Source organism: Fundulus heteroclitus, chromosome 7 (assembly GCF_011125445.2).
Source record: "Fundulus heteroclitus isolate FHET01 chromosome 7, MU-UCD_Fhet_4.1, whole genome shotgun sequence".
Classification (NCBI taxonomy): domain Eukaryota; kingdom Metazoa; phylum Chordata; class Actinopteri; order Cyprinodontiformes; family Fundulidae; genus Fundulus; species Fundulus heteroclitus.
In genome coordinates, this window is record NC_046367.1 from 19498500 (window position 1) to 19642270 (window position 143771).

General features: G+C 40.6%; 2 protein-coding genes and 1 long non-coding RNA gene across 14 annotated transcripts; all 3 read right to left on the minus strand.

The window, feature by feature from the left end:
- Positions 1–1278: 1278 nt before the first annotated feature.
- Positions 1279–52990, minus strand: mcf2lb (mcf.2 cell line derived transforming sequence-like b). Of its 8 annotated transcripts, none has more exons than XM_036139116.1 (33): positions 52366–52990; positions 31350–31433; positions 29644–29758; positions 24240–24330; positions 19474–19593; positions 18021–18137; positions 17594–17743; positions 17393–17517; positions 15282–15396; positions 15062–15181; positions 13690–13881; positions 13410–13601; positions 12980–13139; positions 11325–11377; positions 11150–11235; positions 10947–11013; positions 10731–10846; positions 10561–10630; positions 10387–10479; positions 10210–10302; positions 10004–10129; positions 8841–9062; positions 8660–8752; positions 8487–8565; positions 8326–8398; positions 7716–7819; positions 7353–7445; positions 4942–5001; positions 4489–4554; positions 3836–3936; positions 3599–3711; positions 2359–2462; positions 1279–2259 (listed from the first exon to the last, which is right to left on the minus strand). In XM_036139116.1, exons 1-33 carry the CDS (start codon positions 52442–52444, stop codon positions 2180–2182), a joined length of 3552 nt encoding a protein of 1183 aa, XP_035995009.1. In that variant the 5' UTR covers positions 52445–52990; the 3' UTR covers positions 1279–2179. The 8 variants fall into 8 exon arrangements, with proteins under 8 accessions (XP_035995009.1, XP_021173118.2, XP_035995010.1 ...); XM_021317443.2 differs by lacking the exon at positions 52366–52990 and adding an exon at positions 44764–45362; XM_036139117.1 differs by lacking the exon at positions 52366–52990 and adding an exon at positions 44142–44437.
- Positions 52991–58906: 5916 nt separating this feature from the next.
- LOC105927597 (probable phospholipid-transporting ATPase IH) lies at positions 58907–115128 on the minus strand. 4 transcript variants are annotated; one of them, XM_036139120.1, is made up of 31 exons: positions 115045–115128; positions 97879–98001; positions 97556–97645; positions 95583–95663; positions 94976–95083; positions 90418–90546; positions 88371–88474; positions 88213–88263; positions 86937–87001; positions 86776–86857; positions 86511–86661; positions 86212–86409; positions 85944–86117; positions 84442–84608; positions 81621–81692; positions 80792–80865; positions 80543–80646; positions 78473–78654; positions 77803–78036; positions 77534–77711; positions 77325–77427; positions 75163–75308; positions 74755–74814; positions 73060–73187; positions 72832–72967; positions 72273–72296; positions 71411–71476; positions 67628–67731; positions 67369–67534; positions 66603–66721; positions 62467–62556 (listed from the first exon to the last, which is right to left on the minus strand). In XM_036139120.1, the coding sequence occupies exons 1-30, from the start codon at positions 115081–115083 to the stop codon at positions 66644–66646; spliced, it is 3417 nt and encodes a 1138-aa protein (XP_035995013.1). In that variant the 5' UTR covers positions 115084–115128; the 3' UTR covers positions 62467–62556; positions 66603–66643. The 4 variants fall into 4 exon arrangements, with proteins under 4 accessions (XP_035995011.1, XP_035995012.1, XP_035995013.1 ...); XM_036139118.1 differs by lacking the exon at positions 66603–66721 and having other exon boundaries at positions 58907–62556; XM_036139121.1 differs by lacking the exon at positions 72273–72296.
- A 20095-nt stretch (positions 115129–135223) lies between these two features.
- On the minus strand, positions 135224–139699 carry LOC118563609. Of its 2 annotated transcripts, none has more exons than XR_004931300.1 (3): positions 139237–139699; positions 138069–138139; positions 135224–135375 (listed from the first exon to the last, which is right to left on the minus strand). It is a non-coding gene; the product is annotated as an uncharacterized LOC118563609 (long non-coding RNA). The 2 variants fall into 2 exon arrangements; XR_004931299.1 differs by having other exon boundaries at positions 139225–139699.
- Positions 139700–143771: the final 4072 nt, after the last annotated feature.

Consider the following 143771-nt stretch of genomic DNA (forward strand, 5'->3'; position numbering starts at 1 on the left):
CATAGTTTGCAGAACTATTTCAGTCCTGGAGTAAAAGGGCCAGGTTAGATTCTTTTAATAATTTTTATTCTTTTCGAGTATAAAGTCAGGAGAATGAAGCCAAAGGGATACGAAAATAAACTCATAATATTAAAAAAATTAAAATATTATGAATATAAAGTATGTTCTGAGATTAAACTCCCTCTAATACTGTTTAAGTGACTCAGACTAACTGCAGATTTGCCACATTCAACATGGCGGACGCTCTGACGCATCCGCAGCATAGGCAGAACCCGCCCGATGAGGCGCCTACGTATATAATGTCTATGTTCAACATCCTTTAATGTTTAATAATTCCTTTATTACCAGTTTCCGGGGGCACAGCTTTGTTTAATTTGTCACCATTTTTAGACCTGCTGGCAGAAAGCAGTAACATGCCAACGCTTGTGTTGGCCATAATAATTTAAATACATGAGATAACTTGTCATTGTATAAACCTAATGTGTGGCAGTACGGAATTGTTCTAGTTGCCCTGCGTAAGGTGTAGAGATAAACTGTAACAAAAACTATGTACAACAGCAGTGCATAAACTGTGGCCATGAATCAGAAACAAATGAAATACAAAAATGCACTTGTTTGTTGCACGTTTCTCTTAAAAAAAAAAAAAAAACATAGGCCACTGTTAGAAAAATATAAATGTGATAATTTTATTTTCATTAAGTTACAAACATCAGTCTTTTTCAGACTTGTCTTTCAAGTACTGTTTGTACTTCTTCCTGCTGCAAGTGGAGAAACACTGTATGGGCTGTTTTTCCTAGATAAAGAACATTTATCTCACCCAGCTGTGTGGGTGCTGTAAAACTGGGAATGACAATGGTGTGAAATCTTGTACCTCTTCCTTTGTGAGATGTAGTAAAAGGCTAAAGGTGGGAATGTATCGGTGGAGTTGAGCTCAGACACTCTCAGTGTTTAGTTCACTTTGTTTGACTCTCTCCCCTTTTCTGCAGAAAAGTCTAACTGGTTTTTGTGTTGGTTCTTTTAAGTAATTAAAGGGTGCCTAACCCTAACAGCCACACTTCACTAAAAATTTAAATTTAAATTCAATAAAAGTTTCATTATTGAAGTCAGATACATTTTACAAATAGGCCACTCTGATGTCAAAGGAATCATTGTTTTCAAAGTAATTTTCTACTTTGGGTCTTATTGTCAGGAGTAGGCTGATTAAAAACAAGGATCTGGCAACCCAGCTTCAGTTTCGTTTTTCAGGAATCCTACCATGAACAAAAACAAACACAAATATACTGGTTTATTACAATTCGTTTATGTAAAAAAAAAAAATTAGACAAGTCACCAGGTAGTGACATCACCATACTCAGTGTACAATATAGCATTTTCATTAACAAATATCTCATGACGGACAGTCAATATTACATAATATCTACATTCAGAACAGGAACCCCGCCGCACGGGGAATAGGTTAGCACTATACAGTGGTCTCTGGGTCTTCACACCGAGATATATTTGTTGCATTAATGGAAATTCACAAAAGGGTGAAAATTCACAGACGAAGTTTGGGCAGCTGGACCGGTTTCTACAGACAGGCTGACAGCCGAGCAGCAGACGTGTGGAAATACAGCAAGAACAGGGAGGATGACGAGCAAACAAACCCGGGTGAATCCAAATGGGTCAATCAATACTGAGCTGACAAACGGAAAACATACAAACTAAAAAAAGCAGCATGTATGAACTTTTTTCCCTCTTTTGGAAAAAAAAGAAAAAGAAAAACACAAGACAGAAAGTGATCCATTAGAGCTGATGAACATAAAAGACATCTTTTTGTTGTCCCCCCCAGAAGATATAACTAACTTTCCTCTGCTGGTGATGTGAACTTAAATAGATGCATTAACAGATCTCAGTCCTGCTGGTCCACTCATACATCTAAAGCTGATCATAAAAACACCTGTTACCAGATCACTTTACTACGCTGTGGAGTTATTTTGGTAACGTCTACACCTTTACACGACAGTGGTACGGCATTATGAAACCACAGGGGGTGTGTGGGTGTGCATTTGAAAGAAACAATGACAGACATACAACGTTTTGTGCAAAATGCGGGAGTACTGATGTTGGCGTTATACAGCACAGATGCAGCCGGGCGACGCTTGCATTCAGGAGGGCAGTTCCTCGACAGGAGAAGACTTTAGTGTTTGGCGTCTGATATGTTCGTGTAGGTCTCGCTGCAGCTGGACGATGTGCTGAGGTTCCCAGAGCCGCTGCATTCTGCCGGAAACACGAGCAAACACTGAGGAGCGCTCCAGGTGGGAACTCGGCGCAGGCACGCCCATCCCCTTTCGGGTGCTTTAATGCTTGTGCAAATACCTGAGCTGCTGAGAGACTGGCAAGACTTGGACTTCCCGATGAGGGCGAGGAGGTCAGCAGCGGCCATCCAGCCTTCCTTGGACGTGTTCAGGTTGCGGACGAACCTGGACGCAAAAGTAGTGTCACTGTTCTGGAAAATCAACACCGGCTGCAGTAATCATAACCAACTGTGAGCATCTATTCAATTCAATTCAATTCAATTTTATTTATATAGCGCCGAATCATGAAACATGTCATCTTAAGGCACTTTACAAAGTCAAGTTCAATCATATTATACAGATTGGGTCAGATTATACAGATTGGTCAAAAATGTCCTATATAAGGAAACCAGTTGATTGCATCAAAGTCCCGACAAGCAGCATTCACTCCTGGGGAACCGTAGAGCCACAGGGAGAGTTGTCTGCATTGTCCATGGCTTTGCAGCAATCCCTCATACTGAGCAAGCATGAAGCGACAGTGGGAAGAAAAACTCCCCATTAACGGGAAGAAAAACCTCCAGCAGAACCGGGCTCAGTATGAACGGTCATCTGCCTCGACCGACTGGGGTTACAGAAGACAGAGCAGAGACACAACGAGAGAGACAAAAAAGCACAGAAGCAAACATTGATCCAGTAATCTGTTCTACATTAGATGGTAATAGCGGTTGTTTGCTATGTGAAGTTTGTGAATCATTTGTAATCATTTTATTGCTATTTATGTCAGTGCACGGTGGACTACACTCAAGTTCTCTGTGCCATACATAAGCTGACTTACAGTTAGAAATGCACCTCAATAAATTAAAAAATATTCTAGAAGTACATATGAAATGACCATAACATATGTTTCCTGCAGGAGCTTTAAAGAAGAACTCATTAACCAGCCAGCCATTAGGAATGATGTGGAGAGGGCAGTTTCAAAATGGCTGATCAGATCAAGGGACAGGGGAGGCAATAGAGAGGCCTGACAGGTCCGACAGGTCCCTCCTTCTCCCTCCTTCTCCTACTAGTTCCACTTCTTGCTCAGCGGACGAAAATTTGTTGATGGACCATTTCTTTCTTTTTTTTTTTTCTGTTCCATTTTTTTTCTTGATGTATAACTAGTTTCATAACTGGTTATAATGGTTCTTATAATCTGTATCATACCGCATGTGTGTGTGCGTGTGTATCTCAAGTTTCTTTAAACTCAACAAAGTGCTTAAAGTAGAGGACTTTTCTCAGTGTACGCATCACAACAGGGACGAATATGCTGCTATCGCTCTCACCACTGTCCGTCGTCCCCCTCCTTCAGCAGCTGCACCATGTCTCCGCTTTTCACTAAAAGCTCTCCTGCAGCTCCAGTCTCATTGTCAGCCATTATGGTGTATTTCCCAGCACACTGTTCACAAGCAAACACAGAAAGCAGACAACAATGCAGAACCAGGCAAACATGGAAACTCATATCAGGAAGAAGGTAAGCAAAAAAATAGTAAATGTCTTCAACGACGCACACAGCGACTCACCAGCTTCCTGACGTTCTCATCTTCTGGGTCAGAGTTAAGAGGATCCTCGGCGCTGGAGTAGCCGTCATGTTCGTCCAGCGACAGGGAGGTCTTATTCCATCCTGGTCAGAAAGAGCCAAACGTTTGCTTTAGTTCAAAAAGCTACGGCTGCTCGTCGACATCTTGCTATCTACCGTCGGAAAAGGAAAACTTTGCTAATCGCAGTGACCCAACTATGACTTCATCGTGTCCACGGCCACAACCAAAGAGTCTCCAGATGCCGGCATGCATGTTTTACAACTCAAACGACGGGGGAAAAAGGTGTCAGGCAACCATTCCCTTCACGTAAGACGGCTTTTTCTACGATAGTCACAAAGTGTGAAAGGAAGAGTTTCTCCACGTGAAAAGGACTACAGCGGTGAAAGAGTGGGCCAAGAGAGACACAACCAGCGTGAGCAAGCCAGTGCCAGAATACCTCTCCACTTTGTCTGTAAGAGACTGGAGGTGCTGAACCACCTGGCCCTGGTCAGGTGGAGCGAAGGAGGACCTGAGGGACACGAGGTACAGCCGGTCACTCAGCCTGAGCTGGCAGTACGTACTCAAACTCATCAATGCTTAACGCCGCCACTTTCCCCCCCCACGCGTCAGCCGGTAAGGGCAGGACAACGGGTTACCTTTGAAGCCAAATGGCGTGGGGTCGCTCTGGCGTTTGGTGGTGTGATCTGGGCTGGTGGGAGATCCTAACGTCGAGGAGGTAACGGAGAAAGAACAACAACACAGATGTTGAGGCATGAAAGACATCATCAGCAAAATGTTACTCTTGAGAAAGTGACGGAGCAAACGGAGCAGCTTTAATCTGGTCTAAAGAGCACACAGAAACAGGCAGGTAAGCGGGAAGGTTGCAGAGGAGGAACGCTACGTCCGATGAGGAGGGGACACGCAAGCAGAGGCTCGGCTTTGCTCAAAGACGTGTCTACCCCTACGCGGACCTTTTTCACAGAGGATACCGGACAGTGCATTTACGATAAATGTTTCAAAATGGCTTTACTCGTCGGGTGAAAACATCCGCTGTGAAAAAGGCGTTGCAGCCGAAGGCGTAGAAGTGGGGGTCTAGAGCTGCTTGATACCTGAAGACGGGCAGATTATCATGGGGAACGTGTAACATTTGTCACCAGCGGTCGAGGGCTCTGCGGACAGAGACGCACCGTTAACAGATATCTGTGATGATGCGTGGCTTTTATGTCGCTGACAAAGTGTCCTTAAGGCCCCCTTCACACTGGATTACACACTGGCATACAATCCCCTGCTTCAAGTTTGAAATTCAGTCGATAGCGGCAAATTTGGAAAACCTTCTTTTAGTGTGAAGCTCGCTCCCATATAGTGCCCAGCCAGTATTTACGTTTTTTATTGCAGCTTTTTTTTTTTGCCCATTCTGTTACAATACTTCCACCACGCGATTCACACTTTTTTATTATTGTTTCCTAAAGCAGGTGAAGTTTCTGCACCTCCACCACCGGTTTCAGCCTTACTGGGGGGAGGAAAAACTCATCAGGGATTTAATTGAGAATTCAGTTCACATAGCACAGATAATTAGTTTCCTATGTTTGGTGAGATCCTTTTTGTTGCAGCCAGAGCAGTGGCAGAAACATTACAATAATATGCTTGACTGGCGACTTATCCAGGTTCTTCCCTAATTCTGACCCACAGTCTCCTGAAGGTATCCACCAGCCGCCAGAGGCTCCGCAAGGATATGTGTGTGTAAAGAAAATCGATGAATGGATAAACTGCTTGGAGCTGCCAGTCAGGCGAGGGCATGGTGAGGTTGTTTTACGCAGTTTAAGATCAGTGAGGCCGGTTGATTATTCTCACATGAATAATCAACGCAGGATTGCGCTGGCTGGACGTTATGCCTAAGCACCCGATACCTGCTACCAGAAGGCGCCGCATGGCACACAAAGGACGGATGTCCCAACGAGATCTAGAGAAACTAATGCGTGCGTTCGTCTTTAGCCGCATTGATTACTGCAACGGTGTCTTCCAAAAAAATCAGTCAGACAACTGCAGCTGATCCAGAACGCTGCTGCTCTTGTTTTCATTAAAACCAGTAAGATAGAGCGCATCACCCCAGTTCTAAAGTCCTTACACTGGCTCCCTGTAGCTCAGAGAATAGACTTTAAAATACTTCAAGTCCATCAAAACACCAAAATGCATGAAAGACCTGTTGCTGCTGTATCAACCCTCCAGATCACTCAGATCATCCGGTTCTGGTCAACTCTGCACAACCAGAACCAGAACCAGACATGGAGAAGCAGCATTAGGTTCCTATGCTCCACAAACCTGGAACAAACTTCCACACTGCAAAAAGAGAACTGAGAATAAGTAAAATTTTCTTGAAATGAATGTATTTGCCCTTGATTTGAGCAAGTAAATAAGATTATCTGCCAATGGAATGAGTATTTTTACCCCTAAAATAAGATAATTAGATATACTGCACTTGAAATAAGATGATGGAGATGAATTGTTCCTATTTTAAGTGCAAAAATCTTATTCCATTGGCATATTGTCTTATTTGCCTGCTCAAATCAAGGAAAAATACGTTAATTTCAAGGAGAATTGTCTTATTTTTAGTTCTATTTTTGCAGTGCAGAAAAACTACAAATCAGCCAAAACACGGAGTTCCTTTAAATCAAGACTGAAAACCCTCCTGTTTAGAGTTGATTTGACCCATAATAACAGGAACATTGACCAACATATTTAGTGTCTATTGATGTTTTCACTTGATACAATTTAATGTTTGGTGCTGGTCTCACAACCTGTGGCTGTTTCAATGTGTTTGTGATGCTTTTATGTCCTCGTGATGTAAAGCACTTTGAACCGCCTTGCTGCTACAAATAAACATGACGTGACAGAAACCAAATATGCTGTGAATATAAAAGGTTTGTCCCTCCACCATCAGTTTCAGTCTTAGTGTGGAGGAGGAGACGCCCCCCAGTATTTCCTTCAGCTAATCAGCAGCACGAGAGAAATGTGCTGCTACTGTTGCATGTGTTTGTTACAAAGGCTTTTCTTCACGCTTTGACCGATCCCTTTGTGCAAGGTGCGTGTTATAGATAAGCTTCAACCCCTGTTCAGGCCCCTCCAAGCAGCACCCAACACTCAGATATGCTGACACCATGACAATGAACCACCATCTTCTAACATGGTGTGCATTTTCAAAACAGTCCAGGAGTTCTCACCCTCCATCACACATAGTAGGGAGGGGTTCATGTTACTTAATACAGGACAGAGGACCTTCCTGGAGCTCTGCAGAGATCATCCATTTCTATTTTAATGTCGTGGTTCACTATTATGTCCAGTGTAACGGGGGCCTTTGGGGTATATGTTCAGGCTCATAGGAGGCCCACACATCCTCTGGATATTTCACATTATCACAAACATGTTCTAATCAACATGTTGTTGTTTTTTTTTCTCTCCCTTTAACTAAATCAACATATTTTGTTTTTGCATGCGGTTGTCGAGAAAATGGGCTGAAAGTTACCTTTCTGAGTTTTGAGGTTACTGAATCCCTGCAAAGTAAAACGCTTTTTAGCCACGGCAGCTCTGTCTGAGGTCGGGCTTGTCACGGCCTCGTCTGACCCCAAGAGGAAAAAAAAAAATCAAAAAGACGGGACATTAGAAGGAGGGCAGGGTGGAAGAGGGTAAGTTGAGCAAAGGAGAAAATCATCATAGAGGGAAGAAAGTGTTGGGAAACAAATTGTGGCTCAATCAGAAAAAGGGAAGTTAAAAAAAAGGCAGACAAACATGTAGTTTCTACGATGCATGCAATAGAAATGCCAGAGGTAGATTTGTTGAGACAGAATACTCTAAACAGGACTGGTATCTCTTTGGCTTCCTAACTCACCTTTCACTGCGAGCTTTGGAGAACAAGAAGAGAGGGCATCAGGGCTGCCAGGCTCTGTCTTCTTCTCCTCTCCCTTTTTAACCTTCTGACTGGTTTTAAATGGACTGTAGGTAGACAGAAGAAAAGCCTCCGAGTTAATCTCTGAAGCTCATAAGACGTATTTGTTTGGCAACATTAAGCTAGACAAAAAAAATCTATTATTATACTTGTTGTGTGATTGTTTCTAAATGTTAATGCCCTGTGCAAGCAGAGGACTATAAATAAAGATAAACTGAGTAGTTTAAGCTGTTCTTTAAACGCTAATAATGCGTGGGCAGTTTTAGATACCGAAAACTCCAATTTAGCTGATAAAAGTTGGTCATTTTGAAACCGATTAGGTTTCTTGTACAACATGATATTTTAAAGAAATGTCTAAAAGGAGCTTTAAAATATCAGAAAAATGTTTGAGAGATCGAATGAGCTTGTTTGTAGTTTGTCCTTCTTTAAAGCATGTCATGCAGAGTGGGTCATGCGCAAAAACTGCTGGAGAAACTGAAAATGTCAGTCCATTTATCAGCGTGTATATTAAATTAACGGAGGTGATAAATGAGATGGGAAAATAAAAACTCACCTGAGACTCACTATCCCGGTTGGCGCTGGGGGAAACTGGAACACTTGGTCTGGCGCCCTCTGCTGGCTGGCTTCTGACAGACAACACAGACCAGCTGTATTACTGTCATCATGTGTTTGAGGGCTTGTGTTAACCCTAACAAACATAAAGTCTGTCCGTACCTCTGCAGGCCTCCAGCTGGGTTGTCAGAACCTTCCTGATCTCATTCACCCATGTGGTTTTTACTTCAGCGGTTGGTGCCTGAAACACACCATTGAAACCAAAAGTAAGCAGTTGAGTCAAACCTGAAACGGGTTCACGTAGATAAATCAACAATCAGTATTCATTTATTTACCTGAACAATATAAACCTCCTCTCTGGAGTTGGACCAGATTTCAAACTTCTTGTTGTCTCCCTTGGCGTTCTCAGTAAACCCCACCGCATTCATCTGATTAGAAGGTTTGAAGAAGCAGCTTATAATTATCAACCATTGAAACAGATTAGAGACAAATGTGGGATCGAGAGGAGCGACTCACACTAAGAGACTGCTTGAAGCTGTATGAAGGAGCTTTCTCGTAGCCCTCCCCGTTCTCCTCCCTCCTCTTGCAGAACAGGAGAGCCTTCTCGTGGAGAAACAGGTGTCTCTGCATGGGCTTGAAACGAGCCAGGTCTATAACTTTGGCGTGACCTTTCTTGTGCTCCGTCCAAACGCTGAACGAGCCCTGCATGAGGAGCTTACCCAGTTCCGTCATATTACCCTGAGAAAGAAACGGATAGATGGTTTACAGTGAAGCACGCCCTGAAATTCTGCATCCAGATCATCGTTTAATGCTAAGGACTTTTAAAAACCTGCGTTATTCATCAGTGCAACAGAGACGGCCTAAATTCTGAAAAACATTATTCAAAATATTGAATAATGTGTTTTTTAAGGTATTTTGTTGGTGGGTGGGAACAGATCATCTGACAAATGTTTCTGTTTTAAATTGGAAAATAACTTCATCAATAGCATGATGCAAGGGAAATATTGCATTTACACAACCTCTATGATCCTTCCTTCCTTCCTTCCTTGTAGACCAGTCTTATGAGTTCACCTTTAGCTTTAAACTAAGGTGTTTAACAAAAATCTTTTAACATCCATTCAGAAAAAGAAGACATCTTGATGTTTATCTTCACCTAGTAACAATGTTACATCCGTCCATTATTTATACCAGCTTTCTTTCCCAGGAGGAGTTGTATAATTCATAGTAAACATTTTCGAGAATAATTTTCCAGGATATCCATCTATTTTCTATACCCACTTTCCATGCCCGGCGGGGTACAACAGACACACACACTCACACCTAAGGGGAATTTAGAGACACCAATTAAACCAAAAGTCATGTTTTTTACTGTGGGAGGAAGCCGGAGTACCTGGAGAAAACCCACACATGCACAGGGAGAACATGCAAATCACATACAGAAAGACCCCAGACCCCAACCTTCTCTCACCAGGATAGTTCAGATAAAAAATAAATTTATTTTAATATTTCATCAGTTATCTCTTTCTCAAACCTTCTCTATAAAAATATAGAAAAGATTAAAAACAATCCTAACTGTTTTTCATGTTCAACTCAAAGCGGTCCAAGTTAATCCCGCATTTCTTCGGGAAATCCTGCATCGTCACAACTAACCCCTTTTTGTGCCTGTTTCAGCGTTTCACCTCATATCCTGTGATTGCGATGAGATGCATGGAGTCGTTGACAGCCTTGAGGATGCCCAAGATAGAGGTCAAGGCCTCCTGCAGGTCGTCCGCCCCGTCGCAGCGCTTACTGTACTTCAGCATTTCCTGCAGTCACAAACACACCGACGGCGAGCTCAGCGATGTGACACGGCTGTTTCCGAACAGACCGAAAAATGAACTCTTACTTTGAGCAGCAGCTGGTATTTGGTTATTCTCTGGACTGGCTTCAGCAAATAGGAATCTAAACCCAATTTGTGCTCCAGCTTTTTCTGACATTCCTGAAAACAAGAGAAATGCAAAATGGTTGCCAAATACACGATGGCCGGCGATCGTGTGTCCGGTGTGGAGCAGGTTAAATTTACCTGGAAGAAGGCGCAGTCGGAGCACTGCCTCCAGAGGCTCTCAGACCGAGGCTTATTGTGACAGTACTTCTCGTAGATCTGCAGGTCGGTCATCTGTGGAAAATAAAGAATTAAACGTGCACGGCAAGAAAAGATGCTCCCTAATCCTATCAGGTAATCTCCAAATCAATTTACCCTCTCCAGAAAGCATCTTCCGACTAACTCTGGGCAGTCCGTGTAGAGCTCCAGCTCCCTCAGGAAGGTTCTGCAGAACAACGAGTGTTTTTTATTAAAGGTGAAGACGACAAAGAAAAGTATCAAAACATCACGTAGAGCCTCGGGTAACTTCTGCGACGCTCATTTACCTTTTATGAAAGTGGTAAATTTCTGGCATGTTACCAAAAAGAACATCCTTTTTGTTCTGCAGCGGCGCGGGGATGAGGTGAGACACGGCTGGATTGTCCATCTCTGAGGCATATCCCTGCAGTCACGGCAGAAATAAAAGCGGGCAGCTACCGGCACAGCCAAATACATTTTAGGAAATAGAAAACTAGGAAGTTTTCTGTGGTTTCAGTAAACACCTGCAGCACACAGAGCAGCTCCTCCACGTAGGCCCTCTCCGTCTCCAGCAGCTCATTCATTACATGTCTGCAGACCGGACAAACGAGCAGAAACAGAGATCGGATAAGAGCGGCTGGACCCGTCAGGCCCTAATAAGATAACGGTTTTCACACAGCCCGTCTGCCGCGTAATTAAATTCAAGATGAAAGAGCCAGACTCTCACCGCCTGAGCACTGCCAGGTTCTCCTCCTCCTCCGACTGAGACGCATGTCTGCTGCTGCCGTCTTCGTTCTGCAGTTGGCCGTTCGTCTAAGGGAAACAGACACAACGGAGCGCTTTCAGGACATCTGGGAGCGTTTTTAGACACCAGCGAAGCTAAACGGCAGCAGGACACTTACTTTTTCACAGCTGATGAGAGACTCTGAATTTTTTTCCTGCTGTGCTTTGTGCGCTGGGCGAGAAAAAACATTAAAATAATTAATACTAATCGCATTAGGTGATTCTAAAACTGATCATTTCAATGGAGACCTTTTACAGTTTACTTTTAAACAAAACAGAACAAAACAAAAAGTTAAACATCACCTGATTCGTTTTTTTAAATAATAATTAAACACATAAGGCTGCAACAGTCTTATTGTTATTTAGTTTTACAGCATTTTGATAAGCAATGTGTAAAACATATTTAGCAACATATGTACTGCAGATGTTTGAGGAAGGTGCTAACATTGAGTTAATGTCACCTGAAATTATTCGCAGGACTTGGCCATTTCTATGTTTTGCTACGTTACCCTCAAAAAAAAGTATGAATTTCTTTTTAAACATCTACACAGAATAGCCATAATGACCAATAAGACATGTTTTCAGATTTATTAAAGTATAATATAAAAAGATGAGTCCAACCCATTGCCATGACACGGAAAATTGAGCTCAGGCGGATCCTGTTTCCACTGATCGTCCATCAGATGTTTTCTATAATTTTAATTAATTGATTACTTAACTGGTCAGAGACCTAACAAACTGAGCAATCGGAGAAAAAGGAAGAACGAGAGATGGACACTGCAGCCTGACGTAGTTTTGCAGAAATTTAGCTAGGAGACCGTAAGATCATGAGAAACAAGATGATCTGGTCAGAAGAAACCAAAACAGAATGTTCTGCTCTGAACTTCAAGCATTGTGTCTGGAGGAAAAAAATAAACTGTATAGTTAAACATGGTGGTGGCAGCATCATGGTGTGGGGATGTTTTTCTGCGGCAGGAAGTGGGTGAGTACTCCGCATAGAGAGTAAGATTACAGCAGGGATATTTAGGGAGGTCATTTAAGAAAACCTTCTCTAGAGTGCCCTGGACCTCAGACTAGAACAAGGATTGACCGTCCGACACAACAATGGCCCAAAAGAACAGAACCAGGAGAACAGATGGATTGCTTCAGGAACTCTTTATATCTTTGAGTCGCCAAGCCAGATCCACGACTCAAATCCAATTGAAAATCTAAAGATGGCCGTCTAGCAACACTGCCCATCCAAAAACGAGAGTACCAAGCTTGTAGATATAAAAGTATCTAAAAAAAAAAAACGCTTTTTCTTGAACTTCCGTAACTTTTTTTTCTTAGAATATATTTTATTTATTATATTTCTACTAAGTTTATCTATTTAGCAGGTTTTAATTATGTTTCTTTTAATTTGATCTTCATGGCTTTTATCTTTTGTTTATTTTGCATTTCATTGATTAATTGAACGTGTATCCATGTGTGTTTATTTTTTTTATAATGTAGTTTGCACAGGGCACGTCTGTAAAAGAGATTATTGATTTCAATTGCTTTTCATTCCTGGTTAGATAAATGTATAAAAGTAAAAAAACAAACAAAAAAAAAAAACAAACAGATATTTACAGTCCCTGCGGTGCATGGAGTGCTTCAATTATAGAAAACCACATTTTCACACTTGATCCTTTAGAGCGCAGAAATTAGGCAGTTTATTCAACACTGAAGTGATGAGCAGACAGAAGAGCAAAGTTGGACCCTGAAGGTCAACATCAACGTTAGCCTGCAGACTCACCGGGCGAGCTGAGCGGGGATTTGATGAAGGCTTCTGGTCTCGGGGCCACTGGCTGCACGGGCCTGGTCTGTTTGGCTGCCAGCTTCTTGAGGCTGATCCTCCGCTTGTCAAACATCTCCTGCATGGACGCTTGCTTTTGGTAAACTCTCTCCACTTGCTCCTGTCAAACAGAAAGCCGCCGATGCCGTTTGTGCATCGTTTCAGTCGCCCTCAGGTTTTCATTTGCTAGTTAGCATCTAATGTATGAGCAGCAATGCAGCGGTGAGCCTCTGGAGTGAGACCTCGCCGCTCCCTGACGTTAGAAGCATGACGGTAATCGGGTCATATGGCAGCTGCTCATTTTCTGTTTACCATAACTGCATCAAGTCATTATAATTCCTTTGACAGTGGCAGGGCGACGTTTAAACTGCAGAACGGGCTGGTTTCCTACCCTGAGCTGCTGGTTCAGCACGGCCTCGTACTCGCTCCAGATGGCGCTGAGGTCGGTCAGCTGATTCTGGCCCGCGTTGTCCAGGTAGCGCTCCAACTCCTGCAGGGCCAGCTCAGCCCCCTCGTGGGACTGACACTTGTCTACCGGCTGAGACGCCAGCAGATAAATGCCATCATCCACCCATTTAGACGCCTGCACATGACAGACAAGGAGGAATCGAAATTGTAACGCCGTGACACATCAAAGACACAACGATGCGGGCGTCTGGGCGTCTTCTCACTCTCTCCAGCCGGTGGTGCAGCTCCATGGCTTTCAGCAGGTAGTCCTTCTTGGCCCGGAGATTGCAGCTCAGGCTCTCGCAGACGGCTCGGAGCTCACTGCACTTGGGCTGGATGGAGTCCTCGGCGTAGTGGGATTTCTGGATGAGCTCGTCACCCTCACGGGACAGCGCCGAGGCCCTGTCCAGAGCCTCCTGCAGAACAGCAAAGACAGCAGGTTGGTCTACAGGTGAGTCCAGATGATTCATTTTAAGTAATAAATTCATGAGCGGCGAAAAAAAGGTTCCAGTAATCAAGTATTGGCACATTTTTTTTAAATGTTTGCTTTAAATTTACAGCAGGTTTATTTAAGGGAAAATTTAGTTATGCAAGACTTTACAAAAGCTTAAACACCTCTAACCCTCGTTTTCCAGTTTGTCAAACCTTCTAATCTTAAAGTGATCCTGATCAACAGCTCTTCAAGCGTTTATGAAGAGTTTTCACACTATTTTTTCCCCCCACATACATCCGGTTAATTCTAATATGTAAAATAACAGGAAAAACACAGTTTGACAAATATGATATTAATCATAAGAGAGTTGTTACATGGAAACGTTGCAAACCGAACATGATAACCTGAACTTTGGCTGCTTTTTCATTCATTTCAGTCCAGTTCTTGTTCCTGACCACGGCAGCGTGTTGCGCTCTTTGCAAAGCACAAAAGAAATGCCAGGCCACAGTAGATAAGCGACATCATCTACAGTGGATGGACAGTGTCTGAAAATTCATTTTGTTTAAGAAACAGGACGTACAGCCTGAGAGATGCATCACCCTTCAGTCGACCAAATTTGGTTTGCCATGCTTTCAGCCACTAACCCCTCAGCAGTCACATTGTTTATGCTAAAATACTGCTGTCTGTGTCAAACTGTGCTATTTCTGTTCTTTCTTTAGACTGAATTAGATAAATGTGGTAAACATTATTTATACGGGATAGTCTCACACTAACGAGAAGATTGAGGAGAACCTGTGTTTATTAGAACTGATATCATCACTGCAATATTCAACAAATTGCATGTTAAAGTAACATCATACAGTCCTAATTAACAATATGACTGGTGCACTGTGAGATATGCCTAGTAAAGACATTGCTCATATAAATTAGTGCTGTTAATATATTTAATTTGGGAGGCTGGTGGTCATTTGCTAACTTTTTTTGTCCATAGGGGATCTATAGATGTCTTGTCGGCATCAGCAGGCGATGCTCCTTTAAAATACATCAGTGTGCAATAAGAGCCAGTTAGAGTCAATAAAACATTTAACACAACAAAAAGCCATATTACTTAGATACCTTTTCGACATGCGTTGGTTAAACAAAGTGTTAAGTGACTTTCTTACACAGACTCTCTCTTCAAAGGAGGTGAGCTCACAGAAGATGTGGTCGGCATGGGCGGGGCTGATGCCGACCTCGGAGAAGGTTGCAAGCTTCTCAGACATGTTGTCGAGCAGAGCTCTGACCTTCAACAGAAAAGCGTAAGTTTCAGTCGTCACGTTTTGAGGGGGAAAAAAATGGGTTAGGTTGGTTGAAAGAGCTTAGTGCCAACCAGGGTCAGCTCACCTCTCTGAAGTCGTGCTCAAAGTGTCGCAGTTGCAAACACTGCTCCAGTTTGGTCTGATGCCTTATCCAGAACTCGTCGAAAGCCCGCTCTGTCTCGTCCAGCTGAGACAGCAGTCTGAAAACGAGAAACTGAGAATTAACATTCATAGGAACGGAAAAATAATTAAAGAAAATAAAAACCCAAAGGGGCTGCAGGGCTTATCTATGTTTGTATATTTAGCTTAGAGCTTATGAGAACCAATGCTTTCAGTGTTGCTGACAGGGCCTCAAACTGCACTGTACGGACTGCAGTGTTCCCTGATAAGAGGACTGAGAAAGAAACCATACGATATAACAGGAATAAATGTCAAATATACTGGCTTTAATTGTTTTTATGAATATATATATCTTCATATCTTCAACTAACATAATATAATATATGTTTGTTATTGTTTCTTAACAATAAAATAAGAGAAATATTAAATATAAGTTGTGCCTTTAAACAGCATTCTTTAGATTGATCACCAGGGGGCACCTCTGAGATGGTAGTCCAAGTCATAAATTCAGGTTAATAAAGAAAAGTGGTGGAGTAGAATCAAATCCTTGCGATGGACTGGCAACCTGTCAAGTATGTACCCCGCCTCTCGCCTTATGATGACCCCCCCCCCCCCCCCCCCCCCCAGATGATGATGGATGGATCAAATCCTATTTGGTCTTATGTGATGCTTTAATTTTGTGAGTAACTAAATTTTGAGTTTCCATCAGATGTAAGCATAGTCATCTGAATTAACATAAATGCTTAAAATATATTATTTGTGTGACAAATCTGTAACATGTATGACATCTTAATTAAATAATTGAAATAAATAGACTTTTTGATGTTAGTTTAAAGAATGTGTCTGCTTTCTGTGGCCTTCAGTAGGATCGATGGCTTTAAACAACCAGTTTCAATAAACCAAAATGTTGTCATTTTCCATAAACTTTAAATTTCTTACCTAATAATGTTTACATTTAATATACAGGACTGTCTCAGAAAATTAGAATATTGTGATAAAGTTCTTTATTTTCTGTAATGCAATTAAAAAACATGAAATGTCATACATTCTGGATTCATTACAAATCAACTGAAATATCGCAAGCCTTTTATTTTAATATTGCTGATTATGGTGTACAGCTGAAGAAAACTCAAAAATCCTATCTCAAAATATTAGAATATTTCCTCAGACCAAGTAAAAAAAAAGAAATTATAACAGCAAAACAAAATCAAACATTTGAAAATGTCCATTAATGCACTCAGTACTTGGTTTGGAATCCTTTTGCACAGATTACTGCATCAATGCGGCGTGGCATGGAGGCAATCAGCCTGTGGCATTGCTGAGGTGTTATGGATGCCCAGGATGCTTCAATAGCGGCCTTTAGCTCATTTGCATTGTTGGCTCTGGTGTCTTTCAGCTTCTTCTTCACAATACCCCACAAATTCTCTATGGGGTTCAGGTCAGGGGAATTGGCAGGCCAATCAAGGACAGTAATGCCATGGTCAGTACACCAGTTACTGTGAGAATCTTATGTCGTCTCTTAACCACTACCATACTTGTGATTTAGTTTACTGAACCAAGCTGAGTGTTTTTCAAGGCTCAGGAAACCCTGCAGTGTTTCCAGTTAATTAGACGATTCAAGTGATTAGCTGAATAGCCTACTAGTATACTTTTTCACGATATTCTAATATTTTGACATAGGATATTTGGGTTTCTTAAGCTGTAAGCCATAATCAGCAATATTAAAACAATAAAAGGCTTGCAATATTTCAGTTGATTTGTAATGAATCCAGAATGTATGACATTTCATGGTTTTTAATTGCATTACTGAAAATAAAGAACTTTATCACAATACTCTAATTTTCTGAGACAGTCCTGTACACAATTATTGACCTTTCAGTATGCAGTACTGTATTACAATGCAATGTTTACGTTGCCACCCTTCTCAGTTTATTATTATGGACATGAGTCCTTGTTGTCTTGTTGAGTGATGCCTACAGGTGTTCACATTTCAACTATTACCCCCTTTCACCATTTGTAGGAAACCTGTCAAGACCATGTTTGGATTTTGGTGCCTAAGCTTGAAGTGTGACTGACCTTTGTACTGTGGCCAGATTTTCCAGTTCATCCTGGTTCATGTTGTGGTCAGGGTCTCGTATTACAGGTTCATTGATGCTCTCCAGCAGCCTGCTGCCTTGATCCAGAGCAACAATTATGTCCTCCTGGATATACACAGAGACACGTCAGCCAGGACAATCGAAGACGTAGGTGACAAAATGTGCGTAGAAACGGGGATACCTTCATTTTGTCCCTCTTGCCGGTGTGTGCGCTAAGCAGGATGGTTGTCGTCTTGATTTCATTTGGGAGTTCAGTTTCCGCCAGCTCCGTCCCAAACGACTGCAGGGTCTGCGCTGTTGTCTTAACCATCAAAGCAAATCCCTCAATGGCCTGACACACACAGAGATAACAGAGTTTTAGCATGGATTCATGGATTCATTTTGCATGGATTCATTCATTATAAAGCTAAAAGGCATGTTTGGGTTTTTTATGCTATTACTCAAAAGAACACTTTTACTGCCTTCAACGTATGAGTAAATCAAATCTGAAGCATCTTATCACCATTTTTTTCCTGTGTATGTTTACTCTTAATTATCACCCTATTCTTTTGTTTTCAATGGACATTAAACAGGGTGCTTTACGATTATGACCGTGTGTGTTTTCCTACAGTTCGATGTGAGATCCACTTGTCGTGGCAGTACTCCTGCGTCCCTCCGAGTTCCCGGGTCAGCTGGGTGCGGTCAATATAGGAGTGCAGCTCACTCACTGAGCTCAGCATGATCACCTGAGAAGAAAACATCTTGTCACATACACACGCTGTCCAGAATAGGAAGTGATTTATTTAGAGGTAAAACCAGATTCAGATTCATTCTAACATAAGAAAAAGTTTGGGCAGCCTCTGACATCCATATGAGAAAAGTTTGTCACACTCCTTCATTTCAGTCGTAAGACGTTTATGGGGTTTCTTGCATTTACAGCCTGCGTCAAGTCCCTCCACTGCACCTAAACCAGATCAAGATCTGGGGTCTCATTTAAAAAGCTTGTGTACGCACAAAATGGGGCCTGAAATGCGTGTATGTCACTTTCCACACAAAAGTTGGAATCTATATAAAAAAATGTACGGTCCTCATAGCAACTCTGATGCAGGCATACGCTCATTTTGGAGATGGGGGAAACTAGCGACCCAAGTTAACACATAGCCTACGTACTGTGTATATAGCTCTAGATTCTGTATGTATATATATATATATATATATATATATATATATATATATATATATATATATATATATATATTGTCTGCACCATCAACGCCAAGTCAAATTCCTTGTGCAAACCTACTTGCCAATAAACTTGATTCAGATTCTGAGATGGTAAAGTGGTGAATTGCAGCCATACTCCATGATTCCTCTCAGACATTCAATTTCACTAAATATCAGAGTTTAATCATATGTCACCTTCATTATAATCTTTTAAAACCGCAGTGTTTACCATGCATAATGACCTTCAAATAAATAAAGCACGCACATAAACCAATAAAATTCTGCACAACATTTCAACAGGGATTTCTACCATCAAATTTCTCTCCCCGATGATCACCAGAGTGAGATTAGCAGATAAATTGTAACAAGCTGTGAGGCAATTACTTTAATTGCTGTAGTCAAACTTGTGTGTAATGCTGCACGGTGGACTCTTTAGAACTGCTGGAGGACCTTGTAAATGGGAGAATTAGGAGGAAACGTGGTTTTAGCGATCAAATATTTTCTCAAAACTTTGCATTCGGCTATAACCCCAGTTTCTGGGTCCAAACCCGAGAGCGCCCACCAAGCAGCGCTCAGCCGAACGTCCCGTCAGCCTCTAACCTGCTTTTTATCATCTGGGGGAACATCTCATTCCTCCTGGTCTCCCTCCTTCCTCAGATTGTCCATCTGAACGCAAAACCTCAGAGAAGTTTCCAAATGGAGCTCAGTCTGAGGCTGTCGTTTAAATCTCCAATCAAGTTTTGACATGTAATAAATTCCTCTGTGGGATTTATTTTCACTATTTGATATAGACAGTGCAACAAACTTTACACAGAACATAGAGAGCATTCATAGAATGGAAAAAACTGGTTGACGCACCGGCACCTTCATCTTGAACTCATCCTTGTTGAACTTAAACAGGATGTCTGAGAGAGTTCTCTGCAGCAGGGTGGTGGGCCTTAGAACCAGGACCAGCTGGAGGTTCCCGGGGAAGGAGCCCTGAAATTAGACAGTTAAATCCTTACAGGTTAAACAATTATTGTTTACTGAAAATGGCACATTTTTCCAGGACTTTATGATTTATTTCAGCAGTTTTTACAACAACCTGAACATTTTAGTATAAAACTTTTGTTGGAACGCATTTCCTTAAATGTACGTTTCACAAACCGTGAGACATAAAAAGGTTGAACTTTGTTCCGATAACGCCTTTAGTGGTTTCTAGATTACCTTAAATCAAGTTCTATATGAAAGTCAATAGTCAGAGTACTGTAATGTGGACAGAAATATCTTACCCTAAATACAAATTCTTTAAATCTGTGTTAGATTTATTTTCTCTACAAAACAAACAAACAAAAACCCCTCAGGATTGTCAATGTAGTGGTTGCATCTAAATCAGATCCAGTTTAAGAAGCTAGGCTCTAATTTAAACCCCTCATCTTAATGTGGCAAATGAATGATAAATAAGATAAATCAAAACCAAAAAGACTTTATTATTTATAAATACATTTTCCTGTTTTTTGACAGTGGTGTTTGGATTGAGGTAAAGAAAAAATGATTTACTCCCCATACTTCATTTTTTTTCTTTCATATTCATCTTGGAAAGAGATTTTATCAAATAAAACGACAGTTTTTAAGGAGACTCTGTACTTATTTAACAATACAGGGGTATTTTGCAGGGCAGCACCTGGGTATATATCCCTGAATGTCTTCAAACAGAAAGCCTAAGACAGCAGGACTACATGTAAATGTGCACAAGTTAGTAGATCCAGTTGTGTTAAATTACCATGAAATGCAGCTTAAGTTTTTTTTTAAATCTTGTTTGCTTTTTAACAAGAACTGTTTCACATTACAGTCATTTAGGTTACTCATCTCTGATCTCCGTTTCCTTCTCTCTGTACCTCTGTAATAGTTTTATATGGCATGATTTGTAAAATTGAGAACTGCTTCTTAACATTGTCATGAAAAACCTAACTTCTCATCGGTAAAAACTGTCTAAACATTTTTAGAGCAAATTAATTAATCCACACAATATTTATCATACCATGTTTCCACTCGGCCAAGCTAGCGGATCAAATATTACAGCGATGAAAATGTCACGACCGACACCTGCTGACAGACTGCAGAGGAAGCAGCTGGATGACAGTAAAGGGTAGACACTTGTCTCCCCCCCCCCCAACCCCTGAAGCTGTGCTATTGTGAATGTGACCTTAATTAGCCAATGACCTAAATGGATGGCTCGGCTGATTGGCCCCCCCACCCCGTACTCATAGGAGCTGGAAACGCTGGTCTAAGCAGAAGTAATGGTAAATACATTGTTAATATAAACCTCTTGGGAAAACCTCTACTAGTTGAATTAATAAATCAACTCAGTGTTTATTCGTCCTTGCTTGGGGCTGGAAGAAGGGAGATAAGTGCACAGAAAGTGTCGGCTCACCATCTGGGTGGATAAAGCGCACAATCTGTGGACTGTGCAGATGTTTCTAAATTACTTTCCAGTAGAACAAAGAATGACCTATTTTTCAGGGTATAAATGATTAATAGCTGTGTCAAAATTATATATATATATAAAAAAGCTGGCTATGTCAAATAAGTCTGTCATGGATTAAAAAAAACAACTTGTTAGGAATATAATAATATCTTTAGTAAATATAATGTACATGTCACATTAGGTATTTCTTTTAACGTTTCCAGTTTAACTAATAAAATATGCATTTCTCTGCTTTCAATGCACATAAAGAATGAACTATTAGACATTCCTGATGAATCATTTCAACTTTTTAACAGAACAAAATAAAGGAATTTATAAAAAAAGACGCCAGATAGTAACCAGATTACGATTATTTTTTAGCTTGAGTGACTCTGGCCGGTAACCTCCTGGTTGGAAACTCAGAAACCCTGTTTCTTTTCCAGTCAGTGAACTCATCATAAGCAATACTCAAAAGTTGACTTTTTTCAGTATCAGTAAGACGTGAAGTCGAAAATGAAGACAAAGGAAGCAAAGAGATGAAAGAAGCTAATTAAAAGAAAACTGTGTTCAAGGAGATGTCTGTGATTAATTGAAGAGAGAGGGAGACTTCCTGTAGATAACAGGAAGGCTGAACATATTGCAGCAAAGTTTCTCTCTTTTATTTTTTACATGAAACATCTGTTATACATTATAGGACACGTTGAATGTGGAAATGCTTGTAGTCTTTTACAAATCTCAGGATCGAGGCATGGATCTACAATATATTCACTGAAAGATAAATGCAGAGATTGCTTCTTTTGTTGTGCTAGCTGCACCAACCACTCCTCAAAAGATGCTGACATCAGTAAAAACCTTTGTTTTTTTTACCGCTGTAATCCTTTAGTCTTCGTTTTAATATTATAACCCTGTTTACTATTGCTTCTAAAAAAAGCAATTAAAGACTGCTTATTAATGGAATGCTAGAAAAAATGCACAATATATTTTATAGTTCTGGAAAAGACACCAAAATCAACTAAATTTCAGAGATTTACAAAAATCATGGATTGGAAATTGTAAGCACATTTCTGATCAGTGCATCTCTAAATTTTCATGAATTGAAAAAAAAAAATTCTTGGAAAGTGCTGAAAGTCTGCAATCTAAGAACTGAATTATTTTTTCATTATGGATCTGCAATAAAGCACCAAATATACTTGGTCTTCTTCCTTAGACATATATTGCTGCTTGTAGCCACGTAGGCTTGCTGTTTGGATCGGATCACAGCAGATAGTCGTGGTCTAGCTGCTCTTGGTTCTTTGTTCAGCGGCAGACAAACCCAGACACAAATAAGTCTCATAGAAGAGCCAGCTCAATGACAGACATTGGGGACCTGCGATACATCTGGAGACCTAATTAAAACCAGTCTTTAAATACCATTTGCAGCTCTTTATGAAATCACACTGTTCTGCGATCATACTCACAGCCTAAGGTATACAGAAACATATTTATATGCACAGATAAAAAGACTAAAGCCTTCAAAATATAATTCTATCAAAAAAATAAATGTTGCCTCACACAGATCCCCAAATGCTTACAAACCTACAGATGTGGAGGAACCTCTCCCCAACAACAGAGAAGCTTTCATCATCATGTATTTAGCAGCTTGGCTGAATCATCTCAAGCAGAACATTATTGCAGGGCTGACTGAATGCCCTCTATTAAACGCTCCCATTCTGTATAAATCTGCCCTGTAGGATTAATATAATATAATTTAATTTTAAATGACTGAGTGGGTCTCCTGTGTGTCTATAAACAGTAGGGGGGCGGCATTCACCTCTGATTCCCCCTCTATGATATTTAATCCTTTTTTTTTAATCCTATGTGTGATTCAGGTTGGATGACTGACATGAAGATCTGAAGTTATTTAGCACTCCCGAAGAAAAATTGTTTCAATCCTTTTTCTGTGTGGTATTTTAGCAGGGCATGTGTTATATTGATTACCAAACACTTCTCTATATTCATGAAAATAAAGCTGTTCCTTGTCATTGTCATGCGGAAAGACTGTTAAGATACAATAAATTAGCATCATTGCTACAACGGGGCCAGACAGCGAACTGTGTGAGAAATTTTCAGCAAAGACATCAATAGCTGCTCCATAAAGGCAATTTATCCGACCCCCAAGAGCCAAAAAAGGCATGTCATGTCATAAAGTAGAGGGATATATCCATTTAAAGTGGCTAAAACTGTGCCTCCTGTAGCGAATGTTGATTTTTCTTTTAAACTAAGCTCAGAGGGGACAAAGCTTTTTCCTTTAAGTGTTTTATATTATGTTTTACTCAAGTTATTTATAATATTCTTAGGTGTTTTATAATGTATTCTACTCCAGTTGATTGTAACTTATTTTATGTGTTTGATCAGGTATGCTGTTAATTTTCTTTCCAGCTCTTTGGTCAGCTGTGTTGATTTTAAAGAGCTTATAAATAAACACAGCATTCTGCCACTAGATATAAGTTTTTCCACAACACATTTAAACAACCCAAAATGTCCAAAAAGAGAACAAGTGATCCAGAATGATGAGTTTAAAGTGTAACTTACCCCAATATCAACTTTTATTTTTTGCAGATAAACTGTTCAAATGGGCATAAGGTTGCTAATTTTATGTGGCTGTGATTTTTTATTTTTTTTACATTTTTATGTGAATTGGAATGAAATTATGAAAGTATCATGAATACAGGTGCAACTGTCCCTTTAAATGACTTCATGATACCAATGTGGCCAAATGAATGTAGAAATGAGTTTGACACCTCTGGCCTAAAAGAAACACGAAAAGTTGATAAATTTGTAGCGTAAATGTCAAGGCATGGAAACAAAAGAAGTCTATGGTTTCTTACTTTTCCTACAGCCATGGAAACTCATGTTATGTGATGGGAGAACATTACAGGATGTGATTACACTCCCCCTGACCCCTGAGGGTGGAGGTTATATAAGAGGTAAAACTATGACGGAAATATGATCATTCTCCTACTACTCTCCATGGCATAGCAGATATCCTCCACCCCTGGGAATGACCAGCCTCATTGTTGGGATCTCTTTCTCCAACAGGGGGTTAAACAACTGTTTTTCCCCCCTCTTTGTTTTAGACATTCAAAACACAATTCAGCCAGAAGGTAAGTAAGACCCGAAGACACAAAGAAAAACGTACTGCAATGCGAAGTAGTGTCCCCTTGACGGCAGCCCATCGGTCCTGCCTGCGATCGATGACCAAGATAAAACCAACGTCTGTTGATGACAAGCTGCAAAAAAAACAACAAAAAACACACAAAACAGAGAAACAGTTCAACACAAAGCAGCGATCTGATCTGTACCGATAGAGGTTTCATGGTCGATCAACTCAGCTTGTGAAGATCAGCTGAATTAAAAGTCCTTTTAAACAACAGCTCAAAGAATTAAAACCGAATAAAACATACATATTGTGTCCCGTGTGGCAGTAAAGGGAATCCAAAAGCCTGTTCCCAGCCTGCTGCTTTGTTATGCTGCTCCTTATCTTCTCAGACAGCTGGTGCAGTCCATAAAGAGAGATGCTCTAAAGCTTTTCCAGATTTTTTTGGCCACCAGCCTTAAGCATCAACACACACACACACACACTCACAGACACACACACGCCGCTTCTACGGCTGTCCCACAGTCTCAGAAGAGACGAAGGCGTCCACGCACACAACTGCGTGTTAAATCCCGCAGCAGAACTCGCAGCATTTTTGAAAGCAAGACACACAGTCAGCAAAACTCCACAAAAGCCTCCCAGCACCGTCACTAGCTATCATTCACAATCAGTAGCTATAAACTAAAAAAATAAATAAAAAATAAAAAATCAGGTTGAAAAAGCTTAAACAAAAGTATTCCAATCTGCAGTAGGCAAGGAAGATCACAACCCGTTGTGTTTTTTTGTTTATGGAGCATGATGCTTCGGACTATAAAAGATTTGAGCTCATGCACCGCCCGTATTGCATAATTGCACTGCCCAATGAGAGACCAGGAGACGCAAGACATAAGCCAATCACAGTGTTGCAAGTTAATAATAGACGTCTGTAGTAGAAAATTAGGAGAGAGTAATTGATGTAGGAAAACAAATGTCACAATAAACATGGAGTGACTCTTTACTTTATGTTAACAATGATTGTTGACAACATAAAAACATTAAGAGATGCACCAAAAAACGAAAACAAAAAAAACAGCTATAACAACAACAGTATACTAGGACGGAGCATTAGGGCGATTGTAGACGTGAGAAAAAAATTATGGTGCCACAGAGGAGGGTATTTCTGCCAAAAACCCCCAGAGATTTCTTGATTGATTTCACATATTTACAAGAAAAAAAACCTTGCACATTCTCTTATGACGAAAGATGGAAAAAAAGTTAAATATCCATTGGCTATCCATGACTGACAGAAATTTACACTATAAACCTAAGACATTCTCTCACATTGTAATGTCAGAAGTTTGCTGGGTAGTGCCTGGTGGTGGAGCCTCAGGTCCTGGGGCTCGGTCATGCTCAGCCCGCAGGAGCAATATGAAGCGCCCTCTATGCAGGCCCATCACCTGCAGGGAGGGATGTCAGGATACGATGCCACACAACATGAGTGGCAGCTGAGGATGGAGACCCGTGTGTGTTAATCCCTAGCGACCTAACCTGCCTTTAGGACTAACCGGAAGAACACAACGCCGCTTCATCTGTAGGGTGGCCAGACTGCCTTAGAGACAGGGTGAGCAGGTAATTCACCTGGAGGGTGCTCAAAGTAGCACTTCTGCTCCGCCGCATTAAAAGGAGTCAGTTGAGGTGGTTCCACCATTTAAACAGGTTGCCTCCTGGACCCCTCCCTTCTGGGCACATTAAACTGGGGGGAGACCTCGGAGATGACCCAGAACTGAAGGGTCTGTATATCCTGTCTAGCCCGGGAATGCCTTGAGAACCCCCAGAATGGGAGACCTCTTACTTCTTTATCTGTTTGAAAGAACTGTATTCAATTTAATTCAAAAATACTGTGTTAATCCAAGAGGAAAATTAAATCTGATTTATTTTAACATCCACAACATAAATATTCTTTTGCCATTAGCGGTCCCTTTATTCTGCTTGATTTCTGTAGAGGATCTTAAGACCCCAGAGTTGATGTTGCACGTCCCGCAGCGGTGGTAGGAAACCCAATATTTGGAACAACTGCTTTAGAGAGTGATGTTTCTTAATGGTAAAAATCGCTAAATAAGATGGTAAAGACAGCTCTGCAGCAGTTTTTGTGTTTGCCAAGCAGTGTAGGATGGTCTCATATGTTTGGCTCACTGTGTTTAAAAATACGAAATAATATAGATGTGGTTTACAAGTGTAAAAAAAATGTACAGGAACAAATAGCTACAAATCAAGCAGTGTAGTTCTTTAGTTACAGATTTGTGTTTTATAGTAATCAGACAACATTTCAAAAATAAAGTGCTATAATTTCAAGTATTTCAAAATTACCCGGTGATGCTGCTGCTGTAAAAGGCTCCTGTTGCAACAATAATCCAGTTTCCCAGGACAAAGAGCGCAGAACTACCTTGAGCTGTGTGTTGATCTGTAAAAAGCTTTGCCCTAATAGCCAAGCAGCGTTGAGGGAAATTTGCTGCATGAATGCATTTGCAGACACAGCAAGAGAAATTCTGTTGTACCCTTCCCTCCTGCTTCATTGCAAAGTGGGCAAGAAAAAGGTTGCAAATCACTAAATGCTCCATAGCATAAAACCAGTCAGCACAATGCTTGTGCGCAATCTATATTAAATCATGAAATGAAAATGAATTAATTATTATTTGTTGAAGGATAGGAAGACTATGTGCAAAATGTTTTATAAGTTTTGTGTTTCGCAGTCCCAAAATAAACGTCATTAATAGTTTTTTAATTATCCAACTACATTATGTATGTGTATTTCTTTTGGGTATTGACCCAAAAGGTAGTAGATTCAAACAAGAAGCACCAGGGAAACATAAAAAATCTACACACAGGGCATCTGCTGAACTTCTTCTGTCCTGTAGGGGGCGACCTTCACCCATACCTCAGCAATGCTGTGTAGAACAATTTAAAATAGCTTTTTAAGTTTTTAAAATAATTTTTTGTCAAACAACGTGCAGGTAGCTGCTAAACCTCTGAAGCTCGACAAGCAGTGAGTTAATTTTATGTTAAAGGCAGCCTCTGAGAATTTCTGACATAAATAAATCTGTTCTAAAGTGAAATGGAAGGTTTATATTTTACTTCTTGACAAAGTGACTAAACCATACATTTAAAGAATCTACTTAAGACTAGATTCTCTATTAAGAACATATAAACCCAAACTTAATCGTTGCAAGCAAATCCTCATATGAGTTCACCAAACATCCATCATCTGTTGAAAACAGGTCTGCTGAGTTGTCTGTATGCATTATTCAGACACATCCAGCAAGACTCACCGCAGTTTCTATTTTTGCTCACTATGCTGATAATGGACTACAGTGAAATATATACATATATATATATATATATATATATATATATATATATATATATATATATATATATATTGTCAAAATACCTCTAAAATCGGTGGTGTGGTGAGCTCAACCATATTCTCTACCATTCACAAATTAAGAGATAATTTGGAAATTAAAGGTATTCCATAAAAAAGATAACATAAAGAGCCCTTTAATTGTGTATTTAAATTGATTGTTTTCTTTTTATTAAACTGCATGTTTGACTGATTGTTTTTCTTTCTTAAAAAGATCAAGCATTCATGTATTAAATGAGTGAAATGATGATTATTTTAAGTGCAGTCCAAGTGTCAGACAGGCTAAGGAGAAAATAGTTTGTGGAAAAAGGAAGTAGCACTTGGAAGGAGACTGCAGCTGCTGGCTACAGGAAATCTGCCGAGAAGAAAAGAGGAAGTGGAATCAGATGCTTTGGTTCAATGACCTGCTGCCTGGGGTCGGAGAAAGAGGAGCGAAAACTTTTGACTCGGTCAGAGATCTGCATAGGGTGAAAAGTTTATGAGGTGATAAGGTACTGGGTGCAAGTGTTCGGTGGAGAGAGGGGGGGGGATTGAGGTTTGCAACCTCCCAACGGCTCTCTCAGCACATAAAAGAAGGGTGATTTGGGTACTCGTGGCTCAGATTCTCATCTCAGAAGACATGCAGCGTGGAGCAGAAGAGAAGAAGACCCAAGACGGAAGGATGATCGTGGAGCCAAAGGAAGAACACGGCGCCCGTGTCTCTGAGAACCACCGAGACTGAGTCAGATTATCTATTTTTCGTGTTTTTCCACAATTCGGGGCCGATCTGCAAATCCTGTCAAGAAGAACTGCTGTGGTTTTGACCTGGTTGATGAGAAGATCCTAGATGTCCAGAAGATGCGAGTTGCACCCATGAGATGTCAGCTCTGCAGTTAGACCAACCTCTCAAGCCAAGGAGACGCACCTCAGGCACGGACATCAAGGCAGAGACTCAAGGCGTGAGTCTTTGTGAATGGGGCATCAACGGGACATCGGGTTTGCCATCAAGAGAAGGCACGTTGTTCGGCTGAACAACTCCTTATCCAGCAATCAAAGCCATTATAAGTTTCCACCTGAGGTTCGGGTCAGTTTGCTCCTCCAAATTTAAACTCCTCTCCTGAACGTATTAGTAAGCAGCCTTAGATAAGAGATAGGAAGTTGATTAAATATTAAATTGTAATCTGTTAAATTGCTTAATGCTGTTTCTAATCCCCTGCAAAAGCATACTAATTAAAGAAGCATATAAAATTTTATTAGAAGTTGTGGACATTCAATTTGTGAGTCAACATTTTTCTGAGTTCTTCTATGATTGTAAAATAGTCATGGTGCATGGTTCTAGAAGTATTTTGGAGGTCTTAAAAGGTTGCCTTTAGCCCAAACTATAAAACAACACCCTTAGGGACTTTTGAGTCTTTAAAAAATACTGATCGTGTAACAAGTGCTGATTTATAGGAGTAGGAGCCACCGTTAACTAGGGCGGTGGTCGGGGTACAGGTGGCCTCGGGCTACTAGGTTGCCTGACCTGTCCACTGCAGAAGGGTGTGGCCCTAGGACGAAGGTGGTTAGCTGGTCAGTCGTATCCTACTCATCTAGCTGAAAAGGTCTCACAGGAATTCTAAACAGGGTAATACTCGTTAGATTCAGAGGTCCTTAGAACCCCAGCTAGTTTGAGCTTTAACCCAAAATAGGAAGGATGTGGGGGAAGTGGGGTTTTAGTTCAAAGCCGAAAATCTGACAATATATATATATATATATATATATATATATAACATACATACATACACACACACACACACACACACACAAGACATTTGTCTGTTAGGGTTCGATAATGAGACCCATCACCATTTTGCTTTTCACGTGAGGTATCTTTTTCATGACCATAATAATCTATCCAATAACCCCAAATTGCATCAGTATGAAGAGTAAGGCAATTTAAACTTAGAGATGGAAACCGATAAGAAGTAAGAAACAAAAACATGAGCAGTGACACAGGAAGTGAAAACAAAAGCTGGGAATATCACCCACTGTCTCAGAGAGTGATAGTCAGTTAGTAATGGACCTTACCTGGGCACACTTGTTAGATAGGTCAGGACATTGTGAAACTCTCTGTCTGTGATCTCCCCAAATGCAGGAAACTCTGGAAACACAATGATTGGGCTGCCATTATCTCCTCTACCCCCTGAAAGAAGAGAAGGAATAAAACATTGAACAAAACATTGTACAAAAACGCTGTGGGCCACTGATAAAACTGAATTAGAGGTGGGCGATATGGACTTTATTGTGATAACAACAAAAAAACAATTATAAAAGACTATTTACAGCTTCTTGCATTCTGTTTTTAGGTAACTAGGTATAGCCTAATAAACACAAACAATGACCTTAAAAGCATATGTAATAATAAAACACATAACATATTGAAACAAAATTTTAAATTGGCTTTATCAAGGCAGGGCAAGGCAAGTTTATTCATATAGCACTTTTCATTAGCAAGACGATTCAAAGTGTTATTAGGACACTAGCTACATAAAGAAGCATGATTTTTATCACTGAACTACACACAGTAACTGCATTTCATTATTTTCTTATTTATTGATATCTATTGCTCTCAAGGAACCAAAAGTGGAGAATAGTAAAAAGAAAAATCCGACAACACCTGGAATTTTATTTGAAATGTGTGTTAACCATTAATTGGTATTTACCGTTTTCAAACAAATCCAAATTGATATCATGATAAGACATTTTTCATTATAACAAAAAAGGATGCAGAAAAAGAGGAAAATCCTTTTAGATTTGGAAAGACAGAGAAAAATCTGCAACCACATCAATGATGAGAAGAGAAACGTCTGTGGAATTAGAGGACAAGAATGAAAAGAGCAAACATTTTTGGTCATGTCTTTTCAATAGCTTAAATCCTTGAGATTTCATAGGAAGTGGATGATTGACTAGTGTTTTCTATCTGTATTAAAATTAAGACTAATGTAGTGCTGGCTAACTAACTAACTAACTAACTAACTAACTAACTAACTAACTAACTAACTAACTAACTAACTAACTAACTAACTAACTAACTAACTAACTAACTAACTAACTAACTAACTAACTAACACCTTATTCCAAAAACCCAATAAGTAGCCCAAAAAAGTGGGGAACTGATAAAGGTCACTTTACATCAAAGTCCTTGCATATATATATATATATATATATATATATATATATATATATATATATATATATATATATATATATATATATATATATATATGTACACACACACACACACACACACAGCTGCTCTGTCAGCACATGTGACTGGAATATCAGTCTGCCTTTTATTCTCTCATAACCATGGCAACAGCAAGTGCTTCGTCATGGTTTCCATGTCTGCTTGGATTTTTCAAAAATGTTTTCAGTGTCGGCTGTGGCCACAAAGTCATAGTGTAAAGGACAATTTTTATTTTATTTCAGGAGTTGATGCAGTGGCTGATGAAGCACATTGTGAACAACGTTTAGTGAAATACAAATCTGGTAAAGAAGTAACAAAGCATCGGGTATTTGGAGCTACTTCCAGAGAGAAAGTAAAGAGGAAAGGAAAAGAAATTACATTTGAATGGCAAATGTTAACTGTCCATGCGAACTATGCAAATATAAATTGGTCCAGTTAAAAGACAAATGATCACTGAAGACATGTAAGTAGACGTGACGACCGTAATTCCAGATAAAACAAGTGCAAATGTAACCACAGAGGGGAGGTAAAAACATAAAACCATCACCTGAAAGGAAGGCAAACTGCTTCCTGAGATCAGACGTGATATCAGCAGCGCGGGGCGGATTGGTCTCCAGTTGCATGATCTCATCTGGAGAAAAGGAGCAAATTCAAATATTTAGCACTCAACCATTCATCCAATGCAAGACTAAAAATAAATCAGCTAAAAATACTACAACTGTTTATGATAATTAAATTCACATTTGCTGGGCTCCTGTAATTCTTTACTATCAAAAAGTCTGCAAAATGCAGGTCAAAGCCTTCAACTGATCCAAAAAGATGCAGAAAGAGTTCTGATGAAAATTAAAAAGAGAGATCATATTTTTTCCTATTTTAGCTTCCCCTAATTGGCTTCCTGTTAAATCAATAATATAATCTAAAATTGTCCTTTTCACATATAAAAGCCCTTAATATTCAAGCTCCATCATACATCAGAGCTCTGATTACCCCGTATGTTCCTAACAGAGCACTTCGCTCTCAGACTGCAGGTCTGCTGGTGGTTCCTAGAGTCTCTAAAAGTAGAATGGGAGGCAGATCCTTTAGCTATCAGGCTCCTCTCCTGTGGAACCAACTCCCAGTTTTGGTCCGTGAGGCAGACACCCTGTCTACTTTTAAGACTAATCCTAAAACTTTCCTTTTTTGAAAAGAAAAAAGCTGTCTCTGTAGTTATGCTGCTATAGGCTTCAGGCTGCTGGATGACATCAATATCCATTTCTCTCCCTCTGCTGAGTTCTCCTGCTGTTCATCTGCCATTATCCTTTCCAACATAGAAAAGATTACAGGCTCAATGTGTCCTTTTTTGTGTCTCTGCTCTGTCTTCTCCAAACCCCCAGTCAGTCGTGGCAGATGGCTGGTCTCACTAAGCCTGGTTCTGCTGGAGGTTTCTTCTTGTTAAAGAGGATTTTTCCTCTCCACCATCGCTCTGTGCATGCTCGATGAGGCATTGCTGCAAAGTCATCAACAATGTAGACGACTGTTCACTGTGGCTACACGCTCTTTCAGGAGGAGTGACTTCTGCTTGTCAAGACTTGATGCAATTTGCTGGGTTTCCTTAGATAGGAAGCATTTTGACCAATCTGTCTGTGTGATTTGATTGAATTTGACTTAAATCAAATAAATAAATAAATAAATAAATAATAAAAATAATAAATGATAAATGTAAATCTAGACCTATGAAATCAAATAGATTACATATAATGAAAATGATATTGATTACATATCTTGATTCACTGAGGTAAAATTCCCCTGATGTCTGGTAAGGTTTTTGTAATCTTCCTTCCATAGAAAACTACCTCTACCTGTTCTCTTTAATAGAAGCTACTCACACAGCTATTGATGCTATTAACATTGTGTAGTTTCCTACTATCTTTAGATTCTAAAGTAGCACTGCTTCAGCTTTTCAGTGTTGTTGTTGTCTCTAATTGATGTCCTTACAAACCCAAAGTCTGTCAGAATAGATGGCCACTCTTATTGAGCCCTCCTGTGCTAGAGGTTCTTCCCTGTCAAAAGGTGGTAGTTCCTTTCCACCGTCGCCATATTCTTGCTTATGATTAGGAGTTGCTTCAAAGTCACCAATTCAATGAAATTGCTTGTTTCCTTTAGATGGATGACATTTTACCAGTTGGCTTATTATGATTAACTCAATTTGAGTATGGGCCTGAAATACATTCTGTACAACTGGAAATTGGAACAATGCTTTCCCGTTGCTGTTGTAAATTGGTGCTTCTGAAATGTAATTGAACTGAAATTCATCTAGAAGTGATTTCTTATTTACAGTGAAGACCGAGGCCGCATTCACATGACGCCTAACGCCTAGTAGAATCAAGATATCCGCACAGATACGTTCGAGTTTGTAATGATGAAACCGCATTCTAATGCATATGTCATGCCAGTGGGTGGTACGGTCCTACGAGGAAACGCTGAAGAAGGAAAAGGCAAACACGCCAGCGGGTAGCCGGTTATGCATATGGAGTGTCACGACCGAGGTGCTGCGGCGTGCGGCTTCAAACCCATTCACTCTGGGAGCTGGTTTCACACGTAGTCGGTTTCGCGGCCGCTTCGTTGTGAAGGGACCCCCTAACCGGCAAAGAAGCTTATCATATACACCCAAACCCAGCTTTGCCTAAGTCAGTCCACATCACATTGCATGTATTAAAGAATCAGTCAGATTAGTGTTAAGATAGCAGATCTCTGCTTTGGTCTTTGCCCCATTAGAAGGCAGACAAATACTGACGGCTCCAAACCACTCCACACACATTAGTGTCCAGTTAGATAAAAAAAAAAAAAACATTTTTACATAGGATACAATACCATTTTTCTGTTTTTCTGTTTGTGATACCTTGAGAGGTTGCATAGGAAGAAAAACTAAATGTCAAGCGTAACAGGAAGTTACTCACAACAAAACAGTTACAGGAATGTTGCGTGGTACAGTGAAGCAAATATGATCAATATAAACACTTCCTGAACAAATCCAAACAGAGAGCTATGTATTGATAACAGCAACATGCTCAACATTACTCTGGCAATCTGATCTTTGCATCTGAGGCACTGAACAAAACCACAAAGCCAGAAGACAGAAAATGCTGCAAATTACACGACGTGGATGTGTATAGATTTTTTCCTCAGATTACTGTTTTGAGCTTGCACCTAATCAATAAGCACAGAATTTGGACCATTAGTATTAAGGCATTTCTCACCTAGAATGACAGATAGTGCCCTTTCCTATCTGAGCTTAAGTAAATAATAAAAATACATATAAATAGGACCAGTTTTAGCTCTATATCAGTGATACATAGATATCAGTCCTCCAGGGCCAGTCTTCTGCAGCTTTTCAATGTGTCGCTGATCCAACACGCCTGAATCAAATGGCTGAATTAGCTCCTCAAGCTGGCTTCACACTTATTACGTTCCTTGTGAGCTCCGTCCTTTCAAGGCCATGCAGGGATCCAAACTGGATCCTTCCATGCATCCAGAAAGTCCCGCTTCCCTCCCTCCTTTATTTTGAAATATTACCGGATCCGCTTTACACTTCACGCGTCTGACTTCCTGTCTGACTCATCTGGTTTTTAGAAATTGAAGCATTTCGCTCCGTCATCAGTCACAAAGAGACTCAATCCGTATTTCTGACGGACATAGAGGACGACGTACTAGAGGGAACTGACTAGAATGGCTTTTATTTGTGACGTAACAGAGAATGCGCGGATGAAGGAGTATGTGTGTCTGAGGGGTTTAGTCTGCAGTCAAGATCTCCAGAGTCCTGCTAATGACCTGATTATTTGACTCACATGTGTTCAAGCAGAGTAACAAATAAAAGTTGCAGGACATTGGACCTCGAGGACCAGAATTGAGGACCACTGCTCTATATAACCAACACTAAGTGTAAACATACTTTAAACTGGCATAATGGCGTAGGGTCCTATGAAATTGACAAGAGTGAGATACCAACCATTGAGAGAAGTAAACAGCATCATGTTTTAGCAGATCACCAATGATCCTACGTGCTAAGGCCAGATACCAAAAAAACGTCAGAGAATAAGTTTCCGTGCATGCTCCTAAGAATCAAATGAAAGAAAAAAAAACAAATCACTCCAACATTCATGTCTATTGATCATTTCACTCCGTAGTACTTATGAAAACAAGTTGTTTTCTAATTAGCTCTAATCAGTTCATACTCACTTTGGAGAACTTTGGTACAATTAATGATTTACAGCACATTTACAGTAAGATACTGTGTTCATGAGACTCCACCAAATATTGACTATCAGTAAGATGCCGCTCATTGTTAACTTAGTTTGATCAGGGGGCATCATTTATCGTGTTTGATAACAGTAACCTGGCCAAAATTGGAACAGAAACCAATAACAGTTGATTGAAACAGAATGTAACTTCTTCATAGAATAATATACAAGAAAACAGAAGTAATTATTCATAATTCATCTAAAAGATCAAACTACCAACAGAGTGAAACTGATATGCTATCGTCCAGTAGATTGGTAAACTGTTTGTCAATGGGATACAAGATGGAGTAAGTTGGGACAGTATGGCCGCGTGTGCTACATAATGGAAATGAGAATTAGCCAAGGAACGAACTGACCCACTGTGTCACCTCAGAGGCTTTATCCAAAACAACCTCCCAAACAGATGGTTTTAAATCTTAAATGGCAGCTGGAGATCGCTACTGTTGACACCTAGGTTCCACTAATCTTACACAGCAGAGAGAACACACACACACACACACACACACACACACACACACACACGTAGTTATGTGAACTTGAATATAATACACCTGAATACACCTTGGCAGCTGTAAAACTAGGATAACTAGGGTAAGTGATCGGGTGCTATTCAGTCACGAGATTCTGCAACGAAAGCACTTCTGTTTCTACGTCAAACCAAAATCTATTTCTTCATAAAGCTCTTTGTGGTTAAACAAGCATTCGCAAAACACACTGATTGTGCCAGTTGTGTGTTTTTAGACAAAGCTTCCTCTGATTATAATACTTGCACCTTTAATTCTAAAAACCGGAGAGAGATTGTTTATTGTTTTTGTACATAACCAAACTGGAATTTTTCCAGAAGTTTCTGATCAGGAACTGCTCACTTATTGTTCTCTGTGTACCAATTAAAGCTCAGTTCCTTTCTCCTCCACCAAAGCAGACAAGCATGAAATAAAACAGATACACGTCTGTCTTTGTGACTCATTACAGTGATGCTACCATGATAAATCAAGGTCAACATGGCCTTGGGTTCAGAAACAAATTTCCAGCCCTCGCAGTCTCTCTCATGCCCCACATGAACTGAAGTTCACAAACAGACCTCCATCATTTTCTTCTCTCTGACCCCATATCACTTACTCAGCCAGCCACACCCTACCCCCAGAAACTCCCACGCATATCACACCAAAACCAGCCCCTCAATCAGGCTGGAAAGAGGCTATTCTGTTTCTGGAGAAAAAAAAAATCCCCTCACTAATGTCCAGTTTCAGCTTCAGCCCATTTTTGTAGCCCATTTTTTTTCATCAACGTGGGTAAATATCCTTTCACCACAGTGCTTGCTCAATTGGAAAAGCCCCAAGGGCCGTTTCTGTGAAACAAGAGCCAGTATCGAAGGGTGATGTCACAATAAATGAACGTTAAATTTAAAACAAAAAAACAAGAACAAAACATCTCATATGTCTTTACAGCAAATAACAGTAAAACTCTTTAAAAAATTTCATTTCAACCACATCTACTGGAACTGTATTAAATGATGGCTATGTTGGAAATGTTTGGAAATGATTTGTATTATTTTTTTAGAATATCTATCATTAATTCTGATATAGGATGAGGATAAATAAACTTTTTAAATGAAGAATTAATTTATTAAGGGAAAAAGCTATCCCAAACCAACTTGGCCCAATGTGAAACGGTGATTGCTTCTTAAACCTACCAACTCTTTGTCTTGGCAACAACTCTCCATGTGTTTGTGATCACTGGCAATGAATCTTTGACATTGCTGGGGAGGGACCCTGGCTCTCTTTTCTTTGCTGAATTGTTTTCCTTTTGGTGCTGTTCATACTGAGCTTGAGGTCACACAGACCATCACACTACCTCCACCATGTTTGACTGTCAGTTTGATGCTACATGTACGTTTCATCTTGCCGATTTCCCAAAATTTCTTCTGGATTGTCAGGATGTTTTTTTGTTTTTTTTTTAGCAAATGCAATACAGACCTTTGTGTTGTTTTTGGTCAGAGATGATTTTCACCCTGGGACACTCCCATGGAAGCCATCTCTTTCTTTCTCTGGAATCCCAAAAACTGAACTTAACCGAGACGAGTGGGGCCTGCAGTAGTTTAGATCAGAGGTCTGCAACTCCACTCCTTGAGTCCTACTGTCTTGCATCTTTTGGATGCATCCCTGCTCAGACACACATGAATCAAATGAATAGTTAATGATCAGTCAAAACGTACAATTTGCCCTTTTAATCTAGATGTGTTGGAGCAGAGTTGTATCAAGAAGCTGCAGGAACGTGGCACTCAAGGACTGGAGTTGCAGATGCCTGGTTTGGTCATTCTTTTTTTAACCTTTTATGACCTCCTGGTTGTCGATGTGCTCTTGGATTAATTTTAGTGGGCTGGGCCCTCCAGGGAATGTTCCACTGTTCCATATTTTCCCAATTTGTGGATAGTAGACATCATCATGTGGACAGCGGTGGATAACACAAATGAGGGCAAAGAGAAGCCTCCTGGATATTATGGAGATTCTGTGACTCATGGAGATTATGGAGATATAACAGCATTTTTCATACAAGCCCACCTTAGGATCAGGATTTTAGCTGGATAGTTGGCAGCCAAGAGACGATAAGACCATATTATTGCTGGAGGATTTTACAAACAAACTTTAGAGGGCATGTGTTGATTCTATAATCTTAATGTAGTACCATGAACTCGTTGGAGAACCTATCTATTTATGCCGCAGGAAAAAACACCAGTCGTTTGCATGTTTGCATGTTTGATCTAAAGACAGATAATTATATGGTAAACGTTGGTATTTTGTAAAGAGGGCTTCCCAGTATTGGGACACGAATACGGCCCAACACAATATTAATAAAGTTGACTTTCTATAACTGAAGAAAACAATTGCTCCTTTCTAGTGACATAGAAATTATTGGTAAAACACACACCCCAAACATCCAAACCACACACACACACACACACACACACACACACACACACACACACACACACACACACACACACACACACACACACACACACACACACACACACACAGAGCTGAACTGCCGGTTCAGGCGTTAATGTTCTTAATAAGGCTCAGGGTTTGGGATTAGTGTCCGCTCGGGCTCACGTTTATGGCTGACGAGTCAAACGTTAGTGGGTCACAGTGACAACACCTGGACCGCCTGTCACTACTGACACAGATTAAACAGGACCAGAAGGCAGCACTGAAAGGTTTGTTCTCTCTATTAGAGGTGGAACAAAAAAATAAATAAAAAAAATAAACCAACCTTTCTAAGCATCAGACATAAAGGAATGATCTTAACGTAACAAAAAATACACCTAACGATTAGAATAACACGTTCTCTTGCTTTCCGCTATAGAAGTAACATCATTTTATTCACTAATAAAATCTAATGACAGCTCAAAAAGGCAGTCTCCAAGGGGATGATAACCTGTGCTTATCTGATTAACGATACAGTTTACACGCAGTTGGAGAGACATAGCAAAATAAAACCAGTTCTAAGATGTTTGCCAATGACTCTGACTGATTATCAATTAGAAGAAAAGATCACCAGAATAAATCCACCTCAGCTTCTTTACTCACCAAAACAGTGGTGGACAAAGAGCAGCCGATCTATTTACAGTTTTCCTTATCAAGCTGTTGAATTTATGGTGGTAAAAAGAAAGCCCATTAAACTTAATTTTATCCAGTTCCCTAAGAACTGGTTAAAATGTTCAAAAGTTTGTACAAAAAATGTTGATTGGAAAACCGGTCATTCTGATCGATGGTTGGATCTAAATTATGATGAAGCTGTTTTTGAGTCACATTCACATAAACTATATAACACCTACCACAGAGCCAGTGGCAACGGCAGGAAAATTTGTAGAAACTCTCCACCTCCTCAAGAGACACACGAACATGATGATATCCACACTCCGTTTCATCCGGCTCTTCCTCAGTCTGATTATCTGCCTCTTCTTCCATCATTCGTTCAGTCTCTCCGTTCTCCACTAAAGCTCTATCGGCCCCCATCTCTACTCCCTCCCGTTGTTTCTTTACATCGCCCGCTGGACTCTCCCCTGTCTGCTCCCGATTCGTAGACAGGAACGTCGTCCGTCCAGCAGTCACAAACAAACCCAGGACTCGCTTGTCTAGGCCTTCATCTGAATCTTCAATCACATGCTCCGCCAGAGTCAGCTCTGAGTTTGCCTTCATGCAAAACCCAAAATCTGACCCAAGGTCCACATCCTCCTCCATGAGGAAACTTGACTTTTCCTTCTGCTCTCCTCCCATCTCTGCCCCGTCCCAGCCTGCTCCAGGCTCGCGGCTCATCCGCGATATTTGCTCCATGAAGCTGTGCAGGAGTATCACACGAACGACTTCTCTCCCATGCTGACTCCACCTTTCAGCCAAGCCCTGCATGCAGCCGGTGCAGGTGCTGCACAGCCTGCAGACATCAGTCACTGAAAGGACTTCCTTATTCAACCTCAGGTTACCTTCCTTGTATACAAAAGCTACAGTGTAGTGCTCTACCAAGCCCTCCCTACTAACCCAGCGACTTTCATCTATCCCCCTAAAAGAACAATGCGTCCAGCCTGCCCTTAAAAGAGTGAGTCTGAGCTCTAAACTGCATCCACCATGACTGTCAGCGGCTACTGAGAGCCAGGAAGAAGATTCAGCTTTCCAAGGTTAGATATGCTAAAACATGTTGTAAATACTGTGGCTCTCAGCGCTCATTTACCTAGGCCAGCCAAACCTGGGATAACCGAATGGCTTATCTCGGGAAATGTGAACCAAAAGTACAAAGCTCCCATTCTGCCCAGCCCTTTCAAAACCTGCCTGCAGCCCCATTTAACCATTCGCTGCCTGTCAATTGAATGCTTCTATTCTCGTTTACTGAACTCAAAAGACCCCATTCTTACGAATTCACTGAACGAGCCAATTCTGAGGAGACCCCCTAAAAGAAAGACACTGTGTCTTGACAGAATGTGGCAATTAAGATTTCATTTCTCTGAAGCCAAGAAAAGATAGATGTCAACAAAGCAAGGTAACGGACACTGGTTTGTCTTTCAGTCCCATCGTTAGCTACCTTAGGAAACCCAGCGGTACTAAAATGTTTGAGGAAATGATGTTTTTAGTGTGGGAGTTTGTTATGTAAGCTTGAATTTGCATGGCTTTTTTTGGTGAGGCTGTGTTGGCAGGGCAGACTGAATAACATGGCTGTTCACGTTGTGACCAACGGCATGCGAGAGGTTATCAGTGTCACATAAACATGGTTATAAAAGCTTTTAGACAGCAGTGCCTAAAAAGTTTAAACCAAACAAGAGGCGCAGATACCCCAAAACAGGAATGGTTTTACATTTTAAGGAAAAAAGAAATCCTTTGAATGGTTGTAGAAATGCTCCTTTTAATTTTAATTTTGTACAACTTTCTAAATGCTTTAGTTCTCCGCTATACAGTCACCTAAATCCCAACCTTATAATTGTATTATTTTCATTAAACTGGAATACAAATAATTTATGCACCAAATAATCAACCCATGATACAACTGTAGCTACATAAACCAAGCCAGATTTCTCTTGATTGGCTCTGACTGTTGATCTGCAGGTCGCATGCTAGAAAAGCTGCACAATAAGTCATCAAAATGGAAAAATCTCCCTTTATTTGGTCTGTAAATGGGTCGATAAACAGTGCTTTCTTTCACAATTGTTTGGGGGGGAGGGGGGGAGTTAGAAAAAATCCATTCAATACATAATGCATGGAGTGCCAAATCTGAGAAGAGCAATTTATCTGTTTTTATTTACATTTCAAAACTAGTTTGATGAATAGTATTGATAAAAAAAGAAATTGCCAATACATCAACCAAACCCTTCTTATAACTGCAGTGATGAAAAATGTTTTCCAACAAATTCATGTTTCAAAGATTTCGAAGTAAATGTTTAAGACTGCGTTGAAACATTGTGCAAAATTTGCTAACTCAAACTGCTGCTCCCAACAAACTCAATAAGTGTTTGCAACATGCTAACGGTTCCACAGGTTCTCGATTTGATCAAGAATCATTTCGACGGTCTCTCAGATGCTAAAGTCCCTTTGTACACGTTCTAGCTTCTCTGGGGGTGTTTGCTTGAAATAATCATGCATATTGCACAGTTTTCTTACATTCTGTGAATCGCCTGCTGCCTTTCCTCAATTTAACCTCAATGTTGCATTTTTACTTGAATATTCTGTATTATCAATTAATAATTGTGCAGCATTGTTTCCCTTCTTATAAGTTCTTTTTTTTCTGCTTTGCAACTAAACTTTAAATGTAGCTTTTTAAATATTATTTAATCTAGTGTGTAAGTCTACGTGTTTCTGCCTCTGTCACGCCTGAATTTTTTTCATTGTGGGACAATAAAGGTAATTCTATTGTATTCTATTGTATTCTATTTTATTCTATTCTATTCTATTCTAATCTATACTATTGAGATGATGGAATGTCAGATTTGTTCTTTGGCTTCTGTTTCTATTCCCTCTAAATCTTTTTATAAATAAAATAAAAAGACAAATTAAAGTGCATGTGACAGGCTAAAATTATAAAATTGTTACAATATTTACAAGTGTTTCATACACAGGGTAAAATAAATGGTTTAGAGGTATTGACAATTAATATAGTGAAAGAGGTGAAATTATTCATATTTCATAGTTAATACTTTTTTGTTCTATTTAAAAAGTTGTAAAGGCAGCACAAGAAGTATTAAAATTCATTACACCATTTACAGCCCATTAGAGTTTGATGATTCTCAGATCGACTGCTTTTGTCTGAACTGTTTTGCGCATGTACAGAAGAGGTTTTGCTGTTCTTTTGAATAAAGTAAAATGGGGTGAAGACGTTGGCTTGTTTCGCCATGATTTACTGAGCTCAAAAGTTACCACGTACCATAAATAATCAGACGTTCATAAATGATCAGATCAGAGGGCTTAACATACAAAGAATATTCAGTTGTGAACATCAGCATCATAAATAACACCAACTCATTTTGTGGTTCAAAAGCACTCAAGCTCCATCTTTAACCATGAGACTGCTGAATGAGGTGGCAGCCTGCTACCGCGACACAATATGATCTATACATTTATCCGCCCGCACTGTGTGTTTATGGGCACTTCTTTGTAAATCACACATTATCAAAGGAAAACTACAGCCGGGGAGAATGAGTGAGCAAATATTTCCAGACTGCTTTGAAGGACAATAATGCGTGTGTCATGTATCTGAACATGTGAGTGTTCTGTGTTTGCAGATGATACAGAACAAACAGAGGAGCAGCCATTGTGATCAGAAATATGCACATCTAACCTCCACACTGCAAAAACAGAACTAAAAATAAGTAAACATTTCTTGAAATTAGTACGTTTGTCCTTGATTTGAGCAGGTAAATAAGATTATCTGCCAATAGAATGAGTATTTTGACCCCTAAAACAAGATAATTAGACATCCTGGACTTAAAATAAGATGATGGAGATGAGTTGTTCCTATTTTAAGTGCAACATTCTTATTCCATTGGCAGATAATCTTATTTACCTGCTCAAATTAAGGATAAATGCACTCGTTTCAAGAAAATTTTAGTTATTTTTAGTCCTGTTTTTGCAGTGCACAGACCTGGTGAGTTTTAAAGCCAATTAGAAAAATGCAAAATATGTATAGTATATGACTTTAGTCAGACAATGACTTACAGTAATGTGCATAAATATAATTTAATGTCTGGTCTTTTAGTTGTTAATATGAAATTATCTTTTTTTTTATATCACATAAAACTTCAAGGACATTTAAAAGCCAGAAGCGGGTCAACAATTTCTTGTATTAATTCTGGCTGAGAGAGAGTTGGTAGAGTTCATTTGTACTGGTTGGTTTTATTTTACAGACATGCCTTTTATGCACAGTCCATAGGTTTTCAAAAGGGTTCGGGTCAGATGTTTGACTAGGTTATTCAGGAAGCTTAACATTAGTCATACAAAACTCCTTTTGATGTGTGTTTGTGACCACTGTCCTGTTGGAAGACCCAATAGCCACCCTCAAACAAATGCAAATTGGTTTGGATGCTTACAGGAACTGCAGAGGCACAAGCCACTCATAAAATGGCAGATAGTCGGACATTGTTGTGGCTTTCTACGGTGAAGTAAGGTTATTATTCACCAACAAAAAACATCTGCTTCTACGACTACACCTTCCCGGATGACTGAAATTTGCACCTGCCCAAATGAGAAGGCCAAATGCACTCTAAAGAAAGATTTTATGGTCAGAAGAAACAAAGATTGAGCTATTTGGCCACAGTGACAAGAAAAATGGTCTCAGGAGTCAAGACGAAGCTTTCAAACCTACAAACGCCGTCTGTCAAACACTATGGTGGTAGCATCAACCCGTCAGTCAGTGGCACTGTTGTGTTGTGCAAAGTGGGTGGAAAAATAAAAAAGAACAAGTACGTGTGAATCCTTCAACGTGACCTCAGATAAACAGCTAGAGTTCAAACATGGACAGAGCTGGACAATGACCCAAATGATTCCAGCTATATGCATATATGTGAGCCTCTGCCTATTAAAGAAAATCAACACTAAATTGGAACTTTTTACAATTATTTCTTGCTTTTGAAAAATCCTTATTTACATTCTGTTTTTCAGCATATCAGGTAAAAAAAAAAACAGTTTAGAAAATTTCACTACACAAGAATCAGTGAGATGTCTTTCAAATCCTTCTGTTCTCTTCTTTAAGAACAACGACTTTTCCAGAGCTGGAAGAAAATAAGAACCTCCCTAGGAAACCATTAACAACACAGTACTGAAGAAGGACATGCTGTCATGCTCCAAAACAAATAGTGACGCTTGTAAAGTCTATAATTGTAAGCTATAGTCATAGCTTAAAACATATACCTTCGTCCAGAAACACCACAAGCACCAATGTCTGAGTAACTGTTGTGGAAAAAAAAAGAAGTGAATTTTTTAAGGAATATTCTAAGCTTTAGGTTAGAAATGCAGCAACCTATAATTAAAAAAAAGCATTCAAATGCTAAAACATCTCTAAATGAAAAGATACAATCCACTCACTTGACTTGACTGGTACCATTGGTATCCCTCGCTCCCATTCAGATGAACTTTTCCTCGTTTTTCTTACCATTCTTTTTTTTTTGCCGTTAGCTAGAACTCCTTTTCAAAATCGGTCACAAAAAAACAACGTCTCAATGTGGAAACAATCTAACAGGATGCCAAACTGAAACCCCAGCATTTTCAACCCGGCAGTTCCTTTTCCACTGCACCAGTCCTTCTGCCCGGCAAGGTGCTGCATGCTGCAAGCACCGCATTTGCTGAGAAATCCTCTTTCTCCTACGGAAAATGTCAGCGCAGCTGCAGAGATCTGGGAGCTGGAAAATGAGGAGGCTACTTAAGCTGCACAGTCATGCACTCTTACATGCACAAAATGTGACACACACAAAGACACAAAACAGCCCAGTGGGAAACAAGGGAAGCCCACAGGAAACACTTTGTGGGGCTCTGGGCTCGATGCCTTGCAGAACTCTCTGGCCAGATGAATATATTATGCACAACACACACGCACACACAAAATCTGCAGCAATGCAGACTCTGCAGAGTTAAAGTCGTGGACCGATGGGATCTTACGACAAACACACACATACTATCAAGAGAGGCTTCGCTCCTCTGTCCGTCTTACCGTCCCAGTCGGTCCAGGAGTTCTTGCGACTGGCAGGACTGAATGGGAAAGGAGAACCCAGTCCTGAGATGTCCAAGTTCTGGATGAGATGACTGAGGCGGTTCATGATCCGGTAGGACGCCTCTCCACCCTCCCGCAGAAACTCAGGCAGGGACATGACAGCGGGCCACTGGTCTTCACACTCAAAGAAAAACTGGCATCCAAGGAGATCCCTCGCGGCACACTCTAACAGACTCCAAAACGCGCTCCCCAAATCCGGACATGGACGGAAACTTTCTTCTTTTGCCAAGTTTGTCAGGATCCCAGTGACAGGATCTCGCATGCATTGAGCGAGGACATCCCTGCCCCGGGTACCACGCCAGTCCAGCGTCCTCTGCAGTGCCACATTGGGGACTCGAGGAAACAGCGCTGTGCAAAGCCGGCAGAATTTAGAAAGAGCTGAGTCACTGTCTGCACAACCTCTGAAACCAAAACGGTTTACTCTGGAGGTGAGAATGGGAACACAGACGCACACACACCCTGACACTCATGCCTCCACGCTTGTGCAACTACTGGCCGTGCAGAGCTGCAGCAGCAAGTAAGACAAGCGGGAAGGAAGGTCGAGTGCAACAGAAGCAGAGGGCAGCCGGTGGAAGGCAAATCCCCTTCTGCTTCTCAAGCTAATTATACTCCTCCACTCCTCTACTAATCTGCTTTGAATCTGTAAATTCTTTCACACATCCGAAGCCCGGCGAACGACGGCATCACGTAAAGGACTGAAAACCGCTGAAACCCGTTGTGTGCTAAAATAATTAACTACTGCCAAACAAATTTAACAGTCTACATACACCGTACACAGCATCTGACAATGTGCTGTTGGTAAGTGAAGTTAAGGAGCGAAGAGAGGGAGTGCTGCTTGAGTTGAGAAGAGGGTGCTTCTCTGGGAGCCTTTCAAGTTTGTGTGTGTGTGTGTGTTCGGTGTGAGCGTTTGGTTCGGCCTGAAAGTTAAAGCTGGCAAGTAAACGACAACTCACTGTTTGTAGGCTTACAGAAGAGATGGGAGAGCAGCTGCAGTCTCACATACTGATGAGGCGACAGCACTCAACATCAGCCACGTTTTAACAGATATCCAGGAGGATTTTATAGCCAGGATCAGACAATGCACAGATTCCAAATTTTTCTTCAATATAAATCTCTGCATCTCCACATTTTAGCGATAACGTCAGGTAAATGGTAAGGACACATTTTCATTATAGCTTTAAGGTAACTTCGTTGTCAAAAACATTACATTGGGTAATATTTTGGTGGTGGTCATTAATGTGAGCCAATTTACAAGACAAAAACAAAAAATTTTTCCAATCTAATCACAAGAAATGCTCAGAGTCCTGATCTAGGTATGTTTAAATTAATAGTATCAGAGTCTTGCACTAAACTCCACATGCAATCCTCATTGTTGATAAGCACTATTTGTGATTTTATGTCAGTCACGTCCCAAGTGAGCTCCTTATTCATGTCTGGCAAGCCAACTTTTCAAAGCCCGTGCATATTATTTTGCTGATATAATGAATATTGCTTATCTATCTACCCTTTATTCCACATGAAAGACTGTACTGGCTGCTGCAGCAGATCCCTGTGTGCCTGTGTCATGTGACCTGCTCTGTGCTGTGCACAGTTATTCTTAACCGTGAAACACTAACCATAAATATAAAAGAAACTCAACAGTTTCTTTAAATTTCAACCGCTGGAAGAAACCACCTCGACTTATGTCAGGAGACGAATTATCAACAGGTCAGATCAAAACAAAGCGTAAACGGGCCAGTATTAGCTTAGCGTTTCACCAAACTGTTCCAGATGATTAAGACAATTTTATAGTCAGGAGCAATGTTTACGTTCACAGAAGACTGTATCTGCACGTGTTGATTCAAATCTATGTTTTGAAACAAACGAGAAAACAAGAGGCAGTTTGAGGCTTCTCAGGACAGATATTTTTCCCCAACCAGACTTTCAGAAAGTCTGGTTGGGGGAAAATATCTGTCAGCATAAAGAATAACAATTATAAGTAACTGAAAGCATCCTGAAAGTCAGTGGTAAGGGTTCAAAAACAACAACAACAATGAAACAGTTGTGAAATTAAATTTTTGTTTTTTTTACTGCACTAAATGCCACTGGTTATGCAACAATGGTTAACAAAGCTTTACTTAGGTACTGGATTGGGACTCTGTATTGATGAAGGCGCAATCATAAATGACTGATCAGGATTGGTTACGGTGGGTTTAGGCGGTGATTTGTGAGCTAAATTAAAACATCTTTAGCTAGACTAGACTAACCAAATTCCAGACCTGTGCATACAAGAACAGATAAATCTCATTCTTGAAGCTGCAAGAACAAAATTACATCATTATATTCTTGCAGCTCTGGTTGGGAAGCTCTTCGGGTTGTTCTTGACACATAATCTGGGCAGAACTTTCTTCTTGGGTGTCAGAACCAGGAAGTGGATGAACTGTGGTGGTGGTGGTGGTGGGGGGGGGGGGGGGGTGGGACCACTGATGATTTCCTAGGAATTGAATTAATTTGATGTTTGCAATGTTTTGGCCAGAAAAAAAGACCTTTGTTCTTGTCACCTGGAGAGAAACAACAAATCTCTGTCCATGTGGAGTATGTGTGCTTTTAGTTTACTCTGCATTGTTACCAGTTCAACCTATTGCATCTGAGACTGAAAAGACTCACACAAAGCCCTAACTGGGCTGTTTTATCTCCAAGGTTAAAATTAGAGCTTTATGGTTCTCCTTATGGTCAAATACTGCTGGCCTGTCATGTTTTTATTGAGTGGCAAACATTTTTTTAATTGCCATTACCCGTATGCTCTAAACTTCGTCATGTATTTCAAATTATCCTTAGTAACATGTTTACTAAGGATGGTGTAGTATTTATACCTTTGTCTTTTTATAAATGCGGCCCTGACTTTTACCAGGCCAGTATAAAAAAAACATTGTTCTTAATCTGTCCTGCTTGATTAAATAATGATTAAATAAAATCGTACAACCTCCCTAAATACCCTTAAATATGACGCCCTTTCACACTCTGAGAGGGGTTGTTTTGGGCAAAAAAAGATTTTTAAGCCAAGATATTTCAATGTTTGACCTAAACAATGCAAATGTTATATGAAATTGTAGTTTTTGAAATGCATAATCAAAACTGACAAAGAAGAGTGAGGGTTGTTTTGAGAGTCTTAAAAATATTGTTTTTAAGTTATCTAAACTTCACTTTTACAGCACGCAGATACGAGATGCCATCAGTTTTGCTAAGGAAATGTATCTATTAAGCATGAATTTGGCAGAGAACAACATGCACAGAGACAACATGCAAACTACATGCAGCAGACAGACCCCATGCTGGGGTTTGAACCCACAACCTTCGGGCCACCAACTGTGCCGCTGTGCAGCCCGGGTTATTTAACTGTTAACAAATTCAACAGAAATCTGGATATATTTGATTGCAGGCACTGTTTTTTGTGCAGCAAATTAAAATTTGTTTGAGGAGCATCCAAACATATAATTCCAATTAATTACAGAATTTTATGTATGTATATATATATATATATATATATATATATATATATATATATATATATATATATATATATATACTGTAAATATATAAAGGAAATGATAAGTTACTGCGACACTCTTGTCTTTAAGGCCTTGACTGACATGCTGGGGACTAATAGCATCCTGCTGGATCCATCTGGCTGTACACCTGCTCTGCCCTTAGGGATGATCGCACAGCTCAGCTGACCTCTAGCTAAAAAAGGAAACAGAACCTCACATTATGTTACCAAAAACATTGCGACATCCATATCTGATTTATAAACTTCCCCACTGAACTTTCTGCCCAAACAATGACAGGAAGGAGAATCTGAAAAAAGAACTAATGGCATATATTAAACATCTTCCTTTTACTCCAAAGACAGCTACATGAAGCTGAGTTGAAACACTTTCTATCCACCCCATACCCCTTTTTTATAATCTACTAGCACAAATTAAACATTTCTAAGGACACAAAAAAGAGGTATGGGTTTTTACCGGTTATAGATTATAAACCGAATAAAAAAAAAAAAGCCCACATAACCTTTTCTATGAACAAATGAAAGCATAAAATTATTCTAAGCAGGGACATAAAAACCCACGGCTGAAAATGCTTACTGTGACAAAGGCATCTGAATGTGCCCCTTTAAATACACTGGATGTGGGTCAACAGTCCACATGAAAAAGCTGTCTGTGGCTAGCACTGCAAAATAATTACAATGATGTTCATCAAGCCCACATGGACACTTTTATATGATGTAGGAAGAAGGGTTGGGGATGATATAAGTTTACACTTCTATCCACTCTTTTGACCAGGTAAACAAATGTTTATTTCAGTTAGTGTGTGTTATGGTCTGCCTGTTCAAGAAATAAACCAAATCAAACTGAAAAAATTCAGTTTGAATATCACAGAGATGCACAGAGATATTGGCTGCTCACTGGAATCAGCTAATTTTCAGCTTGCTGAGCTCTGATAAGTGACCAACAAGCTGGAAACTCAAAAATCTGATATTTTTCTGATCTGTGAACACACCCCACTAAGCACTGCTACGTTGTGCAATTACCCTATTCAGTGTAGATGCTGCTACTGAGGGAAGAAGACTCAAAGTTAGATATTTAGTATTAGCGATAAGAAAATAAAGTCAGGGGAAGCACAAAAATGTAGGAAGCAATTTAAAAGGAAAGAAAATATGCTAGAAACACTTTTTACGATGAGTTCATACACGTACAGTTTACTCAGTCAGTGGAAGAGTGAGAATTTCGGCAGATAACAGGAAAGATAAATTATAGAAAGCAAAGCTTTCATCCTCTGTTTGATAGAACTCGCTGGATTTTAAAATGTTGGCAGCCTTTTGGAAATCTTAAATGACCTACATTCTCTAGAATATGCATATAAATGTTTTTTGTTTAGTTTTTTTTTATTGCTAGCTGTGCTAATTGGTAAAATAAGCTGTTAAAGGCAGTTTCAAATATTGCCTCTATAATCATTTTATCTGTTTTAAAAGAGTAAAACCCAGTTGCTTTGTGACTGTTCTCTTATTCAGTGACATGACGCCGCCACTGCTCCTACTATAAAATATTAATAAATATCCATGACAGGAAGAAGGCTAAAAAGCATAATGTTTGATGCTGTTCATATCTCTTATATCTTAGTTCTTACAGAGGAATCTGATGAAAAATATGTCAGCATCAAAGCTTTACAAATCTGGAGATAGTAAATCATCCCCAAAAATCTGATTGATGTATCTCTAAGTAAAACTAGCAGTGGCCACAAGGCAGAAGAATGAGTTTGAGACTAAAATAGCTCAAAGTTAGCTGCTGGTTGAACATGAGACTTTGTCAGGACAAAGGTCACTGACATTTTGAATGTTCACCCATCCAGAGAGCATCTAAGCTTCATGGTAGACGCTGGTGGAAAAAAAATGTCTTACCACTACAGTGTTCATGGTGCATAATTATTTGGATCTCCAAATTTTTGCAACTGTGTGACTTTATGGAAGCATTCCTGCCTCAAGAATTCTGCATCCGTCTATCGCCTTTAAACAAGTTTTCAAATTTTAGTAATTTATTTATTTTGCAAATCCCTTAGCTTGAGACTAAAAGATGACCATGATAAAAAAAATTTGCCCAATATGGTCCATTGTTTCTTGTACTTCCTTATTATTGTAACATTAGCTTCTGATTTGTAGAACCTATCTGATTACAATGACCTACAGCCATATTTATGACCTAGATTTTAAAACGAAATAAAAACTTCCCTTGTCCCCGGTGTTTCAGATGACATGGCTTAAATATAAACTGGGTGTGTCTGACTCGATTTCTACCTGACTACCATGAAGAATAAAATAAAAAAGAGATTAAATCTCAGTCAGTTGCAGGTTGGGAAGAAATATGATCGCTTTATTTGTTTGAGTTTACAGATATTGACTAAATGCGCATCTAACCAAACAGAAACAAAAGAGGCAGGAACAGACAGCTGTGTGCTGGATACAGTTTCTCTGGGAAATTAAATAGGTTAAATATGCCAGTCATTGCTTTCCTCCACAGAATGCTTCTCCACGTTACGTCTTAGAGACAGCAAAGTCTTTCCAGCGACACAGTTTTCTGTGAACGTCTCCTCATCACTCTCCCTTCCTGTCTGTCTTCTGCAGGCTCTCCTCTCTAGGCTGATTACTGCTCCCATCCTCCTGCCATACAGCATTCGCGTCACATTTTCTTTAGGAACTGTTACCGAGCTGTTATGTTAGATTTGATTCCCCTCGTTCAACGTCTATCAACGTAAACAAAATGAAAAATGACAATATGACCTATTTTTTATACTTGATTTTTAATGTGGAAGAGAAATGCTACAAAAATAACACTGGAAGGGCAGAGATTTGTGCATTTTCCTTTGCTGTCGCCTGGACATAGATTGTAATATTTCTCCTCCTTTCTCAAGTCCACCCACTCACTACTGCCATGCTTTCACCATCTTAGCTGCTGGGAAGAAATGGACGGAAATAAAGCCAACAGCTTACAAAAAAAAAAAGTAAATACCTCAACATATTTCAATAAACACATGTTTTAAACTACATAATACGCAATGTGTCTCTCTGGATGATAATATTTAGTCAACAAAATAGATTAAGTGTAAATTTGTCTATGTATAAGTGTAGTTGTGAAAGTGAGAGGGGATGGTTTGCCCACAGTGAGTGGATTAAGGCGGATTTCTATAAATGGATCAGAGGAAATGGGAGACAGGCTTCAAAACTCATGTTAGTGGCTTTGGTGTTGGAGAGAGGAAACATAATAAATCTGTGCAGTGACACTGGATATGGGGAACGGATTCCAGTTTACAAACACGCCTCAGTAGGCATGAAAACACTATAAAATAAATTGACTTTCTAGACTCATGGTTTTTCTTTTTTAATTATAAACAAGAGCATGTCCAGATGGGTGGATGGATGGATGGATGGATGGATGGATGGATGGATGGATGGATGGATGGATGCATGGATTCATGGATGGGCAGACAGGTGGATGGGTGGCTCTATCACCGATGGGTGGAAAATAAAAGATAGTGCTTTGGTTGGAATCTGAAACTGCAGAGTAATTAACATCAAAATCTCTCAAATGGTGATTTTCTAAAATGATACAACGAAATTATCATTAAAGGGTCACATAGGTCAGTGAGTCACACACAGCTCAGTCAGCCAAGTTCACGATCTGCTGCCAGGCTTTCTGTGTATCAAACATCATTGAACAGATTCTATGTAAGATTTTAAAGTGTTTGACAGAAAGTCAGTAATAATTTCAGTAAAATAACATGAGGCAAGAGTGTTCAACACCAATAGTTGCCAATCTTTAATAACACCATGTCAAAGGATCAGATAGGTGGATGATGATCTTATTCTTCAATTATACTAGCAAAAGGTAAAATACCTGAGCGACATCAGAAACAGATGAAACCGCCTGCATGCAGATGATTAAATACATTTCCAGAATTTAATACTAAGCAATAATAATGGCAACATGGCTGGCTTTGATTGTCGTTACCCACCTATGGTCTGGGTGACACTCCTTAGTCTCTCCAGCAGCTCCCCTAGGGCCATTTCCTCCGTCTTCATCCACAGGAGCATCTTCCAGAGGGACAGTGGTAAACCAGCTGTCCAGCCAAAACACACCTTCCTAGGAAGAAGAGACAGCTTGGCAGCTTTCGAGAGAAGATGATGGTGAAGATAATGGGAAGTCGAGACCCTGCGATGACGAGCCCAGGCAAGCAGAAGGGAAGAGAGAGGATGCAGCGGGGAAGAGTCACTGAGGACGTGGCAGCTTGGTCGCTTTTTCTTTCTGTTTTGGTTCGCAAATGTCTGAGACAGCTCAAATGAATGCTGCGTGCGCAAGCTTGGCAGAGCCCGGGTGCTTGTGAAAAATGAACGCTATGGAGGATGGAGAAGATGCTGCCGAAAGGGAGGGCGGATGGATGCTGAAGCTGCCGCGACAGCCCCAGGAGCGACGAGGGGTCGTCCGCAGAGGGATGCGAAGCGGAGGAGGCCAGCGGTGAAGACGGGGGAGGACTTGTAGCAGGAGGCGGCCTCATTCACACATGCATGCTTCAGCCTCAGCACGCATGATGGTGCACACGGCTGCAGACCCGGGCAGACAGATACGGGGGAGGGGGGCAGTGATGATCAGCACTGCAGGTTCACACAAACAGCTAATGCAACAGTGACATCCAGTGAGGGGGAAAAGTATAACAGCTGCGTCATGATCGGAAAATACCCACACTGATATTACAACCCAGCTCCAGATGTGCTTCATTGTCACCCAGTGATGACAAATAATATTCCCACTGAATGAATCTGGGATTTTAGATAATGAAGACAAGCATCTTGCAAGAAACTCAGCTCTACACGGATCTACACAATGCCTGTACTGTACCTTATATGTACATGGGAGCCTGTCTCCCAGTTAGTCCAGCTCCATAAACAGAGAACCAGCAGGCACCACTGACTTGTAGTTGTGCCTAATATCCTAATATAGCGTTTGCATGGAGGACGACAAGCAGCTTGAATCAGCAACCAGTTTCACACATTGCCATGAAAACTGTTGGCCTGAGAGAGAGAGAGAGAGAGAGAGAGAGAGAGAGAGAGAGAGAGAGAGAGAGAGAGAGAGAGAGAGAGAGAGAGAGAGAGAGAGAGAGAGAGAGAGAGAGAGAGAGAGATTTTGCATGATCACTCACTTCCTTTCTAGCAATCAGTTTTTTTTGGACTGCCATGACCAGTGTGCGAAATACCTGTCAATATTTGGGGGGGTCCCCATCTCCCGATTGTTGCGCAATACCGATGTAAATGTTCTCAATATGCAGTAGGCCTATAACATTACAATGTCAAAGTCAAATTTAGCTTTAATGTCAATTCTTCACATTGACCAGACATACAAGGACTCGAGAGGACTTTCCTCATTCACCAACAGTGAAACAGATAAAGTGCACAGGCACAACAGATAAGATCAGTTCCTAATACTAAAATTTAAACATTTTTAGTATTAATCCCCCTGGGATCATTAAAGTATATCTGATTCTGATATTTGTGAATAAATGTTTTGAATTTTAAATACTGGACATGTTGAGCTTCAACATTTTTTAGTGACAAAAAAATATTTCATTTTTAATTTTTTTGACACAATTTAAGACCCCTTTTTAACTTTGCTTTTAAGGCTTTCAGGGGGTCTCATGGGTTAATCGGGGGGGGGGGGGGGGGGGGGGGTCGAGCTCCCCCGGACCCCCACGTATTTCGCACTCTGGCCATGACCATTTCTGAGGTCATAGTAAATGACTACAGCAGCAGTGCATCCAACGTGGTAAACAACGACGCACTAATGTTGCATTTGCCTAGGAAATCGAAACTAGGAGCTGGGAAAACTGGTGCGTTCCTCTTGCCTCGGAGGTCTCAAAGGTAGCACCTGTACGACTGTACGGCTGAATAAACGCTGTATAAATAATAGAGAGCTGCTGCAAACAGACAAAGCATGATGTTTTACTCAGTGTTGCTGCAAGTAGCAGCCATCATGAAAACAGAAGTTGGGTGACATCCTGTTGTACCGAGTTTGCGACTCGTAATTCCGACGTTAGGGGCCGTTCCGGTTAGAATTTCCCACCACCGAGGATAAATGGAATGCACTATAAGGTGAACCCGAGTAAAAATCATTTTGGTTAACACAGTCAGAAAAGCCGGGATTCCAAAATAAAACAAAAAAAAACCAAAGGTTAGGATTCCAATATGGCGATGGCCGGGAAAGCTGTTGTTTTGTTTGTACATCCTGTGAATGTCCTTTAAAGTTCTACTTTCCACATGCAAACACCACTTTTAATTTGTTATATTGATTTTAGACGCACACTTACAACTGCCTTGTAAAATAAACACATTTTATAAGAGGCTCACTGTTGTTGATGAGAGGAGCTGTCATGTTGGATTCGACAATCAGCAGAAAAATTTCTCTGACTTTCCGTGGGGAAAGTCCGACTACTGTTGATCTTCCCAATCGGCCTAAGCCAGATCAATTTAAATTTTCAGGAATTTGTGGACATTGCCACAAGATTCTGTTTGTAAATAACACAGCATTATTTTTCAGTGCGCTATTGGCTCTCTTACCTATTTTAACAATACACCACACAGGCTCTTTCTGTTTAGTGAAAACCCCTATTTTACTGTAAAAATAAAAATTGCCGGATCAGTTTAAGTCTGGACAAAGCTGATATTTGACATGCAGTCAAGTAAAAATAAAAAAAATACAAAAATCTGTGTAACACTGTGTTTTTAAGATAGTAAAACATATTTTGATATTTCATATCGCTTTAAACCCCCAAAATGTCAAGTACTATAAATAAAACAAAAACTGAAGAAGGACCTTTTAAAGCTTTGTAGAATACCATAAAAAAATGCAATTTCTTGAGAGGAATAAATCAGGGCATTTACATTTATTCCCACTGAAAATTATTACAATTCTGCTTAGGTGGATTGCATCATGTGTACATCATTGGAACATTGTTAATCAGCAATTTGAAGGAACCTTGACCGTTCAAACTCCAGACACTTAGCTTGGTGCGTTTCTGACTGTGAGAGTGAACAGCATAATGAGATGGAAAGAGTTACCTTCTCACAGCTGATGAGTGTGGTAGGGAATTTTGAGAGATGTTAGAGGAATCTAATTTCCACTGCACATAAGATAGTTTGCCAACTGGCTCATTTGCAAGATAGGACTGCAAGATGATAAAAAACCCCTCTAAAAATCCTAAAATGTAATCAAAGGATCTAGAGATCTCTCTTACTAGTGATGAAAGAGCCTTTACAGTCAGAAACAGACAAGTTTAATTTTCATGGTGCTTTAATCTTGATTGGTTCTGGTTCTGTAGAGTAGGCTGGAGTCAGAAGACCTTATTAGTCTGGAGGGTTGATACACTGATAACAAGTCTGTGATGTATTTAGGTGGTATGTCATTCAATTATATATAGACAAAAATAAGCATTTTAAAGTCTATTCTCTGAGATACAGGGAGCCAGTGTAAGGACTTTAGAACTGGGGTGATGTTCTCTACTTTCTTAGTCTTAGTGAGGACGCGGGCAGCAGCGTTCTGGATCAGCTGCAGCGATCTGATCCACTTTTTAGGCAGACCTGTGAAGACACCGTTGCAGTAATCAATTCTACTAAATATAAACGCATGGATTAGTTTTTCCAGATCCTGCTGAGACATTAGTCCTTCAATCCTGGAAATGTTTAACCTCTCGCCGAATGGATTTCGTTACGCAGAGCTCCACACGTTGGATGTGTTGATGCTAGGTGGAACTACATCTATCTAGCGAGAGGCTAGGAAATGTTCTTCAGGTGATAGAAGGCCAACTTTGTAATTGTGTTTAGATGCTTTTTGGAGGTTCACGTCTGATTTCGGGTTTGATCGGTGGTTTCTAGCTGAAGCAACTAGAGCTGTGAGTTAACTTTTGATCTCTCCTCCATTGGTCCAAAAAAATATTACTTCAGTTTTGTTTTTATTCAATTGAAGAAAATGTCAGCACATCCATGCATTGATTTCTTCTAACCATTTACTCAGCAATAGAATGGCTTCATAGTCACCTGGTGACATGGTGATGTAGAGCTGTGTGTCATCCACTGAGCTATATTATACACTGGAGTGCTGATTTTGCCGAAAAACTGAAGTCACTGGCTGCCATCTTGCTACTCCCTACTCTCACAGAATCCCATAGGATTTGATTGCAACAACAAGCAGTTTTTTGGCTGAGTGAAAACGTTTCATAGGTAATTCTACAGTCAATGGATGTACTAACACTATCAACTACTAGGAAATTAGGTGCTAAAAATATTTTACATGTTATTCATAATATATATATATATATATATATATATATATATATATATATATATATATATATATATATATATGTTTATATATAAGTATTTGTATATGTATAAGTATATATAAGTATATGTAAATATATATTTTTGTATATCATTATTTATGTATTTATAAATATTATATATATATCAAATAAATAAAATGCTAAATATTTCAGCACATGACTTTCTCAGTACTTGATAGTTTTAGAACATAACATAAAAGTATATGGCATTTGACATTTTTAAAGTTTTAAGCCACCCCTGAACATGAGAAAATCCTCGTTATTCGATGCCGTAGCTCACATATTCCCTAGTTACTGGAGGAAAATAAGGAGTACCAATATGCCAGCTTGTGGCTTCAAAGCGACTCGTTCTAACAGCGGGCGATTAGCACTCCAGTGTATACAGGTAAAAGCCAGTAAATTAGAATATTTTGAAAAACTTGATTTATTTCAGTAATTGCATTCAAAAGGTGTAACTTGTACATTATATTTATTCATTGCACACAGACTGATGCATTCAAATGTTTATTTCATTTAATTTTGATGATTTGAAGTGGCAACAAATGAAAATCCAAAATTCTGTGTGTCACAAAATCAGAATATTACTTAAGGCTAATACAAAAAAGGGATTTTTTAGAAATGTTGGCCAACTGAAAAGTATGAAAATGAAAAATATGAGCATGTACAATACTCAATACTTGGTTGGAGCTCCTTTTGCCTCAATTACTGCATTAATGCGTCGTGGCATGGAGTCGATGAGTTTCTGGCACTGCTCAGGTGTTATGAGAGCTCAGGTTGCTCTGATAGTGGCCTTCAACTCTTCTGCGTTTTTGGGTCTGGCATTCTGCATCTTCCTTTTCACAATACCCCACAGATTTTCTATGGGGCTAAGGTCAGGGGAGTTGGCTGGCCAATTTAGAACAGAAATACCATGGTCCGTAAACCAGGCACGGGTAGATTTTGCACTGTGTGCAGGCGCCAAGTCCTGTTGGAACCTGAAATCTCCATAGAGCAGGTCAGCAGCAGGAAGCATGATGTGCTCTAAAACTTGCTGGTAGACGGCTGTGTTGACCCTGGATCTCAGGAAACAGGGTGGACCGACACCAGCAGATGACATGGCACCCCAAACCATCACTGATGGTGGAAACTTTACACTAGACTTCAGGCAACGTGGATCCTGTGCCTCTCCTGTCTTCCTCCAGAATCTGGGACCTCGATTTCCAAAGGAAATGCAAAATTTGCTTTCGTCAGAAAACATGACTTTGGACCACTCAGCACCAGTCCAGCTCTTTTTTTCCTTAGCCCAGGTGAGACGCTTTTCGCGCTGTTTCTTGGTCAACAGTGGCTTGACACGAGGTATGCGGCAGTTGAAACCCATGTCTTTCAAGCGTCTCTTGGTGGTGGATCTTGAAGCACTGACTCCAGCAGCTGTCCACTCCTTGTGAATCTCCCCCACATTTTTGAATGTTTTTTTTTTCCCAATCTTGACTAGGGCGCGGTGATCCCTATCGCTTGTACACTTTTTCTGACCACAGTTTTTCCTTCCCTTTGCCTCTCTATTAATGTGTTTGGACACAGAGTTCTGAGAACAGCCAGCCTCTTCAGCAATAACCTTTTGTGTCTTTCCCTCCTTGTGCAATGTGTCGATGGTCACCTTTTGGACAGCTGTCAAATCTGAAGTCTTCCCCATGTTTGTGCAGGCTTCAGAACTGGACTGAGAGACCATTTAAATCCCTTTGCAGGAGTTTTGAGTTAATCAGCTGATTAGTTTGTGGCACCAGGTGTCTTCAAAATTTAACCCTTACACAATATTCTAATTTTGTGACACACGGAATTTTGGATTTTCATTTGTTGCCACTTCAAATCATCAAAATTAAATGAAATAAACATTTGAATGCATCAGTCTGTGTGCAATGAATAAATATAATGTACAAGTTACACCTTTTGAATGCAATTACTGAAATAAATCAAGTTTTTCAAAATATTCTAATTTACTGGCTTTTATCTGTAATATAGCTCAGTGGTATCGTCTGCGTAGTTGTTGTAAGTGTTTTTTTTGTTTTTTTTTTATGATCTGAGCTGGAGGGAACATGTAGATATTGAATAGGAAGGGCACTGACCCCTGCTGGACAGGAAATGAATTACATGTCAGCGCCTGAAGAACAGGAAAACATCTCAAACAAGGCAATTTGATTTTCTTTCATTCTTTATTACAAGCAGAATGACAGTGCTTTGTCCTCATTTGCTACAGACAGGCTGGCAAAAAGTCAACATGTGATCTTTTGAAATATTTATCCAAAAACAAAAAAAACAAAAAAACAAAAAACAAACAAGTGATTTGTCAAAAACTGTTAATACAAACAGTGCCATACTAAAGGTACTATGATATGAAGTATGCTCCTGGGAGCAGAGCAGTCAATGTTTCAGACCTTTGCCAAGCTCAGGAGTGACCGAATGAGCACCTGCTGTTGTGCTGATGGACTTAGAAAAAGCTGTTTGACATTCTGATCTGCAAGAGAAGGCTGGTGTGATAAACCCACTGAGACAGAGGCTGGCACCTACAGACAGTTCATTCCTAGTCAGGTCATTTGGTCACTTCTTTTTTTTTAAATTATTATTCTCACCCACTACAATCTTCTTAGAAAAATAAGCTGTGAGGAAATGTGAACTACAAACTCCAGTTGACAAACGATATACCTTGTTTTTCTTCAGGGTAAAACGGATCTGTTGAGAAACAAAGTGCAGTGTGTAGGACTATAGGTAACTCTAACAAACCAAATAATTTAAATTTTACTCTCACTTTGGTTACGAACGTCAACACGCACCCTAACAGTTAAAATATAGTCTTCTCTCTGAGATACAAAACTAGTGAAGAAAATATGCACACCGGACAACGCAAGAGTGACAAGTAAGGTGAAAATTAGAAGATTCAAATACTAAAAATAAATAAATAAACCTTACAGCATTACTGTAGTAGGGCTGGTGCACAATATGTAGAAGTATGGCAACAGCACAGTGACCACCACAAAGACATGAAGGCTTGACCCAAGGTGGCTCTTATGGAGGTTTTGGGTTGAAAACCGAAAGTGTGAACTTAAACTTTCCGTTTAATGTAATAAATCATCTGTGCCCCAGTAGAAAAATACTGAACGCCTGTTATCAAATCTATACAAGTTGGCAGATGGTGATGTGTATGAAAATAAACTGTACAAACGTATAAAAAATGCTTCAGAATGTCACATTCAAGACTTCCAGAGTCAGTGAACTTCTACGTTAGCAGACGAGCTGGGCTTTGGACAAAGAGGACTTCGGAAATGCTGTCAGAGATGTGGAAAAGTGGTTCCTCCATTATGAGCTACAATCGTCAGATACAGGGCATGATGGAAAAATCAGTTCAACATTCTCGGTGATTTTGATTGTGACGTCGCCGATTCAAGTCTCCCACCAATTCCCCCGTAAACCGTATCTACCTTCTTTACACTGTATATAGCAAAAAAACCTTTTGTTCATTTACATCCATTCTTTTAAACACTGACATCAATAGTTTTCTATAGCATAACAGGAAAGTAAAAACAGTTAATGCCACACGGAGACAACCCATAATATCATAGCTAGCTAGCATTAGCATTCTGACGTTGACATTTTGCATCACACATATCATGGCAGCAGATACACAAGCACAATGCGACAGTGAGGGATAGCAACATCCATTAACCGCGTTACTTCCAGACTATTACCTCTTTTGGCCACACGGTGGCAGCAGAGGGCATGCTCACTGATCAGTGAAAAAGTGACTTGCTATGTTTCCTGATGAGTTATGTCTGCAACAACCAGTGATACAGAAGAATAGTACAGCATGCAGTGACAATTCAACATGCTACGCTGACAAGATATATGAAACAAATGGCGGGCGACACGATTGGGACCGCAGAAAGAAGCCGGGGGAGGATAACAGACACTGCAACAGATGTGTATTCCCTGTGAATATCCTTGTACTTTCATAAATGTGTTTGAACCGACCGACTGAAGATGGTGTCTATGGATTAAGGCAGGGTGGCTAAAATACTGCACTTCCCTCTTGAGTGTCTCTTCATCTCTCCTTACGGTGCCTTGCAAAATCATTCATTACCCTTGAACTTGTTTCACTTTTTTGGCACGATGCAACAACAAATTTAAATGTTTTTTATTGGGATTTTATATGTGGCAAACCAACACAAAGAAGTGAATACCTGAAGTAGAAAGAAAAGTTAACTTTTTTTTATCAAAACCATATCAGAGAAGTCAGGAGTGTGTATATATATATCAATCATCCTGGAGTTAATAATGTGCAGGACCACCTTCTGGTACAACTGCACGTCTTTGGGGTATGGCTCTACCAGCTTTCCGACATCTAAAGGCTGACATTTTTACTCATTCTTCTTTGCAAAATAGCTTGCGTTCGGACAGATTGGATGGAAAGTGTCTTTGAACCTCACATTTTCAAGTCTTGCCCCATGTTTTTGGTGTGTAGGTCTGGACTTTGTCTGTCTCAGTCTCACACATGAACATGTTTTGTTTGGTCTTCACAATGCTGTCAGTTCACTAACACCTGAGGATTTGTACTGAGATTAAATTACAAGCAAGTGGAATATATTTACCAATTATTTGACCCAGTTGGCTGCAATCAGCCTTATATAGCGGTCTTAGTATAAAGGGGCAAAATAAATGTACATGACTGAATTTTTTATGATAAAACAGAAAAATTAAAATAAATTTGCCATGTTGTGTTGGTCTATCACATAAAGCCCCCAACAGACACATCGAAGCTTGTGTTTGTAACGTCACAAAATGTGAAAAAGTCCAGTGGCTACGGACAGCTTTGTAAGGCACTGTAAAACTGATGAACGTGTGTGTGTGTGTCTGTGTCTGCGTAAGGCCGTGTAAAACACCGACTCCTTTTTCACACCGTCCCCTTTAGCTCCCACGTCTGCTGCGCACCTGTAAGGCAAAGGTGTAAAAGGGGTGTCACATACAAACATAGAAAAAGAAAAAAAACAAACAGGCAATCGCATGCGTACAGAGCACATGCACACGCACGCATACCTAAAGGGCTGAGTAGGACGACGACCCCCCCCCCCCCCATTACTTGGCCAGAGTGTTAAAGAATGATTTTTTTCAAACAAGTGTTTACAAAAAAAACATAAACGGCATGAAAAGTGGAGGAGGGGGAGGCAATGACGTGAATAAAAACGAGGGTGAGTTAAAAAAACAAAAGCAACAACAATAAAACAAAAAGGACAGTTCGTCAAGGTTCCCCTTTAGTTCTGAAACTGTTCGGATTCTGAGCGTTAACGTGACTCAGGCCAAGACAAAAAAAAATTAGAAAAAAAAAATCAGGGCACTGTTATGTAAAAAGGTTCCCCACTCCGGTGGAGCCCGAATGCACACGATGAAATGAACATGGAGAGCCCATGCTTTTATTGGGTGTTCACTAAATTCTTGATCCTTGCGACGGAGAGCTTAATGACACATCTTCAGATGTTTTTTTTGTTTTTTTGTTTGTTGGTTTGTTTGTTTGTTTTTTTTTCACACAGGGGTCTCCGGTCCAGGAGCGCAGTAGGCGAAGCCCGCCCCTGAGAGACGAAGCATGTAGGGGCTGAGAGAGGACAGGTCGGACCCTCCTCCCTCTGCCAGGTGAGTCAGGAGTTTCTGGGCCAGAGGGCCGGAGCTGCTGAGGGAGATGGTTTCCCCAGCGCCGAGGTGGAGGAGGGTGGAGTCCGCGCTCCTGCCTTTGTAGGATCGGCGAAAGGACAGCGGGGTCGGCTCACCCACGCCACCAGGCAGCAGCTTCTCCTGGACCTTCAGAGACAAGGAAAGTTTGGTCAGGAGGCAAATCCAGAACGAAACCGAGAAGATCAGCAACATACCGATAAAAAAACACAAACCACAGCCCTTTAAATGTTAACAGGCAAACAGAAAACGAGCCTCACAAGAAGTATTTTCTGAGGTTTTAATCACTTTTCTTTCTATGATTATAGCGGGGAAATAGCATGAACAGACTGGACGACAAAAATCCCAAAAAGAACCGTTTACCCAGAAAAGCCCTCAGAAAATTCCCATTATGATTAACATTAACCTTTCTGTTAGATTTTACATGCATGTTTGAGAAAAAAACAACAACTCGCAGTCCTGGTTTGTAACACTAGATGTCAGGAAATCACCGAAAATATTTCACAAACATATTTAGAGAGATCTGAAAATTTAGTTTTTGTGTTGGATCTGGTGAGGGAGTGATAAAATAGCCCCCCCAATGTCGCACGAATACCTATGACATTTGTATGGAGCTATACTTCCATTGCACAGTTAAACCTGAGATTCAAATAACAACAGCACAAGCCTTGAATCTTACTTATTTGCACATGAAAAAACAAAAAAAAAAAAAACAATAAATAGAGATGCTCCTAGTAATCAAATGCACCATACCCAATCACATTCTTCAGTGTGGAAGTTGGTCTTACTGCAGGAAGTCCACTCAAAGGTAGACAGTTTTCTGTACCAGTGAGGAGTTTAAAACAACGCTGGTGGAAGCACAAAGCTTTTAGAAACTATTTAAAAAGGAAACTGTTTTTACAGAGGCATTTCAGCTGCTCACTCAATCTGATGCTCATTTTGCTCCTTCGACATTTTGCAACTTGGCAGCGTTGGTTGCGTTGCAGCCAACTTTTACAGAAATGAAAATTAGCTGCAGGGTGAAGGATGTATGGAAGAAATGTAGCCTCATTACACATTTAGTTTAGAACACTGAATTTTTATCTATTGCAATTATATATGTCATGTACAGCATGTGGGTTTGGGGCACCAGCCACTAACTAGGAAACCGTTAAACACCTCTGCCCAACGCACTGGTGTGTCACTTGATCAAATGAGCATAAATATGGTTAGATAAAAGCTGCTCCACTCGATCTACTGCTGACTGTGTGGGTTGAGTCACAAGTAGGTCAACACACTGGCAGGCAAGTTTTTGCAGATGAATTTTTTGCTGCCGAATTTAAAGTAAAAAAAAAGAAAAAGAAAAAAAGAATCTCATCCATATTTTCACAGCACAAAAAAATCTGTGTTATAAATTCTGATTCTAAAGAGGTTATATTTCTTCCATAAGGATGCCAATTCATAGCTGCTTGGGATTGTTTCCTCGAATTGACGAAGGAGCGAACTTTTCTAAGGAGTACACCTGGAGAACTTTACAGATATTAATGCTAACAGTGCCAGTTATGATTATTCCTAATAGAAGACATTAAATATAGTTAGTAGTTAAACGCTCCTGGGTTCCTTGATATGTTTTTGTGTTTTTTTTGAAAAGCTTAATGATTAAAAACATTTTTTTTTCATATTATATGCCTTTTAAACTAAATAGAACAGTTTGTGCTCCTTTTTAGTGCTACTGTATAACATTCAAACTGTACATTTTTTTTAAAACCGTACAATTGCAATAGGATTTCTATTTTTAGCTTTTCTTCCTCCAGTGTTGAAAGCTCAACAGACCTTTAAAAGTTTCATTGTTTTCCACTAGGTGGAGATATTTGTCCATGTATCATTTATCCATCCATTTCCTAACATGCTTATCCCTATTGGGGTCTTGATGGGTGCTGGTGCCTATCTCCACCTGTCAATGGGTGAGAGGCGGGGTACAACCTGGACAGGTCGCCAGTCTATCGCAGTATCCATGTACAATAAATCTGTAATTTGATCATTTGTGTGCTCAAAGGGCTCAGATGGAGCAATTTATATGCATTATGGAACGACTCAACATATTTCTATGACAATCTTTAGTACAAGGGACAAAGACACAGCAGAAAATGGGGTTTATGTGGCTTGAATTCCTCGTTTGCCTAGTTAATTTTCAGCATGCTAGCAGTAGGGATCTGATTTGCTTTGAAACTGGCACGGCAGACTTAATTAGGCAATATCATTACTGGAAGGTGAGCTTGAGAAAAGGAAATTTCTTAAGGCACCCATACATGCTGACCTACCCCGCCACCTCTACATGCCCGAGCCTGACCCCTGACTCCAGACCCCTAGAAATCCAGAGCAGCAGAGATCACAACAGAAGCAACGGCCAACTATCAAAACATGCTTTGTACTTTTCATGGTGGTCTTAGTGTAGGTGGCTCGAGGGTCAGCTGAGAGAGCTGCTGTTGTCATTGAGTCATGAGTCGCGGCATCGTTATCTCCACTGTCTCCCTCATAGGTCCTGTCCAGGTGAAGTGGCTTCTTCTCGCTGCCTACGTCTCAACCAGAAGGGCCCGGAGTTTCAGAGATTCCCTGGGCCCCCTGCTACCCTTCCTCTCTGTGGGTAACGTTACACGAGTGGTGATAATGCAATCTGCTCCAAGCTTGCGTGTTAAAGTCTGCTTGGGTCCCCAGATATCAAAAATATGTTCTGACCCAATTCCGCTGTTCTCAAGCGAGCATATTTTCACAAACGTACGTGCGAGCACTGAATTGTGTCTCATTATCTGCTCTTAGCTCGCAGAAGCTTTCCATTACATTCATTTTTGCATCATTTAACCATCATCAGACTTGACAGCAAGACGCAAGAATGTTCACACCAGGGAGTTTCAGAACAAACGTAGATCTTTAGCTCGAAAGTGTAGTTAAAATATTTAATTATTTTAAATATATAAAAAAACACTGAAATGCAGAGAATCTCGCTTGTGTTTTCACACAGTCTTGATATTTTCAACTGTGTGGTTTCCAGTGGAATAACCGTTAATTTAAATAACGTGAATGTTTAGGGTTGTTAATTGTTAATTAATTGGCTTTGGATCCCCAAGTGTGAGAATAAAATAGTTCTAACATTCTGGACTTTTGATCACAAAACGTGTACTGAGCTCATTTGTATTATCTGTACGCTTCACAAATAATGAAAGAGCACAATGCTGAAGCTGACTTTCAATGAGAGGCCGAGACGAATATTGGTGTTTCACTGCTTCTTTGGCATCTGGACCAATTTAGATCAGGTTTATAGTAAGATGTATACGACTTAAAACAGGTCATAATGAATGGATCACATCCTACATTAAATAAATATTCTTCAAAGAATCAATTAAAAGCTGTGATTATTTTATTAATCACAGCTTAATTAACTTATATTAATTAATTTATGTATTTATTTTGTAATAATCATTGAAAAAAGTTTCAATACTTTGTTTATACAGAGGTCGAGTTTAAAATCCTGATCTAAATTAGATTAAACAAACAAATAAGCTGTGAATCCTTCCTTTTTATTTTTTTAAAAGAGTTTGCATTACTGGCAGGTGTCAGTATGACAGTATGACAAAAACAACTTATGATCTGACAAAATCAAAGCTAAAAGGTGTCATTTGAACAGAAAGTAATGTAAAAAGCACTTTTTTCTAATTTAAATAATGGAGAAATAAATCAATTTGGAAGCTGAGGTTAAGGTGAAACAAACTCTGTGCTTTCCCAGAAATATCAAGGCTGCATCAGAACCTTGTTGAAGGCATTAAAGTATTCACAGAAAAAACAAACAAACTCCAATACAAGAAACACAACTGACTCTGCAAATCTAAAAGTGTAGTGTTGGAAACGTTTGAATTGATTATATCTTACCAATTGTGGCAATTTAAGAACTACCGGTAGATAAAGTGTCCATATTAAAAGGAGCTATTAAGTCATATCCATCATAGATTTGTGAAACAGGAAATGATTGGAAACAAAAGACGTGAAGAGGAGAAACGGCAGTAACTGGTGCTAAACTCAGAAGTTCAGTCGTCATCAATGGCTGGTTAGTTTGCACATTAGCCAAGGTGTAGGGGACAAGCACTCTGACATTGGGACATGCCGACATGCACACTCAAACGAGGGCTTAAAAGACAAGTCACCTCCCCTTCCTGCTCCTCTCTCTCGTCCCTCTCTGGGCCAATCAGAAACTCATTCTGCTGGAGGACTGAGAAAGCATGAAGATGGTGGACGGCTCCACAGTAAGGCACGGGCGGGTGGACTGTGGATGCCATGACGGGGCGGGGGAGTGCAGCGTGCCCCAGCCACACAGAGAAGAGGAAAAGAAGGGAAGATGATAATGAAAAGGTGAGACGAGGAGATGGCAGGAGGGAGGAAAAGGCAGAACAGGAGAAGTGAAGTGAAAGGAGCAACAGGGAGCGTGTCAATATGGATGGTGGGGATCCATAAAGTGAAGTGAGAAAGGAGGGGGGAGAAGAAAAAAAAAGAAGAGCACAGCAGGAAGAAATCAGTCAGACCTTTCACTTGTTTTTTCCTTCCCTTTCATGGTAAAGCTTGCTTCAAAGGAGGGTAAAGCTAAGCTACTGGGAAGAGGAAGTCAGAGTAAATCCAGCTGGTGCTCAAAGCTATTAGACACATTAACGGTCTTCCTGTACGATTAATAAAGAGGAGGAGCTTTACGGCTAGGATGCTGAAAAATCACGGCTGGTATAAAGCAGGATTCAAACTGTTTCTACAGATTATATAAGCAACTGAAGTCGGAATTACTTTAGAAACTAAAAGCATGAATTAGTCATGTGTTAAAATGGCTTTGGTACGTTTTTCACACTATGAAAATACCGATTGAAGTAAAACATGAAATCCATTCTCAGAATAAAACAAGACGGATTTCCTCTGTGGGGATTTTACCTGTGCACGCTCAGTAGCTGTTGGACAAATGGCCCTGCAGAGGACCTTCTTAATGACATCCGGCAGCAGGCTGACAGTAATGAGGAGGATGATGCTGAGCCAAGCCGGACCACTGGACAACATCTGCATGAACACGTAGTACATCCTCTGGTAGTTCAGGAAGGGCCTGAGCAGCAACGGGAAAATAAAGCAAAATGTATCCACAAACAGAACAAGTCTGCAAACACTACATGGATATTGGTTGAAATCGAGGCCTCACCAAATGATGCCGCCCCAGAGAAGAGAGAAAATGACGTAGAAAAGCAGCGAGCCCCAGATGACGAAGTGGTTGATCCATGTCCAGTGACGTGTGTCCAGGGCGAGCTGGAGCACAGAGGACAGAAGCAGCGTCAACACCAAACCAGTCAGTACAGAGGGAATCATCACAAAACTGAATAATTCTAAAGCAAAGGACATACATGGCCTTGACAGCGTTCCTGTGAAACACCATAAAGCTTATTTAGCTCCTGTTCTCACCAAAACAATTAATCTGTCTTTTCATGGAAGCAGTATTTCCATATATTTTTAAAACTGCCATTCTCACGCCCCTGCATAAATCAGGACATAGACAAGAGGGAGGTTTTGTAGGAGCTGTGTTCCTTGACTTGCACAAAGCAATTGACTTTGTAGGTCACAGTATTCTCCTCAATAAATAAATACATTTTTAACTGTCAAAACATACAATAAACCGTTTTACGTCATGCCTGGGCGGAAGACTGCAATGTGTAAAAGTGTAACAACACTCTTTCCTCCCTTGAAATCTCCAGCATGGAAGCACCTCAGGGCTCAATTCTTGGGCCCTTGCTTTTCAGTTTATACATAAATGAACTCTCTTCAGTGTGAGGTGTAAAAATGATCATGTACGCTGACGACACTGTTATATTTACCCATGGTAGGAACGCACAAGAGGTGGCAATGAGGCTTATAAAGGAGATGGAAGAGCTTGCTACATGGCTTCAAAGTTCTTGTCTTACCTTAAATGTTGACAAGACTGTTGCTATGTATTTTAGCAATACACGTAAATGATCAAACTGACCAGACACTTGTTTAAGTGGTGATAAAATAAAAACTATATATATATATATATATATATATATATATATATATATATATATATATATATATATATATATATATATATATATATATATATATATATATATATATACACACACACACACATTATATACATATATATATATATATATATATATATATATATATATATATATATATATATATATATATACACACACACACACACACACACACACACACACACACACACACACATACACACACTTAGGTGTCACTTTAGATTCATCCTTAACTTTTAAAAATCATCTAAAACACAATTTTGTAAATCTCTTAAGTTCAACCTCCGGTATCTTTGGCATATAATAAATAAATAAATATATATAAACATGAGGTAAAAATTCATGATAAAAAATCTTGACAGTATCACCACTGTCTGATTCTTACTAAATACAAATTTCTGAATTTTGAGAACTTTAAAATTTATTCAAATCTATTAATTCATTATTTAAAATCCTAAATGATGGTGCTGCTCTTCCTCTATGAGAGTTTGTCTCGTTGACTTGTGGGAAAACAACTCGAGTCACGCGCTCTTCTTCCAGAGGACAGTGCAGTATCCCCAAAATGTAAGACCGCATTCACCCAATCTGCCTGTTCTTCTGTGGCCATTCGTTACTGTATGAGAAAACTTTTAAACTGAATTTAGAAGGATGAGACACTTGTGTAATCTTTTTCTTCTCTGTGTAATATCTATGGGCCATTTAAATTACAATCACAATCATCTTCATAAATCTAATAGGTATACTGTTCAAACATCAACCCGCCCAGGAACTACAGGTGGAAATTAGCATTTTTTCTATAACCTTGGCACCAAGCATCTTTCCTGACTCTCTTTTGGTCAATGTGTTGTTGTGCACTGTCCTTGTCAAATAAACAAATACCATACCATACCATACCATACTCAGTCAGTAAAGCCCATTTCATTTCTTAAACCAGCTCCTTGCAATGTTTTAAAGTCATCTTATTAGTCATTCTCTAGTACTTATAAAAGTTTAGTGGATTTCTTAAACTCTTTTTCCATCATACAGTAGCCCATTTTTCAATTTATAGATTAAAAAATGAGGAAAGTGGACAAAAGTGGACAAAAGGCAAAATAAGAGGAAGTAGATGAAGAGAATTTGAATCTTTTAGAAGCAGGGAAATATCCGTGCCTCTGTGACAAGGGTGGTTTTAACAAAGGGTCTAGATTAAAATTGGTTCTTTGCTAAGCCGTCTGTAGACAAAACTGACTCATCGCTTCCATTTAGAGGCTTTTGTACGACTGAGGGATTCAAACAAAGAAAACAGCTTTCTTCTGAAACTGTTCCGTTGCTGGATGTAAAATACGAAGGAAAAAAAGTTTCTATAATCATTAAAACAAATAAATAGAACTTTTGCAAGCCTAAAGCAATATTGACTAAGACCTCTTTAACAGATAAAAAAAAAAAATCTGACTTCTTTAAAGCAAAATATAAAGAAAGAATCCGTTGGCATAAGACTTTTGCACAAGAGTCAGAATAGCAACTGCTACTTTGTAATTATGTATTGGAGCGTAATAACATGTGGACTGATAATGGGTATAGTTTCACAAACAGATGGGACCAGGCTGACCTCTTATCTTACTGGAACTATACTGGTGCTGTTCTTGGATCGAATATTCGAGACCACTGCTCATGTTGCTGGGAGTGATGGTTTGGCTGGTTTTACTCTGGATGTTTAAGCTTAGAGCCAAAAAATACATGACAGACACTTAGATAGTAAGATACCTAATAAGACTCAAGACACAAGAAAGAAATATTTACGGTTTAGAAAATCAAGAGAAAGGCTGCTGTTACACTTAGCGATGCTAAATATACCGATGGTGAATCATTTTAGACCATTTACAGCAGATGAGGTCAAGTGTTTCTGTTTTTGCTCAGGATAATACACAATATGGTTTTACTAATGGTATGTCTTGCTAGTAAAAGCAAAGCATTTGTTTTCAGCTTGTGTTACGTTCTAAGCCCCTTGTGACCCCCACCTACTCCCTCGCTACAGTCTGCAGTCCAAATTTAGCAGTTCTGTAGCTGACAAAAGAGTGAGTACAGGCATTAAAGTGTCGCCCTTAACCCTATTACATAAATATCGATCTTGTAAATAAAAAATAACGCTGAAGATGTGGGCAGAACTTGCAGCAGTATAACTAACAGGGGCCTGCGTTGTGTCAAATTTGCGTTTACAAGAGGGCCTAAAACAAAGCTAAAGTTTGAAGCTAAAGCTGTGAGAAGATAACGAGAAGATATTGGCATCAGCAGGTATTCAAATTCAGACGGGATCTAGACAGACCCTTGCATTTAGAAAACCCACGCAATAGTAATGAGCTGACACAACTAGGGCTGGATGATATAAAAAAAAAAGCATGTTGATAAAAAATAAATCATATTGATTGATATTGATAATTATCAACAAATTCAAGACATATATTTTAAGTGCAGCCCTGCCCATTTTATGCTGTTGCTTAGCAACCTATTTTTAGATACTGAACACACAAACAAACACTGAATTCAAACTCAACCCTTTATTCAACCAACGTTTTACCAAAGCTGCAAGTTTTTAAAGAAGAAAAAAGACAGATGCTCTCTGAACTCTTTGAAGGGGGCGGAGCTTGGTTCCTGGGTCTGAGTTGTGATTGGTTGGGAGGATGTAATGGCTGTAATATTAACCTACATGATAGGCTAGAATGAAAAAGGAAGGTCAACCGTTACTCTATTAACCTTTTTATTGACCCTTTTTTTCTGTCGTCGATATACGTCTATCGATCGATATATATTGTTACTGAATTATTGTCCAGCCCTGAACACAACTGTCATGTTTTGCACCCGGAAGGTTTTTTTCGCATCCTGTCGGGTGTCATTTCTAGCACCACACCCTCACTCGCACACATACACACCTTGAGCGTTACGGTGAAAACCAGAACAGTAAAGATGAGAGTCCCAAACGTCCAGTTTCCGAACATCTGCCAGAAAAAGAAGACGGCGTAAGTTAATTACCAGGCTAAGATTGTAGAGTGCATAAACAGAAGGTATAGGACATTTTAGTAACTGTGGAAAGGAGGGTTCATTTAAAAAGATAGTAATTATTAATTATAATAGGATTTTGGCCAATAAATTTGAAATATTCCAATTTTATTTTACAGCAATCACATGTTGCTACTTGCTGAAATCCTAGAAAGATTTAGGCAGACATCGGGAGTTAACAGATGGGATGGGAGTATGAGAGAGGGGAGGAGGGCGGGAAAACAGGAAAATAGAGGCAAAGAAGAGGATTTATGTAACAGCTAAAGCTGGCTGTTGGTACCAAAAAAAAAAAATCCTATCTGGATCTCCTACGCCCATTACTACGACTTATTGTAAACGAGAACACAGAGAAATACTAATAATAGTACAAAGACACACAAGTACGCACAGAAACAAGCACGGTAGACAGAAAAAAGAAAAAAAAAAACAGATGTTGGATCTAAATCAGCAGCACATTTCTGATTCCCTACCACAGCACAAGACAGGGATAAAGTGGAGAAGCTTCTAAGATTTCTACAATGTCAGCAGAGTGGTTAAGATCAGCTACTGCGTAGGATTCAGAGCGTTGCAGAAATTTAGAGGGGGGGGAGGTGAGCGCTAGGAGTCTACACATCCAAATGGGAGCGCATGGATTAGGTGGAGTGAGGATGAACGGGAAGCGTAAACAATACGACAGGAACTGAAAAAAGGGCATGGAAGACAGAGAAAGCTGACAGGGGAGGGAGACAGGCTTACCATCTGTGTGTTGGTGGTCATAAGCTGAAGAAGAAGAAGAAGAAGAGGGGGAGGAGGAAGAGAGGAGCAAAATAAAGAGCGAGGAAGCAGAGAAAAGGAGGGGAGGAAGAAAAGAGAAAAGAATCAGGACAAAGGGTAAAATGAATTTCAGGATGTTTAAACTTAAAATACAAAAAAAAAAAAAAACAACCAACCAAACAAACAAACAAAAACAAGACCAAAGGCAGTCAAAAACTGTTGACATGATACAAATTAACAATACAGAGAAAGATGCTATAGTGTTGCCGATATGAATGGAGATCCGATGTTCCGGGGAAAGAAACTTCACTGGTACAGAACCATAGAGACAAAACAACCACAATGTCAAGTCGCTGCACCTGAAATGGCACGATAAAAAAAAAAAAAAAAAAGCATCCGGTGGAGATGAGTGAAAGTTCATGGTGACTTCATAATTATCCTCCCACGACTGATGCCTCTGACACCCAACCAAACGTTACTGTTGTCGCTTCCCTATTGTTCTCACTGCCTTTTTTTTAGCGGCGCAGACGCAGAAGCTCACCTGGCCGTTGCTGGTGAAGGTGGTGTTGTCGAAGAGGAAGTAGGCACCAAAGAAGAAGGTGACGGCGTCGAACAAACCCAGGCACGTCCAGTAGAGGAACACGGGCCAGCGCAGGAGGGAGTTCTTCGCGATGTCCCTGAAACACACGGGCAGACGCAAAGGCGCTATGGCGGCAGTAAAGGCAAACCGCGTCCGACTCACCGCGTGCCGCGAATCGACCGCCATCACCTGTACAGCGAGGGCTCCCTCTTCAGCGCGTCAATGGTCACGTGCTGCTCGACCAGGCTGTACAGGAGGATCGGGAGGGAGGTGAAGCTGATGTTGTACAGCGTCAGGTACGCTGTGTCGTACAGAGGCTGCGAAAAGGGACACACACGCTTTATAGATCCAGAGCTAAAAGAGCGACTCTGTCGAACAACACAAACAGGTTGTTTTTGTGTGTATTTATAGTCAGAAGATCAAGGCAGGAAAATAAAAATGACTCTGAATTATGGACAATTATTGTGAAGCTATCTTCTTCTCAAGTAGCTCCACATTCAACTCCCTAGACGCAACAAGGTGCGTTTTCACACCGTTAAACACATCTGCTCCTCTGGGGGAAGGACATGACCCCTTTCCCTTGGTCTCTGCAGGTCCGTCTCTACTTGCAGGGACGGCTAACTGGGGTTTGACGACTTCCAGCTTGAGGACATTCCCTCCATGGTCTGACATCTCCAGCTACAAGTGGACTTGGTAAACCACATTGAGTCCAACAACTTGTTGACTGTTAAAGCACAGGAGCCAAACAAGACTAACCATAGACACACACCAGAGAAACGTTTTCTCAATATTGTGGCCACAATAAACCAACTGGGTATGGCTCAGCATAAGGTCAAAGTTGACTTAATTTACCTAAATGTTTTTATCTTTAAGGTTATTTTGTTGACTAGTGCAAATTGTGCTTAACCAAGAGGCCGTGCATCCTAACTAACCCTTCTTTTTGTAACTTGACAAGTACACTGCAAAAACGGAACTAAAAATAAGTAAAATGTTCTTAAAATGTGTGTATTTTTCCTTGATTTGAGCAGGTAAATAAGATGATCTGCCAGTAGAATATGATTTTTGCACTTAAAATAGGAACAATTCATCTCCATCATCTTATTTCAAGTGCAGTATATCTAATTATCTTATTTTAGGGGTCAAAATACTCATTTCATTGGCAGATAATCTTATTTACCTGCTCAGTCCTACCTCCTTTACCTCGACAGTCTACCATAAAGATGGTGGAGTGACGGTCTGGGGCTTCTTTGCTCCTTCAGGATCTGGATAAATGGCCATAACCGATTGGAAACATGAATCTTTCTCTCTACCACAAAATGCTGAAGGATTATACCCATCCGTCAGTTTTCGTGCCTAAGCTCAAGCACTGCTGGGTTATGCAGCAGAACAATGATCTGACGCACACCAGCAGGTCCATCACTGGTTGGTATTAAAGCAATAACAATGCATGACACAAGGTTTTGGAGGTGCCTCGTCAATGTCTGGACTAAACTCCAAAGTCAAAGTTCGTGGCACTGCCTCAAACTCCTAGTCCATCCTCTAAAACCCCACAATGTGGCTGAATTAAAGCAATTCTGCAAAGACGGGAGTGCCAGGGAGTGGAACTCATTACCAGATGAAATCAGACAAATATTAACTTATGAGGCTGTTGACTAAACATTTAAAAAAAATGACTTGTAGATACATACCTCTGCCAACACTAAAGATACATTGGTTGTGCTGTATTTGTACATTTGCACTCTATTATGGTGTATTGTATTGTTTTTACTTTCTTAGTAGGAGTTGCTTTGTTGTCTTCGTGTCAGAATCTGTCCAGTTCAATCTCATGTCCTTACTTACTGTGTAAGTAATAATATTTTTCCCTACACAGTAAAAAGTGCCTACCTGCTGTGAGAACCCGCAGAAGAATTGATAGAGGAACTGAGGGAAGATGAAGCACACATTCTGCAACAATTTGAGAGGAGAAGGAGAGAAAAAAAAACATGCGATAAGGCACTGACAAGCGAAACAAATAAAAAAGATCTAAAAATGCAACTATCTACACATTCCTGTTTATGGCGAGATTGTGCCCTATGAGCTCGCTGAGTGGGCAGTAGAAAGGTAAGGGTGCCAAATGGGAAAACGTTGAGTCAGTTGGCAGGGCACTGCATGCTGTGGAAACCACCCACACTGATCATCGCGCCCGTGAATTCAGGAAAATGTTGCACACCAAAGCAAACCCAGGAATCTGTTTTTCTATTCTTATTTTTTTTAAATCAACAATTCTTAGGACACAAAGCATTCGTCTCTTACCTTGTAGAAGAAGTACTGAACAAGCTCCGCGATTCGGATGTAGTAGTAGTGGCCGTGGACCAGTAGCATCTTCTTTAGGTGTTTAAATTTTGGGATGGCATAGTCACTGTTTCTGGCTGCCTGTCGGCCCTCTTTACCCATGATGCCTGGGGGAAAGAAACCGTTCAAGGAACAATCTAGAACACTAGCTTAAGAAATACATAATCGGGGTTCCTACTAGGAATTCACATTATTAGGAAAGTAGGTAATGATGTTGGTATTGCTGAATATTTTAATTAATAATATAAGTTGTCTTAAATCCACATTTCCTCATTCCTCTCATTCTTGTTCATTGTAACTCTTCGTTACGGTGCGGGTATCCACTGCAAATACTCCATCCAAAAGGCTGATAACTGTACTGCCATGCATTCTTGACCCACTGAATATAAAAAGGCAAAAACTAATGCATTCCAAACAGCCCCATGCAATTTATTGGTCTGCAGTGTGCTACAGCAATGACATTAGTTTAACGACATGCTGTTCCAATCTATTAAATTAAAATGTGTTTTTCAGGACCCTGTTTTCTCAAAGCTCCCCATAAGTTTATTGCAGATGGTCAGGCTTTAAAATACAGAAACTGAAATAGCTGGACAGACAGATCTACGGATGGATAGACAAACGGCGACATGGTTGGACTGATTAAATTGTTGAATGATAGACGGGTAAACAGATAAATGGATGGTTGGATGAATGAACGGACAGATGGACAGGCTAAATAAAAGGTTGGACTAGGGGTGGGCCTTTGGGTCATTTTATCGTTATCGTGAAAAATGTCTCATCCTGATAAGAATTTAGGTTTACCGTATTTTTCAGACCAAAAGGCACACCGGATAATAAGGCGCATCACATATTATTCCAAAGTGTGTAATATCACGCCGCCCTTCCTGTAGGGTGACCAGATGTCCCTGTTTTATGGGGACAGACCCCGTTTTGGATTAATTGTCCCCAACAAAAAGGCCTTACAGTTCAGACAAAACAAACCAACACCCAGGCAGAGATTCTGTGCTTAACAAAATCAGAGACATCTCCAGTTTTCATTAGAGAAATAAAATCTGGTCACCTAACACCACTCTTTCCTGAGAGGGAGAGTTATCCGTCTCTGCTGGGAGGACAGAGTAGTTGGACTACACTGCCCTGTTGCTAACATAAGGCCAAACTAAACGTAACTTTTATATAAAATGAATGTTTTATCGTTGCTAGCACGTACTCTGACATGAATGCACTTCTAGTTTAGACATTACAGTCAGGCAGTCTTGTAGACAGCTCAGGGGTCCTGTTACGGGTTGATCAGGTAGTGACACAGCATACCGTAACGCTCCGAATATCTATTGAGTGGAGCAGCTTCGCTGCTAACCAAAGTCATACTTACACGTTTTAACAGATTTTTGAGCGCATCGTACCGCATAAAATCTGTCACCATATACAAGGTGCACCAGATTATAAGGTGCACCATCCATTTTTGAGAAAAATTTAAGGATTTTAAGTGGGCCTTATATTCCAAAAAATACGGTATCTTGACAACAATAAAGTCCTATTAGTAATGTCCAAAAACTACCAGTATTGTCAGGATTGTTAATTTAGCTATTTTCTCCACTCTTGGTTTCTTCAGAGCATCAATAAATTCAAAAATATAATTAAATGTTATTACTGTATGCAGTTTAGTGATAAAAATCCAATTTCTTTTTGCAAATTGTGTCCTGATCAAACGTATTTCGAATGTAAATACAATTTCGAATGAACTGTATTTATGGGGCTATAATGGACATGAAGTCAGAGCCAGAAAGTTACGTAAAAAGACTACAAGAAGCTGCATGGTAATAGTCTTTTATCACCATTTTATCATTATCACAATAGTACCACAACATATCGTGATACAATGTAAAGTCTATATCGGCCACCCTATAGACACGGACCTATAGACATGGAGTGATGCATAGATGGGAGGACAGAAGGATGCACGGTACAGACAAACAAATGAATGGATGAAAACAAATATTGTTTCATGTCGCATCCTTATTATGTCACATATTAACGTGTCTTGCCAAATTAGCAACAACGACAATAAAATCATCTTGGACTGAGAACGTTTTTTTTTTTTTATTCTAGGTGGGAATTGAACTCACCGATGCCAACATGTGCCTCTAAGATCATGCTGACATCGTTCGCTCCATCGCCAATAGCGAGGGTTATGGGGTGCTCCTTGGACAATTTAATCAGCTTCACAATCTAACAATTGAAAAAAAAACAAAACAAAAAAAAAAAAAAAAAAACATTTTAAGCAAAGTCAAAGAGCTATTTAGACATATTTTACAAAGTACATTAGAAAAGAAACCTGGGCTTTCTGCAGCGGGGCCATGCGACAGCAGAGGACGGCGCTGCAGTTGCGACATATTTCAAGAAAGATCTCTCTGTAGTTCCCATGGCCAGAAACCTCTTGGGTGGGTTTTAATACTGCAGAGAGAGTTGCCCCATCGATAATCAGGCCAAAGTCGAGGCAATCTACGGACAACCTGGAATCAAACACCAGACGGAGTTTACCAAGGAGGATCCGTCTGCACAACGGACGAACCCGGTCTAGAGAAAGCAAGCCAACGTCCGTACCCGGATATGGAGCGTTGCCTCAGAACCGTCCTGTTCAGCTCGAACAGAACGTCGTGCAGGCTCTGCTCTTTGGTGCGCTTCTTGGTCAGCTCGAGGATCTGGGTGCTGCGACGGAAAAGCTTGCTGGCGTAGCACGTGGCAGCGGCCGTCTCCATCTTGTCTCCCGTGAGGACCCAGACTTTGATGCCGGCCTTGTGCAGCGACTCGATGGTGTCCGCGGCTTTCTCCTGCAGCCTGTTCATCAATAAGTCGATAAGCGTTTCAGGGTCCACCCGGGTGGGCAGAGCTATCAGTCACGGCTTCGGTTAATCCATTACCAACGGGTGATAACTATTCAATGCGAGATCCCCCCCCCCCTCCCCACTACTGTCGTTTCACATCGGCAGTTTATCTGTTAGGAAATTAAACTGTCAAGCACTTGATCAATCAGTCCCGGCGAGCCTAAAGTCTATTTCTCAGAGCACGAAAGTACTCAACTACTAAACAAAACGCAGAAAAAAACCCAAAAGGCGTCCTTGAGTCTACTAAGAGTTCACGCTGAACGTTTTTTGCTCCCGTGAGTCACGACATTTGTCTGAATTTGGTCTAAAGTTTCATTACTCTTCCCTTCTGTCTCCTTGCTGCACCATTACTGAATCATTCCCTCCCTCTCTCTCCGCGATTGACCAACCTGTCCTCCACCGCTGTAGCACCCAGGAGGACAAAATCCCTCTCGATGACGTCATAGGCCTGGGCCAGCCGCTGCTCCCTGTCCTGCAGGGCCAGCATGGCTTCCGTCAGGTGATGACACGCTTCCCGGTACTCAGACTCCGACAGCCTCCGGTAGGCGACGCACAGAGTCCGCAGCCCCTCCTAGCGTGTCACAGCCGAGAGAGAAAGAAAGAGACGGAGCGTGGCTGAATGGAGTATTTATGTTGTGCATTTTAAACATGCTGGATAGAAGTGAGTTTTTGAAGCATATAATTAGTTCTTGCTTTAAAAAAGACCACAACAGCTCGAACCAGCCCGCATTTAATATTCAGCTGCACCTTTCTTTGAGTCTTTGTCCCCTTTCTGCCCAGAGCAAATGTATAACAGCTCTTGCTGCAAAGGCGCTTAAATCCTGGCACCACGTTATCTGTCCATCCTTGCTCGTGTAGCTCCACAGTAAAAAGCTTCCCTCCCCTCTCTCCTCTCCTGCAGGTGCATCTTAGAAATTGGCACATGTTTCAAGATGCTCTGCAGGGTCTGATATCTGGGTCATAGACAAGTGGTCCAAGGAGAGGATAGAGGGAGGCAGAATGTTAAGCGATGAGACCTGCTTGTGTCTGTGGAAGTTTTATAACTCTAGCTGCAAGACGTTTAGAGTATGCCTGTATGAGAGTTGCACGTCTAGAGAATTTTTGCCAATTCTGCTTTTCAAAATAGTTCAAGCTCAGTCAGATTAGACGGCGAGAGAGACCATAAGAACCAATTCTCAAACATTGCTGCAGTCCTTGACCAGATTTATTTGTAGACTTTGACTTTAAAGTATGAAAACCTTTCTAAATCATTCCATAGTAGCGCTGGCTGTACACTTAGGGTCGCTGTCCTGCTGGAAGGTGAGCCTCAGCCCCAGTCTCATGTCTTTTGCAACCACCTTGCACAAATGGCAAGGCAGACAAGACCTCGACACTTCCAATCCAGATCATCCAGGTGAGTGAAATCTTAGGCTACGTTCACACGGCAGCTTGAAGTGACCCAATTCAGATTTTTTTGCCCATATGCGACCTGTATCTGATCTTTTCATGACAGTCTGAACAACACAGATCGGATCTTTTCAAATGCGACCTGTGTCTGTACGGCCAGGTTGCATTTATCCGACCTACACGTCATTGATACTTGACAAATGTCACTAACAGTGGACCTGGCTATGCCAAAGAGGTTGGCTAAAAAATAGAAATAAAAAACAGAGGTTGGCTATTGTGCGGACTGTTGCAAGTCCATACAGCCCCACAAGCAACGCGTTTACTCGCTGCTATGGCCGCCGAAGATGTGTGTTTTTACGTGAGAGCGCTAAAGAGATCCGTTCAGACGCACATAAAGGTTGCCTTTGTCATTTGAAAATTATGAATGAAGTCCGTATCAGTAAAGCAGCTCACATCACTAAAGTTTTGGCTCCCTTTCTTTTCGATCTTCTTAAGAAGATTGCGTTGGTAATGTGCTGGCTCCGGTTGGAGAATAACGTAAAGAACGCAAGATACGCTGCAGCATTACGATCCATGTTTACTTCCGCAAACAATGAGCACGCTTGCTACGTGTGACGTCATCGCGTCCTCTACTGCGCATGTGGGACACTTAGGCGTATGAATACAGTTCACACAGGAGATCACATACAAGTCACATATATTTGGAAATGTGAACGGCCATACAAAAAAATCCGATTTCACAAAAAAATCGGAATTGAGCATCAAGGCCTGCAGTGTGAACGTAGCCTTAAATGCATCTCTCTACGGGCCAGAAATGTTCTAGGTTACTGCTACACAGTCCTAAGTATTGTCGTCGGACGGTTCTCGCTGAATTAGAACATGTTTACCTCTTTCATTGCCACATTGAATTTAATGTTCCTTCAGGTATATGTTTTATGGATTTAATGTGTGAAATAGCCAATTTGATTTGCTGCCCTACGGGTCTAAAAAAGGTATGGCTAAACGTAGAAATGAATGCTTAGATGTATTGCACCTTCAAACCCAACATGCGCTTGGCTAAAATGTTCACTCACTACAGCGTTCTGCTCCACGTGCGCTTTAACTTGCTCCACCTTTCCGGATACAACTCGAGGAAAAATGGATGAGTCTGCACCTTTGCAGAACAGCAGGTACTCTCCTGAGAACACACACACACACACACACACACACAGGAGCAGAGAGCAAAACATTGCTAGCACACTGCAGGCGCGCTCCAGCATCTAATTTTTCTGATTTAGAAACGACGGCAGTGACGCTCCGGTGCGAGCGTGTCGACACCTTACCTGAGACTGTCTTTACTATGACGCTCATTCTCCTCCTGACAGAGTCGAAGTTCAGCACGTGTAGCAGCTCAAACCTGAAAAGGACACAGTTAAAAATGTGTTCACCTATTTTCTTTCTTTTAGATAAAGGTCGAGTTGTATAAGCGGACAAAGTTTCTCCTCCCGCATGGTCCCTTTTAACTGCACTGTGGCTTTTTTTTTTTTTGCAAAGTATTCACCTCTGAGTACACTCTGTACTCCTACTCCTGGGTGCTAGCTCTGCTGTGCTCCTCTGCAGAAGCACATTGTTAAAGCCACAATAGTTATTTTATGTCCAGCCAGGCTTTTTGTTAAACTGTGACTTCTCGCCACTCCCCGTTGATTCATCTACAGCACAAAAAATGAACTGCAGGTGATCCCTAAACTTCCCAATCCAGTAAAATAAACCACACATCTATAGAACTTTGACACAAACAGGTTGCATTTTAACACGTTTCCAGTAAAAGGTAAACGTAGTAAATCTAAGCAGCCTTTGGAGTCTGAATGCCGACCCCCCCCCCCCCCCCCCCTCTCCTCCTCCAGCTTCCTTAAAAATAGCTCACTATCGACAGGCCAGTGGTGACAGTGATGTACAGCCAGGTTGCTTGCGCAAACACCAGCAATGGATCACAACAGAGAATTTCCATAAAACCTCTCTGGAGCTGAACTACTGCCATTCGTTTTCACTCATTAGTTTAATTGTTTTGATCTGACAGAGCAGGTCAAATCAGTCAGATAATGCATGAAAACAACTCCATCGGCTGGATTAAGCCCGCTTTATCTCTCGTGGTGTGACGCTTATTAAACGGACCTTTCGATCTCGTCGTCTTTGTTGAGGATCTCCATGTGGTTGTCCTTCAGCCTCAGATAGGTGTACCCCAGTCTGGCAGCGACAGCAGAGGGAAAAATGATTGATTAGCGGGCGACAGAAAGAGGTCGTGTACATGAACAGAGGTGGCACGACTGAAGAGGTCGTGACGCAGGCTGCGTAACTTAAGCTGGCGTGCACGTACAGCACCGCTCTGATCCGTCAGACGTACAGCGGAAACCAGATATTTACATACACTGTAGAGACGAGGCTCGCTGTCTTGGCGTTAAATCAGACTTTAGGTCAGTTAGGAGTACCGACTTTATTTCTAAAATCACAGAGTGCTTTTTTTTTTTAATTTGATCTAAATTCAGAAGTTTACATACACTAAGATTGCTACGGCTTTACATGACGTGGGGAAAGCCGACATGATGACGGACATATAATTTACAACTTTTGGGAGAACTAGAAGTACACTTGCGGATGTGTTTTAAGAAAACACCTAAAAAGCGCTGCGTCTGACATCACAGAAAAAATAAATAAATCGACAGAAATCAGTGAAGGTATCAGAAAGAGTTCCCACGTCTGCGGTTCATCCTTTTGGAACAATGTTTAATGCCTGAAGGTGCCACGTTCATCTGTTCAAACAATTATATGCCAGTACAAGTACCAGCTGTCATGTCCATCCAGGAGGACAACGGGTTCTGTGTCCCTGACATGCAGGGGTTTTGGAGTGAAAAGCAAAAGACCATAAAGACAGTGACTGAAGCCAGTAAGAGATTGCCATTATTCACATTCCACGGTGAAAAAAGTCCTGTACCGTTTTAAGGCCCGCAGAGGGGAAGGCACAATTCCAGTTTTTAAATGTACTCAGGGACAAAGACCTTAACTTTTTGGAGACATATCCTGTGGTCTGTAGGGCTGGGTGATAAATCGATTTAATCGATTAATTCAAATTTACAATTCTTTAAGATTTCATTTTTGGAAAATCTGGATTTTATTTTGCCAATACACTCATTGTGTTTCCATGAAGAGAACAGCATGTGATGCTGAATATATGTTTAGGCAAATGTATTGTCAAAATATTGTTACGTAGAAACTTTTTTTTACCATAATACGAGGTACTTCATTTACTTATTTACTTTTTTTTTTAAACTTAGTTTGAAGTTCACAAGTGCAGTGAAGCCTGTTCTTAGCTCAATTGTGTAATACCACTAGCAGCAAATGTGTTGTTATATTTTCATTGTTTATAATGGCACGGCTGCCATCTTGTTTTACAGCTTGTTTTTAGTTGCACTTTGAATTCAGGTCAACTGCCTGACGAAATGCTTGACATAAAAGCAAGGTTTTAAAATAATTTCTTTAATTTCTTTTTATGAAACCAAAAGGAGGAAAAAAATCGATTAATCGGATTTGGTATCATAAAATCGGAGATTTATTTTTTAATCCATATCGTCCAGCCCTAGTGGTCTGTTCCTCTTAGTTACATCCGCAGGAAGGAGGGAGAAACTTGCAAGCCTGAGAACACCATCCTAACTGTGGTGTAGAGGGCTGGCAGCATTAAGGGGGCAATTTGCTGCAGGGGGGGAAGGAGGGGGGGGGGGGGGGGGGGGGTGAACTAAATAGATGCCATCATGAAGAAAGACCATTAGATAGAAATATTGAACCAACATCTCAAAACATCAGCAAGGTAGTTAAAACTATGGACAATGACCTTAAGCATACTGAGGGCGCCCTGCTGGTTAATTGATTGCTTGAGCTGTAGCTGGAACGGGTCCATTGGCTGGTGTGCAGCGGCCAAGCTGATCCAGAACCCCTGAGCTGGACCTTTAGCCCTATGTAAAGGCCTGAGTGCTTATTTCTGCCCCCTCTTTGCCATCGTTGCCCTCAGGGTCAGATTTGTTTTGGTTTGTGTTACTTTACATTCATCGTTGCCACCCATTCACATTGACTGATTTCACTCACTTCTTTGTTAGGTGTTTTCTTTAAGACAAGTATTTGTAAATGGTGCTATTGTTGCCTTTCTCATTTTTGCCATAACCTATGAGCCATCAAACAAGTTACCTAGTTCTTGCATAGGGAGACAAAAAGTCAATGTGTCAGATTGTCCATCACACGAAGTTCTGATCTCAGAACCAGCAGCACCGTTTCCATCGCATGGACTTTAAGCCATTACCCGGGATTTTGAAAGCCCTCTGCGTGTTCTGACACAATTTCCCTGGAGTAATATCAGCTTCCCGGGTCCACACTTTCCAGCATACAACGGCACATTCTGGGGGCGGGAACTTTTAGATTACCCCGGGATTGTAATCTGATGGCAGAGGTTTGCGATTCCCCAGTGAGAACACCGGACTCCTGGCACAGCGTTTTCAAACTCACGCTGGGTTTGGCCACTAAGTGGAAGTCAATAACAGGATATGTTCAGCCTGATGTAACGTCAGACAGTAAGAAAAAAGGCAGTGCCCTCTTAATAACGTTCTGGTTGGAACTGTAGTCGCTAAGTTAAACTCCTCTTTAAACTACTCCAAAGATGGGAATTGTCCTGCTTTGCTAAACCGCAGGGGAAACTCAGCCTGTTTAATTATGGGAGATCCGAATAGACTGTGACAAACATCTATCAATCTAGTTTTCTTAGCAAACCTGATCTCCCAAACTCAAGCTTTTCTATAACGCATGTAAATATCCATTTTTTTTGTTTTAATGTGGGTTATATGTGATACTTCCAATATTCCCAACCAAATACTAACCAATCCAAAGAAAAGTGACTCCATTAACCTTAACTTTGATTCAAGTTCACTAAAACCTGTTGCCATCATGCCGTTACCTTTTCATTCCTTCCACCAAAGCTACTTCATCCGGCGACGAGGAAATGTAGAAGGATGTGGGCCTGCCCTGATGGATGCCCCTCTTGATGCCGTCCACCGTCTCCTCCTCCTTCACCTGGACCGTGTGACAGAGACACAGCGCCCGGAAAAACAGATCCTCGTACTCCTACACACACACGCATAAGGAAAAACAAAATGATCAGTACAGGTCCGAGCTCTGGATACTTATCTGGCATTTCCTGGACTGGCACGGCTTCGCTTAGCTTTTTGGACATTTCTCTGGAAGTGAGGCAATACTTTCTAAAGTAAACACTGAATTCTGTTCACACTGACCCCACGTGTTTTAATTTGATCACATATAAACTATTCTTTTCCATTGATTGGCAAAGTTTTTATTGCATAAAAACAAAACACAGAAATCTTTAAACACTTGTGTATGTTATTTAGGGGAGGTTTCTTTGGCAGACCACTACAAAGAAGTGCATAATTATGAGATTAAAAGAAAGCCTTACAATGTTTTTTTTTTTTTTTTAGATTTCTTTACAAATAATAATCTGAAAAGCGTGGTTCGGGTGTCTTAAAGTTGAAGAACATTAAGGATCAAACATCATCATGAAGACCATGAATCCCACCAGGCATCTCGGGTTTAAAGATGAAAAGCTTAAAGCGGGGTTAGCGTTAAAAACAAGCATTGAACATCTACATATGTTCCAGCTATTGTGTGAAAATGCAAACCTGCAAAGACACGTAGGTGCACCTAATCTGACATGATGGGCAAGGACAACAGTAATCAGAGAAGCAACCAAGATGTCAACGTTGCCTCTGGAGGGGCTGCAGAGATCCACAGGTCAGGTGAGAGAATCCGCTGACAGGACAAATACCAGTTGTGTGCTTCGTAAATCTGGCTTTTACGTACAAGAGATGGCAGCGTCATGCTGTGACAGTGCTTCTATACAGCAGGGTCAGGGAAGTCTATGACGGCTAATAAGACGGTGGATCACATTAAAGGGGAATACTGGAAGAAAAGCTAACAGAGGCTGCAAAGGACTTGAAACTGGGGGGAGGTTTACCATTCAGCTGGACAGCTACCCTAAATACAGCCAGAATTACAGTAAAATGGCTTAGATGAATGCATATCCATGTGTTAGAAGTGTGCCGTAAAAGTCCAGAAGTAAAGCAAATTGAGAGTCCAATGCAAGACAAACTGATGATCACAGACCATGTCCACTCTGACTGAGCTTGAGCTGTTTTACAAAGAAAAATGGGCAAACATTTCAGTGTATAGCTATGAAAAGCTTGTAGAGATATGCCCAAAAAGGCCTGCGAAAGATGGTTCTACACAATAAATGACTCAGGGGGGTAGAGTTTCAATGCACGACACACTTTTTCAAGTCTTTCATTTATAAAACCAATTTCACACTACTTTTCGTTGGCTTACAACATAAAATCCCTTCTAAAATACACAGAGGGTTTGTATGTTTAACACATTGAACAAACTTACTCTCCTGTAGCCTCCAGGTGAGGAGTCGATCATGTCTATGCTGGAGGCAGCGCTGAGGATTTGGCCGTTACAGATGGCGTGCGGGATGTAGACATTGCCGTCAACGCAGCATTCGATAAACTCCATGTTGTTCTCGGTCAGCGTGCCGGTCTTATCAGTAAACACGTACTCCACCTTGAAGAGAGGGAAAGCAACAGCGCGTTCGCGGAAAGATTACGTTCGGTTATCTATGCAAACGCGGTTCGCTCGTGTGAGTCCAGCGCCGTACCTGTCCCAGCTCTTCGTTCAGGTCGGACGTGTTCACTTGGGCTCCCTGCCCTAGCTCTTCGTCGAACATCTCCTCATCCCAGGTGATGAAATAAGATCCAAGAAACTTCTGCATCTCCACAGTGACATACATGGACACCGGGATGATGTAATTAAACAGGACCATGAAGGCCAGGAAGTCTGTAAAGGCTCGGATCACCTATGAAACGGCGGACAGACACAACAGGTCCGTGGATTTAGAGAAATTCTAACAAATAGCTGCTGAGAAGTTGCTTTAAACGCAGGGAGTTAGGGACGGACCACGTGGCGCTGGCGCTCGTGCTCAGTCCTGTGGTTGTACCAGGGTTCATCCCGGTCAGGGGACCACTGCCAGGCGTACTTTAGGACAGTGTTGATCAAAGCTTTACTGATCAAGATGCACAAGTACACAATCAGGAAGGCGTTCATCGACCTGCAGAGAGTGATGGAGTGAAGAGGGGTCAGCGCCACGGGGCCGGGAAGTAAACTACTCCCCAAAGACACACTCTAAATCAAGCAGTGGGAAGGCCTTCTTCATTAATCTTACTTCTCAACAGCCGAGCGCTTCTGAGATTTAGACTGGTAATTAAGTGCCATCTTGGTCTCCATGCCAGTGTAAACTGCAACAGCTGAGGAAAAGAAAACATAAGTTTTTTATTTTTACACATTTTCAAATGATTATATTCAGTCTAAACGTTATTGTACTACCATATATATGCTGGGTATTCTTCAGCGTGGCTCCCCTTAGAAGTAAGTTCTCAGCTCCAAGTGTTCTGCAAGAATAAAACATATTGATGTTTTTATACAGTTCAGAAAAAGACAATTAAAGGTGTTACACTATTAGAGTAGTGTCCATAATACAGCTTGTAAATTCCTGGAACTTACAGATAAAACTCCATGAACTAAGAACCAATATTACAGAACTTTCTCATAACTTTCCACATGTTTCTCTCACATGTTTCTGAAACTTACTAGATAATTTCCAAAACTTAATAAGCAATTTTGTGGAAATTACTAGGTACTTTGAAAGTATCTAGTAATTTCCCCAAAGCTACTTATTACGTTCTGGACAGCATCTAGTTAGTTTCAGAAAGCTGTCATAATACAGTCCTGCAGTATTGCTTAAAGTAACCAAAGAAGTTCAGAGAATAAAAAACTAGTAAGTTCCAGAAAGTGTCTGGAAATAAAAAAAACACTCGATAAGTTTTCATGGGAACCTCTGGGAAACTAACCAGAACGTTCTATGAATGTTCCGTTAAAGAAACGAGAAAGTTCCTCAGAATTCCTGGACAATACATCTAATCTACAGTAACCAGTAAGTTCCACCAAAGTTACACAGAAGTGTTTGGTAAGCTCCGGGAAAGCACCTGGAAAGTTTTGGAAGAGTATTTGGGAAGCTCAAGGAAAGTAACCAGTATGTTCCAGAAAAGCTTCTTGAAAATATCTGCTAAGCTCCTGGAAAGCACCTGGTAAGTTACAGATAGTCCCTGGTGTGTTTTAAAAGAGTATTTGGGAAGCTTAAGCAAACCACTTAATAAGCTCCAGTACAATACCTGGGAAGCTTTATTGATTTACATCTGAATGTTCAGAATAACCACTCAACCAGCCATTCAACCAATAAATAAAACTCTGGCAAAGTACCTGGTAAACTCCAGGAAAGTAATGAGATATTTCTAGGAAAGTACTTACAAGATCTCCAAAATACCTGGTAAGTTTCAAAAAGTACCTGTTAGATTCCTGGAGAGTATGCTATAAATTTTATTGAATTTACAGGAATGAGCAAACAAAATGCATTATGAAAGTTCTAGGAAAGTATCTGGTAAAATACGTGAAATTTCTGGAAAGTAACCTCTAAGTTTCAGGAAGGTTGGGGTTGTATCATGTAGTTCTAGAGACGCTACAAACATAATCTCCAAAAAACAAACAAAAAAACATACACATAAATAGGCAACAACACAAAATATCCACACATAAAGCCTCCCACCTAGACACAGGCTCCTCTTTGTCCTTGTAAATGTTGATGCGTCCCACAAATCTGGAAGCAAAGCGGGAAACCCAAATTAAATCAAGACGTCCGCGGCCATAAGGTTACATTTTATAAAAGGTCCGTGTACAACGATCCATCTGCGAGGCTACACTCACTTGTAGAGGTCAGGCTGCGGTTGTTCACATTCAATAGTGGCATGTAATGAATCCACCTCCTGCTCCGTTTTAAAGGCCATGGTATCTGGTACAGCGTAATAGGTCTGAGACACAAAGGTGGCAGAAGGCGGGTTAATAGCAGAAAAGGAAGACAGAGGAGAATGTCACAAACACATCTACTATGAGGACTAGATTTGTTTGGCATCTTAGCCTGTGGGGGCTCACTAATATGTGGAGCTTGCAAATGAGCTGTTTTGAAATGGTTCCTGGGTGTAGCAGGGAGACGGTGAGCTAACGCAGTAAGGACATGAAGGGGTTCCTCTGAGGGCAACCGTGGTGAGTCAAGAGCTTTACTCTGTATGCACACACGCTGGCACGAATGCTGTCAGCGATGCAGTCAAATTGGTGTAAGGTCGTGCAAATGACATCAAGAACATCCAATTAAAAGGGAAAACAGGAGATGCAGACAAGATGTGTGTCACTAACATCATTAGTAACAGATGTAAGCCGGTACTGAATTGAATTTAAAAGTGTAAGGCCTCGATTCGGGGTTATTCCTATCAGCTGTTTTTTTTTTTTTGTTTGTTTACGAAACAATTGTATCTACAAGATATGAAATAAGAATAAATTAAGTTGCTATTGATTTGACAGTCAAACATTTCCAACCTAAAGCAAAATTTTGATACAGATGAATATTAAAAGATTGCATTTAATGTGACACGCAGTAATGAAAATTTTTTTAACATTTTTTTTTTTACCAATACCAGAAATATGTGCTTTGGTTAAACGAGATTAGGATTAGGGTCTTTAGAGGCAAACACGTTGACAGACGGGTTTGATGTGAAACAAAGAGCGAAATGGCGGACAGCACCTGGCCACCGTTATGGATATGTTTCTCTTCCAAAGGGAACCTTGTTAGAAAGCATGGCATCCTTGTCTAGATGAAATACCAGGACATCTTAAATAATGCCAGAAATAGGTATGTTTACATGCACAAAATTCCTCGATTGGATAGAAATGTATTTGGAATAAAAAGCAAAAAGATATCAGATTGTACCCTTTATAAGGGCACACAATCAATTAATCCGATCATAATGTGCGTTTATATGCACCCGGCTTTATCCAGAATAGTACCACTCTGAAATTCACAATTATCAAATATCCATAAAAATACCTGAAAAACAGGAATTTCTATCTTTGCTGAACAACAAAATGATATCGAGTATCTGATATTTTCCTGGGTATCCATAATCAAAATTTTCGTATCGTGACAACCATAGTCCTAAGTGGGTCTTTCAGCGACCACGCTCTGTGATTTTACACGGTCTACCATGACTGGACTCAATGCGCAAGTGGCATCCTGTCATGGCACCACTGGATCAATGGACTGAGCTCACGAGAGCCACCTATTCTTTCACAAATGTGTGTAGAAGTTGTCTGCAAGTCTTGAGTTCACCTGAGTTCAAGAATTTGGATGGTTGACCCAAACATTTGGCAATGATGTCTGTGTGACTCCAGTCTAAGCTGCAGACTAAAGAAAGGTAATAGGCACTTATAATCCATATTTATCAGTCCAAAGTAAGAGAAAACTGTAAATTGTAGTTTGTTTATAGCTTTTCACAGAACTCTTAGTAGGACATCGGGCCATTGTGTCAGTTTGTAAAGACTGACTCTAAAACGTCTCCTTCAGAAAAGAAAAAAATCACTGCAAACCTAGGACTGATTACAGTGATCTTAAAATGGATTAAGGTCTGTGATATAACCTGCCTGGGAACATGTTTGCTTATTTTTTTTTTTTTTTTTTTTTTTTTTACAATGGCAAGAATGGAATTTATACTATTGCATAATAACCATTATTCTGTGCAAGCAGGCATGCATTGTTGGGTTAAAAGGGACTTATATTTTTGGTGCTTCGTTACTTCAAAGATTCTTAATGTAGGCCCTCTCAGTCTTTTAAAGATCCACGCAAAGCTACTCATGTTTCAATAAATTACAGTTTAAAACAGAGCTGTGGGATGGCAATCTATCACTCGTCTCTTGTGGGCACCTTGTGACTCGACTCTCCGTCGAGGCTGGTGGTGGTGACGTAGCAGGTGCCGTCGTCTCGGCTGGAGGAGAGGAAGATGAGGTCACATGGGAAAGTGTCGTCCTCTCTCACCATGACAATGTCGCCCACCTGAGAAGGAGAGACACAGAAGCTCTTGTGTAAATAACAAAGCAGATGCAGTAAGATTGGAAAATATGTCAAAGGAAAACAGAAGAGTGCCTGTGGGTAAACATCTGCTCATCTTTAACAATTCCTTTTTTTTTTCCAACGGATTGAGGAATTGCATAACAGATTATGCGTGCAGAGCAGCTTAAACTCTGATAAATCCTGTCTCCACGGTGACCATACACATAGCACACACACACTCCGATTTCATATGATTAATGTATTCATCATTATTCCTACTCTCAATGCACACTCTAATCCTCACCGTTTGATCTAAGGAAGAGAACAGAAAACGCTAGAGGCAGCCAGCCAGAAAGAAGTGACTAAGAGAAATATGTCAGCAACATTGATTGTACATTTTTTTTTGAAGAAGAAGATGGAAGCGACATCTCATCCACAGATATCCAAAGAAAACTACGTGCAATAACAGGAGCATCCACAGTGCTGTGCAACACTTCATTGCTTAGCGGCAGTGGTGAAGCTGACCCTCAACATCCCACACAGTCGATGCACATTAGCAGCGAGCAGCAGACGCAGCAGAAACTAGACGTAGCGGTGCTCATTACCTACCTGCTGACAAAATGGTGCTACAAGTCTGACACATGGCAGACCGAATCGATAGATCCGAACAGGAGGCGATGAGCTGGATCAGTCACGTTACGCTGTCTGACACGGTTTTCATTAAATCCTCGGATAGTGGAGAAAAGATGTCCTCGTGGATAAAAAGCAACTGCATGTGTATGATTGTTGTGGGTTTTTTTGACACTGTTCCTATAACTTGGAAGCAGAAATTAAGCACATTATTGCTACAACCACTTATCTTTCAAATTATTTTCTGTTTCACCGTGGAACATGCCCCCAGCATCTATCCCCCAGAAGCTCTATTACTTTAACACCCATTCTGACCGGCAGACAGACCTCCTCCCGGTGTAGGTGGCCGACATTACAAAGACAATCTTCAATCTAACACTTCTTCTGGCTCCCAGAAGCATCTCTCAGATAGTTAGCACGGGAAGCATTGAGCTAGCCTAACTGTTCAGAAAGCGAGCTAACAACTCGAATGCTTCTCAAAACCTGTACTTAGCTGTTCTGAGTCTTTCCAAATGCTGGTCTGTAGCCAAACAGCAGCGATTGCCATTGGTCACCAAAGTAGCTGACACTTTTCCATCATACTCATAATAGAACTTGTATTTACCATGGACAACGTCAAGCCACCAACTAGAACCTGCACATGTGGCAACAGCATAGCTGAGGCAGATGCACAAACTGTCTGCAGTTCATGTCAGGGTATGCAACATGCCTACAACGTGTTAGCCTCACAAGCTGTGAGCACTGTGCACAGCTCTTTAAATCCCATTAGTGCAGGCTGGAGCGGCAAACTAGCTTGTTGGGGGTTGACCCTGCGATGTGGGTAACCAATCCCCCACCACGGGTACTCTCATGGGGTTCAGTAATTTTACTAGTGCAGAATCTCACTCAGTGGAGGAGTCTATTAGTCTCGGGTCTGACCACAATAAGCAGGAATGCAAGCCTTTAACCATCCTGCTGGCTGTAAAGCCCACTGAGATGGGTAACACCTGCTGTAGTAGCCCACCCAAACCTGACTGCAACAGACCTACACATAGTCTGTTGAAGGACAGCTGCAAAGCATTGAGGGGCCAGAAACCATCACAGGGACCATCACCTCTTGATATGAGGGGAAAAGGCCACAAAAAGCAAAATCCTATCCTGGGAGAGTAGTAGCTTTGACTGGACCGTGGCGGCTGCCTCTCCGCAGACATCTCCTGACAGAGGTGCTCAGGGAAATTTTTTATTCCCTTCCGCAGTGAATGGCTCTATGGGCCTGGCCGGTGAGAGGGTATATCTGGCTGCGCAGAAAGGAGGAGTGCAAAGCTGGAATGAGTGCAAGATGGAGCACTGTGTGAGTTACTGTGCACGCACACATATGGCGCATGACGAACATGCACACCACTGCATGTTTGAGGCATTTATGATAAATTACTTTAATAAAAAAAATTAAAGAGCAGCGGAGGCATTTGAGAATATTCTCTCCCTCTAGCCCAAGTAGCAGCATTTTAGAAAAAATGGTGTGTGAGTTGGAAGCTAGTGTAGCCAGTTCTTGCAAAAGAAACAAGCAACTGGTTCTATTATCTCTACCTTGTAAACAGTATAAATGAACAAGCCCAAAGTTACTATTAATAGACGGACACGGCATCACTGCTGGAAGCCTGGAACACAGTGCAGGAATGAGTTATTCCAGAGGGCCCTTTTTCAGCTCTTTCATCAGACTCTTTAACAAACGTGCAGAAAATCATGACATTTTGGGTTACATATTGTTGTAACATCAATAATATCCAGGCTTATATTTAATGTGGACAATTTTTAATTTGAAAAGCGTAAATAAAAATCGGTTTTATCATTGATGTATAGAAACATGTTATCCCATCCTAACATGCAGGTTAAATAACCCTTGAGGATTGGCATAGGGTAGGCAATAAGCCAGCTGGTGTTTTGTACGTTCGTTTCTAATTGTTAGAAAAATAAGAGTCCCATTGAGTCATGCAGCGGCCCAAAAGCCCAGCTCTGAGTCCAGTCTCCTTCCACTTCATGTGGTGCCGGTTAAAAAAAAACTCGGTCACACTATTAATTGAAGGGTTAAGGTCAGGATTTTTTGTGGAGCTATGACTGCTACTGTTATGTAGAGGGGTCTCTGTGGATGTGTTGTGCAGTGAGAGCCAGGACAGTAACGTAAACGGCAGATGAATATCGTACTAACAGGTATTGAAACCCAATAAAGGTATTAATATCTCCCTTTTTAGAACTTTGATTATTTGACATCAAGTGGGATCCAAACTAACCAATTAAAGCAGAATTTAAGGATCCAGAAAAGCATCAACACCAGTGGTCCAAAAATAGATTAAATAGTCTTTGCTTCACTATAAGAACAATCCCAAGTTCACAAATACAATTTATTTGTACGTTTTTGGACATCCTGAAACAAAGACCACACCACCTTAATTGCTTCTTTTCTTTTCTTCAGTTCATCTCATCATCATGTATTGCATAACTATCACTGAGTGCTGTAACTGAAGTCAAATTCCTTGACTGTGCACACAATCGTGGCTGAGTAATGATGATTCTGATACGCTCAGACAAATACGACATAATCAAGCACCCCCTAGACACATACACAAAGAGCAACAAGATGAAAATCAACTTCCAATATTAATATCGAACCAGTTTTACTTATAAGATCGACATTGGTAAGTTAAAAATTAACATTGGCTGATACTGATGTTAAAACTGACAGCTTGTATCCCTAATCAAGATCATAGCTGAGTAACAATATACAGTGCCTTACAGAAGTATTGATATTTCATCAATTTGAACACATTCTTTACAACCACAGTCCTCAATGCTTTCATTTGGGATTTTATGCGACAGAGCAACACAAAGTAGAGCATTACTGTAAAATAAAATTAAAAAAATGAAACAGGGTTTTCAGAAAACCATTTACATCACTCAAACCATAACCTTGCCCCTTGTGAAGGTGACAGCATTCTGCTCTGGTGATGTTCAGAGTTTGTGGAAAATGGATGGAGCTAATTACGGGGCAAGCCTGGATTGAAATTTGTCCGAAGCTGCAAAAACACTGGGGCCTAGGTTTACCTTTCAGTGGGACAGAAACCTCGAACATAAAATCCGGAATGGTATTTAGACCAATGCATATTCTTGTGTCAGAATGGCCCATACCAGACCTAAATCAAAAAGACCCCGAGAGCTACTACAGCAGCAACAGCAGCGAAAGGTGATTCTACAAAGTCTTTATTCAGTGGGAGAGAATACAAATGCATGTCACACTTTTCAGATTTTTATTCATAAAGGATAATGCCTCATTTTCCTTTCGTTTCACAGTTCTGCACATTCCATCTTGGGTTGTCGCTAAAAAATCCCAATAAATATATATTAATAGTTGTTATACATATTATATAACACAATATATCTATATTTAATCAATGCTTGTTGTTGCAATATGAGTTCAGGGGGTATGAATACTTTTGTGAGGCGCTGTGTAAACAATTCCACCAAGAAGAAGACAATGCCAGGTCACCAAATACTGACCAGCTCTTGATCAGAATGACGACGAGAATATCTTTGATCATAAAATACAAGAGTACTTTTCATCCTTGGAGAGACCCTTGCATGAGGCAACGGTCTACAAGAGTTTCTCAGCCAATAATTGGTCAGGCAAACCAGGGAGACAGTCAGATAGCGGCATAAAGAGGAAATCAAAGTGGGAGCGACGGTTTTAGAAAAAGTGTGCATTGCAGCAGCACAGCAGTGCTGCTCTGTGGCCTCAGGTGCAGCTCTGGCCTAATGAGGCCATTCTTACCCGTAGTTTGTGACTCTGCGTCCTCACCGCCTTCCCCTGCTGCACCACATCCACCGGACACTCGTTTATGGAGCAGTCGGCTTTGTGTCTCAGCCAGTCTTCGTAGCCCTGACAGAACGGCGGCGAGAAAAGAAACGGGAATCTGGTTTAAAACATAAAGCTGTTTGTGCAGCGTGCTGGGGCGTTAGATGAAGGGACATGGATGAGGGCGATTTCAGACTCTGCAATCAATTAGTATTGAGCTCTGTTTGCTCACTGACCTGTTTCCTATGTTTTAAGTGAAAATGTCATGTTTTAGATTAATGTCCCCCAAAGCGAGAGCAGCTTCATTTATCACTGATAGTACCCCCATCTCTCATATTGGGAGACATGTCTCCCAGAGCCACGGGATCCTCCGCTCAAGTGATTAACAGAAGAGAACACTCATTATCATATTTTTCACATCACCAGACTTTTTCAATAGTATGTCCTCTCACCAGGAGAGGAATGTGTGTCTACAGAAAATAGAGCAGCTGCAGATTGGTAGAGAGCGTGTGTTCATTTGAGGCCAGCGGCCGTGGGGGCAACATTACCCAGACACATCGGAGCGCGTTTGCGTTCATCCTACCTGTTTTATGGCGGTGACGGTGATAACAAAGAAGAGGGGCAGGCCGCTGGTGACTGGGCTGGTGGGGGTGTCGATGATAAGCTGCGAGGACAAAGGACAAATGGGTGGGAGACAGAGGAGGAGGGGAGGTTGAAGAGGGGGAGAACAGAGAGGGGAGGAGGGAAAATAATGGAGTCAGGCAAAGCCGAAGTTGAAAGATGTAGCTCGTAAAAATGACTAAAAGAAGATCAAAGTTTGTGACCACGCTGTCAAGACTGCTTCCCTTTGAAGGTGAAAATAACCTTTTTTTATGATAAAAAAAAAAACAGAATCAAATTGAGCTTTGTATATTAAATGAACTAAAAAGAAGAACCCGGCTGGCATGTAGTGCCACGCCCAGGATCCCCCATTAATGGGGTGTAATGTTTCACATGATGCTGGTGGAAACAAACAGCATGAAGCAGTGACACGAGGTGACTGCTGGTTGGAACCTGTCAGGGGATATGGATAAAAAGCCACAAAACGTGCCCAAAAACTTTTACTTTAATTTCCATTTTACAAGGCGTGTTATCAATTTGAACAACATTGTGAAACAAAGGGGAAAAAAATAAGTTAAAAGAAAACTTTTCAAGAAAATGTCTTTAACTGTACTCAAAGAATACCTTTTTGAGTATTAACTCAGACGTTTTGTTATACAGACTTCACCTCTTTTGAGTTTTAAGTGCTATCAGAAGTTTGGGGGCTCTTTTTGGTCATAGAAAACAGCGGGTTATGCTCTAATAAACCAGTTATTCAAGGGGAGCGCTCTTAGATTTTCTCAAAACATCTGAAAAACTATCAGACATGCCAATTATGAACCTTTACATAATCTAAAATGTTGAAACATGAACAATGAAGAATAAAAAGAGGTTCTGGCAGCCTTTGCCCTGACCCCATGGCCTCCACTCATCAAAGGAAACCAACAAAGCTCAGAGAGTCGGCAGGCTAAAGGCCACCATGGCGTGGATTTTCTGATTGAGCATTTAGCTACCCATGTGAAACCAGCATAGCTTCAACAACAGTTTATCTGCCACTGTGGCTATGTTCACACTGCAGGTCTTGATGCTCAGTTCCATTTTATTTGCTGAAATCATATATTTTTGTTAAATGACCGTTCATACTACTATTAAATGTGTCCACCGTCACTGCTCTCTGAACGTTTCACGACTGCAAAGCGTCCAGCATGCGCACACTGCAAAAACGGACCTAAAAATGAGTAAATGTTCTTAAAATGTGTCTTTTTTGTCCTAGATATGAGCAGGTAAATAAGATCATCTGCCAATGGAATGAGTATTTTGACGCCTAAAATAAGATAATTAGACATCCTGCACTTGAAATAAGATGATGGAGATGGATTTTTCCTATTTTAAGTGCAAAAATCTTATTCCATTGGCAGATAATCTTATTCACCCACTCATATCTAAGACAAAAAGACAAATTTTAAGAACATTTTACTTATTTTTAGTTCCGTTTTTGCTGTGCAGATAACAGAAGGAGACGCCAGAGAGCAGCGCACTGTTTGCGGATGTAATGGTGAATGTAATTGGTTTTAGAAGTGTTCAATAAACTTTTGAAAAATAACAACAAGCCTTGAAAAGAAAAAAAAAAATGCGGTTACCGGCCGGCATCTCTCCTTGTTATTACAAAGCTGTTGAGCGATGAGAGCCGGCAATATTAAGACCACATCATAGCGAGACGAATTAAGGTAAGAAGAAAGCAGCAGAGCTATTAACAACGCACACTAACTGCTGCTAATGTGTGTGGATCAGTGAGAGACAGGAGAGTGACATGAAAGACGGATAAAATGCGACATGACTGTTCAGACTGAGGATGCTTTGAATAAAAAACGATACATATCAGAATTAGTACCACATATAATATGGATGTGGTACAGATCGCATCTTTTAGGGGGGGGGGGGTTCGGAGATCGGGATTGGGCCAAACTAAAATCTTACCTGGACCAGAAATATGAGCAAGAAGTAGAAGTTGGCGATTCTTCTGAACTGCTCAAACAAGTTCTTGGGAATGAAGTTCCAAAAGGTGTACTGTGGAACAGAGTGACGGAAAACGTACCATTGAGACACAATAAAACAGTGACGGGGGGATCTCACACCACCTCTTCTTCGCCAGAGAAAACAGAGACGTACAGCTTGACAAAAAAGAAATCCAGGGAACTGTTTCTTTTGTGACAGAACGTATTACATGGTCGGGTGGATTTAAAACAGAAAAGGAGCATGAAGATAAACTACATCGCGGCAGAGGCCGGGGGATCGCTCACCTTGGAGGAGACGATGCGGTTGTCAGGATAACGCTGAGGGATGTAGGCCTCGGCTCCCGGAGGGGGTTCTTTATGGCCGATATACACCGTCCGACTGTCCACCCAGTTCTCCTCCCCTGCACACTGACAATGGCACAGAGAATGTCAGGATAAAAGCAGCAACACATAGACAAAGAGATAAATTCCCACTTAAACTACTCCTAAAAGTCTGTGCTTTGCTCAATTATCCTATGCATGACAGCTTTGTGTTTTTGTTTGTTTCAAATTCACAAGGTAGTCGAGGCAGCACCAAGCAAAACACATTGGATCCCACGTGTGTTGAGCTGTCAACTAGCTTTATTACAACTAAAATGCTCCCTGGGGACAAAGAGGAGTTGATTCCAGTGAATCAGATCAGCAGACAGTAACCCTTCATTAGGTAATAGAGCACAATTGTGACACAATATCATCCCAAGAATAAACAGAATAAAGATCTGAGGCCTGAGAGGGCCGGGCCTGAGGCAACATGGCCTGACTGACAAAACTTAAAGAAGTAATGAGTGCTGCATGAGTGCCGACCAAAAAATAACCCGTGCTTCAATAATCTAAAGCAATTTTACACTATTGTAGTCAAGTGATGTTCTTAGTCCAAATTAAAAAAGTTTTTTGGTCCTGTTTGATGTGATTTAAACTCAGCTTTACGGGCCACTGCAGCATCCTGCTGACCTGAAAGCAAACTCCAGCCGTCAAAACCAGCCCATCACAGTAATACTATGTTTGACTCTCGGTGCGACGTTGCTTGCTTAAAAGAGTGTGTTTATTTTACATTTGATGTAATGGGTCAGAAAGATCAACTTTTGTCTAATCAGTCCACCGATATCGTCCGAAAAAGTGTTGAAGAGCATCAAGAGGCCCGACCAAAACTAAAATAAAGTTGATTTACTTACATGGTGAAACGCTCACAGTCACAGATCTACATTTATCCTCTGTTTATTAACAGGAACTTGCCATGAGGTAAAAATAGTGATGCTGCCAACACGGTAAGCTGAGTTAAGACCCAGCCAAAGCATTAGTGGAGGGCTGGAGGCAACATGACCCCGCTAGATACTGTGAAATGAAAACTGACAGGGGAGCACAGCAAGCAACAGGAGCAATGAAAGGGAAAGCGTCTACTGTGAGAGTGAAAAGAACAGATTCTGACGACTCTGAAGTTACTAAAAAGGTGACAAGGAAAAAAAAAACAGAGGAAGAAAACTAACAGCTTTTAAAGTCCCTTGCAAAAGTATTTACATCCCTTGAACCAAAAAAAAAAAAAAAGGTCACACACACTAATATATCGCCTTCTAGCTTTGGCACACATTCGCTAAGGCCAGGTTTCGATAAACGTCTGCAATTTTACAAGATTTATTTCCACCCAGTGTTGCATTAATTTTTCACCACGATCTTGCATTGATGATGGTAGAGTCTACCCGCTCCACAAAGCCTTCTCCAGCACATCCCAATGATTCTCAATGGGGTTAAGGTCTGGACTCTGTGGTGGCCGATCCATGTGTGAATATTATGTCTCATGCTCCCTGAACCACTCTTTCACAATTCCAGCCCGATGAATCCTGGCATTGTCATCTTGGAATATACCCGTGCCATCGGGGAAGAAATAACCTGGTCATTCAGTATATTCAGGTAGTCAGCTGACCTCGTCCTTTGAGCTCATAATGTTGCTGAAGCTAGACCTGACCAACAGATCACAGCACTGCCCCCACAGGCCTGTACAGGAGGCACTAGGCCTGATGGGAGCATCACTTCACCTGCCTCTCTTCTTACCCTGATGCTCCCATCGCTCTGGAACAGGGTAAATCTGGACTCATCAGACCATATGACCTTCTTCCATTGCTCCAGAGTCTATTTATTTATGCTCCCTAGCAAATTGAAGCCTTTTTTCCAGTTAGCCTCACTGATTAGTGGTTTTCCTAAGGCTACACAGCTGTTCAGTCCCAATCCCATGAGTTCCCTTCGCATTGTGCGTGTGGAAATGCTCTTAATTTCACTATTAAACATAGCACGAAGTTCTACTGTCGGTTTTCTTCCATTTACCAAACGTTTCACGGATGACGATCATTCAGGATTGTTTTTCGGCAACATTCTTTCCTGGAAGGCGATGGGTCTCAACCATCCTTCCAGCTTTCAATAACGCACTGGACAGTTCTAGGACTGGACGATATAGAAAAAAAGCACATCGATAAAATAAAAATCATATTGATCGATAGCGATAACAAAATTCAAAACATATATTTTAAGTGCAGCCCTGGACATTTTATGCTGTTGCTTAGCGATCTATTTATAGATAAAGAACATAAACACTGAACTCAAACTCAACCCTTTATACAACCAACTTTTTACCAAAACTGTAAGTAAAAAAAAAAAAGAATGTGCTTTCTGAGCTCTTTGAAGGGGGCGGGGCTTGTGGATGGAGCATTCCCGGGTTGTTTGTGATTGGTTGGGAGGATGTAACGACTGTAATATTAATCTACATGATAGGCTAGAATGCAAAAAAGGAAAACTTTTCTTCTATTGAACTTTTTATTTACCTTTTTTTCTGTTATCGATATATGTCTATCAATCGATATATATTGTTATTGAATTATTGTCCAGCCCTAGACAGTTCTTAAACCAATTTGGTAGTTTCTACAATCTCCTTAGATGTTTTCTCTGGTTGATGCATGCCAATGATTTGAGCCTTCTGAGGCAGACTCACATCTTTTCCACGACCACGGGAAAAGATGACATGGTTGTTTAAGAAATGAGAAGCAACTCATTGCCCCAGTTAAATAACTTGTTGCTAGCTGAAGCATAATTGCCCATTCAGCAGCGGCGCCTCCAGAAATGTTTCGTAGGGATGGCCAGATGGAGCCACTTAAACTCTTGAGGTGGCACTGAAACTAAAAGCCATGATTTCAGAATTTTATTCTACTGTTGTAGTAAAGCTGCCAGTAGAAAACTATCAGAAAGACTTGAGTAAACGCTTGCAAATATCTTTTGGTTTTTAATGTTTTTTTTGGGGATTTTTAATGTTCCTAATGATCTAATGTGCATAGACCAATAACAGTACAGTTAACATTTTGAGTTGAACAACAATTCCTTTTTATTGTGTAATTATATTTAGAATAAGGTGTACATTTATTCATTTATTGGAAAACGAAACAGTTACAGTGTCGATACTGGCAGATACAAATAAAAGCGTGATGGAAGCTCAGGAAGAGCGGCTGCCTGCAATTTACACTGGCCAGTGGGGTGGCCAGGACATGGCACGGGGGGCATGGCCACCCCTGGCCACCCCCTGGTGGCGCCACTGCCATTCAGTAATTATCCAATGAGAGGCTCGTGCCTGTTTGTTTAGTTAAATCCAGGTGGCGACTTTTTATTTTGGTCAGGCAGTGTATTTTGACATCTATTAACCAAAAACCTAAATTTGTTGTTTTATTGGGAATTTTATGGGATATGCACAACTTTGTGTCGGGCTAATTTTAAAGTGGAGAGAAGAATTATACATAAAATGTACTTTTGACCAGGAAAAGAGTCCACTGGAGTGTAGCGTAACCTCAGTATAAATCCTGCTGATCTTTGAAGACATCGCAGGTTTGTTAGAGAACATTAGAGAAAACCACCATGAAGACCGCGGGACACAGCAGACATGTCAGGGAGAAAGCTGTGAAGACGTTTAGGGCAGAGTTAGGTTATATAACAATAATGGAGCGTTGGTCAATCCATTATCTGAGTAAGGCACCACTGCAAGCCTATATTTGTGCAATATGGCCTTTAATCAAATATATACTGTACTAGATTAAACTATGTTCAGTCAGTGGTCTGGCGCTCAACAACATGTACTGTGTATATGAGGCCCTTTGGAAATACATAATAGCCCACCTCTGTTTTAGAGGCAGCAAAGACGGACTGGAGCGATGGTTCACTTTCCACCAGTACAACAACCCTAATCAGGCTTGAATGGGACCGTTTAAAGCAAAACTAGTAGAGACATACCCCAAAAGACTGGCGGCTCTGACTGCAGCTAAGTTTGGTTCTGGTTTTGATCCAACAGGTTTTAAATTCAAATCCGTGGCAAACTTTTCAGACTTTATAAGTAATAAATAAATAAATAAGAAAATCACGTTTTTTTTTTTTTTACACCACTCCACAATTATGCAATCAATGCTTTATGTTAAACTATGCACTGTGACAAAATGTGAAAATCTGCAAAAAGTTTGAATATTTTTTACAATGTATTCAACATTTCTATCCCACATACAGAAATCTTCATTCCTGTCATTCATATCCTCCCGTTTCTGCGCGCACAGAGCCTCTGCCTTTGTTCCCACCATCTCCTGGCAGTGACTGTCACACCGTGACAGAGAGGAACTGCAGGACCGGGATTGAGAGAGACAGAGAGGCTGCATTGTAGGTTTTAGTTATTTGGTCATTAATTCCCACTGATCTGGATCAACCCTCATCCCACTTTCCCCTCCCTACCTCAGGGCTCCATCAGACAAATTGGCTTCCTGCTTGGTTGCAGTACATGGGAGCTTTGTCTTTATCACCAGAATGGGCTGATTTTACATCACTATCAATCATCGGCAGTGACACGTCGTCTGTGATAACAGTGACGCGTCCCACCGCTGCAGCTTCCCTCCTGTGCTGTGGCATGGCTCTCTTTAGCCATTAGTTTCTGTTTGAACTCTGGATTTACAGAGACAGCAGCAGGAGGCCGGGTTATTTAAAAATTCAGAGATGTTGCTATAAAAAGCAATGAGAGTATGCCTAATTCTGGCATGGTCTTTATTTTATCTGCATGCGTTTGAAGAGAGATCCCCAGATCTTTCCAAGCCTCTCTCATGAGGCAACTCTGTTCTGTCACAGAGCCGTAATAAAAGATACCCACCGTTAACTGGCCTGATTAAGCCATCATGTCCCAGACTTCCTCAACTGTCCTGCTACGCTGTGCCGCAGAAGAACAGCGCGCTTAACTGAGATCCCTCATTAACCAACGGATCAAATCTCTCTGACCGAGCTTTAATGGACTCCTCGCGTTAACAGGATAGATCAACAGCAGAGAACGGCTACACAGCACGGATCAGTGGCGGTCTGGAGCTGAGTTTAGGTCATCAATTTTGCTATCTGACTGAGTTTTAAATATTTAAAATACAATCCAATTGTATTTATTTACAATTGTTTTCAATACAAAATTACTTCATTGCACTTTCATTAATGTTGTTCAAGCTAGCTACTCCCTACCAGGTCAGTGGAGCAAACGGATAAAGTTATCAGACTTAAAGGAACAATAAGTGATAAAGATGCCTGGTGGTTAAAATCGGAACAACACACTCACGATGCCTTTCAGACCCCGCATTTACTCAGCGGTCCGTTGTTGCACTGGATTTTTACTTCCACAGGATCTGTCTATGTTGATGTATTTTGTTCTATTTCTGGTCTGATTCTCTGACTGGCTTCCATGTTTGCAGGCTGCTGTTCTTTTGCCACGGTAAAATACCAAATGCTGCGCTTTGTTTTGGGAGCCCTGGGAAATCTCATATATGATTGGCTCAGGATCCAGGAAGTAAACATGGGCTTCACTCTGAACTGAAGTAGTTCCAGACTGAAGCTCTAAGTTTGAAAGGTGAAATCTGACTGTAAACTTAACTTAACTTAAGGGTTTTATTTCAGTAGTTATTTGAGTTTTTTTTTATATAAGCAGAATGTCCCTTATAAGATATTGCCAAATAAAGCCCAGTTTGTGATGACGATCTGCATCGGTGGCTTTATGACTCACTGAATCTGGAAATGTCGGCATTCTTTTGGAAATCTGCCAGTTAAAGGTATAGTTGACGATCTTTTGGCTTTGAGATCCAGGGGATCATCTTATCTATTGGTTGTCCCACATACCCATCATTGTGATGTGCTCACCTAACGCCAGCGTGCGTGCTCGTTCCTTGCTAGTTTTCCTCTTGCTGCACATGCACACCTCTAGGATTTATGTATGCAGTTAGTTGCAATTTCAGCTGTTCATTGTCGCTCCGCTGCTCTCACCGTATACTTTGAAAATGGCTGGGTCGCAAGAATCAAACTGTCTAACAAGTTTATGAGAAGAAGAGGAAGGCCACAGAGGAAAGAAATATGATAACAGTCTATTTGGAAGATATGTTTCTCTATGAAATAAAAAAAACAGTGACACTGAAGAAAATATGATAATACTGTCAAAGCTATAAACGGCTTGATTTATGTCAGCACATTTTATTTAGTGATATAAGAAACAGTCTGTTATGATGCCGACACATTTATGAGCCATAAAAGTTAACGGTGCATGAATCAAGTCAAAAATAAACACGCTGTGAAATGTGTGAAATGTTAACATATGGTCATTTTCTCTGTGTGCGTGATTAGGATGAGCATATGCGTGTGTGACTAACAGAAAAGTAAATAATCTATACAATGTGTGAATTGGGTCAGTGAACTAAAAAATAAGCTTTTCAATAATATTCGAAATTGCCTAAATGAATGAAAGGGTGTTAACACTTGCAGGACAACAAAAAAAAAAACAGGCTTGATTTTTGACTAAAGTTATCCTTTTTGGTCAGCGTATTAAAAGTGCAGACCCAAGAAGAGCCTCGGTTTCAACACTAGCTTTGTTTTCATCAATTTTTTATGCATATTTTGAAGTATCCCATTAAAAAAGGTTGATGGAAAAGGCCAAAATTTAAATTGCTTCCTCAATTCCGCAAATTATTATTATTATTATTTACTTTGCTTGAGGTAGTTTTTCCGGAAAAGAGTTAATACTCAAAATGGGAGATTCTGACCTAGCAAATATTTACCTCACCAGACTTATCAGCTTTTTCTGCTGTCGTCGTCTTCCTGGATATTCCTATAAAACGTGCATAGAATTGTGTTTTTTCTCTGCTTCTCCAGACTGCATGTAACATCCCCAATACTAGTTGACATGCCCCCCCCCCCCCCGGCCCCAAAAAGAAGGTCACGGGATGTAGAAAATTATTATATGTCTGTGCATTTAAAAAAAAAAAAAAACGTCTGCATGTTCCCCAATAATTTGATTTAAAATGTTATTAAATAGCGCTAGTTTACATCCGGAACTATTTTTATCAACAACAAATTGACAGACAAAAGATAGCAATTAGAATAAAATTAAAAATTTGCATGGATGAATCAAAGGTAAACACTCCCAGAAAAGGACATTTACGTACAAGGGAGTAAAACTTAAATCATGTATTTCACATAAGGAGGGCTGAATTGTCTCCTACCTATTCGGTTTGCCCTACTAAAGGAGGTTAAAGTTAGATTAATCTAACTGTAATTAATCATATCTATTGCTCTTAACCAGAAAGAAGAGCCTTCAAAATAGTCTGCCACGTTTCAAAAAATGGTATTAAATATTGAGTATTTTTCTTAGCATCGGTATCGAGTTTGAAATTTTTGTATGGTGACAACCCTACTACACATTAATATAGTGTAAGGTTAAAGCTGTACACCCAGTGGGAGGAAAAGCCCCCAAATGCCTGATGATGCATCTGACAAAATACCTGGGACAAAATCAAAGGCTGACTGTGAGACTTTGCTTCTTAATGTCAACATTTGTATTCAGATGATGTTCCAGCTTTCTCCCTCACTTGACTCGCTGTGATCCAACAGTTACATAACTCTTTAATCCAGCTGTGCTACTTCTCTTCTTCACTCCCTCCGCTCTCTCCTTTTTTTTTCCACTGCCACCATAATCTGCATCCCAAAGAAGCTCTCATTTTGACTGTTCCTGACGTCAAAACACTAATACGGGGTTAAAGTGGCTCTAAGAATAATTTTAAAAAAAGGCTCTTCGAACCTTGCTGGAGAAGTCCAATATCTCCCTTGACCACTTACGCTTTAGTTTTTCATCACATTAACACAGGTGGACCGGTGGGAAAAGCTCAAGCCAAGCACGCATTTAGCCTGATTTTGTCACCTACAGTCGCTGTCTGTCCAGCAGGGCCCCTTCACCATGGGGGGCACCAGACAGAAATAGACTGCCCTTAACCCACGGTGGAAGTGGCAAACAGTAATGTAGCAGACAGGGATCTGGCTTTCGACACATGCCTTTTCAATTATTCACCAACTTTTCTCTCTTCTCATCTTCTGTGAGAAATGTCAGCAGGCTTACGTCTTACCCACAGATAAGATGTAAAAGCCACGTGCGTAGAACAGAAACCAGAGGTGAAAGGGTAGATATTCATCAACATAACCCCACAGCGACACGCACCAGCATCTTCGTATACAGATCGTGACCTCATACAGCTCTCACAGTTTGCACCCGTCTGAGGCATCACGCCATCGCTAATAATACCAGACAAGAAAAGGGTGCTGATGAGAATGGGACACACATCACAGATGGACCGACCCACTGATAGACTAAAGCACAAATACGCAGGATACGCTCCAGGCACATTTTACAGGTGAATGTAATAATGAAGTCAATCCCTTCCAGCAACATCCAGACCCAGGGTTGACAATATATTACTGGAGCATGAAAGGACACACTTTATACATATATATACATATACATATATATATATATATATATATATATATATATATATATATATATATATATATATATATATATATATATATATATACATACATACACATATATACATATACATATATATATATATATACATATATATATACATACACATATATACATATACATATATATATATACATATACATATATATATATATATATATATATATATATATATATATATATATATATATATATATATATATATATATATATATACCACCTGAAGCTTGTCAAAAAACAACCTGAATAGTAAAAGTACAACACTGATCCCAGATATATCATCATAGGAATATTTTCAGTAAGTAAAAAAGAAAGCACTGTAGACTTGCTCATACGCAAAGGTTTGAGGCTAGGGAATAATTTAAGATCCAAAAATCAGAACTGTAATCAGCTGAAAGGGTCCTTGCAGGGTTCATTAAGTTAAATTGAAGGCATTTTAAGACCATTATGAATGTTTTAAGACCAACATAGTCACATTACCAGAAAACTTTTAACAAGGACACCTTTCATTAGCTACGTTTACATGGACAAAAGTAATTGGAATTAATGGCCGAGGTGAATATAAATGCGTCATGTAAACAAGCCAATCTGAATGAAATTGTAATCAGAATGAGAGGGGTGGTTTATGCCGACCGATAATCCGATCAGCATGCATGTAAACGCTTGTCAGGATCAAGTTATTCCGAATGTGGCAGACCTGAGTGAGCAAGTGCACCCGACGTTAACGTGACGTATTTCCACGTTGTTGTCTGCCAGAAATAAGTCAGCAAGAAAAACTGTCGGAGTTCCCGATACAACCTTTCTATTCGAAACATTAAAAGAGCTCAAAATTATCATTTATTCAGTAACGTTTCAACCGTAATTAGAAGCTGGTACAAGTCCAGAGTGGCCCTCGGAAGACAAACTAACTCGTACACTACCGCTTTATTTTTATTTTTTTTAAAGGAAATTTTATAACTGCACATGCCAGGGTGGTTCTATTTTATATAAAGACAGGTGCATATAAATGCACATTATGATCAGATTAATTGATTGTGTGCCCCTATAAATGGTACAATCTGGTAATTTTATGTGTTTTAATCCAAATACATTTCAATCCGATTGTGAAACTTTGTGCGTGTAAACAAAGCTATTGTTATCAGTTTAGTTGACAAAGACGATTCAACTTTAATACACTTAAAAAAAAACATAATTTATGATAATACAGTTATCTTCTTAACCCAAGTAATCATCCCATCCTGACACTAATATATGTCTACATAAAACCTCACCCTACAGTTGTCTGAGCTCATCCCTTATCTCAGTTTCAATGGATCTTATCGCTCTAATTATAATTTTCACATCATTGTTGATTATGTAGGTTGATTGAACAACATTTTTATATATTAATTTTACTGATAGTGATCTCCTTTCATAGGAAACTAGCTGTGTCCAAAACATCATTCATACTAAGGTTCTGAGCTCCCCTGTGGTTCTGTTTCCTCCTGAGCCACAGCTGGAACGGAGTTTGTCCCCATTAGGATGAAAGACTATGGCTGATTCTGAAAACATACTAATTGTGATTCTGAAAATCTGTTGAAGCCCACTGAATTTGTAGAAATGTAGTGGATACGATTTCTAAAAGTCTCTCCTTTGATAATTTCAAAGGAAATTATCAAGGAAATAACTGTGAAAGTGTTATTTTCATAGTTATTGAACAACAAAGATTTCCCCAATTTTTTCTTTGTACTATTTGCTTACGAGACACAGACAGGGAGAAAATACAAACGTTAAAGATGCAATATTGTCCAATTAAATCTAAACTTTTCATCAATAAGATGGATTCTTTTACAACGTAAATCACATTGCACCTGAACCAGGAACATTATTTAGATCAAATTCTTTCCAAATGAGCCTAATTTGCCTGTTTAATCAACACATCTTGCTTGGCACAAGTTACTCTGCAGTCTGAGGACTTTTGAATAAACGACAACTGCTACAAAAGAAAAATATAATTTACAGTTATGAATTGGCATATTTCACAGGCTGTTGTCAAAATACTTAAACAGGAGCAGGGAAAGCGTGAACAAAGAAAAAAAAAGGGGAATCCATTAAAACATTTTTCAAAGATTACATTTTTTTGAAAATGGGTTTTTGATTAATTTTTTTTCTTTAAAAAAAATATATTTTTCGCTCTCCAATGCGGGTCTTATCTTAACCGCTTTGGCGCTTCAAATTTAACCATCTTGGAGTGAAACGCGAGCTTGATGGTCCTCTTGCAAAGTTTACAGCGAGCTTCGTATCGCTTTCTGGGAACCACCTGCAACCAAATGCGAAAATCGCTGATAGTCTCAATAATGACAAGTCTAGTTGAAAACATAATGTTATGCAAACTGCTGTTCCCTGAAAGAAAGGAACTAAGTATAAAGCGAGTATGGGATATCAGGCCCTTCCGTGTCCAAAAGGGAACGCACCCTCCCATTTTTTTTCAAAGATAAGCTGTCAACATGTATGGAACAAGCTGCACGCCGGAGGTAGAGGCAATCGGGTCGTAGCATGGCTGCAAACTTGGCCATTTCTTGCATGCAGTTCTCATAAGACTGCAGTTGTCTATAAGACTGCCTGACTGTAATGTTGAAACTAGAAGTGCATTAATGTAAAGGCAGCCACATTCTCGGGCGTCGTTCATTCCACGGATGTCTGTGCGAACTCGAGGCTGACTCTGCGCAGACTCTGTGCTTACAGATAAATGCAGAGCTAAATTATTACGACCGCATACATGGTGTCACACTGTAAACTACTCAGCAGTAAGAAGTCTTTACATTGAACTGTTTTATATGTGACATAGAGCTTGATATACTGAGCTGCTCCAAGCAGACGGTCACAAGGTCGCGTGGCATCACAGTCCCTCTGTTCTCACTGACAAGTGTGCGGTGGGAGCCTGCTGGAAAAGAAACGGCTCTAGGTCCTCAGCTAGTTAAACACACATTTTACCATCCGTTCCGCCGCTTCGTCACACTGGCAGAAAGTGTAGGAATTGTAGGAATTTGCCACAAGAAATGTAGACAACAATACGCTCAACTATGCAGGATAAAACGTTTGTGGACAGTCAGCGCAGAGTCCACCAAGCTCACAGTACGACCGAGTATGAGGGAGCCTTTAGGCAGCCTGCGCCCAGAGTATGCCCTAGCAACATTAAACCTAGTATATTAATTCAATATAAAAGTTATGTTTATTTTGGCCTTATGTTAGAAACAGGGCAGTGTAGTCCAACTACTCTGAGACGGATAGAGAGCTGTGTACATGAAGGGGCGAAGTGATATTACACACTTGGGAAGAATATTTAGTGCGCCTTATAATCCAGTGCGCCTTATATGTGGACAAAAAACGGACATAGACGCATTTATTCACAGCGCGCCTTACAATCTGGTGCGCCTTATGATCCGTAAAATACGGTAAATTAAATTAAAGACCATGAATTAAAATCTGGTCGTTTTTAAGACTTTTTAGGGCCTTAAATTTAAAGTTCAGTATTTTAGACATTTTTAGACTTTTCAAGACTCTGCGGGAACCATGAGCCGAGTACAAGTTTTCGGCTTAAATCTCTCATTGTGGACCTAGAATTTTCAGTTTTGTCCGGAGCGAAGTCTATAACGTCATAAAATTGGTCCAGTAAATGTAAACTACTACTATAGCTGTTATTATGAACAAGCTTGGGTATGTACATTATTTTTCACCCATTTCTTAATTTTACAAACATCAGCACACGGTTGCCATTTTATTACTCATATTATTTACCCCCCCCCCCCCAAGTCACATCATATTTCACAACCAGGGAATGACAAATTAATTAGGAGAGTTCCTAAACACTCTAAACAACTTGAATATAACTGAAACATTTAAGGATGAGTTAGAGTAAATAATTGTTTTCTGAGGGATTTTGTTGAAAATACTAAAAACTGATCATTCAAAACAATATAATATCTTACATTTCCTCAATGTGAGACATTATCCTCACTAACCGAACAAACTCAAATTCAATCTAGTGTGACAATATGCTGCTACAACAAACGTTTCCTTTATTTCAAAGCTCTTTACAAACAATGCAAATAAATGCTGAAAGCATTGTACCCAATTCAGTTTTACTATTATTACATAATCCATTTTAAGTCAACCTAAATTATACCTTTGTACTACTGACTTTACATGTGTTCCCTAGTGAATTTTAAAAGGTTATGAAATGTTCCTTTTAAACAAAATGTGTGTTATCAAAATAAGGTGAAGCAGGACAGACCGGAAAGTCACTTTAATCCACCAAAAGGCCAAGATGTGTAAGTTCTACCTGAATAAAAGGGTGATAGTAGGAAGACAACTTATTAGGCCTTAAACCTGCCGTCTCTTGGGTAAAATGGACTAAATTAAAGGACCATCCTTTAACGGCTGGAGTTGATTTATGAATTCATTACTAGGCTGCATTTGGGTTGTGACCTTGATGGGAGTAGACTATTCTCTCCCTACTGAAAAGGCAGCGACTCGACTGCTTATCACATTTTAATCACCTTGCATGATGTAACGTTTGTTCTGCTGTGTAGTGCTATTACAGGAGCATCTGCTCAGAACAGGGGAGGGTTAACACAAGGTCCCGTACATCATCCCTCCCTCAAATTGCAAATCAATACCTCGATAATTTAAATAAAGATTAATACTTTGTTGGGTTAATGTCGGAGAAACGATCAGGATGCGAAGGCAGCGGGTTGGGGGATGAGGGGCGTGTTCAGCGACCCATTGCCCCCCCCCCCACCCCCTGCCTGCTCCTCACCTCGCCATGAATCTGATTTCTCTTGACGCTGGCTCTGCTCGAGCGTCAGTCAAGCTCTCTGTGGACTACATTTTACAGGAAACAAACCTGGGGGTCTGGAAAGACTTCACCTTAACGACACCATAGCCCGTCCTATGACCAGGTAAAAGTGTTGGAAAGGTGTGAAAACTGCTTAAAGCTTCACCCGGCCGGCTGCCACAGAGGCTTTCTCAAAACACGCCGTGTTTTTTTTTTTCTCTCTCTCTAATTCAGCCGCCCACCAGCCAGCTGCTTCCCGTCCTGCCAAATAATCAGAGGTTGCTGAGGGCAGCGACCCATTCAGACCGGGCCAAGCGGTAATGTGGCTGATGTACACTGCTCAGCATTACACTGCTGTTGTTACGCCGACTTTTCCAGCTCGCCACAGAGGCGCGCTTTCTTTTCTAAACCGCAGCGGGTTCTACCTGCACGGGTCACAGGGGACGGCGTCTGGTTAGGTGTGATAACAGTGAGTCCTCCCCCGGGATTCGTCGGCTCTGAAGACGACGCCAGGGGAGCCGGCGGGTTTGGATGAAGCGCGCCGCGTGGCTCGTCTACGGCGCCTTGCACAAGTGTTCATACCGCTAGAAGTTTTTCACAGGGCCTCGCTGTGTTTTACTGGGAATCTATGTGCTCGATCAACACAAGGCGTTGCATAATTGTGAGCGGAAGGAAACGGACGTGTGCTTTTCAAAACCACTTACAAATGAATCTCTGAACGGCCGCGCCGTGCAGGGGTATTTGTCGACCTTTGCTCCGTCGCCCCTGAAGAAGATCTTGGACGACCGACTGCGCTTCGCAAGTCATCTTGGTACAAAGAATCCGTCTGTGTGTAACTTAATCTGATACAGCTGTTCTGCGAACGCCTCGGAGGTTCGCTGGAGAACATTTAGAGAACAGGCAGCGTTGTAAAAAACCAAGGAACCCAGCTGACGGGGTGCAGACGTGGAGAAACTGAAAGCGTGACTAGGTTATAAGACACATCTCACGGAGAAAAGGCGCTGCCAATCAACCTAGTGCGCCTAATCTGACAGACTGAGCGAGGAGACATTTAACCGAAGAACAGCGAAGACGTTGAAGAGATCTCACAGCTCAGGTGAGAGAATCTGTCCACTGGATAACTTTTAGTCACGCAGTCCACAATTCTGGCCTTTCTAGAAGGGTGGTGAAAAGAAAGCCATGGTGGAACCCAAAGCAACAAGGTGTCCGGTTTAAAGTTTGCCACAAGGGAACACAGCGAATATGTGGAAGAAGGTGCTCTGGTCGGAGACCAAGACGGACTTTTTGCCCTACGTGCGAAATGCAACGTGTGGCAGAAAACTAACACTGCACACCACCCTGAACGCAGCATCCCCACCATGAAACATGGCGGCGGCAGCATCATGTCGTGGGGATACCGTTCTCCAGCAAGGCCAGAGAAGCTCATCGCGGCTGATTTGAAGATGGATCAAGCTAAATCCTGAAAGAATACTAAGCTGCAAAAGACCTGAGACTGAAGCGGAGGTTCGTCTTCCATCAGGACGACGACCCCCAACATACAGCCGGTTCAGATCTCAGTATATTCATGTGTTAGAATGGCCCGGTCAAAGTCAAAGTCTAAGTCTAATCCGGAAGCAGCGGCAAGACATTAAAATTACTGCTCTCCGTCAAATCTGACCGACCTTGAGGCATTTGCCAAGAAGAATGGGTAAAGCCGGTAGAGACATAGGCCAGAAGGTTTGCAGCAATAGGTGGTTCTGGACTGGATAGACTCAGGGAAGCTGAATACAAATGATTTCAATGTTTGTGAAAAAAACATTTTTTAATAAAAAAAACCAAAACACTTATCTGTAAGGTTTGGGGTTGTAACATCATATAAAAATGCTAAAAATAGACATGGCTGTCTACCTCTATTGACAGAACACATAATAGGGAAATTCACCAGAGGAGTAGCTAGAATGCCCGAGGCAACTCTGTCGAACAGAGGGGATCCACAGCTCAGGTGGGAGAAACTATTGAACGCACAACTATTAATTGTGCACTTGACAAATCTGGCCCGTGTGTTCGAGCGGTGGGAATAAATCTACTGTTTATAGAAAGCCTATTAAACGTTTGCCATGAGCCATCTAGCATTGTTCTAGTCAACATGGAAAAAGGCTGTGTACAGGGTCGACCGAGAACACACAATCGCCACTGTGAAACATGGCGATGGCTAAAACATGTTTGGGATAGATGATTTTAGCTAAACACGGGATGATCCTGAAAGAAAACGCTGTCTGAGGCTTCAGAAGACTTGAGACGGGGGCAGATTCACCTTCCAGCTGGACGATAACACAAAAACTACGATAGGACTTAGATTATATGAGCATCGTATCAAATCACAATCGCCAACACGATCAGTTTGGGCAAAATCAAAACAGGGGGAAAAAAAACAGCTTGCAAATGTTTTTTAGGGGTAGGATAGTATGTATTTCAAATGCAACACTGCATATCGACTTAGTTCGACTTGACTAGGTTTGTTGCCCAGACACCAGATGTATATTTTAGTGACAGAGATAACAGCCATGGGCGGTTCTAACTGGTCCTGGCCCCGGTACTGAAGTCATAATACTAAATCAATTTCTTATGATGAAACTGTATCTGATTGGACCCTTGGACCAGTTTCCCTTTTTGTACCTTCACATTTTAATTTAACAATGATTTAAAAATGAAGGTGAAGCTGCATTAGCAGTTATTGAGATAGGATCACAGTTTTCATCTGCTAGATTAAGGGTCTGCAACCTGCAGTTCCAGAGTCGCAACTGGCTCTTTGCCTCTGAGGCTCACTTAAATATATTAAAGGATGGAATATGGCCCTGTTTGTTTTGTTTCATTCATTGTTCATGACAAAAAAAAAAAAACATTGTGAGAACAAAACATGTGGGAACATTGTGAAATGGTAAAAAAAAAAAAAAAAAAAAAAAAAAAAAGTGTCTGGAAGCTGTCGGTTAACTGTATCGCCATCTTTACAATTTCCACCCAATGTTACTGCAGTTAAGACTTCACTTTGATATTGTGCAGCCCATGTTTAGATCAAAGGATATCCAATAGCCAGAAGGGCCTAGTCAAAGTCCAGAGCTAAATTCTGCCAAGAATATGCGCTAGGGTTTAAAAATGGATGTCCACTGATGTCCCTTATCCAAACTGACTGACTTTGACCTGTTTTGCGAAGAAGGGTGGGCAACAACGCCTGCACTCCTACATGTGCAAAGTCCCAAATGACTTGGAAGTTGGTACAAACGCACTGTGACTGAGGCGGGCAGCACACACGTTTCCTATAGTCATCTCAACAAGTTCTTGTAAACCATACATCCTTTCCTCCCAGTTTAAAACCATCCACAACAGCACCCAGACATTAAACCGTGTAGTAGTATAGGTGGCGGCATGTGGAAAAGGTTCAAGGAGGGGGTGTGAATACTTTATGCAAAGCTCTGTAAATGGGCCAGCAGAGTTCACCTATCTGTCCAGCACGTCTCCACAGCCATCTGCAGCTACTGGCACGTTCTCATTGAGCGCCACCAAAAAAAAAAAACAACAACATCCAGTCGCCTGCCAAAAGCTGCTCCGGTGACATGTGCATCACTGCAGATGAGCAAGGCATTTTGTCATTCTGCGTGTGGCCCACCACTGGGGAGGGGGGAGGTTAGGAATAGAACCTGTGTAAAAACACAACAACTGCAGCACATTCAAACATTAGCCACAGATGGACGGTGGTGACGGCGGCCCTTACGTATCTGCTGATGATGTTCCGGAGCAGGCTGAAATCCATCCTTGTGAGACGGCTCCGGCGGGCGGCTACGAACAGCGCGACAGACGCGGGTCAGCTCTGCCCGGGATCCTCGTAGGCGCTACCTAGAGGAGCGGATGTCTCCAGCCGGATCCATCGCTCTCTGCCACCGCCGCCTTGTCTGGGATTGAGGCTGGGATTGAGGCGAAGAGCAGCGATCTCTCTCTCTCTCAGTCACTCCGCTCCTGTGATTTTCATGGCATCCCTGGAAGACCCACACCGCCAGCTCTCCCCCCGGAGTGTTACTCTAAAACCCGCTACTCCCGCCACATTTTAGCAGGATTTCTTTTTCTTCTTCTCCTTAACAGCTCGCCTGGTTTCAGACTTCCGGTTCGTATTGTTTTTGAATGATCAGTTTTTTTTTTTTGCACAGCGCCTAATCCTCAAAGAGATGCGTCTTCGCCGGAGCCCGAGCGTGTGCGTCTCTCCGTAGTAAGAGCGGTGGCCCTCGGAGGTGCTGCGATTGCGAAGCGTCAACAGGGGCGCACTCGTCAGCTGACTGCGCGGCGCATGCGCACATGCTTTGCCTGGATACCTCTGATGCAGGGAGCACCTGCTCATGTGGAAACAGCGGGTTGCAGAAAGCCGACTCATGAGCATATTATCTTTGCGTCCGGAACAAATTCATAGAGCGTTATGTAAAAGAAAAAAAAAAAAAAAACAGAATGATAAATCAGAACACTTCCAATTAATTTGTATCGCATGTTTAACTTTAAATTGGGCTGTGTCGTTGTCTCCACTTGTGATGTTTATATATAGAATACGTTGCTAGAAAGTAATTATGTAACAGTTTGCCTCACTACATACCCCTAGCCATATCGACACATTTTGATTATTTGGATTTAAAAACTATTGCATAATTGTTAAGGGAAGGATACACTGTGCACATCAAAACTGTTGAATCACCTTTTGCTGTAACTACGTTGACGTTCGTCTGTACAATCTAACTTGTTTATTTTTTGTGATACCCTGCAGCTTAGTCAGATTGGAGGAAACAGCAACACACACACACGCCTGTATATATTATCCGTGTACATTCTCAGCCGGTGTCTGTCTCAAAAATAAAAAAATTCACCACATTAACATGTGGTGACAGTAAAGATTCTTTATTCTTGGTTCACAGCTTTTAACAACATATTGTGTCTGCTTCTAAAGTCTGAGAACTTTTTTAATTTCTCCGTGATGTGGGCAATAGATTTTTACACAAATCTTAATATACAATATGAAGAGAATATTCAGTAAATATTAATGTCATTTTTTTTTTCAATTATGAGATAAAAGCTGCAAATAACATCTGGGAAGTTTGTAAAATCATGTGTAAAATGTAAACAAGTCAAATATGTTTTTAAAGTACTAATTCGCCGCTTTTATGCTTATCTTTATTGTTCAAAATGTTATGTAACGACAGAAGAAGAAACAGTCGGACAAACATAGCAGCAGAAGGTTGCAAAAGGTTAAAACTACATCCTAAAATACTTTCCATTACTTTCTGCCCTTGTACACTACAGGTCTGAGTCTTTGACGTCATTTTTATTTTTATTTTTTTATTTTTTGCTATAGTATATTTAACCTCTGAGTATATTTAGTCAGAGACATTTCACATGCCCTGAGTGCCTTGAGTGCAAGCGGCTGGTTTCCACAACATGCTTTGTCTACACAAGAGAACACCCAGGCATTTCAGAGGTCACAGTGGCAGCTCCACAGTTGGTACAATACAATCCTTAAACATTTGTCACTACTTATCAAACAATTTTGCTTCATTTTTCTAAGGGGCTTCTGGATTTTATTTTCTCTTAAGGGAATAGCTTTCAAAAAAAGATGATAATATGTCACCAAAAATGCTTTTCAGAGTTATTGGGACCTGTTGGTTCATACCTTTAAGTTTTAAACTATTCATGCCCCAGGCAGCTTTAGGGTTAAAGTAATTTAAAATTTTTCTTTATCAACATGTGTTGACCGGAAGTAACACTAGCCCAACCAGTCCTGAGTTGAATCTAATATAGGCGGAGGGAGCTAATGTGTTGATTGCTGTAATGTCAATATAGACTTTTAAATTAATTATTGAGAAGGACATAACTAATTTTAACATGGATTTTTTTCCCAATGAAACAAATAAAACCAGATTTGCTGTTCAAAATTAATAGTCATTTAACATTGCGGTGTTGTTTTGTGAGAGATGCCTGTCTCAGTTCAAGTCTTGGTGGAATGAAAAATAAAAAAAAACTAAATTTGGCTTTTCCGTAAAGCTTTTTTTCTTAGTTTATGTGACGTCATGAGAAGTAAATTATTGTATCAAAGCAAAAACAAGAACCACAGTGTTATGTCTCAGACTTAATTTCAATCAAGCGAAGGAATCCAGCTGACTTGATGAAATATTTTCAATAACAAACAAAAACCCAAAAAAGTGAAATTCACCATTAACATACTGATAAGAAAAGGATTAGTAACAGGCCCAAGTACACGTGTTTCTTGATAAGTATCTGTCATTGATTGATTCACAAATATGATTTATAGCTCCAGTCAGATAAAACATAAGAGCGCCATGCTGGTTGGGATGCACTCTGTCAGTCATCACAATGCAAGTTTCAAATACCAACGGCAAAACTGATTAAGGCAGCATCCAAAATTAGCTGCATCTCCATCCAGACGGAGATCCGCTGAAAGCAAGGATGTCTGACCCAGACATTTCATTTGCACTGTTAATACTGACAATGAGGTCAGACCCTATTAATATTGCATGGGGATACAACGCTTTCATTCTGACCTGTTAATCCTTTACAAGACTGTTTCTCTTCTTCAAGACCCTGGGGGCACTCAGACAGCAATGATGAGTCTGCATTAGTAGACGAATTATAATATTCACGTTGCTCATTATGTACAAAATTCATGTGGATGTTTAAATTTGATTTTTAAGCACACTATGCAGTCATTAAAAATGTATGTGGCAGAGTTGCCTGCTATATTGAAGAGAAAGCATCATTTAGTGCACTAAGTTCTCCATCCTGGATGTTTTTTCCAGCAATCCTAGGAACATTTCTTACTCTGTTTGCAAAAAGTTTGACTTTGGTGATAAGCTTTTCAGATTTATTAGTTGACTTTGAGTTCTGAAATAAAGTGGGCTGCTTGGTTTGCAGCCAAGGTTAATATTTCCACAGCTGCTGCTGAGATTAACACGAGTGACCAACTGCCCCGGCTTCATCTGAGAGGAGGAAATGTTCTCTCCTTGCTTCTGTCTTCTTCATGGGTGATAACGAGGTGCATAAATGGCACAGTGTGGTGCTTACCTGGTCTGTGTGTGCAGTGTCTATAACTCTAAAACTAAAATAATATATTTGACAAGAACACGTTTACTGCTAATAATTTGCACATCCTGTTTTTGTCAGTACTGCAATATTGCACAACGTTGGAGAATACAGAGGAAAAGATCTCTGACCATTCCTCTTTGCACAGTCTCTCAAGATCATCCAGAGTCCTGGGTCCTCGGTCCTCTTCGGCTCCCCCCACATGTTTCCGTGTGATTTAGGCAGAGGTGGGTAGTAACTACTTACATTTACTCTGTTACATTTACTTTTGAACAAAATGCCATTTTAGGAGTAGTTTTACTGCACTGTACTTTTTACTTTTACTTGAGTCATATTATTACTCAAGTATCGCTACTCTTACTTGAGTAACATTTCTGGCCTTTCTACTTACTGCGAGAAACTTCACGAATAAAGAACAGTTGCTTTATAGAAAAACTGACCAAAGAGACAAAAACCTAGACTTTTTGTTAAAGTGAGATTTCTTATTTGTACACAAGCTTTGTTATTTTTTATGCTATTTTCTGTCTGCTGAGCTCATTGAGCCATTTGGAGGTCAAGTGAACATTCAGTAAACAGAAGATATTGTCATTGGAAGTACTTTGCCCTGTTCTAACATGCTGTATATACATCATCTGCTGTAAGTATTGCTTTCGAATTTTGATGTTGGAAAATATGATTTAGAAAACCGTCTTCTGCTTGAATTTGTTGTTTTGTAATGTTACTCTTTGTATATTTAAATGTTTGTCTTTAAAATACTACAATTTGCACATAACCTTATATTTTTGTCCGCCCAATTACATAATCTTTAAATATCAAATCATCAGATGTGATGATTAGTTACTCAATACTTGAGTAGCCTTCTGACTGAATACTTTTTTTTTTTTTACTTCAGTAATTTTATTGGCTACTTTTTACTTTTACTTGAGTAAAAATATGTTGAAGTAGTCCTACTCTTACCTGAGTACAGTTTTTGGCTACTTTACCCACCTCTGTATTTATGTCTAAGCACTGAAATGATAATGGAAGAGGGTTGGTTTTGCGTCTTGTCCTCATCTGTGTTTATCATTACCCATATAAGACCCAATAACAACCCATGCTGAGTTTGCTGTTGGAATCAGATTTGTTTTCCAGGTTTTCCTTTTCTACATATTTGTTTCTGTGTTTCCCATCAGCTCAACCTAGAGAATTTGACATTATACATGTAGATGTTTATTTTACAAATTTATAAAAACAGAATTTTTCCTTTTATTGTGACCCAAGCAGATTCCAAATTAAGAGACTGTACATTTGAATATAGCAAATACAATAGATATACAGTATTGTAGGCTTTAGTTTTCAAATTCTGTAGTTAAATTATGCACCCCTGGGGTAAGCAGTCATATTCAATAAATTAGAATGTGCATTTGTAAGAGGCTTGTTTGTCAGATTAAAAGTACCTTTTGAAAAAACAAACAAACAAACAAACAAAATAAACAATAACCTTAAAACCGGTATTAGACATACTTTCATTAAGCCCTCATTTCTGCATGAAAAATGTGCTTGTTTATTGATCTGGTGTAATATTCTAATCTTAAAAGATGTGTTTTTATTAGCTGGAGGCGAAAAAGATCTTAACAGAAATAAATGCTTTAAAACATCACCGATCTGTGTTAATCTATATAATGTCTTTCCCTTAGTCAATTGAGTTACTGAAATAAATGAACTTTTCAATAATATTCTGATTTATTGAATATGACTGGAGATCAGTGGTTCTTGAATGTTGTCGGATGCTCCTTTTCAGGAATCAAAACTTTTCAGGTGCCGCATCCCAATAAAATAGGTAAAAAATGAAACTTTTATTGCTTTCTGTTTTAATGCATTAAAACCGTCACTCTCAAGTTTACCCAGAATCCCTTTTAAAATGTATAACAGTTAAATACGTTACATAACATTGGTCTCTAGCACATGTCCTGTAACACAGTAGATGGACTAGTAGATAACTTTCAGTCTAAAGTCTCAGATATCATTGAATGCATTGCTCCAATTAAAGTGAATGTTGTTTCTGAGAAGAAAAATCCGACGAGGAGAAGTGCTCTAGCTGTTACAAGTGAAAAAAGGAGTGTCGAAAAGCTGAATGTAGGTGGAGAAAGACTAAACTGCAGGTTCACTATGACATCTATTAAGAGAGACTTTACAGATATGACTTAAAACTGAAAAAAATTAACGGCTTCAATGAATTTACTAACCTCTTTACTGAAAAAGTCCAAAAGATTAGAGGGGCAGTCTGTACATCCATGTCAAGTTCAGGACCAAAGTTGTCTCCAACTAGAACTTATCTTGATAGAATGTCACAATTCATCCAAATAAACTTGAATAGCTTAGAAGAAATCGTTCACCAGCTAAGTTCCTCCCCCTTGCTGTCTCGATATTCTACCTACTGCTTTCTTTAAGAAAGTTTTGCCTGTCATAGCATCTGATTTGACTCAGATAATAAACACATCTCTTTCGTCAGGGGTATTCCCCCAGTCCCTAAGAACAGCAAGAATCAAACCAATGTTGATCAATTTGGACAAACTACTGCAGGACTACAGGCCAAACCTCAAACCTCAAACCTCCCTTTTATCAGTAAGATTATTGGTAGCTGTGTTACAACAATTAAACACCTTCTTAAAAACGACCAGCCACTTTGATGTTTTCCAGTCAGGCTTCCGTGCTCACCACAGTACAGAGACCGCCCTTGTCAAGATGTTTAATGACGTCCATATAAATGCAGACTGTGGAAGAACCACAGTGCTGGTATTATTAAACCTCAGTGCAGCATTTGATGCTGTTGATCATTTTGTTAGAGCGCCTGGAAAACTGGCTTGGCCTTTCTGGTACAGCACTCGACTGGTTTAAATCCTACTTGAAGGACAGGGACTTTTTTGTGTCAGTAGGTCATTTTACATCAGAGATGACAAAAATCCCATGTTAGGTTCCCCAAGGGTCCATCTTGGGTCATCTTGGTTTAGATCATAAAAAACAACACAGGTTACCATTACTATGCAGATGACATCACCATGTTGAATAAACACAATACTAAAGTAATAATTTTTGGACCTAGAGAGGAACGATCAAAAGTTAGAACGCAGCTTCAGTTGCTTTAGCTGATAAATACTGATCAGGCCCAAAATCTGGGTGTACCTCAACCTTCAAAGGCATTTAAAGACAAAATACAAAGTTGGCCTTCTATTACCTGAAGAACATTTCCAGGATTAAAGGACTAATTTCTCAGCAGGATCTGGAAAAACTAATCCATTGATTACTGCAAAGGTATTTTCACAGGTCTGCCTAAAAAGTGGATCAGACAGCTGCAGCTGATCCAGAACGCTGCTGCCCGCGTCCTCACTGAGACTAAGAAAGTAGAGAACATCACCCCAGTTCTAAAGTCCTTACACTGGCTCCCTGTATCTCAGAGAATAGACATACTAAAATACTCATATTAGTCCATAAATCACTGAATGGTTTAGCACCTAAATACATCACATACTTGTTATCAGTGTATCAACCATCCAGACCACTAAGGTCTAGAGGCTCCAGCCTACTCTGCATACCTAGAACCAGAACCAAACACGGAGAATCAGCATTTAGTTCCTATGTTGCACTTACCTGGAACAAACTCCCAGAGGACTATAAAAGTGCTGAGACCCTGAGTTCCTTTAAATCAAGTTTAAAAACTGAGTTCCGTTCATGTACAGCACTTTGAATTGTTTTGTTACTGAAATGTACTATAGAAATAAACTTGCCTTGTCTTGCTTGTAGGAGTTTAGTAATATTATTCATCTACAGACAACCATATGTTACCTCAATGCAGCCCTTGCTCTGAAGATTACAGAGAATCCCTTTCAAACCACTGACTGCAGGTACAGACCAAACAGCAGAGGGTGCTGTTGTCACATTTAGAAGGCCTGCTTTTTGTGGACAAAAAAAGATAAGATAAGATTTAAACTTTATTGATGTCACAGTGGAGAAATTCACTTGTCACGTTGGCTCAATAATCAAAAGAAGGTGCCAAAAGGAGGAAAAGGTGCATGAGGTAGAAATGCAAGGCTGTTCTTGCACCCAACTTTTTACCATGGTTAATTGACAGCTGCAAGGATGGCTGTTATTTTTTAATTTGAGACATTTCCAAATAAATGACAATAAACTGATCAGATTTAGACCAGACAATATACTGTCACTAATAACCAGGTATTATAAAAAATAAAGGATAGTTGGAAGGCTTGAATTCTGCAGTCATCATGTTTATCACCTTTTCATTACATTCTTCAATTGTAAAATATACACACACACTATCCAGTGCTAGCAGAATTTCACTTTCTTTTTAGGTTTTGTTATCAATTTTGTTGGTTTTGAACAAGTTATTTTTAAAAGATGTTTTTTTAGTTCGCTGTTTTCAATTTGACGAGCAATATTATCTCTTTTCCCTCTCAGAAACACTCTCCCACAAAACTCAATTCTTATACTAAAAAAAATGTCTTGTCTTGCATAATTTTTATCTCTGCTGCCAGCTTTATTGCCTCTTGCTCTAAAATATTTTGCTCCTGTTTGAATCATGCTCCACATGCTAAACCTGCTCTGTCTGTTGGTAAAACCTTTGCTCTCAGCTCAGTTTTTCTCCCACCCTCTGGAATAAACCCTATGAACCAGTGTTGTAGGACTCGAGTCCGAGACTCGAACTCGAGTCCGAGTCATTAGCTAAATTTAGAGACTCGTGACTTGACTTGGACTTGAGCACTGATGACTCGAACTTGGACTCGGACTCCTACATTCAGATCATTCTGACTCGGAAATTGAGAAAAAGACTTGACTTTTTTTTAAATCATTGGGCTATAATTTTAATATGTCATTAGAATATTATTTGGCGTATGATTTTAATATCTAAATGTCGTGCAGCGCACGTGACGTCACCATCTCATGAGCAACGCCCCTTGCCGCTAAGGTTGGGCAAACAGTGTGAGAGCGCACGTAGCAACCAGCCATTACACATGCAACAGACACAACTATGACCGACTTTTCAGCTGTTAAACTTTCACAAGAGGATGTCCAGGCGCCCGTTTTACTGGTAGAACTGTGGAACAACATACCAACGTACAGCTCAAACGATGGCTTGAGTGTCGAGGTCTTAGAAAGACTGGAAAACGAGCCGAGTTGATAGGAAGGTAAGTCGTTGTTTTTCTCCTGCTCGGCGTTCATAGCGTCAGCGGCTGTTTTTTTTTTTTTCTGTTTGTAGTCACCGTCCAGGAATCGGTATAAATTTTCCGGCCCGCCGAACAATTTAGTCCGGTCCGGTGGCCAAATGCATTATCATTATCAAACGGCTGTATCTCCTCGCTGCATCGACCGATCCACACCAGATTTGTTGTGAGTAATGGGGGAACGCTGCCGAACGCGTTTGTGGGAATCGCCCGGTGGACGGGCGAGGAAAATGCGTGACAGCATCTGCGGTGGCGGGCGGGCGGCGGTGTGCGAACCCCGCCGGCCGGCCAGCACCGCGGCGGTGTGCGAACCCCGCCAGCCGCCCGGAGCCGCGGCGGTGTGCGAACCCCGCCCGCCAATAGGTCGGAGCGCGCTTGGCTGCGAGGACCGATCGACGCCGCTTGCGGCTTTAACATCCTTCATATGCGGCCTATCAGCGTACCTCGAGTCGCTGTTGCACGTTCCATAACAACAATGTTTAAAAACCATGGTTAGGAGACGTCTTAGACTTGGAAAAAGCGGTAGTTTTACCGAGTAAAACCAGGGTAACTACAGCGAAAGAGTTATTAGTGCAATGGAATGTTACTGCTTCATGTCATACATCACATGTCACGGCATGTTTCTACAACGAACTTGGATCAATAGTGACTCGACTCGGACTTGACTCGGATGAGTAGTGGACTCGACTCGGACTCGACTCGGATTTTTTTTTTAATGACTTGGACTTGACTCGGACTTGAACACTGGTGACTCGAACCTGGACTCGGACTCGAGGCATAGTGACTTGACTACAACACTGCTATGAACTCAACAGACATGTCAAACTCACACCATCATTGCATTGGTTGGAACTGCTAACAGGAAGAATCATCATTTTGTCACGAGAGTGAGCAATAAAAACCGACACATTAGAGAATAGATTTTGTCACCTACAGAGAGAGGAAGGTAAAGTGTAAAATGCTTGATTGAGACAGGAGCAGAATATATTGTACCTGGCAGGAAGCAATAAAGCTAAGCGCAGACATATATTTGTGAGAGGGCAGACCATATCAGTAAGCAGTGATGGGAAGTTTCCAGTGAGAGCAGTTCAGTTTCTCAGAGTGAAGATAACAAGTCAAATGTATGCCCCCCTTTTTTTTTTTTTTTTTTTTTTTTTAAGAAACTTTCTCCCACAGAATTTAAACTTCAATGTGCTGACTGCTGTGTTAACTGCTTATACTGGGAAAATGAGTGGCAGTTGCTGTGTCAGTGAGAGTATGAGGTCTTGCCTGTACATTTAAAGGTAATTTTAGTTATGGAAGAATGTGCTGACCCAAGAAGGTTTCCTCAACAGAAAGACAAAATGGACAAATCAGCCAAGTCCCATATGCTGACAAGTTGTACAGCAGCCGCTACACTGCTAAAATATTTATACAGGAGAGTTTCAGTACACCTTTTTCTTGTAGTTTTCATCGGAACAGCTCCTGCGAGTGGCTGACGCTGCATTGCTGTCAGCACAAATCCCAGATCCTATTATACTGTACACATAAAAATGATCCCCCATATCCAGTGTCTCGCTTCGGAAAATTGAGAATATGAGGAGTATCGCAAAGAGGAACAACAGTATCAATACTAAATGAGCAATTGTCCCGTAAAGCTTCAGAGTCTGCAATAGATATGCTTAAGAAGACTGAGAATGTTGTCTAAAAGAGCTGACGGGATTTATAATGCAGCTGTTTATTATTAGTGTTAGGAATTTAAAGACTGCACTTGATTTTTGTTTTTTTACAATTGCATGTTTGATGATGTGGGAAATGTGTTAAAACCCACTTTTAAATAGCTCTGCGTTGCTTCTCGCAACAGAACAATACAAACTAGTTTGAATTCATTAAATGCAGCTATCAAGAGAAACCAGGTGCATGCCGTGCCGTGAGATCAGATTAGGAGCTTTGACAGGTTTACCACAAATCCTCTGAAGGAATTAGTACGGTATACTAGTATACTATTTAGTTAAATAATGTCAGTGTACTGAAAAAGCATTCATACCCTGCGAGTTTTTTTGCATTTTGTCACCACCACCATCCTCGTGGTATTTCATTGGGATTTTAACCAACACAAAGAAGCAGATTATTATTAATTGGGGAAAAAAACATAGGACTTTTATTCATCCTCCTTTACTCGGTTACCCCTGAATACAATCCAGTGTAATTACCTTAAGAAGTAACCAAATAGTAAATATCTTAGTAATATTCAATAGTCAGTATAAGTCAGGATCTCCTCCTAAAGGTCTTGCAGGTTTTTTTTTGGAAAATGTGTGAACAAACACATGGTTACTCTGGAGAAATCACAGAGATATACAGCTCAGAAAAAAAGAAAGCCCTGGTTGGACAAATATTAGTCAGGCTGTCCGCCAATCGGGCTTTGATTGAAAAAGCTAGAGTATGTTCATTCTTCCTGATCAGACGAGACCACGATGGAAATCTTTGGCTTAAAGGCAACATGGTATGCGTTGCAAAAAAAACTAACACTGGAGATCACCAAGAACTAACCGTCCTCACAGTCAAATATGGTGGAGATACTTTTTCTTCTTCTGGGACAGGGAACCTGATCAGGTTTGATGGACAGACAGATGGAGCTAAACAAAGAGCAACTCTAAACATGCAGCCCAAGAAACAATGGAAAGCAGTAGAATGGCCTAGTCAAAGTCTAGAGCAAAATCCAGTCTAAATCTGAGGCAACACTTACACAGATACTCAATGATGGTCTTCATTCAGTCTGATTGAGCTTGAGCTACATAATCTGTAGGTATTAAAGGCTGTCAGAAGTATGCTTCAATGGTCTTGCAGCAGTAATGGTAGCAAAATGTGGTTCTATTGAACCCTAACCCACTAAGGGGGTTAAAACAAATTAATGCTAATTTTTTTCTCATTTTTATTTCTAAAAAAAAGTATTGAAACCTATAATTTGACTTCTACCTGACAAATATGTGTAACTTTGTATTTTAACTTGATATGTGACAAATGTGACAAAGTAAAAGTGGTTGACGCAAACTAAAGCACATGAAAGCAAACCCTCAGGTATATGGCGCCATCTAACGGACATGTACCAAAATTACAGTCTTAGGTAGACAAATGCGACATTCTCATTTCTCCCTCATGGCTCAGTAACTGTAGATTCAGCTAATTTAGCCACTAATTAATTTTCTAAGTGGTTGTAATTGAAGAACTGGCAACGTTTCCCCTGCACCGCGTGAGAGCAAACGAAGAGAAGGTGACAATTAAGTGCAACATGTTTTGTTTTCAGTTTATTAATCTGTAGAGCCTGAACAGTCGCAGCCGCGTTGGACTGACATGTAGTTGTCTGAGTCACTGACTTTTGGAGGATGTTTAGTTCTGCTTGGTTGCAGGTTTGCATGACCTCCTGACTCCTGCCAGACAGAGGTTAGTTGTTGCATCTGATTCATCTTCCAGGACTACTATTTTGCAAACGTCTGAGCTGCAGGACTCTGAGCAAATATAATAGGTGCGTTCTTCTTCTTTTTTTTTTTTTTTTTTTTGTCTTTGGTGGTGCTGATGCGCGTCACATGCCATCTCTCCATGCCCGGCCCGGGTGCCAAGAGAGGGGCTTAAACCTGCGTCTGGAGATGGGAGTTGTGAGATCCCAGGGAGCGCTTGCTTGGCACCGTGAAATAGGATTTGGGAAGGACCGAAGCAATGAAGCGAGAGGGAGAAGGGCGACTGCCAAGTCCTCTCTAAGGATTTAGTAACCCCCTCCTCACCCCATAAACACATAGTCGGAGTCCTCTCATACACATGTGGGGGTATGAGAGAGAGAGAGAGAGAGAGAGAGAGAGAGAGAGACAGAGGGGATTTTGGTGGATGGAAAAGGTAGAGAGGGGAAATATAATGAGAGGAACAATGTTTGGAGCAGCACAGTGACCCAAAACACGTGTTCCTCACCGTAACCAACTCCTACAACTCCTCTAATCCTGCCAGGGCTTCTCCAGGTGCTTCCTCCCCACCTATGCAAACATATCCCCACTCACATAGGCAGGGACATGCGTGTGCTTCTCTCTCCCGCACGAAAGCTCAGCACATCTTTCGCTCTAAAAGTGACAAAATAGCCAAGAAATACAATAACTAGAGGAAGAGATGGAGGGGAGGGGGAGTGAAAAAGGGCGGGTCTTCTAACACGGCTGTCAAAAAGGTGATTGATTCCCCCCCCCCACACACACCCCCTCCCTGTTATCGAGGCCAGCAGCCATGAGGACCCTGTCCAACACTCGCAGAGCTATCAGGGGCTCTGTGGGCTGAAAATAGGCCTATCAAGCCTCATCTGTCTGTCTCTCTGCATCACGTGGTCATTACGAATAATCTGCATAACTGGCTGCGTGTTTGCATGCGGGATGCAGCCAGAGGATGCTCGGTGTGGGTGCACACAGCAGAGCAAACGTCGCGGATGCACGTGGGAGCAGAAGACAAAACGGCGTGACTGAAGAAAGTACGGAAAATCCGTCTAAACCGAGGCTTCGGTAGGTTTTCCAATATCACAGTGATGGATAATGATAAAAGAAAACAGAGTGCTTTCAAAGAGAGACCGCTTTTAATAAAATTTAAACATATTTTCAAGTAAACGCTCTGAATCTCCCGGTTTTCACCTGCCCTCCCACTTCTTACCTTTTGATCCTCACCCTCTCCAACTCCCCCACCCCCGTTGAGTGATTCCCCCCCCCCCCCCCCCCTCCTTCCAGTTTTCCACAGAAAGGACTTGTGCAATTTTGCCATTACTCATATTATTGCTGGTGGCTGCAAAGCGAGTCTTGGCTCTGTTCCTCGGGGGTAATTGGAAACTGCAGGTGTGAGAGGGCACATTAGCATACCCAAGCCTTGCACAGCATACTGCTTCAGCCCTAATGGCGGCGCGAAAAATACATCTATCACGCTAATGCTGAAAAGATGGATGTGCTCCGCGGCTGCACCGCAGAGGCCAGTCATAAAAATGTGGTGGCCTGTGGCGTTAGTGAGCCGCAGGACTCTTTCCCCAAAGTGTTTCGACAGGATGTATGTGCGAGTACCTGGGCCATGGTAAGAGAGAGAAAATATGGTGGGCATCTCAGGCTCCCTCAATTATTTGGCAAGCTCGCCTTAAAGATACGCGCCTCCGTTCAGTAAAAACATACAATGCTAGCGTTTAAAAAATAAAATAAAAATAAAGTCTTACATTACAGGGTGAAGGCCGTTTGACGAAGCACAGCTCAGCTTTTAGGTACACTTGCAATGTTAGTTTAAATAGCTGAAAGATGTTTCAGATGTTTCTGGTGATTGAAATAGTCAAAGAGCGAGGGACAACAAATGACCTCTATAAGCAGTTTGAGCGTGGGTCACCTGCAGTTGCACCTCCTAAAAATATTCAGCATCCCGCTGCAAATGAGATTCATTCACAAAAGTCTAACAAATGACAGAAATCAATTTAAAAAGTAATATATATATATATATTTTTTTTTTTTTACTTTTTAAATTGAAAAAAAAAAAGATTTTTTTTTTTTACATAGATGTTGTCCAAATTAAACGCAGCATTCTACATGCGTTGACTCCACACATCCCCAAATCAGGTGTCGTCTCAGGCAGCCAGCCAAGCGCTTTATTAAATAGAGGTCCTCAAATACCTGGAAAGTTGATGGACATGTTTGATTGCGTGTTGGAAATATCGTAACTAAGTCAGGAGAAATGTCGTTCAGGGAAGCGATTGCAGACACAAGGCAAAGCATCTTTAGATTCTAGATACATTTGCTAATACATCATTGTAAAATTTCTATTCTTTTCATTTGATGATCAACGTTTGCATCGAATATCTCAGAAAGCAGACACATAAAGATACGTTTACTTTGATACAAAGATTGGTTCAACCTTGATAAACATACTACAAATTTTAAGGTTTAAGATCGACATTCTTGGTGAGAAGTCAAGTGCTCTCGTAGGCCCCTTGCTGACCTGAGGGTCCTGAGCAGCACCTTTATTTTGTTGTGCCTTGGGCCGGTTCTGATCCTATGAAACGTGATTAAATGCATTGATAAAGAATTAAAGAATGAATATTTTTAGAGCATATACAATCCAATATCTAGCCTCAGCAGCACTCTTTCAATTATTGTAACGACTGAAATAGCCGTTATCTAATATAGACTTGCTTCATCCAACATAAGCTAAAGAAAAAGTCTAAACTACACCATCCTATTCTTTTTGAAGTATAAAGCACACAACATTAGAAACAAGTTCATATCCAGCAAAACACGGGAGGCCATCTGTCCAGTAAAACTGCTGCACTCTTGCCACTTTAAGTACATCAAACTTGCAATCTCTTTGAAGCATTCATTAAGGAGATTGAAATGTAATACTGCATGCAATTTGTCGACATATTTGTTTTAATTCTAGCGGGTTAAAATGCATACATAACTTTATCAGTATGACACGTTTTAGGCTGGATGTCTTATTAAAGTAAAAGACAATGTGCCTAATATTCTATTATTAAACAAGTTAAATAATAAATTTGGATTTGTAAATTGGTATTTCTTACAGTGATTGACTGCAACGCAACATGCAAACGACACAAAGAAGTCGCTGACATGAACGAGTGGTGAGAATGAAAGTCATGTGAATCGTGATGATCTCCAGCTTCCAGTGCAGCTAATTAGCTTTTGCTTTACACGTATACGCTGTAAGAATAAAGCATATTTGAAATGACTGATGATATTGACATCATGGCTCAACTTTGAGACTCTCTCTTCCATTATCGCTCTGAAGCTAACAAAGCCAACAAGTCAACATAGACATCAACCAGTCGATTTTGACCAAAACGTTGATTTGTCATTAGACGATCAGAATGAACATCATTTTAAAAAGGTTGGCAAGAACATCAACTTTGCAAATAATTCACCATGCCTTGTCCTTCTAGCTCTTCAAAGTTAAATTGAACCGATATATGACAACCACCCAATCTACCCCTGCAGCACATGCCACCCCGGCTCTTCATAGCTAGGGGAACCATAAAACCCCCCCAAAAAAACCCCCCCAACCCTCTCATTCCTCCATGTCTGTCAGGTGAAAAAGGAATATCAAAGGCTCAAGCATTTTAAAGAAATCAAAATTGTCGAATCTAATTGCAGGATGTTTTGTGTAACTGGATGTACAACGAGTCACCCGGGCACAGTTTTCCAACAGAAAAGGGAAATTTAAAGCAGAGCAACCAATTTCTTCTAAGGAAGCAAAATAATGACCCATTTTGGACCCCCCACCAAGTGTACATGAGGGTGTATGCCCCTTTCAGCTTGCTAACCATGTTATCAAATTGAAGGGGCACACAAGTCTGTATGTGTTATTACCATATCCACATACACATGCACAAGCAAAAAAAAACTGCAGTCTCCCTTTGTCCTGTCTTCATTTTTTTCTTGTCTATATGGCAGAGCTGTAACAGCTTGTTAAACAGTGACATCTATTGACTCCCAGGCCCCCCGCAGAGCACATCTCCCTGCAGTCGGGGCTGCATGTACTCTACGTGTACCAGCCGTCACTCCACGTCTTCAGGAAAGCTGTGGTTACTCCACAGTGACAAGCTTGATCTGACTCCCACATCACGGTTTTATAATTTGAATGTAGAGAAGGACAAACAGGTTGAAGACAAAAAAAAAGGACACCGTCAGGAGACAAGGATAGCGTGAGAAAGGTGTGAAAAAGACTGAACTTTACGTTCTACGTGAACCTAAATGACCTGTTTTTACTCACACATGTAGAATTGCATCCACAGAGCTGTCAGAGGCAAATGGCAGAACACCTCCAAACTAGGATCACAAGTTTTCAAACAGATTAAAATCCCATTTCCTTGATTATTTTAATTTCTAATAAATGCATATTGTCTGAATATTATAAATATTTATCAAATATGAATATGCAAAGGTCTCAGTGCATTTTAGTAGAGAATGTTTTTAGTCTAATAAATGCCCACATTATGCAGAATTGCATTAAATTATGGAAAATTATGGTAAAATGAAAACATCCTTTAAATTCCAGTTTAAAGAGTGTTTATTGTCTTGTATACAGGGTTTTCTGGGTTTTCATAACTGTTTTTGTTGCCAAAGTTTCCAATTTGAAATTATCTTCCTTTAATGAATAATCACATGGTAAAAGCTAAAGTGTTTGCTTTGAGTAATCTTAATATTGAAAGGTGGTGAAGAACCCATGTCTTCTTTTTTTATTTTAAACTGTGTCACAGATGTAAGGAAAACACATTTTTGATTTCAGCAGCAGAGTTTACCATGTGAACTTTTTACGAATGCCAAAGAGCCTAATGACTCTTCTTGTGTATTGTTCCTTAAATTGGTTTAGTTATTAATGTTTGAAGAAGCAAGAAATATTGGCAATAAAACAATTTATTAAAACTTGCAATTTATGAAGATTTCATTATACATACATACATATATATATATATATATATATATATATATATATATATATATATATATATATATATATATATATATACGTAAATGTAAAGATCACGAACGGCTGAACAACAGACCTGTAAGTTGTTAACAGCTTGATGGACAGCCCAATAACAGGGTTCTGTCTCGGTCTGGGCCCTTTGAGCTGCACCATGCAACGCTCCGCTGTGTGAAGGCTACGTAAGATGCTGCTCCCGTACCAGTGTAATTGGTACGGGAGCAGCATCTAGTTTTTATAAGCCTAGAGCGCCCTCTTGTGGCTGTAGACGGTGGTGTTTACTACTTGGTTCATGTTGGTCAATATGATTTACCATTTAAAATTCGTATGTAACTCGCATCTGACTATAAGTCGCATGTTCGGCCAAACTATGGAAAAAAGTGTGACTTAGTGTAATTATTTAGGAAAAACACAGGACTGAAGAGGTACAGAATCAAATTTGTTACATTCGGAAAAGCACTGAAAAAAACAAAAGACTGTATGAATGAAATAAAACAATAACAACAAAAAACTACGTGCTATGACATATTAAGGTGCCCAGCGGAAAAATGCGGTGGTTGCATAATTAAAGCTGCAGTAGGTAACTTTTTTTTTTTTTTTTTTTACATATTTTTGTCATACCTTTCACTATCTCCTGACAGTAAAATATGTAACACATAATTGCTGAAAAAAAGCTCCTTTGGCTCCTCCCAGTGGTCCTACTGACATTTGCAGAACTACACCACTCCCGGTCAAAACCATCCAATCAGAGCCAGGAGCAGTGTCTTAGCAATATCAATTAATACAATTACGCTAACAAAGCAAACTCAAAAGAAAGATTTAGACTGAGCACGAAATAAAACGAGGGTAAACATCGGAGCAGGCTAAGCTGTGGGGGAGGAGCTGTGGAGAGAGGGCTGCAGCACAGCAGAGAGGAAGGGGGAGGGACCTGCAAGGTGTGCTTGTTAAAGTTTTCAGGCTAAGTCCGCTGTTTTCTCAGAACTCCCTACTGCTGCTTTAAACCTCTAAAACTTTAAGATCAGCAGTTTATGGTTTTTCTACCTTGCAACAAAGAAAGTCAAATGCTAGCAAATGTCTCCATCCATCCATTCATCCATCCATCCATCCATCCATCCATCCATCCATCCATCCATCCATCCATCCATCCATCCATCCATCCATCCATCCATCCATCCATCCATCCATCCATCCATCCATCCATCCATCCATCCATCCATCCATCCATCCATTGCATTTGGGACTTTGGGAATTAACACAGCTCTTTTGCATAAAATACTAAACCTATTAGCCATCCTCTTCCACTTTTACGTATTTTTGAACATAATCAAGGCAACAAGCGTTCTTTTAAATCATATGCGCAATATGCAGATTTTATTAATTAAGTATTTATGAATCGAATGGGTTTGAATTTTGTTCAGCTAACAAAGGCCAACGTTATTTTGCTTTTTGCCAACCTTGCTCTACACTTCTCCCCCTCTCTATCTCTGACCTCTCTTCGGTGCTCCTTGGTCTTTATGATGCTATTTATTCAGTGACGTTCCCCAACAAACCCCTGAGGCCTTCACAGAAAAGCTGGATTTGTGCTAAGATTGAGTTAAAGTTAAAAAATTCATCATTCTAGGGGCACAGGGGGTGTGTATATAGTTTTATAAGGCACTATATTTAGCCTTTACATGTTTCCTTCTCTGCCTTTTGTTTTAACCATCTAAGTTATCATTAAAGAGCTTTATTGATTATTGTATTAACGTCTGTAGTTGAGGTCACATGTTTTTCAGACTTTCTGACCAGTCGACACTGCTGCTAACCGTAAGAGGGAGCAGGTGTGCGTCTTCTTCTAAGGTGGGCTGTTCTTTTGTTTTGTGGACTAGTGTCTCAGACATTCTGTAATGTCCACAGATTTGTCCTGAAGGTGTGAGGAAAAACACACACAGCATGTGAGCTGTTGGTCTCTCGGGCTTGCTCACTCTTGGGTGTGAAAGTGTTCATGTGTGTTTTTAGCACATGTGTTTGTCCGCATGTGCTTTCCTTGCAGGAGGTCGGACGCTCCTGCGCCGACTGACTGCGAGGGATTATTATGGGATTAGCGGTTTCTCGGTTACCACGGTGAGATGGTAATCGCGGTGGCTGTCCTCTGATCTCTACGGGGATAGCGGCGTCAATCAAACAGGGGGGGCTCTCGGAGATGAGGGAGGAAGCGCTGTTGTGAGCGTGAAACATGTGTTGGACGCCCTCTCCGAGCCAGGTGTTACATGTTGCGCTCATGTGTTGATGTTTTGTGCGACTCAGATGTCAGCTGTCGAACAGAGGGGACAAAAAAAACGGTTGTTGTTTCAATCTCCCACCAAAAGATGAGTGAATTTATGTTATTTGGAAATAAAATATGGTTCTCACTCCCTTCCTTGTTTCCAGATGGTCCCTGTGGAGAGAGGGTGATTATCTGTCCCATCTGAGCCAGGCAACCTGAGAGTGTTGATGTTGGGTGGGCAGTGCGGTACCACGCCAAGTCTCCTGTCCCCAGGAGCCAGAACACGATCCCCTTTACCTGCCCGCCGCCGCGCCCCCCCAACCCCCCACACCCCTGTCTCTCTGGTCCTCCACCCTCCCTCCGCCACAGGCTTGACTTACTACTGCTCCCCACAGCCCTCGTCTCCACCCTGAGATAGGCTTTCTCGATCCTGGGAAGGCATGGCATGGATTACAGGAATACCTAAACACGCTAGAAGTACGTGTCAAGTGAGACAAAAAGAGAGACATGGCAAAGAGAAATGAAGTAAAGGTAACTTCTGAGGTACAAAACTGTCGGCAGGGACAGGGGGCTAACTGGGAAGTTAGCAGAGCATCCTGTTCCAGGTCTCCTGTAGTTATCCAATAAATAATTAACAAGGGGTCAACGTTCATGAAGCAGTAATTGTTTTGATTTTCAATCTTTGGTGCGCTTTTATTTCTCTCTCTCTCTTTCTTTCTGTCTGTCTCTCTCTTTCCTCCCTCTTCTCATCATCTTTCGTGTGCCCGCCTGCTAATCAGGCTGGGTCTTTGGTTTCCCCGCCACGGCATGATCTGAGTTTTTTTCGCAGCCACCAGTAAAAGCCACGGGGGTCAAAGAGCGGTACTGTTGGACCAGTGCTCCAAACTTTTACCCCCCCCCCCCACACACACACACACATACACACTGTTTTTCTGTAATGCAGACATGATCGTCTTGGAAAATATTTTCTTTTCTGGTTTCATCAGCAGGTTATTATCACCTCTCATCCAATAGCTTTTCCCAAACTGCACTGTCGCTCCTGCAAAAAAACAACACAGGTGAATTTTCAAAGATAGACTCTTATATTCTAATGTAGTTATTGATTAAATGTGTATATATTTTTTTCCGATTTTCCAGCTGTACCTTTTCAAAATGCTTTTATTTGCCAGTGAAAACTGAAAGTTGTATTCATCACCATGGAGGTCTGGATTTACAGGATTAATTCAGAAAGCATGTGGTCATACACAGATCCTACAATGATTTTTGAATTATTTTGCTATTGAAAACTTTCCAGTTTCTGTCCTTTTAAATTTGCGGGTGACCAACAATATATTAACCTCCCTAAAACTTTGGCCACAAAGTCTTATATATGTGATAGGTTTATATAAAATATTATGAAATAAAGATGAAGAAGTACTTTATATAGGGATATAGCTATTCATTTCTTTTTGTTTAAATGATTTTTGGTGATCTTGATAGTGTGCCACATTTAAGCATATTTCATCTCATTTCCAGCTCTGCAAGTCAGCCTCTAACTTAACTCAGCTTTTTTCAAATCTATTTATTTTAGTATAAAACTGATCAACAACAACAAAAAACTTTTCTGTGTATAATAAATAGAATAAAAAAGTTAAAATTATTGTACATAAACAGCCCTTTTTGTAATTCCGCTTTGGATTTTGGTTTTGTACCACTCCAAGTGGCCCCCATCACGTTAGCCCTATGAAAGCGTTCTGGATGTGCCCCTGCAACAAACATCTCAATGCAATTTGCAACATTTAATTTAAATGAACTGTTTATCACGTTTAGTGATTGATTGAGTAGTTCCCGAGGGGATCACTAACAATGTGTATAAATATGACAGCTGGATGTTTGACAGTAATTTGGTGTTGTGATATACAAGGCCTTTCTTTTAAATAATTCATCTTTTATTGGAGTAGATTAATCTCACACTGAACAATTTAGAAAAAAAATCCGGCTCTTGATTTGAGTTGCTACATTTATTTAGTTGGGGAAATAAATCCTAAATGAAAATCTCATGAATTTTAGGTGTTGCTGTTATAAAATGATTTGTGACACAAATTGTGGCACCTCAAACAATTTCTTCAAAACTAATGTTATTGAAGCTGTTTTAATACAATTCACTTTTCAAGATTGCTTTTAAAGTTGTCCCTAATAATCCATGACATTTTTTCCCTGTGTGGTACAAATGAATAAATAAAACCAAATAACTATAATGTTACTCTTTAAAAATGGGAAAAAGAAGAGAAAATGTGATTCAAGTAAAGCAGTTGTGTGTTGAGCTTTGTAAGTCAGTAGTTGATTACAAGACAATATTTATAGTCTGAATAATATTTAGGATTTTTAAAACAATTGTAACTTAAACAAATGAGACAAGACAGAGGGGAGGAGGGTAACAGTTTCCCTTAAAACCACCCCGACTATAAAACATTACTGTAACACTCAAGATCAGTGTTGTTAAATAAGATGCATGCTTAAAAAGGAGATTACTGAAAACAAGGTGAACAACTGGATTTAATTAGAGAGGGGGTCTAAACACAAAGTCTTGCTGTTAATTGCACTTATGGAACCAAATATGTGACGCCCTAAAGTGTAGCAGCTTTTCCATGTGCTTAGGTGAGTGACAGGTGATTTATATTCTGGAAACATTAAACTGTTTTTGTATAATATACATGTAATACATTTGTAATAGCCTTGTTTCTTTATGTCAGAGAGAGAGAAATGGAAAAGCTCAACACATTTCTGCCTCTTTATTCTTACTTTGTCTTCCTCTGACTGAAACAAAAACCTGATTCTGCAGCAGATAAATATGACAAATCCCCGGAGGTGAGAACCTTTAATGGAATTAGTTCCAGACAATTTGAATTTCAATGAATTAATGTTGCATCATGCTCCATTTTTACAGTACATACTAAGAATGCTAATTTAGTTCATCCATGCGTTCTAATTTAGACATTTGAAACAGGGTAATTTTCCCGTATTTTCCACCTCTGCAGTGGCTTATCGAGAAACACTGCTGTGCATTCAAAAGAGGGCAGTGTAACCACACTTGCAGGTGATGCTTTCTCCTTTTTTTCTCCCAGTAAGGATTGTTATTTTTTGCACACATGTAAATGTATTGTGTGTGTTTTTTTTGTTGTTGTTACTTTGCAGCCAAGTCTCTCTTACATGTTGTGTTATTTTATTTTACTTTGTCATACTTTTTACTTTTTTTTTTTTCTCTCCAAATGATTAATCTTTGGGTCGGAGCAAAACGGTTGGAAAATATTAAGTATGGCTAATTTCAACAGTTAGTGAAAAACGCAGTGGTCAAGCTGTGAGAAAAAAAAAGCTGCACCTGGTAATTGCTGCAACACCCACTGACCCATGAGCAATGTGCATCAGCATATACCTAAGAAAATTGCTTCATAGTTAGCGCATTATTGTTTCAGTGATGGCGGAGAGGTTGCATTGCCTGGCCCTGGGTGGCATCATTAACACAGGCTGGAGCAACACGTTTAAATCAGATGGCTTTGTCACAGGTGTAACTACTGCTGTTCATGCATGTGATTAATGTCCCCTTCTTTGATTAATTTCCTACGTCGCCCGAGAAGCCCTCGCATTTGTGATTAATGAACCTGCAGACTAATATAATATAATACTGGTCTGGTAGGTGCTTATTTTTATTTATTTCTTTTATACATACGTGTGTGTGTGTGCATGTGTGCTCACTTTGTTGCCGGCATGCAGCATCCTTTAAACCCACAGCTCAGTCAGTGGGTACAGGAAGACTGAAAGAAACCCTTCATGATAGAAAGAGGGAGAGAGAAAAAAATAGCTTTAAAGCTTTGATGCAGTCATACAGAAGCCTTGCAGAAGTATTCATACCCCAGGATTTTTTATTTATTTACTTATTTTTAAATTTTGTCAATTTACAAACTTTTTCTGTGATTTGATGAAGCAGACGTACATAAAGTAGACCCAGAAGTGGAAGGAAAACGCTACACGGTTTTCGATTTGTATTTCTTTTAATTTACAAATAAAAACCTTGAAAGTGCAGGGTGCAATTTTCAGCCACTTTCATGCTGATTCTCCAAATAATGAAATTCAGTGCGACCAGCTGTCCTCAGAAGCAACCAAATAATTAAACAGAGTCCAACTGCTTGGCAGTCAATCTACATTTAAGCCCGGTTGTTCTGGTAAAGCCTCAGAGGTTTATTAGAGAACAATCGAGAGCGAACAGATTCATGAAGACCGAGGAACACAGCAGACAGATCTGGGAGAAAGTTGTGGAGAAGCTTATTGCAGGCTTAGGTCGTACAACAATACCCGAAGCGTCTAACATCTCACACATCATTGTTCAGTCCATCAAGTGAGAATTAAAAGAGTAGAGCCCAACTGGAAACCTACCAAGACATGACCATCCATCTAAACTATCAGGTCAGAAAACAAGAGCAGCCAGGAGTCTGACGGTAACTTTGGAGGAGCTGCAGAGATCTGCAGCATTTGGAAGAATCTGTCAAAGGGACAACGATTACTTGTGGGCAAAGCAAAACTAGTATTTTATGGAGCATTGGCAAGAAGAACCCCACTGTTCAAAGAACCTCTCCACTAATTACGGACTGCTTTGTGTCGTTCTATCACTTAAAGTCCTTATAAAATAATTCCAGTTTGTGGTTTTTAATGTTACAGATTGTGAGCAAGAGGTGTGAATACTTTTGCAAGGCAACACATTTTGGGCTACTTCAGTAAGTGTTTAAAACTGAAGACAAAGAAAGGGAAAAAAACTAACAAACACAAATCCAGTTTCTAGATTCTGCTTTCAAAGGGCGCAGAATGTCACAGAACCTCAGCTTTTATTTTTACTACACAAGAGGAAGAAACGTACAGCTTGGTTTACCCTCAGTGTTGACCTTTTGATGTCTAAGTCGATATGTTCTCCTTTTATCCTCGCTCCTCTCAGGCCTCTTCTCTCCCCACCTTCGCCATTTTCCCAGCGGTGACAGAGACGGAGGACTCAGGGATCTGTAATTAGCTGCTTGACCCCGGGGTTGGGTTGTGTGACCCCGGCAGCCGCGAAGCGCAGATCCAGGCTGATCAGATGAGTAGTTCTCAGGGATCAGTGGTTGAAAGACAGCCGCCTCCGCACCTCGGCCAAGTCAGTCACTCTAGCCAACCCCTCGCAGAGACGGGCACGGTTACAGGAGCCCAGCTGCCGAGGCCCAGACAAGGTCTCAAACACCTGTCTGGACGGCGTACAACTATACAGACGCATGCTTTTTGACTTCCTCCGACGGTGATGTGACTGCAAAATACATTACCTGTCAGTGATGGATCGGGAAGGAGTAGAGGTGGGGGTGGCTGGAGGGTGGGAGGGGGGGGGGGGGTAATCTGACCCTGTTTCGGGAAGGATAGGTGAGGGAGGGGATGGGAGACGAAGGAGGAGCAGAGCTGGCCCTTGGTCAAGTGCCTTGTACTCCACAAACAGGCCGCATCTAGTTACACTTTACCTGAGAAGCCGAGCCTGGGGAGAGGATTAAAGAAAAACAACACAAGCATGTAGACCACCCGCCTTTATAGCTGCACCTTCTCTGGCTCATGGAAACATCCCTTTTCTTATTTACAATTACAACAAAATAAATGCCGTTGATGTTGTCCTTGTTAAGATGCTTGTTTTTTTTTTTTTTAAGTTGTGCTGATGCGACACGCATCCAATACAATTTAACTAAAAGTCGAAGAAAACTGCAGGAAGGGAAGAAAAAAATAAAACGCTGGTACAACAACTTAGCTGCATAAGAGTTCAGACCCTTGAACCACTGCTTTGTTAAAGCGCTTTATGATTCAACGTCAGCGTTCTTCTGGAGTCTGATGGCCTCCCACATCTTGGCATTTTATACAGACTGTGTCCTGCAAAAGTTCCCCAGATCTATTAGATTGTGTCACCCTCTCTTGTCCAAAGCCCTCTTCAGTACACCCCACAGATCGGTCATTTTTCGTTCTGCTTTCTGGCTTCACCATTCTAAAATCTTCTGGTGAAATCATTGTTTGTATGATTTGTCTGCAAGCTTGGACTCACTGTAATGCTGGGAAAAAAAAGCTTCATCTTCAGTTTTCTATTAGATAGCTAAAGGATTTGGATCAAAACTCACTGATATTCAGAACTTTTTCATCCACCTTTACAAAAACCTAAATTCCTGTCGGAAGAAAAGGAACCCCAGATTCTGATGCTGCCATCACCGTGTTCTACCGTGCATATGACGTTCGCTTGACGTTGCACTGTTTTCTCACCCGTTCAGATTTATAGTTGTACTGTCAGACTCTCGGCAGCCTCACTGAACAGTTTTCATCTTGTCTTTTTTTATACGTTTTGGAGAAGAGACACGTTTTAGTAATGTTAATGTAATATTAGTTGCACTCTGCCATTGGTAGGTATGTAATGCTGTGGAAACTCAATGATACCTTTACACAATAGGGTCATTTTTGATCATTTGCAATTTTCCAGCTATGTCCAGCTATGGCTTTAGCTAAAAGATGCAAAGAGCAGCTGTCAAGAAAATCTTACTAGGAAAGCTAAACTTTGTTTAAGGTTAGCCAAATTCACTTTGACAGATGTCAAAAACACAGAATGCTGGAACTGAATCAAGATGTTGCTTCAGCAAAGCAGTCCTTTAAAGCCGTGCGCATTTATGCAACCAGGTTATTCCAGGTTCATCTTTGCATCTTTCCCTACAAAAGATTAGCTTCTTGTTCAGTCGAATAATAATGCATAAAACTCTAGGATTTTACCAGGGTCGTGCAGACTTTTCATATCGGTACAGAGGGAAGGAGCATAAAGGACACGCTGGGAGAGATGTTCACCTGAGACAGCGCAGTCACCGATGCTCCGGGCACATCAGCGTGACCTAAATGCTGACGGTGTTTGAAGTTTGAAGAAACAGCGACACAAAAGCATCTTGATCTGAAACTGTTACCCTTGGGGGGAAAAAAAAGGGGCGGGGGGGATGAAGAGATGGGACGTAATGGAGAGGAAGACAGGGAGGAGATGGAGGGAAGACAATAAAAAGAACAATTTCCCACAGGCCTGCAGGAAAGTTCAGGCCAGGTGTTTAGTATACCTGTTCTGTCGCCTTACCCCTCCTTACGTCTCTTAAGTCATCGTGTTTACACAAGCTGTTACTGCCTTCTCCCTCTTGTCTAGCCCGCCGCTGCTCTTCCTCCGTCTTTACCCCGTCTTTCTTTGTCTCTTTTTCTGCTGGTTGGAAATCTGCAAGGCTTGCTCATCGGCGCCAGCGTCTGTTAATCCCCTCCCAAAGCACCTTAGCAACGCTAGGAATTTAGAGATACTAAAAAAAACAACAACACAAACACACACACACACACACACACACACACACACACAGACACACAAAACGACAACAACTGTTCTTAACACTGGGCTCATATTGGCAAGAGTGGCCACATCTTGAGATGTGTCTGTGTGTGTTTTCCATAAGTAGTTCGTAACAATCTGGAAGGGTGTGATAACCAAGGATCTCTCAAGAGTGTGCGTGTGTGTGTGTGTGTGTGTGTGTGCAAAGAGAGAGCGTAGGTTTTTACGGTTAACACCAGAAACCTGGTAATCACTGCATGTAGTCACCTGAGAAGCTCATTATCTTGTCTTCTGTGCATGTTTCCGTCTTTGTCTGTTCGCCGCTTGCCGTACCTCGGCGTCAATGAGGGAAAAAAAAAAACATTTTTAAAAAATGACAAATTATTACATGACTTATACTATCAAGGGTGCAACTGTGATGTTGTTATGCAAATGCCTTTCGTGAAAGAGAAAAAAAAAACAAATCAATAAAGCAAGGTTACAACACTCACGGGAATTAGGACGTCAGTTATTTTTCCATTTATTTGTTTTGTAGTTTTTTTCACAACAACACAGATCATCCCTCCACCTTTTGCTTTTCTCTGCCCAAAATCAATTACTCAAGGGGCAATGGTAAAATAATTGAGGGCACATTTAGGCCTTGGAATTAATACATATTTTAAACCCTGAAACCTTTTTCTGCAACTTTTAACTTTGAGGTGTAAATGTACTTCTGAATTCAAAATTGTATTATTTTTTTACCTAGTTCTTTTTAGGTAGAAAGAATCTATTTAATTTGTGTTCTTTTTTCCTCCTAAAACTAACAAAAGTCCCGTCCTCACCTGGAAAACAAATTATTTGCTCTGAATCTAATCAACAATTAACGACACGCTCACACACACACACCAGAAAGATGTTAATTAGAACATAACTCTGCATCCAGATAATAAACACTGTTTCCTTTCTTGTGTCTCCATGAAAACCGGCCCACCAGAGGTTTGTTTTTAAATTAAAATTTCTACCTCTTACCGCACCAACTGAGGGCCACGGCCGAACAGAAAACAGCCAGAAAAGCCTGATTGATTTATTTCTTTAACAAGCACTAACTCCGTGTAAGCTGACTGCTCTCCTGTTATAAAGTAAATAGGAACATTTATGAAAAGTTGGTGAGAAATTTTTCCAATCTGAAAATGGAATAGATAGGCTGTTGTCAAGGAAGAGAGAGCTATTGTGGGTAATCTAGTTTTTTGTGTGTCGCTCCGTGTGTATTGCCAACACATTAGTTTATTTAGATCTCATCACTTTACAGATACAAATTTTGGTGTATTCAAATCAGATTTATGGGACAGATCATCAAAAAACCGTACATGATTGTGAAGTGGAAGGAAACTGTATAATTCTTCCACCTGTTGCTACAGTTGTTTCAGGCTCTTTGGGAACACGTCTCTTCCAACTTTGCACGTCATTCTTCTTTGGAAAATGCATCCACACCAGACAGATTGGAAAGCAGCCCTGAACATCAGTTTTCAATTTTGTCACATATTTTCAAGTGGATTCACTGTAGATGTAGAGTTTCACTGGGCCATTTCAAGATGGGAAAAACTTTGCTGGAAGGTAAACCTTTGTCCAAGTTTTGGCTTTTTGCAGCCTCTAACAGGGTTTCTTCCTGTGTTTGACAATATTTAGCTCCATCCCTCTTCCCTGTTACTGCAAAAAAAAAAAAGCATCCCTAAAGCATGATGCTGCCACAGTGTTTTACCATAAGGATGATCTTCTCTGGGTTTGTAGTTTGCTTTCCTTTTGTACATAGTGATTTGCCTTCAAGCCAAGAAAGTTATACCCCAGTCTCATGTAATCAAAGAACATTTAAACAAGCTTATTGCTTTTTTTCAACAACAGGTCCTCTCCATAGAGGACAGCATTGTGGAGAGCCAACCTAGGCATACAGATTATTCCACTTAAGCTCTGGATCTCTGTAGCTCCTCCAGAGTTCCCAATGAGCCTCTCAGCCACCTCTCTGATCGATTCTCTGCTTATCTCTTCAGTTTTGTTGAGACATGTCGTTTTTGCCGTTGCGTCGTGATCTT

Excerpts from the sequence above, each read along its gene's own strand:
- LOC105927597 (XM_036139118.1), bottom strand. The coding sequence starts at position 115,083 with ATGGATTTCAGCCTGCTCCGGAACATCATCAGCAGATAC. Across the intron at positions 97,646-97,878 it reads ACCGCATCGTCTCCTCCAAG|TACACCTTTTGGAACTTCAT; the intron begins GTGAGCGATCCC and ends TCTGTTCCACAG. Across the intron at positions 78,655-80,542 it reads ACGTGGAGCAGAACGCTGTA|GAGGGGCTGCGGACTCTGTG; the intron begins GTGAGTGAACAT and ends GTGACACGCTAG.
- mcf2lb (XM_021317442.2), bottom strand. The coding sequence starts at position 39,488 with ATGCAGGGCTTGGCTGAAAGGTGGAGTCAGCATGGGAGAGAAGTCGTT. Across the intron at positions 8,399-8,486 it reads CCAGCTGGAGGCCTGCAGAG|AAGCCAGCCAGCAGAGGGCG; the intron begins GTACGGACAGAC and ends GTTGTCTGTCAG. Across the intron at positions 7,820-8,325 it reads ACCGGGATAGTGAGTCTCAG|TCCATTTAAAACCAGTCAGA; the intron begins GTGAGTTTTTAT and ends GTCTACCTACAG.